Source organism: Urocitellus parryii, chromosome 11, assembly GCF_045843805.1.
Source record: "Urocitellus parryii isolate mUroPar1 chromosome 11, mUroPar1.hap1, whole genome shotgun sequence".
Taxonomy (NCBI): Eukaryota; Metazoa; Chordata; class Mammalia; order Rodentia; family Sciuridae; genus Urocitellus; species Urocitellus parryii.
This window is the reverse complement of record NC_135541.1, coordinates 37,659,395-37,773,736: the sequence shown is the minus strand read 5'-3', so window position 1 is coordinate 37,773,736 and position 114,342 is coordinate 37,659,395. Positions and strand designations below refer to the sequence as shown.

General features: G+C 45.7%; 3 protein-coding genes and 1 pseudogene across 5 annotated transcripts; 1 reads left to right on the top strand and 3 right to left on the bottom strand.

The window, feature by feature from the left end:
* The first annotated feature begins 11,786 nt into the window (after positions 1-11,786).
* Positions 11,787-18,561, top strand: Pars2 (prolyl-tRNA synthetase 2, mitochondrial). Of its 3 annotated transcripts, none has more exons than XM_026382692.2 (2): positions 11,787-11,861; positions 16,218-18,561. In XM_026382692.2, the coding sequence occupies exon 2, from the start codon at positions 16,245-16,247 to the stop codon at positions 17,670-17,672; it is 1,428 nt and encodes a 475-aa protein (XP_026238477.2). In that variant the 5' UTR covers positions 11,787-11,861; positions 16,218-16,244; the 3' UTR covers positions 17,673-18,561. The 3 variants fall into 3 exon arrangements, with proteins under 3 accessions (XP_026238477.2, XP_026238472.2, XP_026238470.2); XM_026382687.2 differs by lacking the exon at positions 11,787-11,861 and adding an exon at positions 11,935-11,979; XM_026382685.2 differs by lacking the exon at positions 11,787-11,861 and adding an exon at positions 11,989-13,203.
* Positions 18,562-26,638: 8,077 nt separating this feature from the next.
* On the bottom strand, positions 26,639-55,072 carry Ttc4 (tetratricopeptide repeat domain 4). Its single transcript, XM_026382699.2, has 10 exons — positions 54,902-55,072; positions 54,236-54,353; positions 52,803-52,964; positions 46,305-46,382; positions 44,764-44,888; positions 36,712-36,798; positions 34,582-34,799; positions 33,754-33,835; positions 31,387-31,469; positions 26,639-28,933 (listed from the first exon to the last, which is right to left on the bottom strand). Exons 1-10 carry the CDS (start codon positions 55,010-55,012, stop codon positions 28,831-28,833), a joined length of 1,167 nt encoding a protein of 388 aa, XP_026238484.2. The 5' UTR covers positions 55,013-55,072; the 3' UTR covers positions 26,639-28,830.
* Positions 55,073-59,447: 4,375 nt separating this feature from the next.
* On the bottom strand, positions 59,448-88,059 carry LOC113177357 (maestro heat-like repeat-containing protein family member 7). Its single transcript, XM_026381879.2, has 19 exons — positions 88,022-88,059; positions 87,640-87,769; positions 85,731-85,826; positions 85,114-85,218; positions 84,823-84,958; positions 83,297-83,409; positions 82,785-82,961; positions 82,235-82,389; positions 79,873-80,011; positions 78,183-78,373; positions 74,508-74,645; positions 72,531-72,645; positions 68,293-68,433; positions 67,315-67,494; positions 66,610-66,765; positions 66,202-66,324; positions 62,536-62,638; positions 60,218-60,280; positions 59,448-59,692 (listed from the first exon to the last, which is right to left on the bottom strand). Exons 1-19 carry the CDS (start codon positions 88,042-88,044, stop codon positions 59,448-59,450), a joined length of 2,529 nt encoding a protein of 842 aa, XP_026237664.2. The 5' UTR covers positions 88,045-88,059.
* A 10,737-nt stretch (positions 88,060-98,796) lies between these two features.
* LOC144249256 (maestro heat-like repeat-containing protein family member 7 pseudogene) lies at positions 98,797-99,888 on the bottom strand (annotated as a pseudogene).
* Between the last annotated feature and the right edge of the window lie 14,454 nt (positions 99,889-114,342).

Genomic DNA, 114,342 nt, shown 5'->3' with positions numbered 1-114,342 from the left:
CACACCTGGCCCTACACCTGCCCCTGGTAAACACTTCTTTGCCTCTGCTTGCTCTGTCCAACCTAGCTAGAGTACTTGTCATCCCAGGTCTGGTTGGAACACAATCTCTCTGTTAAATGAGAAAGTGTGTTCATTAGCTTTTCATTGCTGTCACAAAATACCTGTGAAAAACACTTTATCAGAGGAAAGACTGATTTTGGCTCACTGTTTCAGAGGTTTCAATTCATAGTTGGTCAACTGCATTGCTTTACACCTGAGATGTGGCAGAACATCACTGTGGAAAGGCATGGTGAAGGGAAGTTGCTCACCTCATAGTAGTTAGGAAGCAGAGAGAGATAAGAAAGGGCCACCGACAGGACACAGTCAGAGGGCATGCCCCCTAGGACTTCTGTCCTTCAGCTAAGCCCCACCTCTAGTCTTCTCCCAATAGTCCATTCGGCTCTGAATCTCTCAGTGGGCTCATCCATGGTGAGGCCAGAGCCCTCATAATCCAATTACTTCCCCAAAGCCCCACCTCCGGACGTTGGTGCCGTGGAGACCTGGTCTTCCACACCTGAGCCTTTGGGGATCTAAACCATGACAGGGATGAGGAAGAGGGAGGTGATCCTGATGACAGAGTAGGAAACAGACTTCTGTAGAAGTATGGGGAAATTCCAGCTGTCCACAAAAGGACAATTGAACTAGAGGCAGGGTTGGTCTCCCGAGGAGGTCATAGAGAATCATTGCTGTTGTCACCATCAAAACAATTTGCTGAAAACATGCCATGGCCAGGCAGTGAGCATGTGCTCCTGTGCCTTAGCCCCTGCAATGCTCACAAGCCCATGATGCCCATCGGCAATATATATATATATATATATATATATATATACACACACACACACCCATACAGATGAGAAACTGAGACTCAGAGAGGTTTAATTAGCTTTCCTGAGGTCCCTTCACTCTGCAAAGAATGGCAGGCAAGCTAAAGAGTACTAATGAATGGCTTTTTAACTCTGGGGGCTTTAGATTACTTTCTCTTCTAGCACATATGTTGCTCTGCAAACTGAACACATAAAATTCAGATGGATTTTTCTGTTTCTTTTTTTTTTTTTAAAGAGAGAGTGAGAGAGGAGAGAGAGAGAGAGAGAGAATTTTTAATATTTATTGTTTAGTTCTCGGCGGACACAACATCTTTGTTGGTATGTGGTGCTGAGGATCGAACCCGGGCCGCACGCATGCCAGGTGAGTGCGCTACCGCTGAGCCACATCTCCAGCCCTCTGTTTCTGTTTTCGAGCCAGTCAATAACTCTGTGGTGAGGCTTGTTCTCTTTGGGCATGTAAATTGTTGCATTAAACTGCAGTTCCTCTTTGGGTTTTATTACCCACAAAAGAAAGAAAGAAAGAAAGAAAGAAAGAAAGAAAGAAAGAAAGAAAACAGGCACAAGAACTCCTACTGTGGTAGATGGAGCTCTATGGTCTCAACTGCCCAGCACCCCTCCCTGATAGGAACACTGCACCCCCCTATTTGGGTGGGCTTCTAATTGCTCCTTCCCTCACTGTGAGTGGTGATGAAGACTGTCAATCATAATATCCTTGATCACAAAAGCAAACATGTGACTCAATTTTGGCCAATCAGTGTTCTTTCCATGAGATTTTTTTTTTTTTAATTCCCAACAGGAACAGGAGGGAAAGAAAAATGCCCTTTACCTCTCTGCTGGCATAGGTATTGGGATATGTCCCCATTAGGATTAGGTTTATCTTGGGCCTCAAAGACCCGAAAAGCAGTATCTTTAGCAAGATGGCAGTTTCTTTATCCTGCAAGGTGGGCTCAAGTATCACCTCCCTGTCCTGCACATAGCTCCTCTGCCCTCATCCACCAGGCACATGCACAAGCAACTGCCACTCCCCAAGCATGTGGCAGAGTGGACACACTGGAGAGTCCCCCCCCCACCCAGTAGCTCTCAACCAATGAGTGGAAACTGAGGATAAATACCTCGCCTCCTAAGCCCTGGGAGCAGGCTAATTCTGGGGCAGGTTCTGCACTGTCTCCAGAGGTCCCTAGTAAGATGGAGTTCCCCACACAGCAACCCATTCATCAGCACACCCTGCCTTCATTTCCCCCCCTGCCTATCTCACTTGCCCACTACCCTACCAATGCTTCCTGGAATCTACTGCCAAATAAATAGCTTTCCCTGGATGCCTTGATTCTGTGTCTGCTTCTCTGGGGAGCAAATTTACACTCTGTGCTGTTCACTTTCTGTGTCAATGTGGCCTGACCACTGCTGCGTGTTTCCCTCCAAAATCAATATGTCATAATGTAATCCCCAATGGTAAAGAATTGAGGCCTTTTGGGAAGTGATTAAATCAGGAGAGCTCTGCCCTCATAAATGAATTAGTGCCCTTTAAAAGAGGCTTCAGAGAGCTGCCTGACCTCTTATGCCCTTCCATCGCTTCTGCTGTGTGAGGACAGTGTCTGTCCCTTTTTGTTTCCTTTCACCATGGGAGAATGCAACAAGAAGAGATCATCTTGGAAGCAGAGAGCACCCCTCAGGGGACATCAAATTCTAGTACCTTAATATTAGCGACCAGACCTGTAACTCATATATCAATTTGTTGTAAGTTACCAGGCCTCAGATATTTTGTTACAGTAGTTCAAATGGACCAAGGTAGACAGAGTGCCCAGATATTTGGTCAGATGTTATTCTGAATGTTTCAGTGAGGGTGTTTTTGTTTGGTTTGGTTTGGCTTTTGATAAGATTAATATTTAGGGGCTGGAGTTGTGGCTCAGTGGTAGAGCACTTGCCTAGCATGTGTGAGGCACTGTGTTCAATTCTCAGCACTGCATGTAAGTAAATAAAATAAAGTCCACAGAACAGACACTTCATGGAAGAAGAGATACAATGGATTAACAAATACATGAAAAAGTATTCAACATCTCTAGCAATTAGAGAAATGCAAATCAAAACTACTCTAAGATTTCATCTTACTCCTGTCAGAATGGCAATCATCAAGAATACAGGAAATAATAAATGTTGGCAAGGATGTTGGGGAAAAGGTACACTCATACATTGCTGGTGGGACTGCAAATTAGTGCAACAACTATGGAAAGCAGTATGGAGAATCCTCAGAAAACTGAGAATGGAACCACCATTTGACCCAGCTATCCCACTTTTCAGCTTATACCCAAAGGACTTAAAATCAGCATACTTCAGAAATGCAGCCACGACAATGTTTATAGCAGCTCGATTCACAATAGCTAAACTATGGAACCAACCTAGGTGTCTCTCAATAGATGAGTGAATAAAGAAAATGTGGTCTATATAATCAATGGAATATTATTCAGTTTAAAAAAAAAAGTGAAATTATGGCATTTGCCATAAATGGATGTGTGGGGAGCTGTTGCGCTGAGTGACCAGCATTTTCCTTCCCTGATCAGTTGAGGCTCTGTCAGTCACTCCTAGTGATCTGACCACATTTGTGATCTGGCCACAAGCTGCCCGATTCTCAAAGTAACAGAATGTGTCTTCATGTGTAGGCGTGCCTTCCTGCAGCCCCATGGATAGAGCTACACTCACCTGTTCCTTTGTGATATTACCCCTTTGCCCTGTTTGGGATAGAATGTTCCATGGAAACACCCTTTGTGTGTCCCCTTCTCTTGCTCTGCCTTTGGGTGTGGCCTACCTAGATGTCAGTCAACCTGCTGACAGCCCCCTGAAACCTGACCCCTTGCCTTATTTGAATGGCTTCTCTCCCATCACTTCCCTCCACCTAATCTAAGGTAACACTATTCTTCTCTAGTGCACCCCACCGCCTTATTGTGAATTAGCATCTGCATATTAGAGAAAACATTCAGCCTTTGGCTTTGTGGAATTGGCTTATTTTGCTTAGCATGATATTCTCCAACTTCATCTATGTCGCATTCCCGGCGACATAAACGCACAGGGTCACTCCAGGGGAACTGGGCTGCACAAAGTAACCACACAAGAGACAGAAATACCTTTTTCTTGCGGGTCCTGTGATGACTCCTCTGACTTTATAGGAAGGCGTATGTATTCATTGAGTACCAGCTGTGTACCAGGCACTGTATCAGGTATCTTATGCTCATTTATTCATTCAGTAAAAAATGTATTGACAGTTTACAATGCCAGTTTACTGTGCCAGGCCATGATCTAGTCCAGGGGTGGACAAAATATATTGCACAGGTAAAATTCAGACAGCCACCAATGTTTTTTGTAGCTCATGCCTGTAAATTCCAGCAACTCAGGGGGCTAAGGCAGGAGGATCACAAGTTCAAGACCAGCTTTCAGCATTCAGCATGGCCTTGAGTAACTTAGTGAGATCTTGTCTAAAAAAAAAAAAAAAAATACCACTTCCTGAACTGTAACTCATACATCAATTCATTATAAGTTGCCAGGTCTCTGATATTTTGTTACAGTAGTTCAAATGGACCAAGATAAGACAGAGTGCCCAGATATTTGGTCAAATGTTATTCTGAATGTTTCTGCTAGGGTGTTTGTGTTTTGTGTTTGTTTGTTTGTTTTTGTTTTTTGGATAAGATTAACATTTGGGGGCTGGGGTTGTGGCTCAGTGGTAGAACACTTGCCTGGCATGTGTGAGGCACTGGGTTCAATTCTCAGCACCACATATAAATAAATAAAATAAAGGTCCATTGACAACTAAAAAAAAAAAAAAATTAACATTTAAAATCTTTGTAGACTTTGAGTAAAGCAAATTGCCATCCCTCATGAGAGTAGGCCTCATCCAACCTGTTGAAACCCTGAACAAACAAAGATTGACCTTCCTGGAGCAACTTTGTGACCTGAAATTGCTGTATAAATAATAGTGATATGGCCCTCACATCTTTTCTTTATTTTTTGGTAATTAGTGCCCTTGGGTTCAATCCCCAGTACCAAAAAGAAAAAAAAAAGGAAGAAGGAGGAGAGGAAGGGGGAGAAGGAGGGGGAGGGGAGGGGAGGGGGAGGAGAGGGGAGGGGAGGAAGAGGGAGAAGAGAAACGGTGTCTGGGAAGTCTGGCTGCACAGGTGATACTGTAGCAAAGACCTGAAGGAGTGAACCGTGGGGATGGAGGTTGGGGACCTGCCAGGTAGAGGAATGACAGATGAGAGGGAGGGCCATGCTGGAGCAGGGTCCATAGTTCAGACTAGAGTGACCACTAGGTAAGATGCCCTTCAACTGCTTCACATAATAATCCCACTTGATTGCTTACAAATCACTATCTCATTACACAAGTCTTCTTACAAAAAAAAAAAAAAAATGAGCTCCATATGTTTCTGTCACTATTATCTATAGAACATTTTCAGGTCACAAAGTTTTCTAATGTTTGTTGCACTTCACAACATTTCAAGAGGCTGCTGTCCCCATTATAGAGTAGCCAAAGGCCAGAAAGGTCTAGTTACATGCCCCAGGTCACGCAGCCAGTAAGTGCTGGAGCTGGATCCTTGTGTGTCTGTAAACTCCTTTGGGTTAGGTGTGAGTGGGGTTGATGGATAAAATGCTAAAGGAGCTATGATCCCCCACACAGTGCCACATGCTTGTAATCCCAGCAGCTCAGGAGGCTGAGGCAGGAGGATTGGGAGCCAGCCTCAGCAACAGCGAGGCACTACCAACTCAGCTAGAACCTGTCTCTAGATAAAAAAAACAGAAAAGGGCTGGGGATGTAGCTCAGTGTTTAAGAGCCCCTGGTTCAATCCCCAGTACCAAAAAAATAGAATCCACACCCTCCCAATCTTGTTATTAAAATATAATTAGCACCTATTCCAAAAAATATTTTAAAATATGACACAAGATTTTTAAAAACCCTCTGAGGTTATAGAAAACCCATATTCCGGCTAGAGTTGTGGCTCAGTGGTAGAGCGCTTGCCTAGCATGCGTGAGGCACTGAGTTCAATTCTCAGCACTGCATATAAGTAAAATGAAGTTATTGTGACCATCTACAACAACAACAACAACAACAAAATTAAAAAAAACAAATTCAAGGACAGCTTGGCTAGCTAAGGAGAGAATACAAGAACTGTCTACTTAATAAGCACTTTGAAGATTTAGACAAAATTTTTGTTATGTGCCACATGACCTACCGTATGCCAGGCACATGCCAGCCAGGGGCACTATCAACACATTAACAAGAGTAATAGGAAACAGTATCTAACCCAGATTATGTGCCAGTGTATTGTCCCTAAAGCAAAGGGGGACATTTAAATATCATGTCCCTGTATGTCCCTTTTTTATTCCCCAAAACCAAGCCAAGCTAAGGGAACAATAAGGGCAAGCTTGGGTCAGAAAGTCCAGATACATATTGGGTTGAAGGACACTGGCTCTCTCTCCAGCACACTGGGAACGAGGGCAAGTTGGTGTTATCAGCAGAAAGATGCTTTCTTGCATGTACACTGCACAGTCACTCCTTGGGATGCTGGTCATACAAGCAAGCTAAGGCTGATGATGTCACTGCTCTTGCAGCCTTACACATAAACCCCTCTCTGAACAGGAACTGGTGTGGAACTGAGGATATAGACCACATGTATCCTGTGCTGTCTGTCTCTAGACACTTTCTTTGACCTTCCTGCAACCTACCCCACAGCCCTGATGCAACTAGGCTATGGAGGAGACAGACACTGAGCTAAGCCCTTTACATGCCTAACTCACTTCATCTTCATCACAGCTCCACAAGGGAGATGGCACTACTGTTTTAAGGATGAGGAATTTAGGCTCAGGGAGGTCAAGTAGTTCACCCATGAGTTTGTAGGAAGTGAGTTATAAAACAAGGATTTGCACTTAGGACACATGCAACTGTGATATGCCCCAGGCCAGATGAGGGACTCAACAAAATCATGAGTGATGTCCAGAGAAGGAGAGTCCCTGCTAGTGGGACTTCAAGGAAGATGTGTTAGTCAGCTTTTCATTATTGTAGCAAAATACCTGAGACAGTTAGCTTAAAAAGAGGAAAGGTTTATTTGACTCATAGTTTTGGAGGTTCCAGTCATTGCTTTTGGGCCTATGGCAAGACGGCACATCATGGTGGGAAGCATGTAGTAGAGCAAGCTGCTTACCTCATAGCAGGAAAGCAAAAGCATAAAACTGAAGTCCCACAACCCCTTCAAGGGCATACCCCCCAATAACCTCTTAAAGTCTCCACTGCCTTAAGACTCACCCTATCAGAGCTAGGGACCAAGTTTTTAACACTGGCACCTTTCGGAGACATTCCAGATCCAAACTATAGCAGAAGGGGTCCTAAAGAGGGTACCACTGTGCTAGGCCCTGAAGAGCAGGCTTCTAGACAGAGGGACCAACTCAGATGACAGGGTCTGTTTGGGTTGTGCTCACACAACATTGGTTTTGAGTTAAAATGTGCTTGCTACAAGTAAGCTGCTATTGGAAGCTGTGAGTGCAGACATGGGGCTGTATGTCTGGCGGACCTGAGCGTGCTTCCTTTCTTCCCTTTTTAGTAGTTTTGTTGGCCATGGACAAGCTAACCAACCTTGTGAACTTTGGTTGCTTCATCTATAAAAGGGATATCACAATGATGTTCATACTTAATGAAGTGTTGTAAGGATATAATTGGATACAGGTGGAAAATATTCAATATTGCTCCTGTACATAAGGACAACACATAGCAAGGACTCTGTCAGTGCAAATGACCCTCCCTCCTTCCGTCCCTCCCTTCCTCCCTTCCTTCCTTTCTTTCTTCGGTATTGGAAATTGAACTCCGGGGTGCTCTATCACTGAGCTACATCCCCAGCTCACTCCCTTTTTATGTTTCATTTTAAGACAGGATCTCTCTAAGTTGCCCAGGCTGGCTTCAAACTTGCAATCCTGTTACCTTCACCTGCAGGTGTGTGCCATGGTGTCCTGCTCATTTTCCTTTTTGATAACTAATATATGAGTGAATTTTTTCCGGTTTTCTTTTCTTTTTTTTTTTTTTTTTTAACTTGTGGGGCTTTAATCATGAGTGAACTCTGTAAACCAAGACATCCAATAAATTGCTGAGCAACTGATGGCTTGAAATTCAGGCAGGGGGCTGGGACTGGGGCTCAGTGAGTGGTAGAGCAGTTGCCAAGCATGTGTGAGGCACTGGGTTTGATTCTGATCACTGCACATAAATAAATAAAATAAAAGTCCATCAACAACTAAAAAATATATATTTACATGTGTGTGTGTGTGTGTGTGTGTGTGTGTGTGTGTGTGTATGAAATGTCACGCAGGAAGTTGCTAGCAGTGACAGGGCCAGATGCTGGGTCTCGACCACTCTGGACTTTCTGGGCAGGGAGGAAATCTACTTTGACTATGGCTGTCTTGACCAGGTTCTGCGGCTCCAGGCTGAGCGTTTCCTGCAAACCCTCAGTAAAATGCAGCTTTCTTGGCCTGCCTCCCAAGAGGGTCGTGAGCATTAATTAGTTACCACTAGTAAGTGCTCTGAAGATGTGGGGGTTTATAAACACAGCAAGTCATTAGGCCTCTCCACACCACTATGCTCTACAGCCTGGGAACTGCTAATTGAGAAATAATTAACACCTCAGGGTACAGAAGACTGGTTGCCTGGCTTTTCCAGGATTGGAAGGGATGTAATAACATGTAAGGGAGCATGGAGAAATAAAAGGCTACTTTAGAAGTGTGAATCACGGGAAATTCTGAAGCTGATTTGGCCTTGCATTCCCCCAAGGAGGAGTGGGGAATGTGGCCCCAGTACATCCCTTCAAAGCCTAGGGAAAGCCCCACCCCTAGTCCTGGGCTACAGAGGACAAGCAGGGCTTCTATAGACAGAGCTCAGGTCCACTCAGCTCTGCCTGGCCTCCTAGTGCCCTGGTATTTTCCAGCCCAGCTGCATTTTGCTAATCTGTGATTGTAATGATACGGTACACCCACCGTCCCCCTGAATTCTCCTCACTAGGCTGTCTAGGGACATTTCTGTAGACCAGCTGCCTGCGCATTGAACTCATTCTGGGGAAGACTATAAAATATTGCTGCCCAGGCTCACCTCAGATTGATAGCTAGTGTAATGCCAGATTCGTGGGACCTCAATAGACCTCCAGGAGCCGAATCCGATGCAATCACACAAGAGTCTTTATTGCAAGCTCGAGCCTGGACTCACAACCATTCCCGACACAGTGGTCCCAGGGAGTGAGTCCCGGTTCTTTGTTCAGTGAGATTTTATAGGTTTTGGGGGATACTCTATGTGTCACAACATCACACAGCAAATCATTATCACATTTCGGGAAAGTCAAACAACAACTCTTAACATTGATTAGCACATCACTGGCGGGAACAAGTTGGGTAGGGGTGATTGCTACCCAAATTGCTCTGGCACATTTTAGGCATCCTATACACCATAGTTGTTATTTGGTAGAGTTATAAAACATGCAGCTCTTGTACAAGAGGGGGATTTCTCTGAACTGATTGGTTTAAGCCACGAGGGGTCTCCAAACTACATGGTTTCTCAACATGTTATCAACCACTATAACTAGGGGATCATCTGGCATCCCAGGTATTTTCCCTGTCTCATGCTGATTGGTGGTTGCTAGGGGGTTGCTATGGGTCCTCGCCTAGCCTAACTGAGTCGGGGACACCTGGTGCCACAGATCTCTCCTGTTATTTGCAGACAAACAACTCAGCAGGGTGGGTATGTGCCTAGGAGCTCTCTGTGGGTTTTTCCAAGGACAAGGGTCACTCCCCTCTCCTTGGAAAGGCTTTGAGGTAGAAACTTTTTTCCAAAATGGAGTCACATCAGTTTCTTACTAGCACCTTGGGTGGGGTGGGGTGTGTGGGGGTGCACATGGTGATTCCAGTATAGTCAAGGCTGAGAACCACTGCTCTGACCTGAGGTTCAAGATGGTGTTAAAAGCTGTAAAGAAATAAAGATGAGGGCTGGGGTTGAAGCTCAGCAGTAGCTGGGTCGATCCTCAGCATCACATAAAAATAAATATATAAAATAAAGGTATTATGTCCGACTCCAACTAAAAAAAAATGAAAAAAAGAAATAAAGATATAATTTCCACCACATCCCACACCTCCTCACCCTGGCTCATCATTTCCCAGTCTGTGCCTTGGAGTGTCCTAGGCCCTCTGCGTGGATGTTCCATTCCACTCCCACTGCCATTCTTGTCCTGCTAATCTTCACCTCCTCAGTGAAGCCCTCCTTCTCCAGGCTCCTCAGGATTTTGCTTAGTGCCCCCTCCCCCCACCACTGATATCATGACATGGTTCCTGGAAGCTCCCTGAGAGCAGCGAGCTGCTTGGGTCAGCATCAGAGTCACCAGTGTCTTACATCTGCTCTGGCACATTTTAGGCATCCTATATACTGTAGTTGTTATTAGGTAGAGTTATAAAACATGCAGCTCTTGTTGAAGTGTTTAGGGACAAACGAGGCAAGGCACTGAAGATAGCAGGAAACAGTTTTATTTGGCTGCAGCCAGGTTCAGAGGGTACAGCTTTTGCTGTAATCAATTAATCCCCTGAACCCCCAGTTCAGGGAGTTTCAGAGTTTTATACCCAGCATGTAAGGGCAGGGGCTCAGAAGTTCACAGTCTGCAGAAGTTCACAAAAAAAGCAGCTTTTTCTTTCACTGTTTTGGGCAAGTTAACTCTTCAAGGTCAACACCTGAGAAGGGGAGAGCTTCTTCCCCCCTTTCTTTCCTCCCCTTGCCAGCTGTTACCATGGAACCCATTTGTAACTTACCTTAAAAATGTAGACAGCTCTGTGAAGCCCAGCTCAAGGCCAGAAGCCTTGTTTGCACATTTGTACAAAGTACTATACTGGATACGTTTGTCAAAAACTAGTAAGGGAGTATCCAGCAACTGGAGTACTGGTATCTTCTCGGCCAGTGGCCAAGTAAAACAGGGCAACACAAAAATAGGAAGTTTATTTACATTGAACTCTTTTGCAGAGACTCTTTTGCTGACAGTCCTAAAATCAGCCATGGTGAAGATTTCTGGAGAGGCCCGGTTAAAACTTTTCAGTGGAGAAAGGAGGTGCCACTTCAGAAGCACATCATATTGCTCCCTGGGTCTGGAATATTCTTCCTCCAGACATCTATCTGCAAGGATGTCTTTCACCTCTTTGGGTTCTTTGCTAAAATGTCACCTTCTTGATGTTTCCCTTGAGCATCCTTTTTAATTGCCACCTCTCAAATCCCCACTCCATTCTCCTTCCTGAGTTAGCTTTTCTCCAAAGCAACTAACACCTGCTGACAGACTGTGTCATTATTTAAAATCTTGATAATTTTTCGCTGTAGTTTTTTGTGTTAATTTTTATTTTTAAAAATAATTGTATTAAAATGCTATTTATCTTTAGTACTGCGGTCCTTGTAGTCCCCCTTCCTGCACTGCTTAAATTTCGCCAGACTAGTTTGTTAATTGTTTCCTTCTCTAGAATGTAAGCTACACTGAACATAAGTAATTTTGTCTGTTTTTGTTCACTTCACTCTTCCCTGTGTCAGTGGATCATACAAGGTCGATCCCCCCAAAAATTTTGTAAATGAAAGTTTGAATTTGTGTCTTAAGGACCATCTTGGACACTAATAAAAGTGCCTCTCTGCAACCATTTCACAATTTAAAAATTTTACATTGAAATCCTGAATAATCATCGGGTGGATGGCCTGCAGGTTGTCATAGTTACATTGCAGCCAGCAGCACTCCCATTGGAGAATGGGGAGGGGTAGTGGGAGAGAACACTAAGGCAAAATCTTCTAGAGTTGGCTTTGACCATAGAGTTAAGCCTCCCTGATTCCTAGAGGGCACTTCCGGAATGGTGATCTACTGATTCAGGCCAATCTATGATCTCGGGGAGAGCCCATCTCTCTCTTCGACTAAACTTCCGGAAAATCGCACTCGCGCGACCACAGAATGGTCCAGGGAGCACCGCCCCATCCCCGTGAGTGTGGCCTTGCGATTGGCGAGAAGGTCTGGAGGCAGGGTTTAGCGCGAGCTGGCGCAGGCGCGCTTGCTCTGCGGGGTGGACGAGCGGGTGGCGCTGGCCGGGACTGCTGGTGGTGAGCGTGGATGACAGCGGGAGGAGAGCAGCGGGCCAGGGTTCTGGGCGTGGGGACCCTGGACCTGGTGTTCGTTTTCTTACGTGTGTCCCGTCCTTGAACTGGGGCGGGTTACAATCACATGAACTCTTGGATGGATCTGGCTGGTCACCTTGTCTCAGGTTTCTAGGTGGAAAAGTGAGGACAGCACTTCCGCCCTTGACTGCGTCGGGTGGTCATGAGAATCGGCGTTCTTAGAAGCCGACCCTGGAAGGGCCTCGGGAATCACCTGGTGGTCGAGCCAAGCTTCCCGTTCTAGGAATGGGAAAGCAGGTCTCGGCAGTGGAGTGACTGATTCAGGGTCACTCCTAAGTGAAGGCCTAGCCAGTTCTTAGAACCCGGTGTGAGGTTCCATTGCAGTTTTATTGGATTGGGAGCGGGGAGTGTTTATTGTCTTCCAAGGTTGACCATGTGCCGATTTGCTTCTGCTTGACGAGAGATTTCTCAAGCACCCTGGTACTACTACTACCAGCAGTAAATATTATGGCACTTAACTGTGCACCCAGCACTCTTGTAAACACTTTCAAAGTTATACGACACTATTGTACAACTTTCCTGATTGAATTGCATGCAGGGCAGTTGGGAGTCTTGAGAATCTTTTAAAAGACCTGATGAGGAAGCACCAGCAGCTCCACACAGAGTAGGTACTCTGTAAAAGTTTGCTGAATGTGAATGACTCAGAGGCTCTTTGCTAGATTTGAAGTTTTGGTCCCATTCATTACTATTTGGTTACCATATTTGTTACTCTATTACTATATTGTTTGTGGCCAATATTTTGAAAAATAAGATAAAATACTAATTATTCTGTTTGTGTAAGCAGAGAACAGGCACACATTTGGTGGGGGAGGGCTTAAGACTCTTATGTAAATTACACAAATAGTTATATCATTGCATCCCTGTTCTCTTCATTTTTAATATTTAATCAAGAAATGTTATTAATAATTGCCCAAATATTAGGCATTGTGCCAGACCGTAAGTCTAAGAGTGTATAAATTTCATGAACTCATAGTTTAATGGAGGATTAGGACATGAAACATTCACTCCCAATACTAAGACACTTAGAAATATTTTTTAGAAGTGGCTGCAGTACAATACACTGCAAAGAAGCATGTGCCAAAGGAGTTCGGAGAAGGAAGTGGCTCTCTGACCTGAAGGAAGCTTCTGGAAATAAGTAAACGTTGCATGGTGTGTTGAAGTTGCTGGGAGTTGGAGGTTGGCCTGTTCCATGAATGATTAGTAATTTGGGGCATGTTAAGGAATGGTAGGATAAAAAGCTGGAAAAGATGTATTGAGATCAAAATATGAAAAGCTTTGATGCCATTCTGAGAAAACATGATGGGGAGTTGTTAATATAATATAATATAAGCAGTGGAGTGTTCCGACCAGCTACCTTTTTGTCAGTAATGTGGAGACTGAACTGACAGGTAAAAAGACACTTTCAGCACTGTGTGCAGGCACTGTGCTGGATGCTGCAGATACTACCTGGAATAAAATAGACAAGGTTATTGTCTTCATGAAGTTTATAGTCCCAGTCAGCACACGTGCACAGCTTGGGTCCCTATAGTGTTTCTCCATGTGTGGTCCCTGAAACAGCACATCAGCACCGCCTGGATGCTTGTTAGGAATGTGAGTTCTCAGCCTATGCCTACTGATTCAGATACTCTGAGGTTGAGACCTGGCAATCAGTGGGTTTTCTGGTTTTGTTTTGTTTGGTATGGGGATTGAACCCAGGGACACCTAATCCACAGCCCTTTTTTATATTTCATTTAGAGACAGTCTCAATGAGTTTCTTAGGGCCACACTTAGTTGCTGAGTCTGGCTTTGTAGTCATGACCCTTCTGCCTCAGCCTCCTGAGCCAGTGAGATTACAGGCGCTGATATTCATTGTTAGGTGATTCTGATGCTCCATTGAATTTCAGGATCACTAGACTATTATAATGTAGAAAAAGGTGGGTGGACCTGAGAGAAATTACGGAGACTTTCTTGTTTTAGGAGGAGTCAAAGGTGAAGGAGTTTCTTACTTGGGCCACTGAGCTAAGGTTGGACCTCATGTAAGTTGATGAAGTCAGGGGTGAATCCATATGTGCCTTCTTCTAGGCCATACTTCTGTGAAGCCACACTAGGGCTCTATGGTAGTGCCTCACAACCTTTTAGTATTTGTACAGTGCACAGGAGAAATTGATGAGGCTACTTGTTGAAGGGGACCGACAAGTGGTGGACCTGAATCTTGGGATTCTAATACTCCAAAGATGGGAGGCATCAGTAACATATTGGCATACTGCCCAGAGCTTTGCTGCAGGGACTGTGCTGAAAAGTTGAGGTACTCAGCTGAATTTGGCACTGTAAATCAAGAGCCTCAAAGGAGTTTATGCTCTTTGACTCATTAATTCCTTTCCTGAAATGTTTCCCAAATATATACCAAAAAAGAAGAAAGCGATCTGTTCATTGTAGATTATATGTAACAGAGAAAACCAACAACTCTGGTGACTGGAGAATCGTTTTTGATGTAGTCCATCAGTGTAAGGTGGTCCTGCTCTTAGAAATATGTGAATATCTTATAACAGGGAAACATACTTATTCACTGGACAGCATATAGTAAGTCTTGCCATGTGCCAAGGATACAGTGGTGAGCAGGACAGATGGGTCCTTGCCCACACAGAGCCGAGTGTCTGGAGGAATCAGGAGCCAAATGAGCATCCCCCACACAGGATTCATGTTTGGTGGGAACCAGTGGGTATGCAGGAGAAGCCAGTTGTTTGGTGTCTGGAGAAAGGGACAAAAGAGGCTTCCCAAAGAACAAGGCAGTGATCCTCAGGCCTGGAGCATGAGTAGGTGTTGGGATGCACAGGGCTGTGTTCCCCAGAGGAATCGGTGTGTTTAAGGGGCACATGGGGAGGGCTGGGGATGTGGCTCAAGTAGTATAGTGCTTGCCTAGCATGTGTGGCACTGGATTTGTTTCTCAGCATCACATAAAAATAAAATGAAGATGCTGTGTTCACCTAAAAATAAATAAATAAATAAATATTTAAAAAAAAAAAAAAGAGGCACATGGGGAAACTGGAACAGGGAGCGGGCACTGGTGTGACATGGCCAGGAGGGGCATGCTGTATACACCCTGAAGCTCAGAGGCTTGGACCTTATTCTTGGGTCACCAGAAAGCCATTTTGAGCAACAAATACTGGGACTGCATTGTATTGGAAGCCTCCCTGAAGGCTGCAGTGGGGGAACAGATTGAAGGAGGGCAGGAATGCAAGTCGGGAGATGAAATGACAGTGGCCTAGACTGAGGTACAGGATGAGAAGATAGAGATGGGGACAAGAATGACAGGATCCAGAGGGCTGGTGAATGTGGCCACAGCAAGGGGCAGAGTGGATATACCCAGGTTTCTGATTTTGTTTTGTTTGGTAAGGACAGTTTGCAGTGCCATTCAGTGTGATAGGCAGGTCTGGGGAAAATGTTGAGTTTATTCTGTGGTGCAGAGTTGGAAGTAAGCTGTGCAGTGTGCTCTCCAGGCAGGGGTCAATATGGAGGTTTGAAACTTGAGATGAGCCACACACGGGGGAGTGGAGATTCGGACTGCCCAGGTCGTGTGCAAGGAGGAGGGCCGAAGCACCTGAAATTGATTTTTAAACAGGGTGAGAGATGGGAAGAGCAGGGCTTGCAAAAGAGACAAGGGATTGCCACAGTGTCCACAGCAATTGCCTGAGGGATTATAGTGGATTTTCTTCTAGTTTTTTTTCCCTCAGTTTCCTACAATAATAGCAAACATCAGTAGGCTCATAGTATTTTGCCAGATACTATTCTAAGAACTTCTAAATTCCAACAGTAAACCTTCAAGATAGATCCCATTATTACTATCTCCCAGATGAAGAAACTGAGCACCAGGGGCTAAGGCACAAGGTCAGGGAAAAGACTGTCTGGAATCCAGGCTGCCTGGTCTCAGGGCCGTGCAGTCACTTCTGGTGGCTTCTCCACAGCATGTTAGTATGCTCTCATAGCCAGAAAAAATACAGACTTTTTTAAAAGAAATAAAAGGTAAGAGAAGTAGTGCTTTGATCTGCTAGAATATCAGAAATAGAAGGATTCACACCTACAGAGTCAGTGGCTGACTTGGAAGTTTGCTGGAGACCAGACTGAGTGGCTTCTTAGTGACTCAGAACCCAGTCACAGCTCATTCCCCACAACTCATTTGTCTCCAGGTACCTGCTTCCCTGTGCCAGGTTGTCATGGAAGGGCTACTGACAAGATGCAGAGCATTATGCACCTGGGCCACCTGCAGCCACCAGCTCTCCAGATACATATCCCACAGGTGTCACCACTCTGCCTCAGGGAGAGGGCAGCGCTTGATATTGTCCCGCATGTTTCAGCCACAGAACCTCCGGGAAGACCAGGTGCTTTCTGTGGAGGGAAAATCTAGCGACCTGACTTGTAAGAGCCAGCGACTAATGCTGCAGGTGGGTCTGATCCTCCCAGCAAGCCCTGGCTGTTACCATCTCCTGCCCTACACCGTTCGTGCTATGGAGAAGCTTGTGCGAGTGATAGACCAGGAGATGCAGGGGATTGGGGGGCAGAAAATCAGCATGCCCAGCCTCAGCCCAGCAGAACTCTGGCAGGCCACCAACCGCTGGGACCTGATGGGCAAGGAGCTGCTAAGACTTAGAGACAGGCATGGTAAGGAATACTGCTTAGGTCCAACTCACGAGGAGGCCATTACTGCCCTTATTGCCTCCCAGAAGAAACTGTCCTACAAGCAGCTTCCATTTCTACTGTACCAAGTGACGAGGAAGTTTCGGGATGAGCCTAGGCCCCGCTTTGGTCTTCTCCGTAGCCGAGAGTTTTACATGAAAGATATGTACACCTTCGACTCTTCCCCAGAGGCTGCCCAGCAAACCTATGGCCTGGTGTGTGATGCCTACTGCAGCCTATTTGACAGGCTGGGGCTGCGATTTATCAAGGCCCAGGCAGATGTGGGTAGTATTGGGGGCACAATGTCTCATGAGTTCCAGCTACCAGTGGATATTGGAGAGGACCGGCTTGCAGTCTGTCCAAGCTGCAGCTTCTCAGCCAACGTGGAGACACTAGGCTTGTCACAGATGAATTGCCCTGCCTGCCAGGGCCCACTGACTGAAACGAAAGGCATTGAGGTAGGACATACATTCTACCTGGGTACCAAGTATTCTTCCATTTTCAATGCCCAGTTTACCAATGCTCATGGTAAACCATCCCTGGCTGAAATGGGGTGCTATGGCTTGGGTGTGACACGGATCTTGGCTGCTGCTATTGAAGTTCTCTCTACAGAAGATTGTATCCGCTGGCCCCGCCTTCTGGCCCCTTACCAAGTCTGCCTCATCCCCCCTAAGGCAGCCAGTAAGGAGGAGGCTGCTGCAGAGCTCATGGGGCACCTGTATGACCACATCACAGAGGCTCTGCCTCAGCTCCATGGGGAGGTCCTTCTGGACGACAGGACCCATCTTACCATTGGAAATAGACTGAAAGATGCCAACAAGCTCGGCTACCCCTTCGTGATAATTGCTGGCAAGAGGGCCCTGGAGGACCCTGCACATTTTGAGGTTTGGTGTCAAAACACTGGTGAGGTGCTCTTCCTCACCAAAGAAGGAGTCATGGAATTCTTGACCCAAGTGCAAGTTGTCTAAGTGCCCATCTCATAGCCTAGTATTAACTCTAACACTTCAGTTCTTGGCCCATGCTCCCCTCCTGGTGGTCTCCACAGGAACAGGACCACTCATAGAAAGTGAGAACGTGTTAGAGAAACCAGTGTTTACCCAGTCATTTGTTCAGATTATTTGTATTTGAAATTGTTAACTTGATTCCCTTCTTTGGGCTGGCCATCTGACCATGTGCCATTCCTTTTACATACCATTTTGGAAGCTGCTATTAGAAGGCTGAGAGGCAAGAAAGAGTCCCAAGTTCTAGTCTTGGCCCTTGAGCAAGTCACTTCCTTCTCTGCTGAGTTTCCTGTGTAGGATGGGAATGGCAGAAGGCCAGGGGCCTCAGCTTCACTCAGTCCAGAGAGCAGGCCCACCAGCCCTCTCCTGAGAAGCTGAGAGTGTAAGTGAAAGAGTCTGATTGTCACCAACTCACTGGTGGCTTGATACGTCTGCTTCCCAACTTGGGCTGCAGTTTTCCCATCTGTTACATGAGAAATTGGAACTCTGTGAAGTCCTTAAAGTTGTCACTGAGTGGTTCCACAAGAGGCTCACAATAGGTGGATCTGGTTCTTCTGATCCTCCATGGTCTGACTTTCCTACAAATTTGAATTGCCTGATAACCCAAGAACCACCTCCAGGGACTTAACCCTACTGAGATGGCCTAAGCACTGAGATCATGTTTTCTTTATTGACTTTTTGTTTGTTCTTGAATACTGAGGCTTGAACCCAGGTGTGCTTTACCCCCATGCCACATCCCTATCACTATTATCTTGTTAAGTTGCTGAGGCTGGCCTCAAACTTGTGATCCTCTTGCCTCAGCCTCCTGAGTAGCTGAGATAAGATTTTCTTGATTGAATAAAATCTATTAGACTAAGCCTTTCATGTTAATTTGAATGGTAATAACATTTTCTATTTTAACTGCTTAGAATATCTTACTGTTCCTTTTCATTCTTTTTCTTCTGTTTTCACACTCAAAAAAAGAAAAAAGCATGGTTGGGAAATTATGTTTTAACCATCTGTGAGCAGCAGACTTCAAGCCCCATGGTGACCTTGTCTTGAGGGCAGAGTTGGATCCCAGAGCCACAATGGAATGACTATAAAGAGCTTTTCTCTGCCTAAAATCCATGGGAAACTGGGAATGGACTTGAGCCATACAGCAACACTGCCTGCTTTTCTTGCTCCTGCACACTAGATTAGGAACATAACCAGAGTTTCCATCCTTTACCCCTGGAGTCCCCCCTCCCACGTCCAGGTCTAACAAGAATCTGTCAAAGCCAATCTCAAAGCCACCAGCTCCAAAAAACCTGCCTGACAGCTTCTAGAAATGGTTCTTCCCTCTGCCTCACACAGCACTGGTCACATTCTTTCTTGTGTGCACACACCCAGTCACTCTACAGTGTCCAGGTGGTCTCATCGCTGATGGTGAGCTGCAGGAGGCCAGCCTGAGCTGCTTCCTAGTGCACTGTAGCTCTTGTCTTGGTGAGTCCTCACCCCGGCCCTGTTAAACTGCTGCACAAAGCTTATTACCACTGGGGTTACTGCAAGAGTAATGCCACCCCAAGCACAGGCAACATTGTGTTCCCAGTGAATGTATCTGCCCAGCCCTGATGGCTCCCAGGCCTCCCTTTGGAGTCCTGGATCCCTTTGGACCAAACTTAGAAAGGTCAGGTCACAAGGCAATGGTCTTAGCTTTACTGCATGTTGGAATCACTAGAATTCCCTGCAGAGGTTTTGGTTGGGCTGTGGCCTGGGCATAAAAAGTTTAAAGCTCTCAGATGATTCTCATGCATAGTCAGTGGATTGAGAGCTCCTGCTGTAAGAGCTGCCTCCTTGGGGGCCCTCTTGGTAGTTGGGCATTTCTCTGAGTAAGGTATTATCAGACTGATGTAAGCCATCAGCTTTTATCGGTCTAGTTTTTTGTTGAGAGCTTGCCATATGTCCCTGTGCTGTGAGGCATTTTTACATACTGTTTCCATGTCTGTAAAGTAGACATGAGTCTCATTTTACAAGTGCAGAAACCTGAGGCTCCATTAAAGCAAATGACTCAAACATGCCCTGCTATTAAGGATTAGAGCTAGAATCTGGGCAGTGGCCAAAAACTATGCCCTTTCAAATATTGCTTGGCTTCTGCTTAGATAAAAAGATTTTAATAAGTAAAATTGAATTTATGTCTATCTAGTCAGGTTAGCCTCAAATATTTGAGAAATTAGAATCCATGCAAATGAATGCTTCAAATAGTCCTTTTTAACTTTGTGCTTATTTATGGAAGGTTAGCCTAATGGCACTTCAAAAACTGAGACTCCAGGAATAGACAGCCAATTAATTTTCAACTTTTCATAAATGTGCAAGTCCTAGGATAATTTGAGGATAAGGTAGAGTCCTGGAACTTGAGAACAGGAGAACATCAAGCTGGCTGTTCCAGCTGTGGGTTCACAGAGAGGAAATAGCCTGAAGCAGGAATGCACTGCCACATGCCATCTGACTGGCAAATATGAGGGCAGGCACAATAGCCCCTTGGGTCAGGCCTTTTGGAAGAAAAGAGGCCTGGGTCAGCCTTTGAGTTACCAAAGCCTTAGGCTGCTGAAGCTGGTACTTGTCCTCTTTATTTTACAGCAGAGAGACACATATGAGGAGGACAGTGATATGCCCAAGGTCAGTGTCCTGACCACTAGGCCAGTGTTTCTTCAGTTGGGCCAGGGGCTGTGAGATTTGGTGGAAGGATCAGAGCCTTGAGGAGACATGATCTAGATTCACCACTTGCTGGGAACGTGACTTGAGAAAATTACTCATCCTCTTCGCAGCTCTGATTCTTCATTGGTAAAATGCTTCAGCTAATGGCACCTGCCTTGTGTGGTGGTCTGGAACTGACTGAGCTCATTTGTGGTGAAATACTTAACCCTTAGTGTGCCTTCAAGAAACTTTCCCTTATACTGGACCACATAGGGACCCCTCCACACACACACCCCCACACACCAGAGTTCAGGCTCTGCTGTTAACTCTTAGCTCAAGACCAGGATCTTGGTTTTTTTGGTAGGATGCTTTACTGCCTTCCTGGGGAGTGCTGTGGATAAGGACTAGGCAACACCTACTGAGTGGGTTCATCTCAGAGCAAAACCAGAAATAGTCAAACAATGTACCTTATTTTCTCCCATTTCTGAACTTGCTGATTTTACTTCTTGCTATAAATAGATCAAATGAAGATGCTGGAAAAATAACAGGGACAGGCTATATTATCATTGCTCATTCCTTGGGGAGATCTAGAGGCAACTGGCTGGGAAATAGCAGAATTAATACTTTGGGACAAAGGCTGGTTCATAACAAATCCATCATTATTAAATGGGTTAAACTTAGAATGTAAATCAAGGTTTCCATTAATATTCTGTGTTTTCATGGAAGAAACTCCTGAACTATCAATAAAGGCACTTACAGAAATATGCTGAAATTGCCATTTGCTTAACTGCTTGAGTGCCATGCTTCTTCAGAGTTCCCATGATCCATTTCTATATTAAAATGCCAGGATGCTTTTTAGAATGGACTGTTTGTATCCAGGGGCACATAGGCTTTGTTTGGAGTTAAGGAAATTATCGTGATGTTATTACAAACATTTTATTTAAAAATTCAAGGTACATCACTTAATTTAAAACAATGACTTGAATCATCAAGTAAGATTACAGACTGGAATCAGATCAGCTGGACCATGTTACTGCAAGATGCTTCCTTAAGTCTCTGCACTGTAACTTCCTCAGCAATAAAGTGGGGAAATGGTGTCCTGCTCACAGCTGGTACTTGGTAAGCAGCAGCTGCCTTTAAGTGATGGTGACACTTTGGCAATAGTAAGTGGATGGGTGGTGCACTGTGGGCCAGCAGAAAGGGGTGGTACTTTAGGCTCCTTTGTGGTGCAGGAATGGTGTCCATTCCCGTCAAGCCAGACTCTCCAGGCTGCTAATGAGCTCCCATGGTTAGAGCTTAATTGCCCTTGGCTAATGGAAACTGTGTAGGTCCTGGAGAGAGAGAGAGAAGCACTTACTGAGTGACAGTAACTGAGGATGCTTCATTTGCAAGCGCAGAACTGCTGAAGTTCACCTAGAAAGTTCATGGGTGATAAGAATCTTATTGATGGAGTGACAGGTGCTATGGGGATTTTGACCGTAGGCTCTAGCAGTGATTTCTTCGGACAGTGGATTATTCTATGCAGGTAGGCAGGTTGGAGACATTGCATTCATGACACAGTGAGTGCCAAAACTTTATCATAGCTTGGAGTGAGCAAGGCAAAGGCACCTGGATCAATTTCGAACTCCTAGAGGGAGAGTAAGGCCTAGTAATACGGATAGCTCCTGAAGAGCTTAGGAGGGTTCTGAATTCATGGCCTGCTCTGTTTGTCATTAGCTTGCTTACTTTGGGCAGGTATCTCAACCTCTTTGTGGCACTTCCTATCAGTAAAAGGCAGGAGGGGCATGAAAATCCCTGCTTCCTAGAGGTGTGGGGAGGATTTAAGTGAGCCAGTCCACACAAACACCTGGGATGCTGCCTGGCTTAGTCTAGATACTCAGTAGGCAACAGTTATTGTTTCTAAGCCAGGCCATCCTATGTCCTTTCAAGGCTCCTTTGCTTGAGGGCCTTTCCCCTTGCCGCATCCCTGATTCCTTCTTCAGCTTCATGGCCCAGATCCATCATGTGTGATCACTTCTACCTATGATCTGTTCAGAATTAATCATTTCCCTGGGCCATCAGCCAATAATCACTTGTGCACCTCCTAGGTGCCGTGCAGGTGCTATGCTAGACCCTGGCAGTAAAGAGGTTCAGGGACCTTGATTCAGTTTACAGAGAGGTACGGGGAACCATCAAGTAAACAGGATTCAGTGTGGTAAGATGGTGCAGCTTCATGGGGACACCTGGGTGAGGAACCAGGAAGGGATTCCTGGAAGAGACAGAGGACCTGATTGAAGGATGGGCATTAATTAAGCAATGATGGCAGGAACAGTTGGAGGTGAAGAGAGGGAAGCAAGTGGGAGGCAGAGTGGGCCAGGCTGAGGGAACAAGGTGCAAGGCCCAAAGCTAAGAGAACATGGCTGTGTTCTATATGCTTCACAGAGATTATTTCAACCTCAGCACCTGCATGAGGTAGATGCTATTATCTTGCTTATATTGCAGATGAGGAAAGAGCCACAGAGCCTAAGCAAAGTGCCTAAGACCTACAGGGGTGAGTATGGGGCTGGAAATGGAATGCAGATGGCCTCACTCCAGAAGTGAGCCCCTTAGCCACCGCACCCTCCTGCTGCAGAGATGAACTGTGTCCAGGATGTCTGGGCTCAGGGGGTCAAAGAGGAAGGAGGAAGCTGCAGCAGGGTCAAGGGCCCAGATCCTGAAGGGCCTTGAATGTCACGCTGAGAGTGCTGATGAGAGAAGGGGAGCCTGGGAGGGCTCTGAGTAGGCATAAGGACAGGCCTGCTTGTTGTAGCTGTATGTCTCTTCACTGGAGCATTTCCCAGTCCAGGGGTGGATCATCACGTCCACTGAACAGTGGGCACTCAATGCAGAGCTGCCTGATACCCTTTGACCTTGATGCTTTGTCCGTGTAACTGCAAGGTAAGTATTTGTAAAGAAATGAACAGAGGACAGGGGGATGGTGGGCCCTGGGTGAGGTGTGAGGGTTCAGATGCTGGCTTTAATACTGACTAGTGCTGCAACTGTGTGCCTCCATCTCCATGTTTACAAAACTGGGGTCACAGATCCAAGAGGGTGCTATTAGGATTAAATAAGAGAATCTAGTTACAGCATTAGCACGATGTAGGAATTCAGTCAACAGAGGCCAGGACTATTGTTCTTTCCTGGCCACCCCTGTGTTCTTGACAGCAGTGTGTTTTGGAGAGCTTTGTCCCCCTACTCAATTCTCCAGCTGCCACTCCAAATCCACAGAGGTAACTAAACATAAGTTTGATGTCACTGCCTCCATTACTGACTTCTGACTCTGGGAAAAGCCACACTCTGCTCCTGAGAGGGAGGGTCACTGTGTTGGGGATGGAAGAGGCTTTGCCCTCAAGACAGGTTGGCGGGGCAGAGTGTATGGATGGAGCGTATGTCTTGCCCTCAGCCTGCCCCTTCTATGGGCCTCCATTTCCCTATCTCATAAAAGGGGCAGGGAGGGGCTGGAAGCATGGGAGCTCTGCTGAAGTCTCAGTTATTGTCCCAGTGGCCAGGGACACCGGATGATGGTCAGGTCCACGTTTCCCATAGGAGCCATCAGGTCATGCCCCTGTCCCCTCTACACACTTCTGTCCTGCTTCCCATAGGAAGGGGAGCATTTTGCCTGGTTCAGCCTGGCCTCCCCTGATTCCCGGTGGCCATGTTGGGCGTGTGCCTGGGAATGCTGTAACAGCTGGTGCTTGTGTGCAGGCTGGGGCTTGGGAACGGGATGCATTATTAGTTCCTTCTTTCAGCCATCCAAACACTTGCTGCACTCTTAAGCACACTCTCACCGTGCTCCCTCTGTCAGGCGCTGGGCACTTAGGTGAGTCCTTATGTGATCCTACCTGCCTGGCTGAGAGCTCACCTGCTGGGAGACACCACTGGACTCTGCAGGTGAGCTTTGGAATATCAGCATCTTGTATGTGGGTGGACGAAAGACCCTGTCCCCACCAGTCACTGCCAGCCATTGTCACCGTACCAGCCTGTCCCTCAGGCTTTGCAGCACACATACTGGGCTTCAGCAGAGCAGCTTCTCCCTTCTACACAGGGCTCGGCCTATGCCTTCTGTCACCTGAGGCTTTTTGCCATGTTCCATCCAAGGGAGTTCCTTGAGGATGATGCCACAGGAGGACTTGCTCTTGACTGGCTGCCCAGAATTTTAGAAAACCCCTCTGGGCAAACCACTCCTTCCTTCAACACAGCAGTGGCTGTCCAGTGTGTAGCGATTTATATCCAAACATTTGAGCCCAATGACAAAGGAGGCTATTCACCTTCCATCTCCTTTTTTCTCCAGCATTATTACTCGCTAGTTCTCAAACATGCCAGTCAGGCACCCACCACATTCTCTGTGCTCTGCTCCGAGGGGCATGGGTATCTGGAAATCCCACAGGCCCAAGTCTCAGGGAGCTGTCTGGTGGCAAAGGGGTAACAGTCCTTTGAGTGGGTGCTGTGTGGAGCAGTGAGGAAGGAAAGGTTTCTGTGCCTTCACATGTGCTGAGCCTTCTGCCAGGAATACTCAGCTGGGGCCTCTTCAGCACCAAGTTACCTCTGGAACCTTTCCCCATGTGGACTGATCACTCATCCCTCTGCTCAGCCAGATCATGCTGCTTAGCCTCTTCTGCACCTTCAGTTTATCCTGTTGGGTTTCCACATCCTATCCCTGAAGGCCTGGGAACTTCTCAAGGGAAGGGCCCAGGGCAAGAGCTGGCCAAAGCCAACCTCAGTGAAGGCTGTGGTTGAATGACAAAAGCAGGTAAATAAGTCTTCCCAACCCTGGTGCAGCCAGAAGGGTCCATGCAACTGCTGCTAAAACACTAGGAGAGGGCGCACTTCTAGCTCCAGAATTAGAGCACCCTTGACATTCTAAGGCCTGGGGATCAAAGTCCTAGGTTCCAGTGACTAGGAATCTGTCTCATGGGGTCAGATCTGCAGGCCTCACTGCCTGGCCCAGCACCCTTCCTCATGCAGCATATGTTGTGATTCTCAATCACCTCCTGAAGAAGTAAGTAAGACAGTACATCCTATCATCTAGTAAGTGCAGCTACCATTATTGACCTCATCTTGAAGAGATTTTGAGGATTATGAGGCTCAGAGAGGTTAAAGAACTTTCCCTGGACACCACATGGGCTTGAACCAGGATCCATCTGAGTCCCTCAGTCATGACCATAACTGGTCATGGTAGGAGAGGGCATCAGGAGAGATGTGCTCTGATCTTTTCTGACTTGTCCTGCTTTAGCTGGTCATCTTCTCTGTATGTTGGACATGGCCATGCTGAACATCTAGAGGTTTAGGCAGATGATGTTAGACATCATGGGTGACATGCTCTCAACAAATACAGCTATGGCTTAGACTACAACATTAGCCTCTTCTCTAGGAAGTCCTTTACTAACCTGTAGGCCACTGACTCCTGCTACCTGGCTCTGTAGCTGCTAACCCATCACCATTGATTCTTGTCCCTCTAGAACCTGTGTTGTGTGGCCTTAACAGCCTGAGGCTGCACTACCTGGCCACATACCTCTCCAAGCTCTAGTCTCTACTGACAGGGAGGCATCACATGGCTATACCCCCAAGCCCCCATACTCGGGGCTCCTAAACCTGGAATGTAGAACTGCATAGGGCCTTAGGGATCTCTCCAGGCCACTCATATAGCAGGGGTAGACCATCATAATATGACAGGGATTGTCCTAGACCACATAAATTTCTTCAGTTCCATTTAAGAGCAGGGAGGAGGCTGCACCAACTTGCCCACTAACCCAGAATTTGTTGTGGGCTTATTTCTAGCCACAAAAGCGTCTCTCCAGCTGCATACACACCTTGAGCCTGGTATGTGCACCACACAATGGTTTATCAGGCTCTATTCTTTGTGGACTTTCTGCAAGGACTGCACACTGAACCTTGATGGGAAGGGGTCAGATTCTGCTTCTCACATCAAGGATGGGGACAAAATTGTAAAAAAACAGAGAACATGGCAAACATCCAGTCCTCCATTTCCCTTCTCCATCTGACACTTCAGAGAGAACGAATGTCATGTGACCCCCACAGTGTGTCAGAGCTGGATCCCAGCTTCCTATGTGGTTACAGCCCTTTAATACAGGATCTTGTCTCAGCAGAGTCAGAGCCCTCCTTTAATAAGTGCTGATGACTTAGGCACAAATGACTAAGAAGTCAATGGACATGGGATCCTCTATGCACCCCTATTGATAGACCTGGGAGAGGCTGAAAAAGTACTTAATGGGATGTTTACTTTAAAAGTATTTCAACATACATGGTCTTTAATAGTGTTTATTTTATCTTTTTGGTTTAGAGCAGCATTTTTCAATCTCAGCATTATTGACAACTCCTAATTCCCTGTGGGGGCTGTCCTGTACACCACATGGTGTTTAAAGGCATCCCTGGCCTCTACACTCAATGTCAGTAGCACCCACAAAGTAATTATGTCCCCCAGGAGACAATCTTACTTTTGGTTGTGAATTCCTCCCTGGTTTAGTGCTACCTGTCTGCATAGATGTGCCCCTGGATATAGTGTGCTTAAGTGAAGAGCCATTGAATTAGTACAGACCAGGCATTGAGCTAGGTACTTACATGAACTATCGCACAGAAGTGCCATCAATAAGCTGGTGTCACCATCATTTTGCAGGTGAATCAGTTTCCAAGGAGCAGTCCCTAACCTACCCACATTCATAGCAAAGTAGTAGCCATTGAGCTCTACCTCTGGTCTAATACTGTGTTCTAAGACCCTCTCTTCCCTCTGCCCCAGCTGTTGGAGGGGAGTAGAAACTGAAGAGAAAGTACAGCAAGAAGCTGGCTGATGGCCTAGCCTGCCAGGAGCTGAAGGAGAAGGCTGGGTGCTGGGGATAAAAGTCACAGAACTCTTCTCAGGTACATTTCAATGTACAATTTGGTGGCATCCAACACTTCATCTCAGTCTCACAGTGTCTAGGAAGGAGGCTGTGCAGGCATCTCTAATCAGAGATAAGTGAGGGCACAGTGGAGCCTACTGTGCTCCACAACAGTGAGGTGGCCAGGGACAGCTGCTACAAGAACCCTCAATGCCTGAAGGGGTTGTTGCTAACTACATGTTATGCCCTCTACCCAAAATTCTGAGTTCTTACAAAGGGAGACAGATTTAAGTGAGAGAGGATGGCCTAAATGTGGCCAAAACCAGGCTTGGGAAAGACCCTGGCCTGGCAGGAACCAGCACCTGGAAGGAAAGCTGTCTGGTTCTTTGTAAATATTCCACAGTCAATTTCTCTTCCGAAAACAATGATGCACATGAGACAAACCCCAAACTAGCTCATCTGAAGGACAGCAGCTGGTTTCAGTTTAATGAAGTATTAGTCGGCTTTGCTATTGTAACCAACAACCCCAAATCTCAGCAAACATCTATTTCTCATTCATGTTACAATCAATGGCTTCTGGCCGGCTACTTGGGCTCTGCTCCCTGTGCCTTCCCACTCTGTCACTCAAGCTGAAAGCAATGCCCCTATTTGGGATCTCACAGAAGAGTCAAAGAGCACAAGCCACCATGTACAGGCTCTTCAAGCTTCTGGATGAGCACAGGTCCCGTTTGCTCACATCATTTTGCATGAGCAGTAAGAAGTACACTCCCACCAGGGGAAGGGGTGGCCACTGCAGGAAGTAACACAGCTACCAGTAATTATACACAAAGCCCTCTAGGACATGGGGAACAAACAGCTGAAGACAAAAATATAACCTATCACAATGATCCAAGATGCAAAAAGATTTTCTATTTAAAAAGGACTAAAAGCCTAGCCAGGAGCAATAATGATGCATGCCTGTTCCCAGCAGTCAGCAGGCTGAGGTAGGAGGATCACTTGAGCTCAGGAGTTTGAGAGCAGCCTAGGAAACACAGCGAGACCCCAACTCAAGACAAACAGGCAAACAAACAAGAAGGCATAAAACCCTAAAATGTGAAAACCCGAGAGGAACTGAGAGACCACTGTCCAAGTCTACTGGAGTTTTCACACTGCAAAGACCAGGGAAACTGGCAAACCTCTAAGGGGTACCAAGGATCCTAGCCTTAAGGCCTTACAACTCTACACAGAGCTGGTTTTACCGACTTAGAAGAGTGTTCTTTTCTAAGGTGCCTGACACCACAAAGGTTCAGAAGCACGTCATATCATGAGTTGGTTTCCATAGGCCAGTGAGTTTTTTGTGGTAACAGCAGCAGACAGTCTCTTGAGATGCACTACAAGGACATCACAACCAAGGCACAGAGTTTTGTATCCACTAGGAGAGTGATAAACAGCCAGAGCTCAGTACTTGGCCAGAGGCTCATCCTTCCTCCAGCATGAAGATAGGAAGGACTGTCTCTGGGGTGACAAAAAAAACACTGCTGGACTGAGAATGTGTCCGGCTGATTCAAGTGAGCTAAATTCCAAGCAGAGGCAGGTGACGCAGGAGATCCAGGAAAGCTGGCTGTCACAGCCTGGTTCAGTCACTTTATCTGGTGTACCTGCCTCCCCCGGAGATAATTCTTGCAAAAAGAAGAGGATCCTACACAGACCAGAAATGCTGGTGTCAGGGCTTTTACAGAGTACCTGCAGTAAACACACAAAGAAAGGGGGTTAACTAAATTATGATCTTAAATCATCCATGGCCCTTCCCAACAGCATTCAAAGTGAACCTTTGATATGAGTAAACATTAAAACCCAAGTTTAGCAAATTTATTTGTTTGGCTGTTTATAAATCTGTAAAATTAGCATGACATTCTTCCTCTTACAACCTAGTCAGAACCTCTAGGCCAGTCTTCCAGCATCAATGCTTATCTGTGGATAAACAAAATCATAAAATATTTTCATTTATTCATTCAGCAGTCAGTGAGTGACAAGGACAACCTAGGCCCTGTGTTGAAAACAGATTAAAAAATGAACATACAGCCAGGATGTGCAGATTACCTGTAATCCCAGCAGCTCAGGAGGCAGAGGCAGGAAGATCATGCATTCAAAGCCAGCCTCAGCAAAAGCAAAGCACTAAGCAACTCAGTGAGACCCTGTCTCCAAATAAAATACAAAATAGGGCTGGGGATATGGCTCAGTGGTTGAGTGCCCCTGAGTTCAATCCCTTGTACTCTGTCCCCCATCCCCCCTCAAAAAAGAACATAAAAACGTAGAGGAAAAAAAGTAAAAAAACTATTGTCCCTTGCTCTCAGGTTCAATCCTGGGAGATGGGAACAGCAAGCACGACTGTAGAAGCATTTGTGAAATACAGCCTCAGTGCAAGGAGGCACAATTCCCTCTACAGGGAGAGGAACCAGGAAAGGCTCCCTAGAAGATGCCATGTCGGAACATGGCTTTAATTTGGGGAAGGGGTTGAGGAGTAGAGGAGCAAAAGCCAGGAGGTGCATTACCAGAGTATAAAGCTATCGCTGGAACATAAAGTAAATGGAGTGAGACAGGTTAGAGAGATGGGCAGGGCCTTGGCTTCCCAGGTCTAAGGGTGTTTGCATCATCCAGTGTCTGGTTCTGGACAGAGGGGTCTGTTTCTTGGCTCCACCCAGTTCAGGGTCTGGAGCTTCCAGAAACCCATCCCAGATAGCCTAAGTATCACTCCTAATACCATTTACATTTTCTAAAAGTATGAAATTGCTTTTCCTCCATGGATCAGACTGCTTTATTTTTTGGAAATGGGGTACAAGGTGGACCTCAGGCCTTAAGAATTCTGGGCAATTTACTAACAACAGAGAAAATGATCAGCTGATATTCTGTCCATAAACTAGAAGGAAGATTTGGGATCACAGCAAAATACCACTAAGAGAACTACTAATCAAATTTGGAGAGTCTTCCCTACCTGCCTCCCAAGGCAAATCAGAAGCATCAAGCTCAGCTAGACCTTGACCCTTACCAATTCAGTCAGTCCTTCACCAACACCTATCCCATCTGTTCTAAAGCTTTTTCCAACCCATCCCCTCATACTTCAGGGCTTACCCAAGAGTACACTTCAAACCTCTACATTACTATGTACAGTTTATTTAAACAAATACCTCCGTGACTCCATACACTACCAGGGTATAAAGTTGATGTGCCTTAACAAGGCATTCAAGTTTATGCTTCATGTGTGGTTCTAACTTAGCTCTTCAGCCTCATTTTCTACCACACCCAGCCACCTTCTTTCTCCCCAAAACACTGGGCTCCTTTAACCTAAGCGCAAAAGAACCTGCCTGCCTTCTCTTTGCTCAAAATTAAAGAAAGCAGTCTAATAGTCAACTTACTAATGCTGAGGGCACTCTCATATAAGCAGATGAGAGACAACCGCCAAATCCCACCTGCTGCTACCGCTAGTGACAAAGATATTCTATTGCAGAGGGCTTATCCTACATAGTTTATAAGACCACTCTGACTCCTACTGGCTCAGTGGTACTCAAGTGCCTGAGAAACACAGGTGAGAGTTACTGTTCCTATTCTAGAGATGAAGGAAGAGCCCCAGGGAGGCATAGTGGGCTCAGGGTCACATGGTCAGTGAATGAAGGTTTCTGACTTCAAAAGCCAATGCTCTTTCACATGAAAGTATCAGGAGACAAGAGAAAAATTAGGAAACCCACTTGAATCAAATGTATGAAATATGATATGTCAAGAGCTATGTAATGTTTTGAACAACTAATAATAAAAAAAAATAATGCTTAATAAATAGTAAGTAAATGCTCAAAAAAAAAAAAAAAAAAAAAAAAAAAAGAAGCCTGTTCCGTTCTGCTGCCTTCAGGTACAAAAGCCAGGCAGCTTTTCTCATCTGAGACCAGCCTATTTACTTGCCCTGGCCTGGGGGCATCAGGGCTGTAGTGCAGTGGCTGTCATCACCTTGTAAGCTGTCTGGCAAACAGCTGGGTTTCATGGGCCCGGCCAGCCCATATGGCTGCTGTCTCACACAGCTTTGTGCCAGCACAGAAGGGAGGAAAGTACAAGGTGATCACTGAGTGGAGGAATGAGAAACTGGCTGTACCCCTAGGGAGGTGCCTGAGCATCTTCCCCAGTCTACTCAGACCCACAGATTTGCTTACCTGGGGTGCTGCAGCACCTGCAGCAGGGTGCTCTTGGGAGGTACTTGGTATAGTTCTGCCCCATCCTCATCCTCAAAGTAGACCTATAAGATTAATGGAATAGAGTCAGAAACCAAGAGCTTCAATAGCCAGAGGCATATTAAGGTCAATCCCAGAGACAAGTTAAGGAAATTGCAACCCTTATTGGTTGAATGCCCTCTTTCCACAGCTGTAGGACCAAGTGTATTGCATTCAGTCCTCCCCTCAACACCATGAGAAAGGCTAGCAGTTCCATTCTCCAAAGACAGAACCAAGGTTCAATGTCACCAGTAGTAAAGAGAGAAGCTAAGGCTCAAGCCCAGGCCCATGTAACCTTCTCTTCCCTAACAATTTAGTCCTTGAGCCACTGTGGGGTGGGAAGAAAGCCATGGTAACCCAGAGCAAAGAACTAAGCAGGTATCTGCGTGGGAGAGTCAGGGGGAGGGGTGTCAGAGCAGACCAGTGGAGGAGGGGTCCCTGCTGGGAGCCAGCCAGCCTCAGCAAGGTGGGAAGGGCTTCCCTCTCAGATGGCTGTCCAGGGTGGGTCAGAGCCCAAGTGGGATGAGGGGCATGTCCATGTGTAGGACAGCTGAAGTGGACTATAAGGACAAAAGCAGGTGAGGAGGGCAACCAGTCAGCAGAGGATGGCCTGTTGTATAGCAAGAACCCAAGCAGGATGAGGAGGATGTGAAAGTAGGGATGTCAGATCCTGCACAGGATGAGGAAGGCAGCCTGCTGGGGCAGCAGCCTAACAGAGTCAGGAGGCCAGAAAGGCTGAGGACTATTCCATGGAGGAGAGGAACCAGTGCTAGTGACAGGCAGGGGAGATGATTAGACAAGTTAAGTATATTAAGAATACTAAAGTCATTTTACAAACATAGAAAGGAAAAAACAAATCCTGTAGTGAGGGTTAGAACTGGAGATACCTCATGTTTTTACATACACATATACATGCTCTTTAGCAGGGAGGCACTGAGAAGGCACAGAGCTTTGGGCTTCTAAATAGCATTCTCCACTAGAAAGAACCAAGGCTCCTGGGGGGAAATGACTGACTTCAGAGCTAGGGCAAGGAAAACACATTCAGAACGTGGAACATCTTGTGCTTAAAACATGGAGGTAAGTCAAAAGGCCAAAATTTGAAGATATTCCCACTGGCCAAATCTAGGACAATTAATCATAAAATAAATAATCAGAGTAGCACATTATAAAGAAAATTTGAATAAAAGAATAAACCATAAATTTACTAATATAAAAAACAAATATATTGAAGGTTTGAGGAACAATGAGATATTTACATCATTTCAAAATTCCTCCCTATAAAATACTTATCAATCATAAAGGAGAAAGAATAACTGTATATTAGAGAAGCCTGGCAGACCCCTTTCCCATCAGGCGATCACTGAATTTCAGTAAGGGGGAAAACTGAAATCAGGTACCACCTGATAGGATGCAATGAGTACACAGCATGATTTCTGTGATAGTCCAACTGAATATATAGAACCCAAATTCAGTCACAGAAACATGAGGCAAACCACAGACAGGCACTCCACAAATAGTCTACAATCTGCACAGAGTTAAGAAACTGGAGAAAAGTCTGAGGAACACTTCTATGCAGAGGAGACTACAGGATATGATCACTGAATGCCCAGCATGGTTCTGAAAGGCCCCATGGGCTGGGAAGGACATTGAGTGGAGCCCAAGGATCAAAGAGCAGCAGTGTTCTGCCAATGTAATCCCTGACTTTGGTGGCTATTTGGAGATTATGAAGAAAAATGTCCTTGTAAGAAACACATACACAAGTACAGGAATTTAGGACATTAGTTGGCATCTTAATTTCAAATGATTACAAAAAGATAAATTCTTTCTACTATAAACTGAATATTTTTTAATCCCAATAATGGGATATTATTCAGCCTTAAAAAGGAAGGATGACACATACAATAATATGACAAATAATACAACATGGATGAACCCTGAAGATACTAGCTAAGTGAAATAAGCCAGACACAAAAGAACAGGCACTATAAATTCAAACTATGTATGGTACCCAGAGCAGTCACATTCATAAATAGGAAAGAATGGTGGTTGCCAGGGCTGGGGAAAAGGAAGAATGAGAGTTATTGATTAATAAGTGAAGAATCTCAATTTGGGATTATGGAATGTTGTGGAGATAATATTGGAAAACACTGTGCATCTACTTAATGTCACTGAACTGTGTACCTAAAATGATTAAACTGTTAAAAATGTTATATATATCTTACATTTTTTAAAAAAAGCAGTCAATCTCTCTCCTTTTGTCCCCTCCCCAAAATAAAATCTCATAAAGGAACAAAATAAAACTTCTCTTACCTCCAGATTATCAGGGCGGTATTTTTGCTCTGAGTCCCAAGCGGGTATTTCACCAAACATCACCATTAGATGATCAATAAACCTAAGGATGTAACATATACCTTCTGGGTATCAAAAACTCAAGATCTACTTTCCTACATCAGTCCCTGGACAGCAATTCACAGAGACAAAAAGAATGTATAAAACGCAAAACAGGTTTAATCCATTCTGACAGTAGTGCCCAAAATGTGGTATATGCATATCACTTATCTATGACATAATTTCTTTAAACAGACTCAAGAGTTAAAAACATTTCTCATATTTAGCCATATTCTAAGCATTAACCCTATGAAATCACAAGATAAATGTGCTATTTATATTTTTTCTAATAAATATACACTTAAATTACTGTATGTGTACTACCTAAAATGATTTCACACTTCACCAGAGGTGTGCCACTCTTTGGCAAACACTATACTGTGTCGTTACACTAACCAGCCCAGGCAGTATGACAATGAGACTTGTATCTATCATTAAAACCTAGTTGGGCTGGTATTGTGGCCTAGCATGTGTGAGGCACTGGGTTCAATCCCCAGCACCACATACAAAATAAACAAATAAAATAAAGGTATTATGTCCATCTATAAATAAAAAAAAAATATTTTTAAAAACCTAGTTAACAGAAGTTCACTCAGCTATAGGATAGTGAAGTTATATCAAATCAGATTGTATGAAACTCTCTGAACTATTCTTTTCCCTTCTCAACCAAAAATCCACCTGTCCTACCTACAAAGACAGCAGGGAGAGAGAATACCAGCCAGAGCACAAGGTTTTGGGGCAAGTGATTACCTGGAGTCCTCATGGAAAGCAGAGATGAAGTCCGACTGGGCATACTCCGGGTACAGAAAGAGCACAGGCCAGCTTAGCCTTCCCTGGTCATCTAGACTCAGCCTGGCTCCATAGGGATTCTCAGAGCTAAGTCCATCCAGAAAAATCTCACCTATACCTTCTGAGGCTGAATCTTCATCCTCACCAGCAGCTTCAGAGATGAGCCTGATGTTCCTAGCCTGGGTTAAAGACAGAAACGCGCATACACCAGAACCTTATTATGTGGGAAGACAGAAATCCATTTCACTGAAATAGGGAAACCTAACAATGTAAGCTCCTAGAGGGCCAGCTCTACCCAAGATTAATCATCACGATCCCTGAGGACTGGCCGGCACAGTAGGCACCACTTGTTTAACTCACTTTCACTAGGCATCTACCATGTATCTGCCATGTGGTCCATGTCACAGAAAGGAGCAGACATTGTTCCCCCCACCTCCCGCCCTTAAGCCTTTGTTTATGGTCTGGTGGGGAGACAGCTATGGAAATAATTACAATAAAAAGTAAGAAGTACAATTGTGGAACTGCAGACAATGGAATAATTCACCCTTGGGCTGGAAGTATTGGAAAATGCTAAGCTCTGAATGATGACTTTGAAAGGCAAAGAAGATGGGGGTAGGGGATTAGAATAATATGCCACCACAAGAAATAACATGTGCAAAGACAAAGAAAAGATCAAGAATGTAGCCTGGACAAAAATGTCAAGTGTTTCAATTTGGCTAGGACATAGGATACAACAAAAAATGTATACAGACTTTATCTTGACAGTCAGATAAAGAAATGAGGATCAATCAAAGGTCTGAATAGAAAGGTCACCTCTTATGTACATGTGTGGAGGTTTATAAGTTTAGCACATGAAGGGAAATCATATGCAATCAGAATTAATTTTGATAAAACAGGGACTACCAAACTTTCTTAAAGAATCTGATAATGTGTGCTAAATAGTCTCTGTTGAAATTAACCAAATTTGCTATTGTAGTGTGAGAACTACCATAAATAATATATGAACAGTCAAAGCTGTGTTCCAATGGCTGTAGTTTGCTGATCCTGCTTAAAACCATCAGTAAGGGTTGGGGTTGCAGCTTACTGGTAGAGCACTTGTCTAGCACGTGTGAGGCACTGGGTTTGATCCTCAGCCCCATATAAAAATAAATAAAACTACTGTGTCCATCTATAACTAAAAATATGTTTAAAAAATAAATAAAGTATGGCTTGTGTTCTATTGAGAATAATTCTCATGTATACTGAAATCTACGATGCAGGGTGGGACTAAAGGAGAAAACCAAATTAAAAAAAAAAAAGTCTGTATGTAAATGTCTAGCATTCCAATATCCTACATTTAAGAAAATGACCAAATCTTTCATTGTGAATGAGAAGAGAAATCTGGAATACTATATTCTATTTGTTAATACATGTTAACAGATTGTTTGTTAGAAAGATAAGTGGAGGCATTTTAGAAGTGTCAAACATGTACCTTAAATGTGTGGATAATTTAACTGAACAAAAAATCAAATCAAAACCCACCCCACAATTTCTCAACAGGTGTTATGTACCTTATGGAAATGAAGACAGCACTAACAAGGTTCAAGCAAGATTTGAGTCACAGTACATAAATTTCAAAATGCAGGAAACAGAGGAAAAGGGAGGCAGGATGTTGTTGTGATAAAAGAGCAACATCCTAAAAATTCAGCTTCTCAGGATGTAGTATAACACAGTGATGAAGAGCAAAGCCCTGGCTGACACTCATTAGCTGTGTGAGGTTTCTTCACCTCTCTGAGGCTATTTCAACAGTTAGCAGAACAGGAACAAGAAGACCCCCCTCAGATGCTGTAGTGAAGATGAAAGGAGAGGTCACTTGACCCAGAGCAGTACTCAGTATGTTAGAGACCAGCACATTCACACAGTGGGAGAGCTGACTCAACTGGGGGGGGGGGGGGGGGGGGTGTCTGACTCCAGAGCCGGGGCTCCTTTGTCACACTGCTTCACCAAAGCAGAAAGAAAATGAACAGTCATTCCAGTAAGAAAGGTCCCCAGCAGGCATCACAGGATTAGTGGATTTTGCAGGACTGGGGGACCTAAGGTTTGAGAACTTACCTTGATGGCTTGGAGTAAAGCCTCATTCTGATTCTGCTCCTTCTTTTCTTTCAACTTTGCTTTCCTCACATCCCTCTGTTCAGTTCGCTGGAGATGAAATTCAGATATATCAGCCCGAGGGAACTTGCTTCCTCTTCCCCCGCCTACAGCCTGTGCCTGAATGAATGCCTCTCTGGACTCTGTTCAAGCCATGCTCCTATGTTGAGGGCTGCCAGGGGCTGATTCAGTTCAATAAACATGCACAAAGCACACACCAAGGTGTGAGGTGCTATCGGCAGAAGTTTAAGGTCTAGTTCCCATACTCAAGGAACTCACAGTCTACTGAGAGGTACAGACCAGTGAAGAGACACGTGTAACAGGTGTGCTCTGTGTTAGTCTGCTGGAGTGAACCAAGTGCTATGAAACACAGGCAGTGACTGACCATGCCCAACTGAGGAAGCAGGCTTAGACAAGGAAGACTGACTGACAAAGAAGAAAGGGCAGTCTCCATATAGGAACTGACACAGGGCAGATGAGCACCTCATGGGGAATTTCAACTTCCCTGGTTTGGCTGGAGTACAGGATAACACAATGGAAAAAACTAGGATAAGAACCTATCAGAGGTTCTGCCTTTTGAACAATTGTAATCCATGACAGAAAAACACCAACATTCTACTCAATATAGCAGAAATATACTTCAGATTTTCTTTTCCTGCTAATCTACCCAATACCCATTGTTTCTGCTTTCATCCTCAGAACTACACATTAATAGGAGTCAGCAAATGTTTTCTGTTAAGCAAGACAGTAAATATTTTAGGCTGCACAGACCATAGATGATCTCTGTTGCATATTATCTGGTTGTTTGTTTATAACCCCACTTTGGTATTTTTTTTTTAAATTGAAATGGAGTCTCAGTGTGCTGCCCAGGATGGTCTTGAACTCTTGGGTTCAAATAATTCTCCCACCTCAGTTTTGTGAGTATTGGGAGTACAGGTACATGGCACCACATCTGGCTTATACACCTAAAAAGATAATAATTTTGCTGAAATATAATGTGCATGTTTTAAGGGCACAGTTCAATGAGTTTTGACAAATGTATACACCTGGGTGCCTAAAAGACCAATCAAGATACAGAACATTTCTACATCCCTTCTGCCTCTTTGTAGTCAGTCCCCCTCCCAACCCATCACTGATAAGCTTCTTTCCTTTTATTGCCAAATAATATTTCTTTGAATAAACATACTATAATCTGCCTATCTATTCTCCTGTTGTTGGACACAAACCCTGTTGCTGGGCTGTTATATAAGGAAAAGGCTATGAACATTTGTATATAAATCTTATTGCGTACACCTTTCAATTTCTCTTAGGCAGACACACAGAAGTGAAACTGCTAGGTCACAGGATAACTGTCCAAAATAAAACACTGACTTCGAAAGTGGTTTTACTATTTTGTGTGTCACTGGCAATGTATGAAAGGTCCAGATGCTCTATATATTCACCAATATTTGATTTTGTCAGTCTTTATACAATTTTGACTATTCAGATAGGAATGAATTGGGATCTCACTGAGGTTTCTTTTATTTTTTCTCTACTGGGAATGGAACCCAGGGTCTTGAGCACGCCAGGCAAAGCTCTGCCAGGCAAAGCTCTACCATTGAGATGTATCCCCAGACTTGTTTTTTGAGACGGTGTCTTATTTAATTGCCAAGGCTGGCCTTGAACTTGCAATCCTGCCTCAGCCATACGGGCCACCAAATGCCACAGTCTGGCTGGGCATAAAATCACGAGCCACTCAAGCAGGAACAAACTTTATTTCCAAACTCCCGTGAATGCCATGCCTTCTCCTGGGACACATCACACCAACAGGAAATCCCTCCTCTGGAATTCCCTCCTACTGCACTTCCCCAACCAATGGGAACTCCCCGGGAGTCCCCAGAGAGCTCCAAAGTAGCAGGCCAAGGCGGACAGCAGGGGTCTAATCTCCAATTGAATGCACATCTTAACATAATCATTATCATCTCAATGGCTTGCTGGCAGCACCTTTCAACCAAAAATGCCATGCGTCATTCCTACTGGCTATGGCTCTTAGCACTTGTTGAAAATCAATTCCCTACAAATGGTATTTATTTCTGAGCTCTCAATTCTACCACACTGATCTACATGTCTATCCTATGCCAGTACTACAATATCTTGATTGCTATAGCTTTATGTAGTACATTCTGAAACTAGGAAGTATGAGTCTTCTAATTTTTTTTCCCCCAAGACTGTTTTGGCTATTCGGTGTCCCTTGAATTTCTAAATGAATATTTTGATCAGCTTGTCAATTTTTGCAAAGAAGCCAGTTGGAATTTTGACGAAGACTGTATGATCTGTGCATAATTATAATGTTCTAATTTAAAAAAATAAAATATTATATGGCTTGGCACACCAATTTGGGAAGTACTGCCATTTTAACAATTATTAAGATCCAATCCAGAAAAAAATGGTTTATCTTTCATTTATTCACATCTTCTTTAATTTCTTTCAACAGTGTTTGGTATTTTTCAAAGTATAAGTTTTTATGCTACTTTTGTTAAACTTGATCCTAAATACTTTATTTTTTGATGGTAATATGAATGAAATTATTTTCTTAATTCCATTTGGAGTGTTAATTAAAAGTCTAATGTATAAAACTGGTTTTTGTATTTTGATGTTAAAAACCTACAAGCTTGTTCAACTTGTAAGTCCCAAGAAATTTTTGCTGAATCCCTTAGGATTTTCTATACATGAAGTCATATCATCTGCAAGAAAAATACTTTTACTTCTTCTTCTCTTTTAATTTTTAAAGAATATGTTTGCTAGATATAGAATTCTTAAGGTTCTTTTTATTTTTTCTTTCTGTACTCTGACTATGTCATCTCACTGCCATTTGGCTTTCATAGTTTCTGGTAAGAAATCAGCTGTTAATTTTATTGAGGATTGCTTATACATGGAGAGTCTTTCTTGCTGCTTTAAGAATCTTCTTTGCCTTTCAGCAGTTTGATAATGATGTGTCTAGGTATAGGCCATTTTAAATTTATCCTACTTGGAGTTTGTTAAGCTTCTTGGATGTACAAATTATTATTTTTCATTAAATTTGACAAGTTTCTGGACATCACTTCTTCGAATATTCCTTTGTCTTTCTTTCACTCTCCCCTCCAATTGGAACCTCGGTTATTCCTACACTGGTGCACTTCATGGCATCTCAAAGGCCTCTAAGTCTCTTTATCTTTCTTTTTCTTTTTCCCCATTCTCAAACTATCTTCAAGTTTGCAGATTCTTTTCTGCCTGCTCAAATTCACTTTGAGCTTCTCTAGTGAATTTTACATTTCAGTTACTGTTCTTTTTCTCTTCAGAAATACTATTAGGTTCTTTTTAAATAATTTATTTTCATTGGCATTTACTATTTGACAAGACATTACTCTTGTGCTTTTCTTTAGTTCTTTAGACATTGTTTTCTTTTATTCTTAGAACATATTTAAACTAGATAGTTTACAGTCATTGATTGTTAAGGTCTGTAAATAAGTCAAAAATAACACCTGGTATTTTGCCAGAGAAATGTTAGAGTTCATAAACAAGTCTGGATGGTGCCTGGCAAAATGCCGGAGGGAGTGGTTTGAAAAGTAACAAAAGCAAGCCATTAAGTGTGGAGATTCCTTATTGGTTGGCTGATGTATCTATTTTATGCTAATTAAGATAAGCTGTGCAAAATGTATAAATAGCTCTGTTGCCCTACAATAAATGGCTCCCATTCCTGCTGTATCAACGTGCACAAGTTATTCGTCACCCCCGGGTTATTTTGCTGCAGCCGGACCCCGGCAGATGGTGGCCCGTTACGGGGAGCCCCGGGACACTCGGGGGGTAAGTGACGAAAAAAAGCTGCCCGTCCATAGATAGGACGGGAGCAATCTCATCCCTAGACAGATAGGGCCAGAGGAAAAATGGCCATTTCGAGAAAATGGAAAAGATTGATACAGTATGTTTGTGTCTTGTTTTGTCTCAGTGTATTGTATTGTCTTTGCCGGACTGCGGCAATTGTCTAGTAAATTCTATGTCTGAGCTTCCTCAAGGACAATTTCCATTCACTTTTCCCCGTCTGCATACTTTCTTCTTTCTTGGCATGTCTTATAATTTTTTGCTAATAACCAAACACTAGCACACACCTGTAAATCCAGCAACTCAAGGGGCTGAGGCAGGATTGCAAATTCAAGGCGACCAGCCTCAGCAACTTAGTAAGACCCTGTCTCAAAATAAAAAATAAGAGGAAGGAAGGAAGGAAGGAAGGAAGGAAGGAAGCCAAACAGACACTATAATGTGGCAACTCTAGAACTCATATTTGACCATCCACTCCTGGATTTATTACTGTTGCTGTTACGTTTATTGATTTTCCTCAACTAATTCTGTAAAATGTCTGTATTCTGTCATATGTGATTATTAAAATCTCTACTCATTTGGTCGTCAGCTAACAACTGAGCACAGATTTCCACAAATAATAGAGCAAGTAAGTCTTCTAGCTGCTGCCTAGAGGCTCTGTGCACATGCCAGAGCACACCTTCAACACACACTTACTTGAGCAGCTTACAATTCTACCTTAGCTGCCACTTCCTGCTTGGTCAGCCAGAGGTGAGAGTTTAGTTTCCTCTCAGGTCCTTTTCTAAGCACATATGAACACCCTGGGCATACATGTAACCTTTTAGATTCCCAGGAATACCGAAGGTTTTCAAAGCCCCTTCAGAATCTCATCCCTAGCTTTTACTTTTAAGTTTTCTAGTAAGGCTTCATTATCTGTACTAAATGCTATCTGGTGCCACAGGTATGTGGAATCTTAAAATAATTCCTCTAATGGTTTCTGATGAATGTTCTCCCTTTTAATCTCCCTATTACTATACCCTGTTTGAAAAAGCTGTCCATACTGGGTGAGCTCCAAGTTGGGTCATATAAAGACAGCCTATAAGCAGGGTCTTCTAGGGATCTACTAGATGGTCGAATAATGATAACTTGGGAATAAGGCTTTGAAGAAACGGTAATGTTGTTTGTTTTTTCTGGTGGCCACCAGGCCACTTTTTTTTCACCATGATTATGGACTACCCACCTTTCACAACTACTGGGGAACTGGGAAGGGAGAGATAGGACTGAAACAAGTTGAAATGTCACCAGCTTATTACTACAGCTTATTATTCTTATTATTCTTGGCTATGTTTTTTTTTTTTTTCCTTATTCTTTTTTGACATTGAGTAGTTTTAGTTCTGGAAACAGAATAGTATACTAAATGATTGCTATGCTGTATTTCCTGTAGTCAGTCAATGGGTAATATAGCAAGAGAGGTCAAATCACTCCATTTCCATTTATGTGAAAACAGTTGCTATCAGTCTTAGAACTGCTGCTTTTTGTTCCTTAGTGTTAAATTCCAAACGTCATGTTTAACACTTAATTCTACCCACAGGTACCCACCAAGAAAGCAAGCAGCACACCAGGCAAGCACCTAATTCTCTGTCCTTCAGACTTCAAGAAGCTGTCCTTTCGTAATCAAGCTGATTTTCTACCTTTACCTATCCTCTCCAAGAGGAGCTCTCAGTTCACACAAGCTACTAGCAAGGCTCTCAGGTCACCATCTTGCACAATAAACAAAAAGAACTCCAGAGATTTTGAGCTCACAAAGACTCTCCAAGTGCAAATGCTTTCAAGTACCATGGGAACAGAATGAGTTTCACTCAGGAAATTCCCTCTTATCTTCCCCACTAGCTTTCCCTTTACAGAGCAATTAAACCTAGAGACAAAAAGGTTAGAACTTCCTTTGTATGTTATTTCCACAACTTCATCAATATTTCTATAGTTAAAAAGTTCATTGAACATTAGTCATGTTTCTTGAACAACACTTCCTAGCCTGCTGCAAGCTTTTGGTTCATTTCCAGAATTCTAGAAAAGTTGATTTTGACCATTTTTGCCAGTTTTCTCAATGATTTTATGGATGAGAGAATTTTTGTAGATCTTTTAGTCAACTCTTTACAGTGATATCATCTTGTTTATTTTTTATCTACTTGATTTAACAATCACTGAGAGAGAAGGATATCATCAATTCCATCTATCTGTAGAATTGTCTTTTCCTTCCTTGGGTTGTCAATTTTTGTTTCAAGTAGTTTCAAGCTCTGTTATTAGGTTCCTACACATTTAGAATTATTAAATCTTCCCATAAGGTGATCCATTTTTAAAAATCCTCACCTTATTTTAGCAATACTCACTGCTTTGAAGTCTACTTTCTCTGACATTAACTTAGCCACAGAAAATCTAGTGCTTATATATGCCAAGCACAAATGAACCCAGAATCAATTTATACTAAGACTCTTGAGAATAATTCAGTTATTCAGTAAACAAAGTCAGTTATATCTGATGTCAAGCTTTTGGGCACTGAAATCTCCCCTAAAGTGTACCTTTGCTGCAGGACCAAGACGCTTTCACTTAAGTCCACTCTGGGTTTTCTATGGACAGATGTGGCCACAGCCTTCCACAGGAGCCCTCTGGACATTCATTCCTGTATATATACTTTTAGAAATGTTAGAAACCCCCAGTTACCTGGGCTTACAATTCTGTTTACTTAACTAGGTGAGGCCATAGAGATCTATCTTTTCTGATATTTCAAATGATGAGAATGATTTCCGACTCCTTGTTCAGGACCAGCTAAAGATTCTCCAGGCACTAAAATTTCCAATTCCATAGAATAAGCAGTGAGAAGATATTTAAGCCAGGAAAAGGAGACATGAAGTTTCATGCTGGCTTTGTACTGAACAGACAGATGAGGCAGTATTGCACAGTGGCCAAGAGCCTGGGCCCTGAATCAGACTGCCTGCATCTGAAGTCTACTTCAGCAGAGTTGTGTGACCTGGGCAACTTCCTGATCTCTCTGTACTTTAGCTACCTTTATAGTGACAGCCGCTACCTCATAGGGGTATTATGTTGTTTAGATAGTTTAAGTAAGTGGAAATTTTAAACTAGAGCCTGGAACATATACATAGTAAATACTATCTAAATATTGGGTAGTATATTTGGTATTAATGGTATTCTGTTGTTATTACTGTTTTATCATCATTTTGGCTGTTATGTGTCAGAAATGTGGCATTGTTTTAGCAAGTAATAGGTGTCTTAATACTGGGAGTTGTGCATTAGAAACTTAAGTTTTATTTAAATATTTAGCTTGTCCTTTTTTCTTCTTTATTTCAAGAGCTCTACACTATACAGATAAACTATGGCACTCTTATGTTGTTTTCTATTTATTAAAATCATATTCAATTCAAAGTCAATTTTTAAAAAATAGTTTATTTTTTAGTTGTGGTTGGACACAATACCTTTTATTTTTTTATTTTTATGTGGTGCTGAGTATTGAACCCAGGGCAAGCACTCTATCACTGAGCTACAACTCCAGCTCCAAAAGTCAATTTTTTACAGAGTCCTTACTGTAGGTCAGGAAATGAGGAGGAGGAAAAGCAGGAGGGCAAAGTTAGATACCACTAGCATATACTACTACTACAATACTGTATGTTCTTGCTTACCTCAATTTACTTGTTTGTGTCCTCTACAGAGTTCCAAGAATAGAGACTGATTTTTTTGTTTTGTTTTTCTTTTCTTTTCTTCTTCTTTTTTGTTTTTGGTACCAAGGATTAAACCCAGGGCTGCTTAATCACTGAGCCACATTCTCGGCCCTTTTTATATTTTATTATAGGGTCTTGTTGAGTTGCTGAGGGCCTTATTGAGTTGCTTAGGGCCTCGCTAAATTGCTGAGGCTGGGTTTAAACTTGAGATCTTCCTGCCTTAGCCTCCCAAATTGCTGGGATTATAGGCATGCACAACAGCACCCATCTGTTTTTCTTTTCTTTTGTTTCTTTATTTTTATTTATTTATTTGTGTGTGTATGTGTTGCTAGGATCAAACCCAGGGCCTCACACATGCAAAGCATGCACTTCCACTGAGCTACAATTCCAGCACCCAGGTTTTTACAATGACCTGAGAGATGCAATCTGATAAATGCAAATTAGCCAAAGCCAATTGTCTGCTGATACCAACCTTCAGCTTGTCTGCTTTAATCCTTATTTCCAGAAGCTTCTTCTCTTTGGCATCTATCTGCAGCCCCTCATCACACCAGTTCACAGCCTCAGCAAAGTGTTTCAGTTCCAGATGGCACAGGGCACCTACAGAAACCAGGGCCCTTAAGATCTAGGAATGACATACATGAATAAGCCCTGCCTTGAACAATACCTATCCCGTACCAGCTACCAGCTACCAACCAGCCCCTTGAAGAGAACTTCATTCCCCAAAGAATATTTTTTTGTATTATAGATCAGAAATGCCCTAGTGCCTATTCAGCTCAAAATTCCTCTAAGTCTCCCTGGTATAAAGTACTCTAAAAGTAGGCTTACTAGCAAAGAGCAAAGGCTCTGGATTCAGACTGATTTGGCTCTGTCATTCACCATTCCATTAGGACAAAAGACTGAATATCACCAAGCTCCAGGTTCCTCATATGCAAATGGAAATAATAAAGCCAATCTCAGATGATTTTAAAAAGACAGACAGAAAGCAGAGTTTGCTTCAGCCACTCATCATGGTAGTAACAAGACCAAAGATGTTAGGTCTCTCCTAATTTTGATCCTTATGACCATTAGTTTAAGTTGCCTCTTCTATTAAAATTTTTAATGCAATCATGTGTGTTTTTCTCTAATAATTAATCTCTTTAGCCTTTCCACAGAATTTCAAAATATCAGAATTATAAAGGCTTAGATGTCAAAGGAACCTAACCCCATCTTCCAGAGATGAACAAACTAACATCAGAATGAGTATCTTCCTACAGTCACATTATAACAGAAAATCAACAACTGAATTCAGGATTATGGGTTTCTAGCCTAAGGCTAATTCCACAGGACTATCTTCTATGTGCCAATCTTTATTTAGTAACTTCTTTCTATACAGCTGAGAGACAAGGACCTACTTACTATCCCTTAGCCATGAACACCTAAAGAAACATAACTTAATAAAGCATTTTAAGCTGGTCATAAGAATGCAGGGAAGATTAAGTGTGATGAAAAAAGTGTGCAAAGCATCTATGAAGTTCTCAAAGAAAAAGTGAAGTATAAAAGAAATACAAGCACTATTATTACACAGAAAGGTCGGAGTACAAGAGAAAAAAAAATCTGGGGCCATCTCAGCATCAGAGCTATCAGCAAATGTCCTGTAACTTATCTTTTCACTGAATTAACAAGGCATTTGAAGATTTTGCCTTTCAATCAGCTAATCTGGAAAAAAAAAATCAGAATGTAGCTTTTTGGAATTACTTTAATTCATTTTTGGAATTACTTTAATTCAATACAAATTTAAAAAGAGGAGTCTCAATTTCTATACAAATTCTTATAAAGGATTAGAGTATTTTCTTTCAAAAGCGGCATGGTGCTGTTAATAAGGAACAGGAGCTTAATATCAAGAGTGCAAAAATAAGATAACTTCACTAGGAAGTATCCTACTACCTTAACATCAAAGCTTTAAATGTCAGTTTTTGGTAGGTGAATACCAGCTTTTCCATAATGATAACCACACTATAGTTCTATAAGACTTACCTCTTACTATGGCTTTGAGGTGGCAGGGTTTTAGCTTTCTGGCAGCCATCACATCATTGAGAGCAGAACGAAAATTACCTACAAAAAAAAAAAAAACACACCATTTAGTAAAAGAAAGAACAAGTTTTAAGATCAAACATTTCCAAAATTTTGTGTGATAAAAACAATATTGGAGAAACATAAATCAGAGTGCCATTTTTAGAAAACATATAGTTGTGCTCATTTAAGCCTTAGAAATGTTTATAACATCAGGCAATCCACAGAAGAACTATAAATGGCTAGTAAGCAAGTGAAGGGATGTTCCATGTCTTAGTTATCAGAAAATTAAAACTGACATGAAACTGGTAATAAGTAAAGACAGATAGATAATATCCAGTATTGGTGTAGATATAGAAAAAGGGCACTCTCAGGATAAAATTAGCAAATTAGCATGCATTTTGTGCAACTACTTTCACCCAACAATTTCTTCTCAACATTATGCTCAAAAAAGTTTGTATAAATGTAAAAACACAATAATTACAGCATTACTTTTAATTGCAAAAAGCTGGAGATAACTCACATATTTTTAGTTTGGTAATGACTAAATGAATTTTTATGGATTCATACTATTGAGTATTATGCAGCCATTAAAAGAAGAGTGAGACAGATCTGCTTGTAAGAGACAAAGTAGGACATAAGTGTTATACTGTTTTAAGTGGTAGTGGTATCCACTCCAAGTGGATACCAGATTTCTGTTTGTGTAAAATAAACCAAACTAAATATTTAGACATATAGACACACATACGTAAGTGCATTTTAAAAAAGTACAATCACATACACACCAGTTATCCAAACTAAGAGGAAGGCATGAGGCAGATTTACATTATAAATATTCCTTAATGTAATACCGTGTTTTTTTTTTTTTTGTACCAGGGATTGAATCCAGGAGTGCTTAACCACTGAGCCACATCCCCAGCCCTTTTTTATATTTTATTTAGAGACAGGGTCTTGCTGAGTTGCTTAGGGCCTTGCTAAGTTTCTGAGTCTGGCTTTGAGTTCATGATCCTCCTGCCTCAGCCTCCTGAGCTGCTGGGATTACCAGCATGTGCCACTGCACCCAGCTGTAATAATCATTATTTCTAGTTATACTCTTTTTAGTTTAGACTATAAGTATTACTTAATGGTTTAATATTTCCTATTAATTTCGCTTCTAAAACTCTAGATCAGGGGTGAGCAAATTTTTCTGTGAAGGGCCAAATAGTAATCACTTTAGACTTTGCAGGCCACATGTGGTCTGTCACATATTCTTCTCTGTATTTTTAATAATCCTTTAAAAATGTAAAAAACAATTTTAGTTCACAGCCAGCCAGAAGGTCAGACATGGTCTGTGAGCCACAGTTTATCAAATCCTGCTTTAGTCTAAATTACTGAAAAAACTTTATGTCTAACTTTGTTCATTTTTGCATGATTTAAAAACCTCCACATAGCTTATACACTCAAAAATAGTAGAACAATAAAGCAAACAGTTGTAGGTCCACATGATGTAACTTCATATAGCTATTAAAATAATATTCACAAATAATTTTTAATGATAGGTGAAATTATTTACCTGATAAAATTACATTAAAAATACAAAATTGGAAGAACACAACAATCTCAACTTTGGGGAAAAATGCATATGTAAAAGAACCAATGACTTCTGGTTAAAGGTAGTAGATGAACACATGTATTTAACTACACCATCTTCCCCAACTCCTCAAAGCCATAAACCCACAGAGACAAAGAGAATGAGAAGAACACAGAACACATTTTAAAAACTGGAAAACAAAAGGACAAAGACCGATATATAAGGCTAGAAAAAAATGAATTCTAAGCCAGCAGAGGGAAAGCATAAAGGCTACCAAGTGGTACTGCAGAAATCATAAAGTACTCAAGACTCAGGTAACTCCAGAACTAAGAATGAAGGTGCGTTAAAGTCTAAGAAACAGATTCTCAACATTCCTTTCCCTCTGATGTTTCTGGGATCTCTCTCTCTCCAATTCTGGGAAAGTACTAGAGGTTTAATCTATACAGTGCATAAAACAGAGCGCCTCTGGACTGGAACCTCCAAACACATTGGTGAATCAATAAAGGAAATCTAAATACTGAACCCCAGTAACCCTAGACCCCAAATTGGTTCCCAAAGCATCAGCAGCAGGACTTCCAAAAAGAGTAAATGGAAAACAGAAGAGTATCAAAATAATTTAAGAAAATGTCCTAGAAACAAGTTTCCAACTGAAAGTGTCCACTGAATACCCAACCTATAGAACTATCATACTTTACACAAAATGTTTCAGCACACCAAGCATAAAAAGAAAATACTAGAAGCTTCCAAAGAGAAAAACCCAGAATGCCAGAATCAGAATAGTTCTAGACATCTCAACAGCAATACTATAAGCTAGAAAGCAGTTATGAATACAAATGCCTTATACATAATGGGCACAGTATATGGTGCACACCTATCATCCCAGCTACTCGGGAGGCTGAGGTAGAAGGATCACAAGTTTGAGGCTAGCCTTGGCAATTTAGTGAGACCCTGTCTCAAAGGAAAAAATAAAAAGGGCTGGAGATGCAGCTCAGTGGTAGAGTGTTCCAGGGTTCGATCCACTACCGGGGGGAAAAAAAAGTAATGGCAGGATGAGAAGTAACTGAGGCAGAGAAACCAACCAGTCCATACTGAAGTAGGTCAGAAAGCTCCAGAGGGGTGTCACCAATCAGGTAAATGGTTATAACACCTGATGAGGAAGGGAGTAAGAAAATAGGGCGAGAGCACAGCACTGACTCAGTGATAAGTACAGTAGGAATCAAGTAAGCATAATAATTATGACACTTATTACTTAAATTAAAAATTTAAAATTTTATTACCAAAATAGAAAATGACCAGAATTCTCAACATGGTTTAGCTGTGAATAACAATTACATAGTTATAAATGAAAACAATAAATAACAAACACATAAGTATATGCACAAAACGACAGGATACTTGTGGATCTGGGGTGGCGGTGATGAGAGGGGACAACATACTCACTTCCACAATAGGAATCAACGGGCATTGCCCCAAACTGGAAAGTCAAAGCAGCAGAAATACAAGCATATTATTTAGTTATATGAAGGTACATAAGAAAAGAAACAGCTAAAATAGTTGGTAGTGTTTGCCTCCAGGGAACAGGAAATAGTAGGAAAAAGAGTCAAGGGGCTGTACCTTTATAACAAGCCTTACAGAACTTTGCACATTTAAATTATGTGTATAAGAAACTGTGACACAAACCAAGACTGATTTTAAATAAATAAATATGACCAAAAGGCTTCATATCAAATGTTCAAAGTGGTTCATGTAAACTATGGATGGGCTTAATTTTCTTTTATAATAACCTTTCTGTATTTTTCATTGTTACAATATGCTTGTATTACTTTTATAATAAAAGTTCCTAAAATACCTCACGTCTAAATCAGCAGATAAGAGTCCTAAATTCCAAAAGCAGACATCCATTCATATAAAGTTATAGCCCCTGAACCTGTGCAGTACAAAGCAGGAAAAACTCCATTCACGAGAGTAGCCAAGTCAGATGCAGTGTTACACACCTATAATACCAATGGCTCCAGAGGCTAAGACAACAGGATTGTGAATTCAAAGCCAGCCTCAGCAACTTAGTGAAGCCCTAAGCAACTGAATGAGACCCTGTCTCAAAGTTCAATCCCTAGTACAAAAAAAAAAAAAAAGAGTAAACAAGACATATTGCTCATGGCCAGTTTTACAGAAATACCTGTAATCACTACTTGGAATGAGAAAAAAAAGCCATTCTTCTATTTGTAACTTTTCTGCTACACTGACATCTTTAATTCTTCAGATACCTATAACTTTTTCCAAATTTTCCTCATTTTTTCTTATTAACTTCTCTTTTGGCGACTTCATCCAACAGTTTCCTGAAACTAGTTCCTCAAAGCTTCTTCCTCAGCCACTTGTTTTCCCTTGCTGTATACCATCCCTAGACTTCGCTCTAGGTTAGGTTTCTGCCTCTCATTGATGCTGATGACTATGAATACAGATCTCTGGTCCAAGCCTGTGCCCCAAGTTTCACACAATCAATCCACTTTCTAGATTTCTCCACCTGGTATCTCATAGGTACTCCAAGTGAACTGAGTATTTCAAGTAAACTCAAATAGTCCCCAAAGTAAATTTTGAACCCCTCATCCTCACCAACTTCCTCTTCTCTAGACTACCTGTTTCAAGTGGTGGCACTACTATCTTCCCCCAAAACCAAGAGCTCATCACCAATTTCACATCAACAGGCTAAATCACTATGATCAAATTAATTTCTATTGTATCCATCTTTTCTTCATCCTCACTGCCACTGCCTTTCTCAAAATTCTTTAAATCCGGTGGGTGTGGTGGCACATGCCAATAACCCCAGAGACTTAGGAGACAAGAGGATCACAAGTTCAAGGCCAGCCTAAAAAAAACTAAGTGGGACCATATCTAAACATTAAAAAAATAAAGCTGGGTGTGATAGTGCACACCTGTAATCCCATCGGCTCAGGATGCTGAGACACAAGGATCAAGAGTTCAAAGCCAGACTCAGCAACTTAGCAAGGCCCTAAGCAACTCAGAAAGACCCTGTCTCTAAATAAAGTATTTAAAAAGGGCTAAGGATGTGGCTCAGTGGTTAAGCACTCCTAGGTTCAACACCTGGTAGCAAAAATTAATTAATTAATTAAAAAATAAAAAGGGCTGGGGATATAGCTCAGTGGTAGAGCACTGGCCTCACATGTGCAAAGATCTGAGTTCAATTCCCAATTCCACAAAAAAAGAAAAAAAAAATCTTTAAGTCTGTCCTCTTCACATTATCTGCTAAGGTAATTAATCCTTCTGCAAATTCATAGAAATACAACCCTATCACTGACCTGCAATAAGCCCTTAAATGCCTCTTCGCTGACAGCTATACAAAGTTCAAGCCCAATGTGGCAACCAACCCTACCAATTTCTCCAGCCTCCTCACAATTTCCTGTCTTGATTCCACTGGCAACAATGACTTTCAAGGACTTTCAAGAATTTCTCCTACTTTTCCCTTTTGCTGGAATGTCCCAATCTCCTTCTACTTGATTAATGCCTACTTGTCCCTTTTTTTTTTTTTTTTTTTTTTTTTTGGTACCAGGTATTGAACCCAGGGGCATTTAACAACTGAGCTACATCTCCAATCCTTTTTATTTTTTATTTTGAGACAGGAATAAAGAAAAAATATTCTTCCTGAAATTAAAGACAAGTTTCCTGTTTAGGTTCAGGCACTAATGAAAAGGACCCTCACGAAATTATGTAAACTGAAGGGGTTTGCTAGCTTAAATAACCTTTCAAATTCGGTACCACTTTCCCTTTTTCAAATTTTCTAATGAAACAGACTGAGGGAGACCTGCCTTAGAGATAAACTGTTCAAATGGTGATGAGTTAGAAAAAACTATTCCAGCAAGACTACAGCACTTGTTTTCTACTGGACCCTCAGAAATGCCTGAGGTTACCCCCAGGTCCTCTTTAAACTCTGTGATTATAAACAAGGGCCTAATATGACCCAAACTAGTCCCCAGCAATACTACTACTTAAATAATCAGCACTTCCTAAAATCATATTAGCAGAACAGCCCTGCATAATGTTTTATCTGAAAAGGGGACAACAAACTTTAGAAACCCAGGATAAGGTTTTTTGTTGTAGGCTATTCGGTGTTAAATGTTAATATATACTGAAAATCTCCAGCAAAGAAGCAGCATTTTCTAAACTTCCTCATCCAAGAAATATTTTTTACTTCAAGAGTTCCATAAATACTGAGAAATGGGGCTGGGGATGTGGCTCAAGCGGTAGCGCACTCGCCTGGCATGCGTGCCGCCCAGGTTCAATCCTCAGCACCACATACAAACAAAGATGTTGTGTCCGCTGATAACTAAAAACTAAATATTAAAAAATTCTCTCTCTGTCTCTCTCTCATCTCATCTCTCTCTCTCTCTTTAAATAAATAAATAAATGGCAATGATGTATCTTTAAAAAAAAAAAAAAAAAGACTCAGCTGGAGTCTGAGAAATTTCCCCTTAGATTACAGCTTTTCTCACCTAAAGAGCTCTGCTGTTTTAATCCTTCAGCATTCTTGAGAAGAGGATAAAAGGCCAGGGGGGAAAAAAAACCCAAAAAACACTTTTGAAAGTACAGAAGCATTGGGGCTTAAAGATCACAGATCATACTGATTCATACATCAAATACCTTATAAAGTAACTAAGTCACTTTTATTTTTGTTTCAGATAGTAAAAATTATAAAATGTTTCCTTCTCACCATGTCTACAAAGAAGATCAAAACTCAATTGGAATAAATGATCCCTAGTCTCGGTTTCTGGGATGAACAGCCCCTCTTTCTCTGACATTCTCAAAACCTCCTCTAGCCATCCAATGGCTTTTATCATAAGTAATTTCTTTAGAAAGCACTTAATAATGAAATAAATTACCCAGATGGTACTGTGCTGCTGCCCGGTTAGTATAAAGGACTGCATTTAAATCAGGATCTGCACATTTTTTCTTTAATCCTTCAGTGTACGAAATCACAGCTTTCTTATAGTCTTTTTCTTTAAAGTAGTCATTGCCTTCATCTTTATAGGTTTTGGCTTGTTCTGCAAAAAAAGAAGAAAAATAGACACTATTTCCCACTTTTTAAAAGACCCATTAAGAAGATTTTAAATCATGTATTAATTTAATAAATGATAAGTCAAAGAGAAGAAACCAACAGGAAAAATAAATCAATAGGGAAAGGAAACTCAAAAGTAATGCTTTGATAAAAATGGGTATTAATGGGCTGGGGTTGTGGCTCAGCGGTAGAGCGCTTGCCCAGCACAGGCGAGGCCCTGGGTTCGATCCCCAACACCACATAAAAATAAATAAAGATATTGTGTCCAACTACAACTAAAAAATTAATACTTACTTAAAAAAATGGGTTTTAACTAGGCACTGTGTGGGGTACGGGGTGGCATGCCTGTAATCCTAGAGACTCAGAAGGTTGAGGCAAGGATGATCCCAAGTTCAAGGCCTCTGCCTCAACAACTTTGTAGAGTCATCAGAAACTTAGCAAGCCCTAACTCAAAAAATAAAAGGACTGGGGATGGAGCTCAGTGGGTAAAGCATCTCTGGGTTCAATCCCAAGTACCACAAAAAAAAAAACAAAAAAAAAACAGGAGTGTCAATATGGAGAAACAATGTCATGAAAACTTAATGCTTCAATCAATTCCAAATATTTTATAAGGTACATTACTAAATACTTAGCAAAAAAGTATAAAGGGGAAAAAATGTATACTTATCCTAGCTTTTGAAAACAGGATTTTTTTTTTAATTACTGAGGATATGGGAGGGGTTATACTTTATTTATTTATTTATTTATTTATTTATTTATTTATTTATGGTGCTGAGAATTGAACCCAGGGCCTTGGGTATGCAAGGCAAGCACTCTACCAATAGAGCTATATCCCCGGCCCCTCTGCTTTTATTTATACTATTTTATTCTCTGGGATGCAAATCCCCTTCCTTGTCCTAGTCAAAGCCTACAAAATTGTTAAGATTCAGCTCAAATTTCCAATTCACTGAGAGGCCACTCCTGCTCCTTCAGTGTTCCAATAGCACTCACTACAGCTATAGTATATACATTGGCACTTAACACAAGTTTGTCCTAATTCTTCAGCACAATTTAGCTTCTCACTGGAGCCTGACCTTTGAGGGCGGGAACTGTGTCATATTTACCCCCATGTCCCCAAAGCCTGGCAATCTGTAGGTACCCAAAGAAATATGTGTGAACAGTGTCAAATTAGCTCATGCAAACTATTTCTTATCAATCAGAACTTTTCTGATTCACACATTATCTCAATACAAAACAAATGCTAGTCACATAAGATACCTTCTGGAGATCGATCCTCATCAAAAATAATTGACTGGAGACAAGCCAAGTCAGGATTCTCTTTGGGATCAATTTCTGATGGTGCTTTCTTCATAAATAAGGGGATCTTGTCAAATTCCTGAATTTTAAAATCATAATGAATAGCATGAATAAACTTTTTCTATCGAGTAAATTTTCTTATTCATCACAATCTGCAAATTATCGTGATTGGCTGAATCCTTTTTGTAAAATGAGAATGAAGGATAACGATATCTATTATTTCAGTTCTCACATTCTACAGGATTCTACAAGGGCAGTAGTAATTACCATCAATTGAGCGCTCTTATGTTCCTGACGCTTCATTTTATCTTTGCCATAACCCTAAGTGATTGGTGCCACAGGTAGGGCAATTTTCCAAAGGAGGAAACCGGCTCAGAGAACTTAGTAAACTAACCAGTGTCAGAGCCGGTAGGTGACGGCGTCACAGGCCTGACTGCAAATCCGGTACTTCTGAAAGTACTGACAGCTTAAGAAGACTCTCAAACCTCAAGGCCAATCGCTAATACTCAACTAGAAACCATCCACCCGCAGGCAGCTACAGGGACCTAGGCATGCGGGAGACACCGCGGAGCCCCAGGAGTCCAGAGGACGGCCCAGTACACGTGCCGAGTCCCCGGGACCGCCCACCTCCTCCCACTGGTCCTCGTGGAAGCCGCCGCGGTAAGGCTGGCTCTGAAACTTGTCCAGGAACGAGTCCATGGCGTTGTCGTCAGCAGCGTCAGGCTGAGAGTACTCCATAGCAGTTCCAGGATCTCTTGCTCCGATCCTGGGGCAGACCAGCGCGCGGCTTCTTCCGGCGGTGCGGGTGCCCTTTGCTCAATCCTCCGGGTGGCCCAGACCCGCGCGCCTCGGGTTCCGCCCGCCTGCACGCCCAAGCTCCACCCCTCTCTAAGGAGCGAGATCTCTCCAGCCCCGACCTCCTACAGTGCTTTAGCGGTGGTGGGTAAACTCAAAGAGGACGTGGTTGTGAGGACTTGGCTTTCTTTAGGGTGGCATAGGACATTTAAGGAAAGGAGTAACTGATCAGATGTGTCTAGTTCCCTTTTTTTTTTTTTGGGGGGGGGGGCGGTATTGGGGATTGAACTCAGGGGCATTCAACCACTGAGCCATATCCCCAGCCCTATTTTGTATTTTTATTTAGAAACAGGGTTTCACTGAGTTGCTGAGCACCTCGCTATTGCTGAGACTGGCTTTGAATTTGCAATTCTCCTGTCTCAGCCTCCCAAGCCCCTGGGATTGATTACAGGTGTGAGCCACTGCACCCAGTAAATGTGTCTATTTCTGAGCCTAACTACCTCCTCACCCCCACAGCTGGCCTGGGAACAGGGTGTGCAGTTCAGATGAGGTGAGCCTGCTTATCCAGCTACTGTGGCTTCCTGAAGTGGCATTCAGAAACCACCTGGTCACCCGGCAGATGGCTGCAGGACTGTATGGGCTGTCATGGCCTTGGTCTAGAATAAAAAGCAGACAGGTAATAGACCAATCTAAACTGGAACTAGGTTACAAGTGTGCATAACGGAGACACAGAAGATCAGGTCTAGGAAGGCCACACATAGAAGGTGACACAGAGCTGAGAGCAGATGAGGAAGATCTCTGCACATGGATAGGAGTCTGGAGGGAGCTGGGAAATTCAGACAGTATTTGCCCATGTGCAGAGAGGGGCATAGAGGTATCTAACAGCCTGTTGTGGTACTGCAAGATATAAGAGGTGAGGCCACTAAGGTGGACAGAGGCCAGAGGGCCTGACTGCCCTATTAGCCTTTATCCTGCAGAGAAGAATGAGCCACTGAAAAGACCCAAAGAGAAGGAAAGCCATAAGCCAATTTATCTTTGGAAAGCCTGAGCTGCCAGGTAAAGGACTGGTGGAGGGAGGCTGAATTACGAGATAAGGAAGCTGCTTGTGAGCCAGCAGTGGAGGAGCTGGCAGGCTTAGCCGATATGGGGATGAGGGAGAGCAAAGCTCAAGAGGATGCTGGAGAATCATCACCCTCCCAGAGTCTGGACTGTCTTTATCTTTTAACTCTATCAGAACACCTGGTCCAAGTGTTCCCTTTCCTCCAGACCCAAGCCTCCTTTTTTATACTTCTCCATGCTCACTCCCTAATCCTGGTTTCCTTCCTAATTCCCCTCTTCATTATCTTTTCCTTTCTTAAATACAGAGCCTATAAAGTGCCTTTGCTTCTGTTTTAGTCCATTTTCTATTGCTATAACAGAATACCTGAGAATGGATAATTTATTTTAAAAAGAGATTTATTTTGGCTTGTGATTCTAGAGACTGGGAAATCAAGAGCATGATACTAGCATCTTCTCAGCTTCTGGCAAGGGCTTCCTGCAGCTTCAACTCATGGCAGGAAGCATGTGCAAAGAGCAGGCATGTGCAAAACAGAGACTACCAGAGTGGGCTTGCTTCATGACAGCCCTCTCTTACAGTGACTAGCCAGTCCTGTGAGAGCAAGAACTCATGCAAGAAAGGCAGCAATCCATTCATGAGGCTCTGCTTCCAGGCCCCACCTCCCAGCACCACTCATTGAAGACCAAGCCACAACACGAGTTTGGGTGGAGACAAGCAGTGTTCAGTCCACAGTGGCTTCCATTTTTTTTCACTTGATCCCTATAGAATCTGTACAAACACATTTTTCAAGTAATAGCAGGGGAGACTCAGAGAGAGGAAGTGACTTGCCCAGTGTTCTTGAACCTTCCAGCTCAAGACTACTTGGCCAATAACTGACCAAATCTCTGCTATGCTCAGAGGCCATCCAGACACAGAATACAGCAATTGTTGACAAGACCATCCCAGACCTGGGTTCTGACCAATGAAAACAGCAGTGCCTCTGAACAGAGAGAGTTTGGCTGTGGCTTGGAGATCAGTGCCTCCACTGGTCCCCTTGTATGACCTTCACAAGGCCCATCCCTCCTTAAGAAGTGTTAGGCTGTGTCTTCCATCTGTGGAATGTGGGCAAGAAAGCTGACCCTCAATCCCCAGGGCTACTGTCTCACAGAGGCAATGGTTATGAACATTCTTGGCAGTTAAAGGGTTGTACAAATGGACTCCCCCCACACACTCCCACCCTCTGGCCCCGTATCCCAATAATCTTGGCCTACCATTTACTGGAGGACAACTGTGTGGTCAGCTTCATTGGTTCCTCATCCACATCAGGAGCTTAGATGATGTGCTCCTCAGGCTTCTGTTGCTCCCATGCTGTCCCTCCCCCACTGTGCACAAATGTTTGTTTTCATCTCAGACCCTCTGCTGAGCACCATCTCTTGCAGCTGCCTTAGTATGTTCAGGCTGCTATAACAAAATACCATAAATTTTGTGACTTATAAACAACAAAATGTTTATTCCTCGCAGTTTTGGAGGCTAGAGGGTCCAAGATGAAGACACCAACAGATTTGTATCTGGTTAGGGACAGCTTCTGCTTCATAGCACCATCTTTTTTACCATGTCCTCACATGGCAGAAATGATGAGGGAGCTAGCTCTCTGGTATCTCTTATAAGAGCACTAAGCCCATTCATTAATCCTGAATCACCTCTTAAAGACCCTCTTTTTAAATGTTTTTTTTTTTAGTTGTAGGTGGACACTATACCTTTATTTTATTTGTATGTGGTGCCAAGGATCAAACGCAGTGCCTCACATGTGCTAGGCGAGCGCTCTACTGCTGAGCCACAACCCCATCCCCGACCCTCACTTCTTAATAGCATCATATTGGGGTTCAGAATTTCAACATATGAATTTTGGGGTGACATATTCTGTCCACAGAGGCAGCCAGCACCCTCATGGATGGCTTCACTGTCATGTTGACAAGGTCTTCAGTTCACTGTGTCCAGACTGACCTTTATCCCCTGCTTTATTCCCTACCCTGCCCACCCTCCTCTGGCCCTGGTTCACCTCTAAACATGTTGTCACCATTGGCTCAGTCATCCATCACAAGTGGAATTGCTGGGTCGTGTGTAGGCATAAACTATGACCAAATAGTGACAGGTTCCAATCCCAAATAGCTGTACCAATGTATGCCCCACCTGTATCCGTATGAGGGAGCTTTCTAAAGCTGACATCCACCCATCTCTCTCCCTGATTAGCATCCCACAATGCCTTCCTGTGGATGAAGTCTTCCTCCTTGACACAGCCTCCCCTATGTCCTCTCCCTGCCCTCTAGGCTTCATCCCACTACAAACCTGCGGTTGCTTCTTGGCCCTGCATACCCTGCTCCCCTCCATACATGCTCACTGTGTAGTCATCTTTAACCCACTCCCGGGGGTTCACTTCTTGGGAAACCTTGCCTGACTCCCCCATCCCCACCTGGCCTACATACCTCCTCTGGACTCCAAAGTCTCCCAAACCTCCTGTTGTACTTTTGGTATGTCTTTATATGTATCTGATTCATCTGTTAGACCAAAATTTGTCTTCCTTGGCATTTTAAACAATTTGAACTGAATGACTGTGGGGACTGTCCTGTGCATTGTGGAATGCTTTGCTTAGTAGCATCCCTTAGTCTCTGTCCATCAGATGTTAATAGCATCCCCATCCTCAAGTCATTAGCCAGAAATGTTTCTGGATATTGTGAAATATTCCCAGGGGATCAGAAGTACCCCTAATTGAGAACTGCTGCATCATACTCAGGACCTGGGGATGGGTCTCATTCATGTCTGTATCACTGGCATTCAGAGCAGTCCTGGCCCAGGTTAAGAGGTCAACAAATACTGCTTGAATCTGTGGTGGAAAATCACCAGGCCAAAAACCCAAGGGTGGGTCTCAGAGATCAGGGTTCTGGGATATACAGATGCCATAGAGTTGGGGGTGTCTCTTCCCCTCCTTTCCTTCCCCCAAAGGGCATCCAAATCATCACCTCCTTTTGCTCTTATAATGAAGGGAAGACGTCCAGCAGGCTTACAGTGCAGCCTTGGGCAAGCCCCTTCGCCCCTCTGAGCCTCAGCTTCCCCAGTTATACAAAGTGGACAAAACAGCCTACATTTATCAGTAAATGTCAAATGAGTCAACAAGCAAAGGCCATGACAAATCCTCACAGATTCATCACACAGAGTGATGGCTGCTTGGAGCCTGGGGCGTCTCCCATGGGGAAATGCTCATGATGGAGAAGTAAGCCACCGGGCATTTGTAGTGAGCACAGTTGCACTTGGCCACCTTGAGCCCGGATGGGGACTCGGGGGACATCACTGCTTCAAGGACATCTTCCAGGAATTCAGTGCCTGCAGGATCCAGGAGCGCCGTTGGTGGGAAGTGGGCAGATTCTCACAGCTGGGGCTCCAGCGGTGAGTGGTGGCTGGGTCACACATCCATGAGTCCCCACGTGGCAGTGGCCATGAGTTCCGCCAGCAGCTGGCCAGGATGTGGTCCTGGGCCTGGGCCGCACAGATGCACACTGATGCTTCTGGATCATGTCTCAAGTTTTCCAGAGCTGAGTCATGGGAGGAGGAAGGCCACGTGTTAAGATCCCTCAGCAGGTCTCACACCTCATCCTTCCTCTATTCCTTGGCTTGGGTGCCCTCTCTCGGCATCCCCTCATCTCACTTTCCTCCCAGCCCTTGATTCTTCACACTTTTCAATGCCTGAATCAAAACCAGCCTCCTCTTGGAAGCCCTCGGATGGTCCCAGCCCGCCTCCATGTTCCCATTGTCTTCACTGTTACAAAATGAACATGTGTCCCCTTAAGGGTCTAGACTATTCACTCTGTATGATGTGGTTTCTGTTATCCTTTTTGAAACTCATTTCTTTAATAAGATGTAAGCTCCCCAGAGTGGGGCTGTGTGTTCTGCCTCTTAACAAGGTATCTAACACTGTGCTTGCCTCAGCTAACAACGAGCAGAGCTGAAGTGAGCTGAAGACCCTTGCCTTTGGACATGCCCTGCATTCCTATTGCCCACTCTGATCCTGTTTGCTGAATCACTGCCCCAGACACATCACCCACCCAGGCACTACTTACCACCTTTCACTTCATTCAGCCAATCTTCCGTCATTATACTCTCCATGCAGGGGACCAGGGACCCTTGAGCATAATCCAAAAGGTGAGGGTGTCCATCTGATTTTGACACCACCACCTCATCCCCACACCAGGCCCTCAGGGATGCTTTCCTTGCCCTCCTGCAGCCTACAACTGAGGGCATGAAAGGAGAACTTCATTTTGATTGGGAGCAGATTCCTTAAGAGGGGCTGGGAAAGGTCCAGCGGGCAGGGATAGCAACAGAATAGGGGCAGGATCTGGGCTGCAGTGGACTGACAGTGCCACCCCAGGCTGGGCCCTTACTCTGCTGGGCCTCAATTTCCTCAGCTGTGACATGGGAGGAGCTGCCCCTGCTGTCCACTCCTCAGGGAAGTGTGAGCAACAGTAACATGCAGGATGCTCTGCACCCTGCACACCTGCCAGGCAGGCTGCTAGCAGAGTCCCCAGAAGGACTGAGACTCAGCTGTGCTGGGTCAGCTCAGTAGCTGGGAACTGCTCCCAGTGGCCCCATGGCCAAATCTCTTGCTGCTGCCAGCCTGTGTGCCTGGCTCCCACAGCACCTGCAGGTCCCTGAACCTCTCACTTTTCAGCAGGTCCTTGCCTCACAGCTTACTTGTCCTTTTATGTTCCATTTAGCAAGAAATCCTTCCTGATCCTGCCCCCAGTCTGGGTTAGGTGCCTGTCTATGTTTCCAGAGTTTTCTCTGTCTATACTATGTTGCACTTTATTTTATGAATCTTTATCTTCCACCAGACAGCAGTTTCTTGATCTTAGGTATACTTGGGGAGTGAGAGTGGAAAGGGAAGTCTCTGAGAATCCTAAAATTACATGCAAAAGTGTGTGCATATTGTGCCCTTTTCTAGAGTAGTGATCATAACTTTCAAGTCTCACAGAAGATTTATGACTCAGAAGAGGTAAAAAAGCACTGCAATGTGTCAGGAGCTGTCTGTGAGCAGAGCCAGCCTCTGCTCAGCTTTGTTTCCCCAGCACAGGTCTGGCACAGCGTGTTAAACACTAACATTTTTAGAAGTGGGTGATCTGGAGCAAGACTTGAATCAGCAACCAGGAAATAGATGGTGTTCCATGTAATAAGCTGCTTCTGAGCAGCACCTTACATTCTCAGGCATGCCCTCAGTCCTAGGCACTGTTCCTCTGTCCCAGCATGATCATGTTAACAGACCATCCCCCCAGCTCCTTGTCCCCATCAGCATCACTTTCCAAGGGCTCTTCCTTTCTCTAGCCTAAGCATCATGCCTGGTACATAGTAGGTGTCAACCAATACTTGCCAAAAAAAAAAAAAAAACAGAAGGATGGATGCATGGGGGGGTAGACGAATAGATGAGTGGATGGCTCGATAGTTGGATGGGTGGATACGTGGGTGGGTGGCTGGCTGGTTGGCTGGCTAACTGGATGGATGGGTGAATGGGTGGGTGGATGAGTGCATGGGTGGATGGATGGTTAGCTGGATGGGTGGATACAGGACTGGCTGCCTGGCTGGGTGGGTGAATGAATGGATGGATGAGAAACAACAAATTAATTGAGGAAAGGCAATAAAAGAACCTTCACTTTACAAAGGTCATCACCTTGAAGCCTGTATGCAGCAAGGTCTCCTGGTCCTCAGTGAAGGGAGCATGGTTATTTGGAGGCAAGGTAGAGGAACAGGGGCGGTACCCCAACATGCCATCACAAGGGTTGTTTGGAAGGATTTGGGACAAGGGGAACTTATTTGGTTTCTTCACAGAAAGGCAGGGATTGTGATTGTGGGAAAGAGAAGAATGAAAACAGCTGACATTGAACACCTTGATGAGCCAGGCCTCACCTTTTTAAGAATATTCTCATCCAGTCTATGAAATAGGAGTTGATCCTTATTTTACAGATGGGGAAACTGAGGCTCCATGGAAATAAATGAGCCAGTTGGATTCACACAGGAAGGGAGATTCTACTTGACTCTCTACCCAGTTAGTCCCTACTGCTGCAGTCAATGGGGATTTGCCTGGACTGCTGCTTAGCTCAGACCCATGTTGTACTCCAAAGGGAAATAGCAGTCTGCTGTGTATAGTTTCCAGGGTTGTGACCTGTACAAAGGCTTAAGGCTGACTCAGCCTGAGGCCCACTTCTTAGCCACAATCTTTGAGGAGGGAAGACCACTGTTACATGCATCACAGCTGATGGCTGGCCAAGCCTTGCACATAAGGGGAGGCGTCTGCCCAGGTACTAGATGGGCTGGCAGCCTTGAAGGAAGCAGACTGGAGAGCAGGCAGACCCCTGGAAGCAGGACTGGTTGTGTTAGAGCAGGTTACCTATGAACATGACCGAAGATTTCCGGAGGGAGGCCCTTGAGTTCTTAGCATACTCCAAGCTCTGGCCGAGGAAGTTGAAGGCATTCTCTCGATGGGTGTTTACCTGGAGCAAAGAGAAACCCAAAAGTGCTGGGTCCTCAGAGAGATTCATTCCCCATCTACCCATCTTGAGGTTAGAAATAGTGACCCTGCCCAATAGTCACACTTTTGTCTCCTTGCTTCCTAAATATCTCTGCCCTCTCCCTGAGGCTCCCAAAGGGGGCCTCATCTCCTCTTAGCTGATTGCAATGGTGTTCCTGTCTTGTGTATCCCTTCTTCCAATCCATTCCCTTGCTGCTGCCTGAGGGAAAGTTCCCAAATGCAGATCCTGCTCCTGAGATCAGAATGGACATGACAGGCAAGGAGATAGATCTGATCAGAGTGAAGGATTCAAGTTTTAGAGCAATGGGGGAATAAACGAGGGATTGGAGGCTCTTAAAATCCAGACAGGAATGGGACTTATTCATACAATGGAAAGTAGGAAGCCAGCATTCATTTGTGGCAGGGCAGTGACAAAGCAGTGTTTGGGTAAAATAGCCTGACAGTAGTAGTCAGAATGGGTTTGATGAGCAGGAACAGGGAAGTGTCCAGCTAAGACTCGAAGAGAGATGGTGAGAAATCTGATCGGATCATTCTCCTGTTGACAGACCCTGCACACTGAGGTCTAACCTCCTGGGCCTGGCATGCAATGCCTTCAGAGAGCCTAGTGCAGATCTAGAACTCTATGCTTCCAATACACATCCCCTGCCCCCTCCCCACTACCTCCACCTGCCACACACCCTGCTGCACACCAAGAATATGGCCTGCTTCCCCAGATCTATGCCTTGCACAAGCAATTGTTCCCTCTCTTCAACCAATAAATTACCTCTCACACCCTTCCAGCCTTTACTCAGAAGCCTTCTGTGACCCTCAGGCAGAGCTCACCCACCACCTTGATGCTTCTGCAGCATCTTGCACATCCTGTCATGGCAGCGTGTTGTGATTATTTATACCATCTTCCCACCAGACAGGGAGCTCTCCCAAGATAAGGGCCCTTTCACTCAAGCTTAGAGTCTTCAGCACTTGGATAGGGCCTGGCTTGAAACCAGTGCCCAGAAAGTGTTGGATGAATGAATGAATGAACAAATGAACAGCAAGTTCAGCAGGTTATTAACAACAACAGCTGCCTCCTCCTCCTCCTCCTCCTCTTCTTCTGCTTCTTCCTCTCTCTCTCTCTCTCTCTCTCTCTCTCTCTCTGTACTGGGCATGTAGCTCTCAGTAGCACTTTACCACTGAGCCACATCCCAGCTCTTTTCTTATTTTTTTATTTTGAGACAGAGTCTTGCTGAGTTGCTTTGAGCCTTGCTAAATTGCTGAGGCTGGCCACAAACTGCAGTCCTCCTGCCTCAGCCTCCCAAGTTGCTGGGATGACAGGCGTCCACCACCAGACCTGGCTACTGACCTCTTCTTAAAGCTGAAGCTCATATGACTTTCACATGAGCAAAGCTGTTGATGGCCTAGAGAACAAGGAAGAAAGTGAGAATCCATAGAGGTCTGCCATGCAGGACAGGAGCTAGGTGCCACAAGTAGCTGGCAGAGCAGTGGCCAGCAGTGTTTTAAATAAGCTAAATTGATACTTTGTTAATGTCTTTAAAATGTAGGTTTCAAACTTTTCTCCTGAAACCAGAGCACCTGGCCTTTAACAGGGCCAGGGCCCTCCCAGTTCACAGGCTGCACTATGTCCATGTCACTCATGATCACTGTCTGCCTAGCCACTGTAGGTATGTGAATTAGCAACACTGCCCAAACTTCTTCCAGACCTCCTTCCCCTCTGTAAAGTGATGGAAATAATATTAGAGGCTTGACTACAGAGGCTTTGAGTGTGGCTGATAGCAGTGGGGCCTTGTTACTTTTTATATTTATGTTAAACTCCTGGGTGCAAGATGCCTGCTTACACCTTACACTTGGGAAGAGCTTAGTCCCCCAGCTATTGGGATTGCCAAAAGAAAACTGCCTGACCCAGGCAATGTCCCTTTCCAGGGTGGTTGGCATCCAGGGATAGATGGACACAGGGGCATAAAGACCTGACTCCAGCCAGGTGTGGTAGCACATTCCTGCAATCCCAGCTCCATGGGAGACTAAGGCAGGAAGATTGCCTGAGCCCAGGAGTTTATGGCTAGCCTGGGCAACACAGTGAAACCCAGTCTGGTGGGGAAAACACACACACACACACATGCATATACACACACATGCATGCCTGACCCCTGAGCCCATTTTGATACTCTCACTTCAGGGTCTTAGGGTTGGCTGAGACCTCCGCTGAAGTTCCATTGCAGCTCTACTTCTTCCTCTGCCACCGACCCCTCTTCTCCCTTCCACAGGGCTGATTCAATGGAGCTCCTTCTAAACCTTCCAAGCTAATCTCATCTGCCCACGACAACAGGGAGGAGAGATTGGGACTCGATGGTAAATCCTGCCAAACATTCTGCATTTGCAGTGCTGTCCTTCTCAGCACGAGCATGGTTTGCTCCTACTCAGACTGCCCCCAGGTACCACCTAGCGAGAGGTTTTTGTGGTTAAATTAATTTACCTTGAAGTCAACAACCACAAATGCTTTTCCTTAGCACAAAACATCTCAGAGACTTTCATGTGCTGAGATGCACACATCAGGAAGCATTGCCTAAATTTATTCATCCTAGAACTTCTCCCCACACCTACCTGGGGCATATCTGGTGAAACTAGTGTCACAGGGAATACATCCTGGGGATTGCTATTGCAGAAAAGGAGGCCACTGTAACCCCTTATGCAGGGATACATTGTACAGGCTAGGGGTTGTGGGTATAGCTCCCATGTTTGCCTACTACATGCAAGGTCCTGGTTCCATCTGAGCAACACAGAAAATATTATCTACGTATAAATATATAATATAAATATATATTATACATGCAAAATATATATAGAGAAAGACTAGTGTTTTTTTGTTTTGTTTTGTTTTGGGTGCCAGGATTGAACTCAGGGGAACTTGACCACTGAGCTACATCCCAGCCCTATTTTGTATTTTATTTAGAGACAGGGTCTCACTGAGTTGTTTAGCATCTCGCTTTTGCTGAGGCTGGCTTTGAACTCACAATCTTCCTGCCTCAACCTTCCTAGTCGCTGGGATTACAAGCGTGCACACCACACCTGGCTCAGGCTAGTGTTTTAACAATGCCACCCTGGTGGTCTGGAAGGGGGGTAGATTAAAATTAAAAGCTGGGAGACCCACCAGATAGCTGGACTCATGGCCCCAATGAGAGAGAGTTAGGATTTTTAAGATTGATCGGATGTGGAAGGTGAGAAAAAGGAGTCTAGGATGATTCTAGGTTTCTGCTTTGAGAACCTAGAGGGTCAGAGCAAGAATGAAAGGGAAGTCTTTAAAGTTCAAAAGAGACGTGCTAGCTCACAGTGACCCCCACAGGGGTCACTGGTCCAGTAAGCCAGTGGAGAGGGACCACCAGAGGTGGGGAGAGACGGGTTTTCCAGAGCCAACCAGTTGTAGGTGGTCATGGAAATTGTCAGGATGCTGATGTGCAGAGAAGGATAAGAGAAGGATGGGATCCCCACCTGCAACACACTTGCAAGGAGCCTGGGCAGAGTCTGGAAACTCACAAGGTACTTGCAGATTTTGGCCACCACCTGTGGCTGGTTGTCCCAGTGCTTCCGGCTATAAGCTTTTTTTGGCAACTCCCAAGTCATGAAACAAGAACAGCGGAACAGGGTCTTCACACATTTCTGGGATCAAGAGAGAGGGAATACCAAACTATTAAATTCTAAGACACTCCGAACATGTTCCAGGAAAAAAAAAAAAAAGTGTGAAAAGTGGATTTTGGAAAAATCAATTCCTATTTGAAGGGGTACAAGTGAAGTCAGGCATTTTCAGGGAGAATCCTGACATAGACACTTTGGGAAGACAGATGTGGCTGGACATAAATAACCGCCCCCAATGGGTTGTTTGTGGTCCGGGTCTGTTTCCACAAAGGGAGACATAGCTACAGGCCCAGTGCCCCACACGCTCACCTGGCCCACCTTGGTGTTGCCCTCCTGCATGATCAACAGTAGGGGCACCAAGGTATTGATCAGCTGCTCCTCCATGGCCTGAGTGCGGGGTGGCCGAAGTTTCTGGACCACCTTCCCGTATATGTGGATGCAGGAGAGGCGCACATCCTCTCTTGACTGCAGCAGACCCCAGGCTCAGAACGCCCCTCCTCCAGGAGGAGGCTCCATGGCCTTCTTTTCCCTCATTCTGAGGGGCCCTCCAGGCACAAAGACACAGAGACAAAGAACAGCCAGGCCACCCAGTGGGGCTGTCTGGGGCCACTACTCCTCCCGCAAGCCTAGGTCTGGAGTTCTCTTCATCCTTCTCAGCCAGGGCCCTCACTCACTTAAAAGGTGCCTTTGTGCCAAGTGGGGAAATGCCCCCCTCTACCAGGACTGGTTCAAAAAGAAGTATCCCTTTTTTAGGTGAACCAACAGCAATATGATCACCTTCTCTGGTCAGACTTGATTAGCTCCCTCCAGGGGGAACCAATTAGAATAAGGAATCTTCTCTGGATGAACCAATTACAAGAAGATAAGGACCAGTTGAAACAAGGTGCCCCTTCTTCTGGTCTGGAGCCTGACTCAGAACCCAATGGGGTAGGGCCAGCAGGGGAGGATTACAGCCCCCCAAGTTAGTAGGGAACCCCACTCCCTATCCCTCCCTCAACCTGCGAGAATCCTTACATCACTGAAATGTGGAAGTAGGACCTGTAGCATCTCCACATAGACTGAGCTGTCCATCAGTTTCCGGTCCTGCCCCTTGAAGATGGTCTTGAGATTGTGGACCGCCTCTACCACGAGCACCCCATCCACATTCTTCAGGCCCTTCACCATGGACGGCAGGAGGGCCTGCACCTTGGCCGTCTGTGGAACAGAGCCATTTGGGAGAAGGGTTCCTATCTGGGCTAGCAGGTAGGAGACTTGGCCTCTAGTTCACCAGTTGCACTTGGTGGCCCAATTCCAATCCCCTGGCCTTTGTGTATTATCTGCCACCTGCCTGAATGCCCTCACTCAAGCTCTTCCCTCTCCCTGAAGCCTTCTTTGGCCTTATTAACTCCTTCCTGGCCTGGATTTCTAGGATCTTTGGGACTAGGTAGGTGACGTCTTGCATTTTCAGTCAGCTTCCTACAGCTAAGCCCTGTCCCTTTGTCCTGGCTACATCCTGAGCTACAACAGTGCAACAGAAAAACAAAGCGCTTTTAAAAATGTCAATAACGGGGGTGGGGTGGTGGGGTGGTAGGGTGGTGGGGGGGTGGGGGGGTGAGCCTGGGGTTGTGGCTCAGCAGTAGAACGCTCGCCTAGCACATGCGAGGTGCTGGGTTTAATCCTCAGCACCAAATTAAAATAAATATTTTCTTTAAAATGAACCCCGGCCTCCCCCAACCATAATGATGATCTGTAAAATAATAATAACTACTGCCATTCCCTTCCCTCCTAGCACCTGCCTTCAGAGTCACTGTGGGAAACCCTGATTAGAAAGTATTCAAAAAGAATATAATACGTAAAGGTTACAAAGGTAGATCCATTGTACAGATGAGACCACTAAGGATGGACAGAAATGGGCTCTGATTCCAGCCATGAGCTGAGATTTGGATGGCTGAGCTCCATACTCCTCCAGCCCAGGGCCAGGCTAGGCTAGGTGTTCCTCTGCCTTCCACTCACCTTCTCAGCCCTACGGGCCAGGATGACCAGGCCTCGGATGGACAACACCTTCATGACAGGGTCATGGTGGCTCAGGCCTTCCACCATCCGCCCCAGAGAGTACTCCTCAGGGATCCTGCGCACCTGCTCCATCTGGAGGAGCTGAGGAAACCAACGGCAATTACTCCCAGGCTGAGGTGAGAGTGGCCCACAGGTCTCCCACACTTGGGGAAAACCAGGCTCAGCTTCCGCCTAGAGCTACAGACTTGGAAAACCAGCAGCTGGCTGGAGACCTCCTCTGCATGTCCTTGACACCTTGTGGCAAAAACGATGTCTCTCCCCAGTTCAGAGCCCTGTGCCTCTCCCTGCCTGTGCCATCCAGCCCCTGCTGGCCCCTGTGGCCTCATTCACACCATGCCCACCCAGCAGCCCACAGCTTCCCACCCAAGCTGCCCACTGTTCCCAGAAGGGCTGGGCTGTCTTGTCCCTTCTGTGCTGGTAGGATGCCCTTCTGCTGGGACACCCACCTCCTCTCTGACCCCCACCACCTTCCATGGCTCCATCCAAAACTCAACAGCTGGAGCCATGCTGGACCTGAACATCCCAAGGCAGCACCTGGAAACCTTCAGGCCCCTTCTGCCCCGTGTGCCCCTCCTGGCCACCTGGGGGCTTCCTTGGGGGCAAAGATCAAGGCTTCCTCCTTGGGCTGGGTACCTAACCTGAGCTCTGGGGTGAAGTGTGAGACTAGGGAACACCTGCAGCGTGAGCTCAGGCCCAACATGAACTCTGGCCCCTTCCTTCCTGAGGACTGCCCTTCCCCTGTCCTCACTGCCCTCCTTCCTCTCCCTTATGCCCTCCCTTCAGTTTCTGCCCTTAGCCTCATGAACACATGTCCCCTTATGCCCATGCCTAATACCTACCACCACTATTAAGATCTGTGTCTGTGAGAAGGGATCACAAGGCACCGGGAGAGCTGTAGGAGAGGGTGGGCGGTTGACCAGAGGGAGGGGACAGGGAAGAGTGGCTGCACCCACCACCCACCCGTCCTTCCACACAGCTTGGCACCAGGTCAGACAGGAGAGGCACAGTGATGTTGGCTGTGCTGACACACAGAAAGCACTTTCTAGGTGCCAGGCTCTGTTCTAAGGTCATATGTGAGCACATGTCATCCTCATTGAAATTCAGTGAGGCAGGCAATTCAGTCTTCAAATTGCAGGTGAGGAAACTGAGGCACAGGCAGGCTAAGCAACTCACCCAAGTCACAGAGTTACTTCCCTGAGTTTAACTGCCCTTGGAGCAGCAAGCACACACAAGGACAATCACAGGTAGAGGGCTATGGGGTGCAGGCACAGGCACCTCTGCTGGGGAGGTGGAAAAGCCTGAGCCCACAAGATGACCCTTGCCCCAGAGAGGCAGGGCCAGTGCTCAGGGCTCCTAAGGATTGCTGGGATCAGAAAATCTGGAGTCCCTGACCTTGTAGTGGACCTGGAGACACCCGTGAGGTCTACCAAGTTCCAACCTTCACCCCCTCCCCCAAGAATCTGTGTGTCAGCCACTAGCAGACTTAGAGAGAAGCCCCTCCCAAGAGACTAACCAGGGCAGAATCTCTGCTCTCCCTGGGATGTGTGGCCTTGAAAATGACCCCTGGCCTCCCTCAACCATAAGCACCACAATTATTTGCAAGGTTGTGTGCAGACTAATGGGGTTGAAGTGGCACCGCCTTTCTCCACAGAAATGCCCTCTTCACCATGGCTGATTTTAGGACTGTCAGCAAAAGAGTCTCTGCAAAATAGTTCAATGTAGATAAACTTCCAATTTTCGTGTCGCCCTGTTTACTTGGCCACTGGCCGAGAAGATACCAGCACTCCAGGTGCTGGACACCCACTTACTAGTTTTTCACAAACGTATCCAGTATAGTACTTTGAAGAAATGTGCAAACAAGGCCTCTGGCCTTGAGCTGGGCTTCACAGAGCTGTCTACATTTTTAAGGTAAGTTACCAATGGGCTCCATGGTAACAGCTGGCAGGGGGAGGAAAGAAAGGGAAGCAGAAGCTCTCCCCCCTTCTCAGGTGTTGTCCTTGAAGAGTTTACTTGCGCAGAACAGTGAAAGAAAAAGCTGCTTTCATGTGAACTTCTGCAGACTGTGAATTTCTGAGCCCCTTCCCTTACGTGCTGGGTATAAAACTCTGAAACTCCCTGAACTCAGGGTTCAGGGGATTGATTACAGCAAAATCTGTGCCCTCTGAACCTGGTTGCAGCCAAATAAAACTGTTTCCTGCTATCTTCGGTGCCTTGCCTCGTTTGTCCCTACAACAGGGTGACACGTGAACAAGGCTGCACACAGTAGGCCTGCAAGACATGGTCCCTTCCCTTTCCATCACCAAGTCAGGGAAATCAGATGCATAACTGAGCAGGAGCTGGAGCCCAGGGCTCCTGATTCCAAGGTTTGTCCTCCCTGGAGGTGACACATTCTGCTGATGCCCACAGGGCCTGGCAGTGTTCCTTCGGGCACTCACTTGCCCATGCAAACCCCACTTTCTGGAGCCCTCCTAGGACGGGCCTGGGGATGGAATGCAAACACAACGTGGCCCCTTCTCCAGACTCACAGTGCACCCAGAGAGGGGAAAGATGCAAGAAGTTCCCCTGCTGCCTTCTGTCCATCTGACAAACTACGCACCTGTCAAGGCCCAAATGTCACCACCTCCAGAAAGCCTTCTTTATCCTTCTTACTATCCAAGCAGACATTGAGCCTCTTGCCTCTGAGCAATAAACCCTTGTAATAGCCAGGACTCCCCTGCATGACAACTGTCAGGTCATAAAAGGCAGACAAGTGTGGTGGCCAGGAGAGTGGACTTTACATTGTCAGTCAACAGATGAAGGGAAAAACAACTTGTGGTGTGTTCATATGATAGCAATCCAAAGGGAGGAGTCCTTCCACATGCCACACCTGGATAAATTGTGAAGACCGCTGCAGGGAGGGAAATGGCAGATACAGAAGGACAAAGTCCCCCCTTGCATGCAGCATCTAGAGTAGGCAAACCCATAGGGAGAGAAAGTAGATTGGAGCCAGGCACAGTGGTGCACGCCTGGAATCCCAGTGGCTCAGGAGGCTGAGGCAGGAGGATTGCAGGTTTGATGCTAGCCTCAACAACTTAGCAAGACTGTAAGCAACCTAGTGAGACCCCAGCTCAAAATAAAACATAAGAAGGGCTGGGGATGTGGCTCAGTGGTTCAGTACACCTGGGTTCAATCCCTGATACCAGAGAGAGAGAGACAGAGAGAGAGAGAGAAGAATGGAGGTTCCCAGGGCTGGGGGAGAATAGGAGAGGGAGCTAATGTTTAATGGGTACAGTTTCAGTTGGAGAAGAAAAAAAGTGTTTTGGAGGTGGATGGTGGTGATGAAGGCAGGATGATGACTGTACACTTAAAAGGGCTGAATGGCAGATACTATGTTTTATATATATATATTATCCCAATAAGAATAAGAGAGAGGGAGAAAAGGAAAAAGAAGTGGGGGATTCTGGAACCCAAATGTCTGACTTGGAATTCTGAATTTGCCACTTGGACCCTGGGAAAGGGACAGAAACCTGTGCCTCAGTTTCCTCCTTCATAGTGATCATAGAATTACTGTGAGGATGAACTAGATCAGTAAATGTAAGCTCCTAGCGCATGCCTGGAACATGGTAGCGCTCAACAGACACTAGCAACCACTGCTAAGGACTCTCCCTTTCTGGATCTGTCCCTTCCAGCTTTCCCTGACCTCTCTAGCACCTGCCCCCAGCACCTCCCACCAACTTCCTTCCTCCAGGAAGCCCTTCCTGACTACCTCCTCCCTCGAGTCTCCTCTTCTCCCACCACAGCCTGGACTCCTCATCTTCAAACAAGTCGCACTATGGCCCCCCAGGTTAATATCTGAGTGTCCTTTGTCTCCCAGATGCACCAAGATGCATGTGATGATGATCCTCACCATCACCCTTCAAGGCAGTTGCTGTGGGAGGCCAGGTGGGATCAAGTTTATATCAGCATCTCGATGCCTGGCAGCCAGGGTTGGTGGTTGCCTGGGGCAGTGGGGGAGTGTGGGGAGTGTGAGGAGGGGGCAAGCAAGGGAGGGAGACGGGTAGGGTCTTCATATTCTGAGAAATCATGCCCCCTAGAAAGGCTTTGGATGCTCTAAGGCACTGTTTGCACAGGAGAAATAATCACTGTTGTCACCTGAGGCCCGGGACAACCCCACCCCATGCCCCGGTCCCAGTTGGTACCTCCACGAAGAAGGCCGTGGCGGTGATCTTGTGTTTCTCGTCGCCTCGCTCCAGGAGCGGGATGAGCAGGTAGAGGATGCGGCACAGCTCCTGGCAGGAGTAGTGCACCATGGCCCTGGAGGGGGGACAGTCCCTTCAGGCTCTCCTGCCTCAGGGGACATGCCGGAGTTCGACCATGGCACTGGAAATCCCCCAAGCCAGGGTCATCTGGGTTCCTGTGTTCCCAGGCCCTCTCCCCAGTGGGATCTCTGAGGCAACTAGTTTAACTCCTCCATTTTACAGGGGGGGGGGGGGGGGAACTAAGGCCCGGAGTGAAGGCAGTGTGCCTGAGGGCACAGAGCCAGTCAGTAAGAGACAAGCTGAAGACCCCGGCTGCACAGGGCCACACCAGGAGGGAGGGATAGGAAGGAGGGGAAGTGAGGGTCCTTTCACTAAGCGCCATGTGGCAGCCAAACCCTTTGACCTTGCTACTTGATTTGATCCTCACCATCACCTTCAAGGCAGTTGCTGTTATTATCCCCATTTCACAGCTTCGGCTGCTCAAGGCCACAGCGCTGGAAGGCAGCAGAGCTGAAGCCCCAACCCAGGGCTCCCCCATTCCTGCTGCCTGGCTCACTCTAAGCTAGAGGTGCTCAAAGTGCCCCCTCCACCCACCACCCAGCATCAGCACCACCTGAGAATCTGTTAGAAATGCACATTCTCAGGTCCTAGTCCAGATCTCCCAAAGCAGGAACTCAGGGCAGTGGGTAGAAGGCTCTGGAGATGGTCCCAATGCATGCTCAAGTATGAGGCCCATGCACGATGCTCCAAAAATCAGCAAATCAAGACAATGTGGCAGGCAGGAAACAGGGACAGTAGTGAGATGGCCTGGGTTCAAATTCTGGCCCTAGCACTAGCTGTGTGATTTGAAGCAGTCACTTAACTTCTCTGGGTTTCAGCATACTCCCATGTAACCCTGGGATAGTAATAATGTAATTCCAATGGTCATGGTGAGAGAACTAAATGAGATCACCCATGTAACCACTCTCCACAAGGTGTTTAAAACATAGTTGGTGCTCAGTAAATGTAGTTGTGCCTCAAGACCCTGGGGAGGGTGCCCTCCTGAGCACTCTGGGATATGTTCTCCTACAGGAGACACATCACAGAAATCAAGGTGCCCCCCTGACCCACAGGAAGTTGTGTGGATTTGAGAGGAGAGCTCTGGTCAGGACCAGTGGGTCACATATGGCTGTGTGATCCTGGGCACATGACTGCCCTCTGGAGCTAGGCATGTTCCTATGCAAAATGTGTATTAATGCCTGTCCCAGGCACCAGGATGGAAGCAAAAGCTAATCTGTGCTGAGCTTACCACATGGCAGGAGCTCTTCAAAATACCTTATTTAGGGCTGGGGTTGTGGCTCAGCGGTAGAGCGCTCACCTAACATGGGGGCAGTGCTGGGTTCGATCCTCAGCACCACATATAAATAAATTAATTAAAGGTATTGTGTCCAACTATAACTAAAAAAAAAAAAAAAAAAAAAAGCTTATTTAATCCTCACTCCACTCTCAGAAGTGGGTCTTACTATTTCCATACTACCAAGGGGGAATGGAGACACAGAGGGACAGTCATTGGCCCCTGGTCATACAGCAGGGAAGGGGCTCGGCGTCAGATGCAGGCAGACTGTCTCCATGGCCCCTCCCGGATGCTCTGACACCATTACTTCCACCGCATTGGTGTGGGAACCAAACTCCTATGAAAAGGTGCTTGGTAAATAACCCACGGGCTCTAGAACTGCCAGGGGCCACTATGTCCACAGTTACTTCCCTGAGTAAGTGCCAGGTGTCGGTGTCGTCCACCTGACAAGGAGGACAGTAGCCCCTCGCAGAGACGAGTTGACAAAGGGAGCAATGAGTCTTGCTCAGAGAGATGGGAACCCAAGTCTGTCTGAAGATATGAGGGTTCCACCCACCCCTGCCCGAGGTGTCCCCAGGGCTCACCTTGCCAGCAGAGACACTCCGCGATGGTGGTTCTCCGCCTGCCCCATGAGCTCCCAGCCACCCTGGTCCTCCAGGGAGGCGGCCTCGTAAGAGCAGCCCATCTTCAGCAGCAGGGTTTTCACCACTTTCACCACCCAGCTGCCAAGACAAGGGGACCGAGTGCTCAGTCACCCCGTTCTAGCAGGCCAGGCCTCCCCCAGCCCTCCACTTTCCCACCATCAGCTGCCGCCAGCCCCACAAGCTTCTCCCCCATGTCGTTAGAGGTAAGCAATGTATCTGCAAAGGGAGGCTCGTAAAATATTTAGCTTGGAGAACAAGAGAGCAAACAGAAGCAAATCTCCCTCCCTGGGAAGATGGGGTGTTCACCCTCCCTCTTCCCCCAAGCCTCATGCATTGCAGGAAGAGGCTGAGCAGGCTCTCCCCAGCCACCTGGTTCTCTCTCCTCCACTCCTCATCAAGCCCATGGCTGGGTGGGCCCCTGGCAGGTCAGTCCTCTCTGCTCACTTGGACACTCAGTTTCCTGTCCAGGACAGAGTCCTTTTCTCCCTTGGGACATTTAAGAAATGATTCCCTGCTGGGCAGAGTGTCGCATGCCTATAATCCCAGTGGCTTGGGAGGCTGAGGCAGGACAGTCACAAGTTCAAAACCAGCCTCAGCAACTTAGAGTGGCTCTAAGCAACTTAGCGAAACCCTATCTCAAAAAATAAAAAGGGTTATGGATGTGCGCTCTGGACTCAATCCCTGTTACTAAGAAAATAAAAAGAACAATCAGGGTGCCCAGCAGAGTCCCCTGGGAACCTTTTACACCCGGGGCACTGACCAGGCCTCTGCACTCTTGGGCTCCTGAGTAAGCTCAAGGAGCTTTGGTGGGGGGGCATTTATTGAGATCCTACCGTATGCCTGGCATTGCACGGTGCTGTAGTTGTTCTTATACCGTCAGTCATAGCTTAACTACAGGATATATTCTGAGAAATGCTTTGTGGGCTGACCTTGTCCTTGTGCAAACATCACAGGGGTGCTTATGCAAACCTCAATGGTCTAGTCTACTCCACACCTGGCCTCCACCATAATCCTAGGGGACCTCCAAGGTGTACTCACCATTGAGCAAAACCTTGTTATGAGGCACAGGACAGCATACACAAACTTTTACTAAGATAAAAACTGACATGAATGGATAAAGTTTAAGTTTATATATAGTTTTCCAAAACATACACATGTGCTTGAAGGGTTCACCATGCACTGATCTGAGGAGCTCAGGAGACACAACACTGCTAGTTCTTGTGATTCACAACAAATCCTGTCAGAAATCAGGAGAGCTTCATCCTTAGGAATTTGCTTTTATTTCTATGTTTACTTTTCAGTACAGGGTTGGGACAGGGATGCTCTTCCATGTGCTACACCCCCAGCCCTCTTTTTTATTTTATGAAACAGGGTCTCACTAAATTGCAAGCTGGCCTCAAACTTGTGATCCTCCTGTCTCATGCCTCCCAAGTACCTAGGATTACAGGTGTGCACCACCTCATCTGTTTCCTTCCTTCCTTCCTTCCTTCCTTCCTTCCTTCCTTCCTTCCTTCCTTCCTTCCTTCCTCCCTCCCTCCCTCTCTCTCTCTCTCTCTCTCTCTCTCTCTCTCTCTCTCTCTCTCTTTCTTTCTTTGTACCAGGGATTGAACCCACGGGTCCTTAACCACCAAGCCACATCTCCAGCCCTTTTTAATATTTTTTTAGAGACAGGGCTTTGCTAAGTTGCTGAGGCTGGCTTTGAACTCATGATCCTCCTGTCTCAGCCTCCTGAATTGCTGGGATTACAGGTGTGCACCCCTGCACCTGACTTGTTTCTACTATATTTTAAATGTAGAGCAATCCCGTGTGAAAAAGAGAGCTCCAACTGAGGCCAGGGCCTTTGGAATCGGAATCATGGAGGCTTTGTGCTGGATCTTTGGAACCTGTGCTGTCAGGAGCATCTTCTAGCAGCCATGGAGGGAGTAGGAGCGTGTGGGGGAGGCCTTTTCTAATACTAGCCTCTCTGCCCTTCTTCCTCCCCCAGGAACCCCTTGTGCTGGTGGAGTGGCTGAGCTGGGCTGTTTAGGTTTGCATTCAGAGGACAAAATTGGTTTTTCTCTTCAAGTTAGGGCATTAGCGCCTTCTGCTAAGGCAGATTAGTGTTCCCCCTGCTACTGCAGCGGCCTTCCCTCCTGGGTGGCCCCATTTGCAGGGCAGCTTTGGTCACCTCCCCAGCAATGGTCCAGGGAACTGCACTGAGCTCAGTGCATCCAGACAGCTGCAGCTGGGCCTGCCCTCTTGGCCTTCCCTCACACAGCAGGACGAGTATATGTTTAGGCCAAAGCTTCTGGACATAGAATTAATTCCTAGTGTGTCCTCTGCAGTGTTTCTTATTTCCTCAATCTGGCCCTACATTTTGACAAAAGTGACCCTACCCATCTCCCTTCCTCTTCACCCCAGTCCCAAAGATTTGCTTGTAACATCCCCAAATGACACCATGCCACCATGCAGAGTTGAACCAGGCACCATGGCACACACCTGTAATCCCAGCAGTCTGGGAGGCTGAGGCATGAGGATTGAGAGTTTAAAGTCAGCCTCAGCAATTTAATAAGACCCTAAGCAACTTAGTGAGATCTTGTCTCAAAATAAAACATAAAAAGGACTCGGGATGTGGCTCAGTGGTTAAGCGCCCCTGGGTTTAATCCCTGATACAAAATATATAAATTTCTGAATGGCAAAACACAATAAAATAATTTCAGATCAAGTTAAAAACTAGAATACAAAGGACAAAAAGTTAATTTCTTTAATATATAAGGAGCTCTTACAAATTAATAAGAAAAAATCCTCAACAGGCCAGGCACAATGGCATACACCTGTAAACCCAGCAACTTGGGAAACTGAGGCAGGAAAATCACAAATCTGAGGGCAGCCTCAGCAACTTAGGCCCTAAGCAACTTAGCAAGATCCTGTGACAAAAAAACAAAAAGGACTGGGGCTGTGGCTCAGTGGTTAAGCACCCTGGGTTCCATCCCTCATGACAAAAATAATAATAATGAGACAGTTCTGTGTGTGATGAGATCTAAGATATGGCATAAGATAGGAGCAAAAATGGGTACCTGTGTGAGGTCTTTTTTTTTAAATCCATGTGCATATACTACTTATTCCAATAAATAATTAAAAATTAAACTGGTTGAGCCTTACACATGCACCTAATACAAATAATGTCTCTAGGGAGAGAGGGAGAAAATTCAATGGTGAGCTTCTGGGGGAGGAGGACAGCTTCCTGTGCTCCTGTGCTAAGCACTGCTGGGCACAGAGAGCAGTTGCTCAAAAACAGCTGCTGGATGAAGTATTAACTCTAATAAAAGTGTGCTTCTGGGGCTGGGGTTGTGGCTCAGTGGTGGAGCACTTGCTTAGCATGTAGGAGGCACGAGAGCTAGAACTTGAACCCAGGGAGAGCCTGGTTCCCACTCCAGACCTCAGCACCACGTAAAAATAAATAAATAAAATAAAGGTATAAAAAAAATACAATATCATTATTAAAAAAAAAAAAAGTGTGCTTCTGCTTTCTCGTCTAATCCCAGAGCTTTCCATTGATGGACTGCCCTGAAGCCTTGTGGAGGGTCTTGCTGTCCCCCCAGGGACAGCGGGATCAAGAGAGATGGCAGAACATACTGCACAGGTACGAAGGCAGGCGGCTGTGCGTTGGTCTTGGCATCCTTGCGAGGAGCCACGCGGCCGGGCAGGTTGAGGCCGATGTGGTAATGCACCTGAATGAGCAGGGCCAGCAGCAGCTGCGGGTAGATGCGCCTCACGCGGCAGACACAACTGTTGACGGACAGCAGCTCACACAGGCCGCTGGCTGCCTGGGGGAGGAGTGGGAGCTGGTGGCATGAGAAGGCATCTTCCCTGCACTCCTGCCTAAGGCCTGGACTTCTGCTCTGGGAGGCTGGACCTGGGTCTTTGCTCTTCCCTGGCCCAGCCAGGGAGAGCCTGGGTCCCACCCCAGACCTCTAGCCAGGTCCCATCCCAGAGTAAGAACAGCCTGTCTTTAGGTTTGGTCCAGGGTTATGATGTCATGTGACCTGGGAAGATTCATGGTAAGGGATCCCTTCCTACTTCCTGAGAATTAAAACAGTCTTGATTCCATTTTGCAGTTAAGAGAACTGGCGCAGAGGAATGAAGCAGCTGCCCAAAGTCACCCAGCCCCTTAGGGGCAGAGCTGGAACTTGAACTCAGGTTTTCAGATACCAGCTGTAGCATTCCCTGCCTCTTCCTCACTCACAACACAGGTGCCCAGAACTGAGCAGAGATCTGGGCTTGGGTCCTGGTGCCACCACTGGCTAGCTGTGTAACCTTGGGCAAGGCACAGGCTGTCTCTGAGAAGGTCTTGCTGCTGAATCCCCAGAACTTATCAGTGTGCCTGGCACTAAGTAGGTGCTAACAAATACCTATTAAATAAACAAATCAGCCCCCCCAAAATAGTTGGGTACCTACTATGTGCCTGGTGTGTTTGCCATTGGGGATATCATTGTGAGCCAAATAGGATAGGCACTGGCTTGTGCACCTCACAAATTAACCCAATGGCCGCCCGCACACTATTACCAAATCACAACTAGGATAAATTCTCCCAAGATAAAGTATGTGAAGCAAAGTATACTATGCCCAGATCAGAGCAAGTCAGGGAGAACAGGGAGGCTTCCCCAAGGAGGTGATGCTTGCATTGAGAGCTGAGGGATAAGCAGAGGTTAGCTTGGTGGAAGGCATTCCAAGGAGTGGACACAGGGTGGGCAAAGGCCCTGTTGCAGAAGACTGCTGGATGTTTAGAGTTCTGACAAACACCAGTGAGGTTGCACTAGAGCAAGCAAGAGGCCTGTGGAGGGAGGCAAGGTGGGCAAGGGGTACCAGGTAGGAGCACCATGGCGTTCCCCGGGGGAACAGGAAGCCAAAGCAGGGGCTGAGAAGAGCAGGTGTGCATTCTGGAAGATGCTTTGGTAGGAATCATAGGGACAGGAGTGGAAGCAGGAGGGTGAGCAGGTGGTGAACCAGGTAAAGGTTAAAGGTGAGAGAGGCAAAGAGAACCCCATCACCAAGAAGGGCGAGGCCTCCATCGCGCCCTGGCTGGTGAGGACCCAGCCCCCCTCCAGCTCATGCTGTTCCCACTGCTGCAGGCTGCTATCCCCACAGGTGGCACCACTGTGTCATCCAGTGGATCACAACCAAGAGCCCAGAGTCAGGGACTTGCCCAGGGAAGGCCAAGTATCACTGGCAGGTGGGGCCCGGAGCCCTTTAAGCTGAACACAGCGGGAGGGAAGAAGGGAGGGAGGGAGAACAGAATGGTGGGGCTGGTGGGCTGCATCCTCACCGCCAGGGGCACAATGGAGGCCCGGCCCTTCTTGGTGACTGGCTTTTCCTTCAAGCTGGTCAGGAGCAGATCCAGGAGGTCTCGGACATCACAGCTGGGCTTGCGCAGTATCAACTGCCTCCACATCTCTGCTCCATTACTGAGGTGGGGGAGGGGGAAGGTTAGGGGATGCCAGCAAGGAATGGTCCAGAAAACACTCTCTAAGGGAAAGGAGGCTCATGGTAATTGAAAACCCTGTTCCCAGAGACCACGCCAGGTTCTTTATATTCAATTTACTATTTCAGCAAATATTTATTGAGCATGTGCTGCACTAGGCAAATCTCTAGGGCTATAGAAGCAAAAAAGAATCGGATCCATGCAGGGTAACTGAATTTTCACAATGACCCTCAAAGCAGGCACTGTTATTCCCATTTGATAGAAGCAGAAGAGAGGCTCAGAGAGGCGAGATTGCTAATCCAAGAAGATACAGCTAATGAGCTACAGAAGCAAGGAGTGACCAGATCTGATGTCTCCAAAGCCGGCTCTCCTCCCTTCACACCAATGAGCAGGAACCAAGGCAAGGGAACCCTTATCACCTAATACCAGGGAGCATGTCTCCTGCCCCTGGGCAGGCAGTTCCCCAGGCAGGGGAAACCCCTGAATGCAGCAGAAACCAGCCCACAGAAGTCCTGCCATGGGAAGTTGACAGAGTGCTAAAGGGTTAACAAAAACCCTTTCCCCCTCTACATGAGCATCTGAACCTTCCCTTCACTCTCTAGCTCTGTTCCCCTGGAAACCTGATAAAGATAGTATGTCAACTGTGTTGCTAGGCAACATTACTTATGGTAAAAATGGTCTTTATGACCACTTGGTAAATTGCTTCTGGACTGAAACTATCAATTAGCAATAAGAACTGATGGGGATGATGGGGACGCTGCCAGGAGCAGTGACTCTTTAATGGGATTGTCCCTGTGGGGTCCCCAAAAGTGAAGCCTCTAGAGTTGACGTAAGAGACTCTGGTCCCTGTGGTTCCATTTCAGCCAGGGTGTTCCCCATGGGTCTCCTTTCCTCAAACCTGAGCTTTACCTGGGAGGCCCAAGAGACCATTTCCCAGACCCAAGCATCCAGGGCACAAAACTCAAGGAGGTCCCCACTCTAGAACTCATGCAAGTAAGGCTTAGCACCTGCGGAGGGCCTCCTTCAACACCGTGCCTAGATGCTTGGCCTGCCTCTGCCTTGTCCTCTATCCTGACTGACTCTGCTATCACATGTGATCCCTGGAAGTCATATCAATCAGTCTATTTAGGGGTCCCAAGAAGAAGGCCCCTGGTATACAGTGCATCTGAAAGAAGCTGGATCATTCTATTCTCTTTTTTTAATATTTATTTTTAAGTTTTAGGTGGACACAGCATCATTATTTTATTTTTATGTGGTGCTGAGAATCAAACCCAGTGCCTCACGCATGCTAGGTGAGTGCGCTACCACTTGAGCCACATCCCCAGCCCCGAGCTGGATCATTCTAATGGGAGGATGTGTGGCTGGGTCCTCACTACCCCTGCTGATCTCCTTGGCTTCTGCAAACGATCCCAGCTGTCCTTATTAGAGCATACCCTAAAATGCTGTTTGCACAGCTCTGCATAATTCTTTCACATTTACTCAGAAAAAAAAAATCATCCTAGGGTTTTGATCAGCCACTGCCTTGTTTTATTTATTCAAAGACATGGTGGGAGCATTTCCTGGGCTGAGAGGTCAAGGTCAGCCAGACTGGTCACCATCTGGCCACCATCCCCTCTGTCCATCAAACCAGGAGCTCCCTGGAGGCAGTGAACATGGGGCATCTCCCTGCACAGCTACAGGCCCAGCAGGTGCTCAGCCCAGCTGGTCTCATTACTTCATCACACCACCCACCTCAGGTGTAAATATAGGGATCAATTCCTCCTTTTGCTTCTGGGGGGAAAACTGAAGCCCAGAGAAGGCAAGCAGCCTGCCCTAGACCACCAGCTGCTGGAGGTAGAATCAGGACATGCAGGCCTCCTTCTTATGACACCATTAAGAGCTCTGGGCTTAGAGTCAGTCAGACCCAAGTTTAGGTCCTCCTTCTATTGATGGCTCAGTGGGCTCCTAGAGCAAGAAACTTCCCCTGAGTCTCAATTTCCTCATCTGTAGAATGGAGCTTTTTTGAGAACAAGAGAATGTACTGGCACTCAGCATGACACCCAGCAGTGCTCAGGAAACGATTAATGGTTATCTAAGTACCACAGGTCATGGGCAGGGGCCATCTGGGAGGGTGAGGGGCTTCTCTAGAAGGGGGGTTCCAGCCTGGGGGGGGAGCTACTTTGTCTCTCTGAGGTATAGTGGCTGAGAACCCGCCCCCAATTGGTACCTGTCTAGCGGGAGGGGACACATGAGCAGGGCCACCACAACCTCCGTCATGAAGGAGCTGGCCAGGAGGGAGACGGGCAGCAGGGCCACCTCACGGGCCCGAGGTTCCTGGATGTGGCTCAGCTGCATATAGATGCCCTGCATGATTTCTGGGATCTGGGGTACAGCCATGAGCAGGCAGGACGAAGGTCCATCAGAAAAACCAAGAAGGCACAGGGCGGGGGGCGGGGGGCGGGGGAGCGGGAGGGGAGGAGGAAAGAAAATGGAGACAGGAGACAGCAACAGGGCAGGGGTGAGAGGGGACAGGAAGGAAAGAGGAGAGCAGCACGGGAGAGAAGAGGGGGCTGCGTCCCACCTCCGCACCTCACCCCGCCAGGTGAGCCGGCTTCTCTGAGGGTGGTAAGCCACCCCCTGCCCTGCCCCAGTGCTGGGGGGTTCCACCACCTCCCACCCTGCTCAGTCAGGCTGTGCCAAGGGATGAGCAGGCCGAAGGGACAGGGGAGTCCCCCAGGCCCCAGTGGCCACCCGCCTCTGCCCCCGGGAGGCCTTACCACCTCCAGCGCCCTGTGGCGGTACCACTCCAGCACTGAGCTGAGCGTGACCTCAGAGGCCAGCTGCATCATCTCCCCGGAGTCTTTCCCCCGAGCCTCTGAGCCGCCTTTCAGCCCTTCCAGGGCTGCCAGCAACAGGTCCTTTACCTGCTGGGGCCCCAGGAAGTCTCCAAATTCCTGAAGCAAAGGTGCAGAGAGAGCTCCAGACCTTGAAGCGTAGAGCCAGAGCCATACAGAGGCTCAAAGACCACCTGACCCGCTACAGAGGGCTTGCCGCCTTCATCAGCAAGGGCTGAACCCTCTGGGGAAGAGCTACAAAAGTCGGGGTACATGGGCCCTGCACTCAGGCTAGGTGTCAGGGAGAGGGAAGTTGTGGCATGGGCTGGGGGAGGGGCATTCAAGTGGGCTGCTGTGGCTGGAGCTATGGGGAAGCTGAGCTGGCACTTGGGGCTGTGGCACTGTCCTCCTCCCCTCCCTCCCATGGGAGGCGCGGGCTGAGGGGCAGCAGTCACCGCGATCACACGCAGGATGTTCTGGCACGGGCTGACAGGGTTGTAGGGCCCCAGGAAGCGCTTGTTGCTCTCGTACAGCTCCTTCTTGTTGGTCTCTTCCTTATCTCTGGCTCCTGCAAGAGAAGAACCTTCCAGGTGAGGCCTGACCAGACTATTGCTCTTAACTTTTTATTAAAAGCCACAGAAAGGGGTTGGGATTGTGGCTCAGTGGTAGAGCTCTCGTCTAGCATGTGCGAGGCCCTGGGTTTGATCCTCAGCACCACATAAAAATAAATAAACAAAATAAAGGTATTGTGTCCAACTACTTCTTTAAAAAAGAAAGAAAGAAAGAAAAAAAAGCCACTGAAGGAAGGACCCAAATCCTGCATAAGCAGCTTAATTATTTCCACATAGTGAGCACACCCAGGTAGGGTAGCTGGCACCCAGGTCAAGAAGCAGAACACAATCAGCATCCCAGAGGCCGTCTTGTGTACCCCTCTCAGGGTTACCCCTTGCTCCCCACAGGGCAGCCATTCCTGACCCCCTACCTGGAGTTCCTGGCTTTGAACTTCATAAATGGACTCATGTGGTGTGTGACACTGGGCTGGTTTCTACATATACTCTTTTTTTCCTCCCCCAATACAGAGGTTTGAACTCAGGGGGTGCGTTACCACTGAGCTATACCCCTAGTCTTCTTTATTTTGAGACAGGGTCCCACTAAGTTGCTCAGCCTGGCCCCAAGCTTGATATCTTCCTATATCAGCCTCCCTGGGATTACAAATATGCACCATCATGCCCAGCTCTTAGGAAAGACCTCAAAAGCTTGTAGATTTTATTTTACTGTAATCTTTTTACAGATAAGGAAATCTAAGCCTAGACAAGCAAAACAGCTAGGAAGGGCCAGAGGTCCTTGTAGGCGATGACACTCTTTCAGAGCCAGAGGTCACCTGGACTGGGACAGAGTGGGACTTTAGAGAAAAAAAGACAAGAGATGGGGCTTGTACAGTGCATGCCACATCACTAGCTCCCTGAAATTGAGTCGCCCCTAGTTTCTTCCACCAACAGGCTCCAGCCACTCCAGATCCTAAAAGAGGATCTGCTCTTTGTTAGTTCCTTCAACAAATCCTCACTAAGCACCCACCATGTGGCCTTGGGCACACAGTGATGACTAAGATACAATCCTGCCCTAGTCTCATGGGGTTACATTTGAGTGGGGAAGACAGACAAGAAAACAACATGTTGGGACCATCTTGCCTGAGTGTACAAGATACTGTAGGGACATGAAAATGACTGTCACAAATTAAGCACAGAAGGACGAGGAAAAGCTTAGAAAGGATTATTTACATCAAAAATAGTTTGTCTGTAGGTAGCCTCTGTCCCCTGGTTCTGTGGGAACTAGGGCTTCACACCAGCTTCCACAGTGGCCATCTATCTGACCCCGGGCTGGTCTTCCCATCTCCCACCAGGGCCTCACTGCCTGTCTCCAGCCAAAGACCAGCTGAGTGGCCTCCCAGGAGACCTGCACTGGGGGCTCCGACAGGGCTTACGTTTCTGGAGCTCCAGGATAGTGTAGAGGATGGTGATGCCGTCCAGCGCCTCCCGGCCAATCTCCTCGTCAGGATCCCCGATACGAAGGATGAGCCTCCCCAGTAGGAGCCCCAGTGCAGGGAACCCCGAGGACATCTGTTGGTGTCGTAATCACAGGGGTGGAGTCTCACAGGTTCAGTATACTACACAGAAACTGGTGAACAGAGCTGGGCCGCCCGGCCCTGACAGCAGAGCCCTCAGAGCTGGGAAGAGTCTCCCTAGGAGTGTCCACCCCTCCCGGCCACACTCACGAAGAAAGGCAGAGTCAGGAGTGTGTGGTTCAACACGGAGACGTTGCTGTTCACAGCTCGTGCTCGCTCGTGGGCCTTCCCAGAGTTCATCCAGGGCCCTAGGGGCTGTGGGGGACCAGGGCAAGACTCAGCTAAGGTCAGATGCCAGCCCCTGCTGCTGGGCAGACAGGCCAGCCTGCACCATCTGCAGGAGCTTCAGAGAGGGCACAGAGGCAGCTCACCAGGCCCTCCTCCTCTTGTGGGGCTTAGGGAGAAATGGGGTCCAGGAGCTGAGAATAGGACTCACTGACCAGAGCAAAGGAGGTCAATGAGGAGAGAGATGAAAGGAGGAGAGTCACGAGAGCAGAAAGAGACAGGGACAGATAGAGAGAGGGAAGCTATGGAGCAATCGCAGGAGCTGTATGGGGTGGCTCTACATAGAGTGGGGGGTGGGGAGAGAGTAAGCGGTGGCAGGAGTCCGGACAGGGCCTGTGAGTAGCACCGGGAGGCAGAACGCTGGCCCAAAATGACATCCTGAGGTCAGATCACTCCTTCTGGTCCAGCCTCCCGCTGCTCAGACCTGACTCCCTGCTTCCCTCTGCCCTTCCCTGCTCCCTCCCCAGCCCCACTCCCTGCACCTCCAAGATGCTCTTCAGTCCAGCAGGAGTGGGGTCTTCAATAAAGAGGGCATTAAGCAATGTCTGTAGAGCATCCAAGGTCTGATGGTAAAGTGTCTGTGGACAGGAGGGGACCCAGTTGCTAGGGGTTAGCACCCTCTCTGGTGGCAGAGAAGAGGGGGCAGTAGGGCCCATGAGAACCTCTTTCTGGCCCCACTTCTGAGACTCGCCTGATGTGTGATATTGGACAAATCACTCTCCCTTCATGGGTTCCAGTCTCCTTACCAACAAAGTGGTAATTATGATCCTTGCACTTCCTACCTTAAAGGGGGAGAAAGCAGAGAACCAGCATTTATTGAGACTCTGCCATGGGCCAGGTGAGTGCCTGGTGATTTGCATATCCACATCCTCAAATTGAGGAGACACTTGTCCAAAGTCACACAACAAGGAACTGTCAGGTAGTGAGGAAGGAATGAGGGCCAGCCTTACTTTCATTATCTCTGCTCTGATTAAGACCTAAATGGAGTCTCCAAGTTGCCTTAAAGGAGCCGTCTCTCCCTTGGCTCACCATGCAGCAATGCTGGAATTGTTCTATGGCTGCAGCAACCACACACACATAATGCAAAACAGTGGGTTTGTATCACTTTGGGGAAGGCCCTCCTTTCCTTGCCTCCCCTCCTCCTGCTGGCTCCCCAAGTATATCTCCCAGGTTGTCACAGTCCAGGCTTCTTGAGTCTGCACACACCCTGGAGCTAGTGGCCCTTTGAGGTACACTACAACCACCAAGCAAACTTCACTGCCAACTACCTCCTTCTTCCCTCCCATCTGCTGCTGATTACTGTGCAGAACTTCCCTCTCCTGGCCAGACCTGGTACTGCAACAGGGCCGCCTGCTCTTCCCAGCCTGTAAATGATGCCTTGCCTGGCCTTCTGGTCTTCTCTGAGGGCCCCAGCTCCACACCCAGAGCCCTCCAGCTGTGTGCATGGGCTGGCTTCCCCTGCTCTCTAGCCTGGCCTCCTTGAACTTTTGTTTCCAGCCACACTGCCTGCTTGTGGTCCCTGCAGTCACTATGCGGTCTGTCCACAGGCTTCTGCACAGGCTGCTCCCTCTGCCTGAAATACCCTCCCTTCTGCCCCCTCCTTCAGTTCTTAGTTCTCTTTAACCTCAGCTCCAGAATCACGACCCCGACCCTCTCTGGGCCATGTCTCCCATTTTAGGCTCTTTACAGCACCAAGACTTTCTTGTGTGTCGCACTGCCTGCTGGCTGCGATTTTACATTTCTTTGAGTGAACCTCTGATAATGTTCCTCCACCCCGAGCACTACTGTGAGGTCCCCACACTGAGCCGGGAGTGGAGAGGTATTGGCTAAGCCAGAGGATGGGTGAACACGCTTCACCCTGAGCTGGAATCCCTCTTCCTCAACCTTCCCCCCAACCTGGCTCCCCACTCATCCTGGACTGAAGGTCACTTCCACCACTTCTCCCGCGATGACATCACAGAAGTTCAAAGATGCTCAAATGAGCCCCTTGAGATTCTGCTCCTCTAGGTGTCTGCTCCAGTTCCCCAATCTTGCTTCCTTATGGCTCAGTCCTCAGCACCTCCCCCCCAACCCTGGCCACCTCCTCCAGCCATACCAATATCTGCCCACTTCCCTCTCTCAGGGCAGGGCCCAGAAGTGACGGGCCCCCAGATGAAGAGGCAGCTTTTGCAGTGATTTTATTTACACACCAAATTTATAAAATGCCAGCTCAGGCCAAGAGAGGTGAGGTGAGTGACCCAGGCCACATGACTAAGGCATAGGGAGAGGCTCCTACCTACTCCCAGAACCTGGTCCTTTCTCTTGCCCACTAGGTGTCCAGAGACACAGCTCACTCCAAGGCCCCCCCCATAGCCCTGGGGACACACCTGGGAAGGAGGGCAGGCACCTCACCTGGATGTCCTCTGCTTTGGCCTCGTCTCTCTCCTGCATGGCCTGCACCGAGGGCAGTGAGAACACACTCCGCACACACGCGTTCACCAGCTCTGCCCTCTCCCGCACACCCAGGATGGGCTGGGTGTGGCTGGGAGGAAAAAGGAAGTGAGGCATGGAAGAGGGAGGGGCTGCAGGTGCGGGGCAGGGGTGAGGGCCCCTGGCACAGGCCTGGATGCTGAGGTCTGAGCCACAGGAGGATGAGGTGGCACCAGGAGAGTGGGTGTGGAGGGCTGACAGCCAGGCAAGGACTGGGCCAGGGAGAGGGGAGGCTCGGAGCAGGGAGGGGCTCAGGGAAGGGCCCAGGAGAGACAGGCAGAGCCCAGAGGTAGGGTGTGGACACCTCAGTTGGGTCAGGGTCTCCATGGCCTGCCGGCGGACGGAGCTTGAAAGGGAATCCAGCGGCTCATCCTGGATCTGCCTCTGGACAGGGACCACAGAGGGCCAATGAGGACACCTGGTTACAGACCACCAAAGCCAATGCCACCCCTCCTCAAGGAAGCAGGTGCAACAGCCCTTCAGCCTGGGCAGAGTCCCCTACCAGCGGGGTCCAGAGAGCCAGCTCACTGCTCAAACTCTATCCTGAAACTTCAGTTCAAAATCCCAAACACCCCCAGCCCTCACCTGCTGCACCCCACATGGAGAACTCGGTAAAACTGTTCCTGCAGCAGCTTAGTGACAGAAAACTATTTTACTCACAGACCTGCCCAAGCAAAAAACACTACTCCTGGCCCTGAAAGCTGCCTGGTTGGATTCCTCTAAAAGGACCTTCTACTTTTCACTTTTGATCTAGCACCTATATACAGTAGATGCTCAATGAATGTGTGTTAAATGAAAGTGTACTGGGGATTGAACCCAGGGCCTCACACATGCTAAGCAATCACATGACCCCTGAGCTACATCCTAGTCTCTTCTCTCTCTCTCTCTCTCTCTCTCTCTCTCTCTCTCTCTCTCTCTCTCTCTCTCTTCTCTCTCTCTGGTACACAAAGCCAAATATAATTTTATAAACTTCAGTTATTAACCTTGCCCAACTCATTCTGGTGGATAACAGAGAAGAGACTGCATTCAGCAATCCTGAAGTTGCCCACCAGGAGGAATTTCTGGGGAAAGAATGATTCAGTGATAACCATTTCCCATGCACAAGGCTCTGCAGGGAAAGCCCACTGGACTGTTCTCCCAGAGACACAGGCATTGTGACCCCATCGGCAAAATGAGGAGAGTTGGCTCAGAGAAGAAAAATAACCTGCCCAGGCTCCCTCAGGGTAGGTGGAGGGCAAGTAGAAAGGGAGCCAAGGCTCAAGTCTAGGTGACCTGTCCTTCATCCTATCTTCCTCCCACCTCCCACCCACCCTCGCCCAGTCTCATCAATGGGTGGGCTCGGGAATTCCACCCCTTCCCACCCAGTGCCGCACACCGCTGTGGCCCCCCTCGCACCATCATCTTCTTCATCATGGACTTCTTCTTTCCTTCCCCTTCCAGCAGGTCCTGGCCCTTCTGGACATCCTTGACATTCTCAGCCTTGGAACAGAACCACAGGGGAAGCCCTACTGAAGCCAGCCCTTGGGGGGTACATACAGCATCTGCTGACACCCAGCACCTTGAAAAGCCATTCCCAGCATCAGCTCAAGAGAAATAACAAGTTTCTCCCCCTCCCCCCCCCCCAGGGGAGGCAGGGAGAGCTTGGGGTGGGGTGGGGTGAAGACTGGAGAAAAATCTTGGTGATAGGGATTGGGAAGGGTAATCCTGAAGGCCAGCATTTGGAGATTAGATATGAGAGATGGCAACAGTCCTCCTTCTCCAGGAAAAGACAGGGAGAGACAGAAAAGGTCTCAGCATCCAACCTGAAATTCCACCATTACTAACACTTAGGAACCTTCTAGAACATACCAGTCAAATTAGGGCATTCTGCTGCATGACAGAGGGAACACAGGAACCCACCTCCAAGTAACCTATCAGTTACCCTACCTTAGAGGTGAAGAAGAGAAGCTAGCCATGAAATAAGTAAATAAATTTCAAATAGTAAAGAAAAAACAGAATGGAGATGGTGGTGGGGTAAAGATGGCCCAGAGTTCTTTTTCACTTCTATCAATGGAAAGGGCAAAGACCCAGAGTCGGGAGGGAGTTCAGGGTGTGAGAAGAGGGAAGGGCAAGAGTAAGGCCATGACAAGAAGAATGCTCTGGGAGGAGGATGAATGTTCCCCCAATACAGGGCCTCTTGCTCCTGTCACCTTCTCCCTGCCCCCACCCATACTGCCTAGGGGCTGGAGCTGGCCTGGGTGGATCCCCTGACTTCAGACCCCACCCACAAGCTGGTCTTGCTCACACTCTAGTGCCACCTGCATGTCCACCAGCTTGTCTAGTCTGTCCCACTGGCCCTCACCAGGTCCTGCAAATGCTGTGCTTCCAATGCCTGCTGCATGGCCCAGACCTAAACTGGGAAATGACTGTGTCCTTAAAAACTTTCATAGCGCACCTGCTATCATGCCAAGCATTGCTCTAAATGCTGAAAATGCTTCTGTAAGACAGACAGACATCTCTGACTTGTGGAAGACTCATTCTAATGGAGGAGATGAACAAGAAACAGGAATGAGGCACACGGTGCATGAGAGGATGCTGGCTATTTAGAAGGAAGAAATGCCACCAAGGAACAGGAAGCTGGGTGATGGGGAGGGGTGCCCCAGGAAAGTGGCTAGGAGTGGAGCAGAGGCATACCAGTGCCGGTTTGTTGTCATCTTCTCTGTTCTCTGGCACCTTCCTCAGATTTGAGGTCACTTTATCAAAGATGTCTGCATGTCACGGTTTCCATGAGAAGAGAAGCAGATAGAACATAGGGGGACTCAGGGTGCCAGAGTCCCTTCCCACCCGACACCCCCAACCCTCACTCCCCCAGCTGGCTGAGCTTAAAGTATAAATCAGCTCAGGTCACCCCCGCTACCAGAAGCCCTTCAGAGGAGCCACATTCCATTAAGCAGGAAGCCACCACCATTACCAGGACCCTCCCCCTCCACTTCCCAGCTTCATCTCCCACGGCTCTCCCACCCTGGCCTCCTCCAGTCCTGGACAAGTGTACCCCCAGGCCCTGACACAGGTCGTTTCCACCCCCCAGTCCCCTGCCATTCCCCCTTGTCCCTCCGGGGTCCCTTCCTTCCGGTCTTTGCCTGCCACTCCTCTCCTGACCATTGGGCCATATGAGGCCCCACCGGCCCCTCAGTGCGGCCTCCTAGTGACCCAATTTATAAGTGACCACTTATTTGTTTCACTGGGCACCTGCTACTGCTCAGCCCCCAATTCTCTCACTTTTGGGGGGGTGAAGGCCCCCCTTTTCCCTGGGCTCTTCCGGTGGGTGTTCCAGAGACTGAGTCCCCCAGAATGCTGGAAGCCCAGCCAATCGCCCCCTCTTCAGCTGGGGGGGGGGCTGAACCCAAACGTGGCCAAGAAGAGCCCCAGTGATTGCTACAGGGCGGGTACTGAGGTGAGCAGGGCCAGTTACGGGTCCTTTACTTATGGGTGCTGAGGGGACACTGAAGGTCAGCAGGTCTCTCTCAGAATTCTGAGGTCAAGAACCAGAACCTGGGAGAGCTGGAACTCTGGGGCACCTTGGCTGCAACCGCCAGAGGCTGCCAGGGGAAGGCGCCAACGGGGAGAACACAACGCGGGCCACGCTGGGGCCAAGACCTTGGCTTCCCATCACCATCTCCACTGCCACCCACGGGGCTCCCTGGAGAAACGGCTGATTCCAAGACTTGGGCAGGGGAGCCCAGGATGCACCCTGGATACCTCGTATCAGAAAACAAGGAAGAAAGCTTAAAGAATCAGCAGGATATTTCAAGGGAACAGGAAGACTTACTGGAAGGGTATTCCACTGGCCAAATTAAGGAAATTTCGAATATCAAGAAAAATAGACATTTTAAGATAAAAGTTGAGATTACTATCAGCAGAATTCACCGAAGGAAATTCTTTATTTATTGATAAATAAAGAAGCAACTGAAGGAGGTTAATATTTGAGTAAATAGAAGAATGTGAACTATATAAAATAAATAAGGGTTATGAAGTTAAGAACTTAGAATTAAAATGTCTTACTGTGATAGCATGTAAATTGGAGGGAGTGAGTTAAATGGGATTAACATGTTCCTAAATCTTAAACTCTCTGGGAGAAGGATATTTGTATTGGGTAAACTGGACACTTTTATTCAACCTGTACATTAAAGCTTCTCTACAGAATCACTAAAAGAGCACAGAGGTGCTGGGTGGCTCCGTATAGTGTGTGGCTAACATGCTCCAGGCCCTGGGCTCGTCCCCAGAACTGCAAAACAAACTTCTACAAATAAAAGACAGCAGAAGATATTACTTCCACCCAAGGAAAGGGGAGAAAATGAGGAGAAACAACCACCCCAAAGCCAAAAAAGGACAGAAAAAGAAACAGAATCAGCAGGACAGAGGACACAAGCAGGTAAAGACACACAGACACCCAAGTCGTCACATTACATACGAGAGGACTGGGGCTTGGAAATAGCACTATATAGAGGACACTATCTAAGTCCATCTGTGGGTTTAATGAAATCCCAAAGAAAATCCCAGCTGGTTGTCATTCTGTTTTACTTTGTGGAATTTGACAAGTTGTTCCTAGAGTTTATATGGAAAAGCAGAGCACTTAAAACAGAGGTTTTGTTGTTGTTGTTTTGTACTGGAGACTGAACCCAGGGGCACTTTACCACTGAGCCACATCCCCAGCCCTTTTAATTTATTTATATTTAGAGACAAGGTTTCACTGAGTTGCTTAGCACCTCACTAAGTTGCTGAGGCTGGCTTTGAACTCGTGATCCTCCTGCCTCAGCCTCCCGAGCTGCTGGGATCCCAGGTGTGCACCACCATGCCCAGCCTAGAAACAGAGCATCTTCAGGAAGAGCTAAGTTGGAGGACTATGGTACTAGATATCAAGAGTAACTAAATGTTCTCTCTCACATGTGGAACTAGAGAAAGAAAGGAATAAAAAGGAAGCTTGTGAAAACAGAAGAGAGACCACAGAGTAAAACTAAGGTGATGGAACGGAAGGGACAATGGGAGGACACAGAAAAGTCCTGGGGAACAAATCTACAAATTATGCTACGTTCATGTACAAATATACCACAATGAATCATGCATATATTTATAATGCACTAATTAATAAAACAACAATAAGAATGGAAGAGAGCCGGCGGGGTGGCACCACGCCTGTAATCCCAGTGGCTCAGGAGGCTGAGGCAGGAGGATCATGAGTTCAAAGCCATCCTCACCAATAGCAAGGCACTAAGCACCTCAGTGAGACCCTGCCTCTAAATAAAATACAAAATAGGGCTGGGGATGGGGCTTAGTGGTCAAGTGCCCCTGAGTTCAATCATCAGTAACCCCCTCCCCTGCCCCCCCAAAAAAGAATGGAAAGGTGATCATGAGAACAGGGCCAGTAGATTGGGGAGAGGGAGAAGCGAGGGAAATGGAAGGTACTGGGGAATGAGACTGATCAATGCTATGTGCATGTAAGAATATGGCCCCAGGAAGCCACTAGTATTTAGAATCATAATGTCCATGTAAAAAGAAGTTTTAAAAAGAGTAACTCTAAAACCCGGTAATTAAGGGGATGGTTAAAGGTACGGCTTGACCTGACTGCAGCCATCTTGAGTCGTTAGTGACAATACCAAATGTTGGTGAGGATGTGGAACACACTGAACTCTCACATTGTGGGAGGGTAAGTTAATTCAACCACTGCTCTAGTTTGAACACTGTGTCCCTCCAAAATTCATGCTAAAACCTAGTCTCTAATGCCACAGTACAAAGAGGGATGGACTTTAGGAATGTTAGGTCATGAAAGTTCTTCCCTCATGAATGAGATTAGCCTCAACTAGGTGCAGTGCAGCGCACCTGTAATCCAGTAATAAGGAGGCTGAGGCAGAAAGATTGCATGTTCAGGGCCAGCCTGGGCAACTTGTCAAGACTCTCAGCAACTTAGTGAGACCCGTTCTCAAAATAAAAATAAAAAAATAAAAAGGTCTGATGGTATAGCTCAGCAGTAAACCGTCCCTGGTTTCAACCCCCAGTACTACAAAAACAAAACAAAAGAGGCTTTACACAGCCTTCAACCTATTCTTCCCCTTCTACCTTCATGAGAACACAGCATTTGTCCCTTCTGCCATGTGAAGATATTGTAAGAAGACTCTCACAAAAACACCAAATATTGGTACCTTGATCTTGAACTTCTAGCCTCCAGAACTCTGAGAAATAAATTTTTGTTATTTATAAATCACCCAACCTCTGGCATTTTGTTACAGCAGCAAGGACCAACACAACTATTTTTTAAAAACTATTTGGCGATGTCTACTCAAGCTGTAAATAAGGCATACACTATGACTCAGAAATTCCACTCTTGGATAAAGGTCTCTGCACCAAAAGTCATATACCAAAAGGTTCACAGTGCTGGGAGCACTGGGGTATGCCTGTAATCCCAGCAGCTCAAGAGGGAAAGGCAGGAGGACAGCAAGTTCAAAGCCAGCCTCAGCAATTTAGCAAGGCCCTAAGTAACTTGGTGAGAAACTCTCTCAAATTTTTTTAAATTACAAAAGGGCTGGCAGGGGGAGTTCAGTGGTAGAACCTCTGTGGGTTCAATCCCTTAGCAAGACATTAAGCAACTCAGTGAGACCCTGTCTCTAAATAAAATACAAGATAGGGCTGGGGATGTGGCTCAGTGGTAAAGTGCCCCTGGATTAAATCCCCAGTATGTATGTATGTATGTATGTATATATATATATATGTATATATATATATATATATATATATATATATATATATATATATATCCTGAATAACTGAACAATCTTGAAAGAAGAAAACAGAGCGAGAGGTCTCATACTCCCTGATTTCAAAATAACATGGTACTAGCACAAGGACAGACGTGAAGACCAACAGATTAGAATAGAGAACCCCAACATAAATGCTCCCATACAGGGTCAAATGATTTTTTAATAAAATGCTAAGACTTCACTGGGGAAAGGACAGTCTTTTCAACAAATAGTGCTAGGAAATCTGGACATCCACATGTAGAAGAATGCATTAGGAATATAAGGTCTTCCTAAATCAAGGAAGACAGCCAGTTGCATTTTGGGTGCCTGGCGATGGGCCTGGGGAAATGGGGAGTTACTGTTTCATGGGAACAGAAGTTCAGTTTAATAAGACGAAGAGAGTTCTGGAGATTGAGGGTCGTGATGGCTGCACAAGATTGTACTTAACACTACAGATAAGCACATTTAAAATGGCTAACATGGGGTCTGGGGTTGTGGCTCAGTGGTAGAGTGCTCACCTAGCACTGCAAGGCCCTAGGTTCGATCCTCAGCCTCACATAAAAATAAATAAATAAATAAAGGTATTGACAACTACAACTAAAAAATATACATTAAAAAAGTAAATAAATGAGGGCTGGGTTGTGGCTCAGTGGTAGAGCGCTTGCCTTGCACACATGAGGCACTGGGTCCAATCCTCAGCACTACATAAAAATAAATGAATAAAATAAAGATATTGTGTCCATCTACAACTAAAAAAAAAGAATTTAAAAAGTAAATAAATGAAATAAAATGGCTAAGATGGTAAATTCTATGCTATGTGTATTTTAACACAGTAAAAAGAAAATTGGAGGAAAACAAACCTTTTTAATTCAAAAAGAAATGAAGTTGAACCAGACAGATATATATATACACACACACACACACACACACACACACACACACATATAAACACATGCATACAAGAGTATATTATTAATATTTAAAGTATATTGCAAGTTGTGCTGGTGCAGGTCTGTAATCCCAACAACTAGGGAGACTGAGACGGGAGGACTATAAGTTTGAGGCCAGCTGCATCAACTTAGCAAGGTCCTAAGCAACTTAGCAAGACCCTGTCTCAAAATAAAAAATAAAAAGGGCTGGGAATATGGCTCAGTAGTAAAGTGTCCCTGGATTAAATTCCCAGTACCAAAAACCATAATGATGATGATAATGATGATGATAATAATAATAATAATGTATTATTCATAGTTATATTTAAAATAATAATTATACATACAATTTATTTAAAATGTTATTAACTATATATAGTTAAAATTTAAATATAAATATAGTTTTATTTAAATGTAGCTGGGAGCAGTGGCACACACCTATAATCCCAGTGGCTAAGGAGGTTAAGGCAAGAGGATTGCAAGTTGAAGGCCAGCCTCAGCAACTTAGCAAGACCCTGTCTCAAAATAAAAAATAAAAAGGGCTGGGGGTGTAATTCAAGGTAAAGTGCCCCTGGGTTTGATCCCCAGTATCCCCCCCCAAAAAAAGAACAGAATGCAAAGAACAGAATTGCACAAAATATTTTCAAGTCATATATCTAATAAGGGAATAATATTCAGAACATGTAAAAACTACAACTAAACTACACAAACAAACAAATTCAAAAATAGGGAAAGGATTTGAATAGATACTTTTGCAACAGAAATATACAAATGGCCAAAAAAGCACAAGAGGGCTGGGGTTATGGCTCAGCGGTAGAGCGCTTGCCTAGCACATCGGGGTGCTGGGTTCAATCCTCAGCCCCACATAAAAATAAAATAAAGGTATAAAAAATTTAAAAAAAACACACATGGAAAGATGTCACTAATCAAAGCCACATTAGTCACTAATCAAAGCCACAGTAAGATATCACTCTACACCCTTTAAGTTGGATTTTGGGGAGTGAGGGAAGGAAAATAAATGTTGGCAAAAACATGAAAAAATGGAAATCTCCTACATTGCTAGTGGAAATTACCAATGGTTTCTCAAAAACTAAATCCAGAATAACCAGAAGTTCCACTCCAAGGCATATACCAAGGGGAAATAAAAATGTGCATCTATATAAAACCTTGTGGGTAAATGTTCATAGTAGCATTACTTAAAATAGCCAAAATATAGAACCAGCCCATTTGGCCATTAACAAAATGTGGTATGTTCCTACAGGGGAATCTTATTCAGCCATAAAGAGGGATGAAATGCCAGTACAGGCTATAACATGAATGAAACTTGAAAGTATTGGGCCAAGTGAAAGAAGCTAATCCCAAAGAACCACATACTGAATAATTCCACTTATATAAAATGCTCAAAATAGATAAATCTATGCAGACAGAATGTAGATTAGTATTGTCTAGGGCTGGATATGGGTTGGGTAGGTGATTATATCTAAATGGTTCAGGGTTTCTTTTGGGGTGATAAAAATGTTCTGAAACTGATCATGGCCATGGTTGCACAACTCTGTATATAATATAGCTTTTAGATTGCACACCTTAAAGGAGGGAATCAGATTTTACATAGTAAATTATATCTCAATAAAATTGTTTAAAATAAAACCTACTTGAGCCAGGTATGATACACACATGTATTTTCAGCTACTCAGGAGGCTGAGGCAGGAGCATCCCGAGTTCAAAGCCAGCCTGGCAACTTAGCAAGACTGTCTCAAAATGAGAAAAAGGGCTAAGGAGAGGCTGGGGTTGTAGCTCAGTGGAAGAGCACTGGTCATGCATGCATGAGGCCCTGGGTTCAATCCTCAGCATCATGTAAAAATAAATAAACATAAAGATATTGTGTCCATCTACAACTAAAGGAAATATTTTTTTAAAAGGGCTGAGGATGTAGCTCAGTGCCCCCGAGTTCAATCCCCAGTACTTAAAAAAATCACTATCAAAAACAAATTTCCTCTACATTATCAGAATCATCAATACCAAAGAGGGAGTGTATTAAAAAGCAAGATCTAGGGCTTGGGCTGGGGCTCAGCAGTAGCGCACTTGCCTGGCATGTTTGAGGCACTGGGTTTGATTCTCAGCACCACATATAAAAATAAACAAAAAATAAAGGTCTATCAACAATTTAAAAAAAGGAAACAAGATCTGATTTATGATACCAATTAAAACCATAAAATAGCTAGGTTTAATCCATCAAAGACTGCACTAGACCTAAATTTTCCATATACCCTATAGCAAGGAAAACTTGAATACATAGATAAACCAATAGCATTCTAATAAAAATGCCAATAAAAGTTTTTGATGACCTATACAAATGTATTTTAAAATGTATGTGACATAATGAAAGTCTACTGATTGCTAAGTCAATTTTTTATACATTTATTTTATCTTTTTTATGTGGTACTGAGGATTGAACCCAGCGCCTCAGATGTGCTAGGTGAGTGCTCTACCACTGAGCCACAACCCCAGCTCCCTGCTAAGTCAATTTTCAGGAGGAATTTCCTTTTGAGGAGGAATTCTCTCATCTTCACAGATGTGAATATATATTTGCATAGTAAATTATATCTCAAAAAAATTGTTTAAAATAAAACCATGGTAATTTTTTAAATAAATCACACATGGTATTGGTACATAAACAAAAATTGATTAGGAGAAGATGTTTATAGCAGCAGAAACTGATAGAGAATGAATTACAGAACTGCAAATCAGGAAGAAGAACCAGTTCCAGACAAGACTATAGGGTCTTGACCTGGTGGAGACCCTGAAGTCTCAACAGTGGTGAGCTGAGTCTGAGCTACCTGGCCACTGGCCAAACCTTGGCCTGAGGAGCAGGGCCCGAAATTTTTCCATAAAAAGGTGGACATTCTGAACGGAAGGTATAGTTGCTAAATAGACTTAGAATTTGGACAGAATAGAAATATTATATAGTTCTGGGTGTGGTGGCGCATGCCTATAATCCCAGCGACTTGGGAGGCTGAGGCGGGAAGATCACAAGTTTAAAGCCAACCTCAGCAGCTTAGTGAGGTCCTAAGCAACTTGGTGAAACCCTGTCTCAAAATTTTTAAAAGGGGCTGGGGATATGACTCAGTAGTAAAAAAATGCTCTTCAATAGGGTTCAATCGCCAGGATCAAAAAAAAAAAAAGGAGGAGGAGGAGGAGGAGAACAACAACAACAACTCCTCAGGGAGTTTAAGCAGCTCATTCTAAGTCAAGTGCTAGGTCTCTGTGTGCTATTGCCATTGTGCTATCTGTTGCAGGCTGCTCCCTTCCTCTGTCCTCTCTGCTCCCCACTCTGCCCTATGAGTCTGAGTATAGTCATCCTTTAGGGCTGTGGCCCTTCCTTACTCACCCTCAGGGAAGCTGTCGTTGACTACATTGTTGCACACCTCGGCCCAGCTGTCCAGATTCCCCTCCAGGGGCATGGTGCGAATGCTATTGTCCTCAGAATATTCCTGCTGGCTGCTCAATGTCAAGGTGGAGGTGTCACTGATCATGAGGCTGGAGCCCATGCTCAGAGTCTCATTGGAGCCCAGGATCAGAGTCAGGCATGAGGGTGGTGAGAGGGAGGACCTGGGGCCATGGGCAGCGGAATGCATGCTGACACCATCGCTCGAGGCAGAAATCAGGGTCAAGCATGAGGCCTGAGTGACCGTCATGTTCACATCAGGTCTGGGGAGACTATCAGAAGCCACATTGACGGTCCCCTTTGAACTTGGGCTCCAGTTTGCACCAAAGGATCCTTTGGAAATAGACCCAGCGATGTTACATGGAGCCAAATTGAGAGTCTCATTTGTGTCTGGGATTGGGGTGCCACCAGAATCTGCATCAGCATTCAGGTTTAGTGCGCAGATGTTTTTTGAGCCCACATCGAGAAGCTGATTAGAGTCAGGGTCCAGAGTAGTGTCTGAGACTCGAATAAGGGGTGCTTGTGAGCCCGACCGAGAGACACAGTGGCCCAGAACCAGGGCTTCTCTAGAATGGGGCCTCATAAATGAGCTCGACTCGGGCCTGGAAGGGTTGGAGTTACTCTGACCCAAATCAAACATCTTGCTCGGAAGGGGCTTGCAGTCCTGCTCAGGATTCAGCCCAGAGTGGTTCCCTGAGCTCAGACAGGTGGCCTCTGCAGGGCCTGGGCTCAGAACAGGGTTTGAGGCTGGACTAAGGGACCCCTGTGGGTCAGGCTTTGAGATGAGACTCAGATTGTCTTCGGAGCTGGCAGTGTTATCAGGAATTAGGTCAGAGGCCTCTTCTGGAACAAGATTCAGAGTTGGATTCAGGTCTGGAACGAGAGGCACCCCAGGACTATGGGGTGGACTCAAGATAGGATCAAGGGCCACATCCATGTTGGGCCCAGCGAGGGTACCAGAGTTGAGACTTGGTGTCATCTTTGGGTCTTCATGGAGGACCACACCAGCCATTGGACTCAGGGCCATGTGCAGTCTGGAGGTCTCTCAATGCTACTGCCCCTTCTTTTCAATGGCCAACTGTCGAGCTCCCTGCAGGACCCCTGAGAGAAGACAAAGGCCACTAGGCTGCACCTGTTAAAACTTCCCCTGCCAGCTCACCATTCTTAGAATGAGGGCCTCTTGCTGTGACTTACAAGCCCTTGATGGTCCTTGGACCACCTTTCCAGCCCCATCACACCCTGTTCCCCTCCTTGCTCTCTTGGTGTGTAACCCCCTTCTCTGACCACAGCCTGCTTCCCCTCAGCTCATGACCCTGAACAAGCGCAGTGCTCTTGGCTTCAAACCTCCCCCTGTCATCCTTTGCCAGTCCCACTACTCCCAGTAAAAATGCATCCCCCTTCATTCCAGCCGCTCACCGAGTAGTCTGGCCCTTACTAGGGTCAAGCTCTGGATGTCTAGAACTGTCTTATCTTGGACTCTGGGTCACTCACAGCTCCTAACACAACGCCAGGCACACAGGTGCAAGTCTACAATGGACAGACCAGGAACCTCATTTGCTTTAGGTAGAAAAGGGGGAGGAGCCGAATTCCAGCAGGGTACCTGTGTCAGGGCCATGTAGGTGCACTAGCAAGGATCCCTGAGCCTTGGGGCACTGCAAGCCAGAGATAAGCTCTGAAGTTGCCAGAACTACTCTGCATGTGGTCACAGCACTAGCCTCAAAGCCACGTTGGCAGAGCCGCCTGTGGCCCTTGACGACTGGCCTGTTCTGGGTGAGGCCGACTCTGTAGAGAAGAGCACGGGCCATACCAGAAACAGAACCTGCTCAGTGCAGCAATCTAACCACTGAGTGGACTCCCCAGTCCTCCACTACCACCCCCCCCACACACACACACCCCGGGGCCACGCTCCCTGCAGAATCATTGGGTTGGCTCACCTGCGTACATGGTGTTCTTAAGCAGGCGTGGGCCCCTAGGAGGAGATGCAGAAGGAAATCAAGTCAGGAAAAGAACAGCTTTTTCAACTCCCACAGAGCAGTCTATAGGCCAGGTGGGAACACACATTCGCCACTCCCCACATTGTGTGCACATACACAGACCAAGTCCTGGAGTTCGATACTACTGGTGAAGGTCACTCACCCCATTGGCCCTCTGGGCAGCTAAGACCATCTCTAAATTCCTGCCTAAACTCCTCCTGCCATCTTTAGGAAAAGTACCCTGTCATTAAAAGACCCTCTGCATGTGTTTCTGGCCCCAATTTTTGCCCTCCATATATCCTCTTCCCCTCTCCATTCCACCCTTGCTTGGCTCCTTTGAGTCTCTCAAAAAAAAAAAAAAAAAAAAAAACAGTTATGTCTGGACCTCCCAATGTCTGGGTGCCCCTTCTATACTCCCCTTCCCCAGCTACTGCTTACAGCTTCACCCTGTCAGGGCTCAGGGTCTCCTAGATGGTTGAGGGCACCTGTAAATTCTCAGGATACCTCATTCCCTTCACCTTCCCTGGCACCCAGAATCTGGCTTCCCCACCAGACTAAACTCCCTCAGAGCAGGGACCGTGACCACCTGGCTCTCTGCCCATGTCTAATGTCTAGCATAGCACCTGGCATGCAGTAAATGCTCAGAAAGGTTTGGGTCCACTGTTTGATCCTTCTCTCTCTCCTCCACTTTTGCTAGGTCATTCCATCCCTACTCACACACCAACTCGGTCACCAAATCATTTCCTCCCTCTGCAAATGTGCTGTGCTCTTTCTAACTTGGTTTTGGGAAGATCATAGATCTGGATTCGCATTGTCTTGAATTCAAACCCCAGCTCATCCTCTCACTAGCCTGGGTGGACCAGGTCAAGAGACTTCTCCCTGCTGGCCCTGTTCTCCTCAGGGGCACAAAGTCCCTGTCTCACCCGGAGGTGATAGTTACCGAGCCTGCCATGGAGCTCATGGCCAAGCCAAGGCCTGACCTAAATTACAGCTGCTCATTTCATTCCTTTGCTGAGCACTGTGGGAAAGAGCTGTGACGCCCTCAGCGGCCATTGTTTCCTAGAGGTTCCTGTGTGTTGCATGTGCCCCAGGACCAGGAAGTGTGCACTGCCCCCCAGTACAGGGCGATTTCACACAGGCATTTTAAATGTGGGCTGCTTGATTCCACAGTCCCTTGCCAAAGCCCTGTACTTAATTTTGTGTTCATAATTTTGTCTTTTTTCATTTAAAGAGGAGGCTGTATTTTTCCCTGATTTTCCCTCCCATCCATGCACACAGGCACGCGCGTGTGCACACACATGTCACAGTTATGAAAGAGAGGCATTTTCAACCTGGAAAAATAGGGGTGGTGCAGTTAGGAAGCAGTGAGTAGGATTTTGAAAGAGCTACCTAGTTAGGGCTGTGGGAAAAGGCACTAGTGTCCCCCCGCACCCCAGCAGATGCTCAGTATCATGTCCCTTGGGCAGAATGCCACAGGTCTCAACCCTGGTTGAAACTCTTCCATGAGAAAAGATTGGATCATCCCCACATTCTCAATCCTCCTCCTCCACCTTGCTACAGGGAAGCCAGTCTTCAGAGCTGCCTGACAGGCACTGGGGCAGTCCATGGTTTGCCCTCCACCATGTAGATGCTGTGCATTGAGAAGAGCAGCAGCTGGTGAGGGACTTGTGGGACCCAAGGAAGCTACGACAGCCACAAGCTGCCTGTGGACCTTAGCCCCAAGTTCTCATGCCCACAGTGGGGAAGGCAGAGCATGGCTATAAAACAGCTCGTCCAGTGCAAGAGTGAGAAGCACCGGCTGATGGCCATCCCTCTCCCCGAACTCAACCATCCTCTCCAGACCCTGGGCAGGGGCTGCTAGTGCACTGGCCCCCAGTACCTTAATGGGTAGAATTATCAAAGATCTTCCGGTTCCTCTTTGAGGAAAAGATTATCAGATATATGGGCCCAGAATGTGTTGGCCACTTGTGCAAGTATGTTTGTATAAACAGATGTGCACGTGCTCAACATCTGACACTGGGGCACCTCAGATCCAGACAATCCAAACCAGAACTCCCCAGACCCTCCAATTCTCTATTACAAAGGAATGAAATCATCACCCAATGCAGGAACAGTAGGATCCTTGACTACCATGTTTCTCACTTGCTGCGTGCAATTTTAGCCACGTTCTGCTCATTCTAGATCCAGAACATTTCTCCATTCCCTCTGCCAGACCCTAGTCCATGTCCCATTGCCTTGGGTTGAATCTTGGAATTGCATCTTGGAATTGCTCACTCAATAGACCCTCCTGTTTGTAGTCCTGCCCCAACAAATTATTTTCCAAAATGAACCACAAAAGTCTTCCTTTAAAATTGCATGAATCAGGGCTGGAATTATACCTTAATGGTAGAGCACTTGCTAGCATGCATAAGGCCCAGGGTCCAATCCCTAGCACCACACATACACACATACATAAATCGTGCAACAGTGTGGTACTGGCATAAGGATAGACCAGTATAATAAAATTGAAAGTCCAGAAATAAACCCATACGTATGGGATCAATTGATTTTGATGAGTATAACTATTCAATGGGGAAAGAACAGTCTCTTCAACAAATAGTGATATTGACATGCAAAAGAATAAAGATGGACTCCTACCTTCTACAAAAATTAACTCAAAATGTATTAAAGACCTAGAAGTAAGAGCTAAAACTATAAGACTCTTGGAAGAAAACACAGGAGTAAATCTTCATGACCTTGGCAATTGCAATGGTTTCTTAGGTATAACACCAAAAGCATAAGCAGCAACAAAAATAGATAAACTGGACTTCATCAAAGGTAAAAATTTGACAGGCACAGGGGTACATGCCTATAACCCAATGACCTGGGTGACTGAAGCAGGAGGATCACAAGTTCAAAGCCAGTCTAAACAAATTAGAAAGATCCTCAGCAACTTAGTGAGACCTGATCTCAAACTAAAAAATAAAAAGGACTTGAGACATAAGTCAATGGTAAAACACCCCTGGATTCAATCCTCAGGACAAAAAAAAGGTAAAAATATTTGTACATCAAAAGGCACTGTCCACAAGTGAAAAGACAATCTACACAATGGTAGAAAATGTTAGTAAATTATATATATGATAGGGGTATAGTATTCAGAATATATAAGGAATTCTTACAATGCTATAACAGAAAGACCGACAACCCACTTAAAAATTCGACTAACAGAGCTAAGGATACAGCTCAGTAGCAGAGCTCTGGCTTGCATGTGCAAGGTGCTATTTCCAATCTCCAGCACTGGAAAAAAAAGAGACAGAGAGATACACAGGGAGAGAGAGAGACAGAGACAGAGAGAAACAGAGAAAGAAAGCAAGCAAGAGCGATTGAGCAAACAATTTAAATAGCATTTCTACAGAGATGAACAAATGACTCATATGCACATGAAAATATGTTCAAAATCATGAGTCATTAGAGAAATGCTAATCAAAATGATATGGAGCTGGGTGCAATGGTGCATACCTGTAATCCCAATGATTTAGGAGGCTGAGGCAGGAGGATCACAAGATCAAGATCAGCCCCAGGGGCTGGAGTTGTGGTTCAGTGGGCAGCGTGCTTGCCTAGCATGCATGAAGCACTGAGTTCGATCCCCGTCACCACATAAAAATATGCAAATAAAATAAAGGTATTAAAAAAAAAATCAGCCCCAGCAACTTAGTGAGTCCCTAAGCAACTTAGAAAGAGCTTGTCTCAAAATAAAAAGGGATGGGAATGTGGCTCAGTGGTTAAGCACTCAAGTTAAATCCCCAGTATCAACAATACCAAAAAAAAAAAAACTATAATGAGATACTATTTCACATTCCCTAGGATGGTTATAAATTTTTTAACAGAAAATAACAAGTGTTGATGAGGATGTGGAGAAATTAGAACACTCATACATTGCTGGTGGGGTTGTAAATTGGCACAGCCTCTATTAAAAATCAACTTGGTGGCTGGGAATGTGGCTCAGGCGGTAGCGCGCTCGTCTGGCATGCGTGCGGCCCGGGTTCAATCCTCAGCACCACATACCAACAAAGATGTTGTGTCCGCCGAGAACTAAAAATAAATATTAAAAAAATTCTCTCTCTCTCTCTCCTCTCTTACTCTCTCTTTAAAAAAAAAATCAACTTGGTGATTTCTCAAAAAGTTGATCCAAAATTTCCATTCTGAGGTATATAATCAAAAGAATTAAAAATCTGTGTTCCAAATATATACAAGTGTTCATAGCAGCAGCAATATCCACAAAAGCCAAAGGTGGAAATAACCCAAATACCCATCAACTGATGAACGGATAAACAAATATGGTATGTACACACAATGGATTATCAACCATAAGGAGGAATGAATTCCCAGTGCATGCTAAACAGGGATGAATTTTGAAAACATGCTAAGTGAAAGAAGCCCGTCACAAAAGACCACATATTATGTGACTCCATTTGTAGGAAGCATCCAGAATAGTCAAATTCAAGCCGACAGAAAGAACTGCCAGGGCCCAAGGAAGGAGAGAGCAGAAGTGACTGCAGAATGGGTGTGGGGTTTCCTTTCCCGAGCGCAGATACGTTCAGGAACTAGGCAGTGGCGATGGTTGCGCGACTCTGTCAACACACTGCATGTCACTAATGGTAACTCCTATGCTGTGTGTTGTACTGAAGCGGCAACCCCTTTCTCCACAGAAAAACCTTCTTCACCATGGCTGATTTTAGACTGTCAGCAAAAGAGTCTCTGCAAAAGAGTCCAATGTAGATAAACTTCCTCTTTCTGTGTCGCCCTGTTTTACTTGGCCACAGGCCGAGAAGATACCAGCACTCCAGGTGCTGGACACCCCCTTACTAGTTTTCACAAACGTATCCAGTATAGTACTTTGAAGAAATGTGCAAACAAGGCCTCTGGCCTTGAGCTGGGCTTCACAGAGATGTCTACATTTTTAAGATAAGTTACAATTGGGCTCCGTGGTAACAGCTGGCAGGGGGAGGAAAGAAAAGGGAGAAGAAGCTCTCCCCTTCTCAGGTGTTGTCCTTGAAGGGTTAACTTGCCCAGAGCAGTGAAAGAAAAAGCTGCTTTTATGAGAACTTCTACAGACTGTGAACTTCTGAGCCCCTCCCCTTACATGCTGGGTATAAAACTCTGAAACTCCCTGAACTCGGGGTTCAGGGGATTGATTGTTACAGCAAAAGCTGTGCCCTCTGAACCTGGCTGCAGCCAAATAAAACTGTTTCCTGCTACCTTCGGTGCCTTGCCTCGTTTGTCCCTACTACAGTACCACGTTTTAAAATTGCATGTAGCAGACAAGAGGGTGTAGAGTCGCTTTTCTCTGCTTCTCCCTTCTAAAGACAACTAAATATTCAGGAAATAGTAAAACAGACAACCATTAAAAACAAAAAAAAAAAAACTTTAGGGGCTGGGGCTGGGGCTCAGCGGTAGCACACTTGCCTGGCATGTGTGAGGCCCTAGATTCGATTCTCAGAATCACATATAAATAAATAAAATAAAGGTCTATCAACAATTAAAAAAAAAAACTTTAAAAGCTGAAAAGAATACAAAGGATTGACTTGGAGGATGACACTATGGTGTGTTCCTTAGGGTTTTGTTGTTTTGGTTTTTTTTGTCTCGCATATATCCCAACTGGACACCAGAGAGGTCTGCAACATGGACCTGCCAAGAGCATAAACAGACGTGTTTTTGTTTAAGTCTCCAGACAAAGAACAAGGAAAGGGGAAACCCAACAGGGCGTGCACCGCACTGGTCCCCAATCCCTACTCCATACCTGGAGCAGTGGCAGGCCATGTCAACAGAGCTCCACCCTGTGGCAGGGAACTTACCACACTCCACAGCCCCTGGCCCTCCCAGTGGCAATGGATGGCCCAGGGGAAGTGACTTCGGTCCCTGCAAGCAGCATCCCCAAGAATGATCAAGAGCCACAGCAGTGCTCCCCAAATTAAGCAAACCAGGGTGCTATATACTATCATTGAAATCTCAGTCCACAAAAGTAAACACTAAATCTTTACAGGTTGACTGTCTACTAAAATAGAGGATTAAAGTAGGAGCAAGAGTATCTTAATATAGTCAAACAACAAGTGCTGGCGGGGATGTGGGGGAAAGGGTACACTTGTTCATTGTTGGTGGGACTGCAAATTGGTGCAGCCAATTTGGAAAGCAGTATGGTGATTCCTGGGAAAGCTGGGAATGGAATCACCATTTGATCCAGCTATTCCCCTTCTCGGTCTATTCCCTAAAGACCTAAAAAGAGCATGCTACAGGGACACCGCTACATCGATGTTCATAGCAGCACAATTCACAATAGCAAGACTGTGGAACCAACCTAGATGCCCTTCAATAGACGAATGGATAAAAAAAAAATGTGGCATTTATACACAATGGAGTATTACTCTGCATTAAAAAATGACAAAATCATAGAATTTGGAGGGAAATGGATGGCATTAGAGCAGATTATGCTAAGTGAAGCTAGCCAATCCCTAAAAAACAAATGCCAAATGTCTTCTTTGATATAAGGAGAGTAACTAAGAACAGAGTAAGGACGAAGAGCATGAGAAGAAGATTAACATTAAACAGGGATGAGAGGTGGGAGGGAAAGGGAGAGAGAAGGGAAATTGCATGGAAATGGAAGGAGACCCTCAGGGTTATACAAAATTACATACAAGAGGAAGTGAGGGGAAAGGGAAAAGTAATACAAGGGGGAGAAATGAATTTCAGTAGAGGGGGTAGACAGAGAAGAGGGGAGGAGAGGGGAGGGGAGGGGGGATAGTAGAGGATAGGAAAGGCAGCAGAATACAACAGACACTAGTATGGCAATATGTAAATCAATGGAAGTGTAACTGATGTGATTCTGCAATCTGCATACGGGGTAAAAATGGGAGTTCATAACCCACTTGAATCAAAGTGTGAAATATGATATATCAAGAACTATGTAATGTTTTGAACAACCAACAATAAAAAAAGAAAAAAAAGAGTATCTTAATATGATATTCTAAAATGTCCAGGATACAGTTAAAAAAAAAAAAACACTACCAAAAACAAGGAAAGTCGCATCTTGAGGAAAGACTATTAACTAACATTAACACTGAAATGAATCAGATGTTGGAGTCTGTGACAAGGATTTTAAAAGTCATCATAAAAATACTTCAAGAAGCAATTACAAATCCTCTTAAAACAAATAAAAAAATAGAAAATCTCAACAAAGAAATAGGAGTTATGAAAAAGAACAATAAGTACTATTTGAGAGGCTGAGATAGGAGGATCACAAGTTCAAGACCAACCTCAGCAATTTAGTGATGCCCTAAAACACTTAGTGAGATCCTCTCTTAAAAAATAAAATGGGAGCTGGGGATGTGGCTCAAGCGGTAGCGCGCTCGCCTGGCATGCGTGAGGCCCGGGTTCGATCCTCAGCACCACATACAAAGATGTTGTGTTCGCCAAAAACTAAAAAATAAATATTAAAAATTCTCTCTCTCTCTCTCTCTCTCTCTAAAAAAAATAAATAAATAAAAAATAAAAAAAATTAAAAGGGCTGGGGATATAGCTCAATGGTAAAGAACCTCTCTCTGGGTTCAATCCCCAGTACTCAAAAACATAAAATAAAATAAATTATATTAAATAAAATTAAAATATTTTAAAAGGATGGGGGATGTAGCTCACTGACAGAGCACTTGCCTAACATGCACAGGCCCTGAGTTCAACACCGGACTGAAAAAAATAACTGAAACTAAAATAGAAATTATTTTAAAATACAATAACTGAAATTTTTTTGGCTTTTTTGAGATATAATTGGGCCAGGCATAGTAGCACATGACTGAGGAGGCTGAGGCAGAAGGATCTCGAGATCAAGGCCAGCATCAGTAATATAGCAAGACCCTGTCTCAAAATAATAGCTCAGTGATACAGCACTCCTAGGCTCAATCCCCAGTACAAACAACAAAAATGAAAGAGGTATAATTGCTATACAAAAACTTGTACATACTTAATATATATATTTTAAAGAACTTAGGTATATACATATATCCATGCTACCATCATCACAACTGAAGTATGAAATATTATTTCCAATTTTTTTTCTTGTGTTGTTTTGTAAGTACTTGAGAACACTTTACCTAAGATCTATTCTCTTGACATATTTTACATCACAAATTATCACAGTGTTAACTCTAGCCACTGTGTTATACAGATCTCCAGAACTTACCTATCTTTGCGTAAGTGAAATTTTATACCCATTGAACAACAGCTTCTTACTTCCTCCTCTCAGGAAGAACTGAATCTTTTTAAACTTGCTGGATGGGCTCAATAGCAGAGTGGAAGACAGTAAACTTGAGAAAAGATCAATAAAGATTATTTAAGCTAAACAACGGAGAAAACAAAAAATGAACAAAACCTCAAGGATCTGTGGGGCAATTACAAAATATCTACAATTTTATATCATCGGAATCCCCGAAGGGTAGTACAGATACACAATGAAATATTATTAAGCCATATAGAAGAATGAAATTACGGCCTTTGGGCTGGGGATGTGGCTCAAGCGGTAGCGCGCTCGCCTGGTATGCGTGCGGCCCGGGTTCGATCCTCAGCACCACATACCAAAAAAGATGTTGTGTCGGCTGAGAACTAAGAAATAAATAAATAAATATTAAAAAAAAAAAAAAAGAAAGAAAGAAATTACTGCCTTTGACAGTATGGCACCACCTGGATGGAACTGGAGGCTATCATGCTAAGTGAAATAAGCCAATCCCAAAAACCAAAGGTCAAATGTTCTCTCTGGTATGCAAATGCTGACTCAAAATGTGTGTGCATGTGGGCGATGGATGTTCACCAGATTGGGATAGAGGGGAATGGAGGGAAAGAAGGGAAAGAAGGGGGGATGGGAATGGGAATCAGACATCACTTCCCTACGTTCATATATGAATATCATGTACAACCACATACATCATGTGTACATCATGTTCACATCATGTACAACCATAAGAATGGGAAGTTATATTCCATGTATGTATGATATGCAAAAAATACAATCTACCATCATGTATAACTAAAAAGAAAAAAAAATTTAAAAATGCAATTTAAAAAAAAAAAAACAAAACAGAGTCCCGGCATGGTAGTGCATGCCCGTAATCCCAGCAGCTCAGGAGGCTGAGGCAAGAGGATCTCAGTTCAAAGCCAGCCTCAGCAAAAGCAAGGCACTAAGCCATTGAGTGAGACCCTGTCTCTAAATAAAATACAAAATAGGTCTGGGGATGTGGCTCCGTGGTCGAGTGCCCCTGAGTTCAATCCCTGACACCAAAAACAAAACAAAAATCCCAGAGGGAGAAGAGAAAGGGTGCTGGAAAAATATTCAAAATACCAATAGCTGAAAACACCCCAAATTTAGTGAAATACATAGATTCAGAAAATTGAGTAAACTGATAATGGATAAATGTAAAGAAATACATGCCAAAACACATCATGATTAAACTTCTAAAAACTGAACACATCAACAAAAATATCTGAAAAGTAACCAAACAGCAATACATTATAGGCAAAGAGCAACTCAAAGGACAGCCGCTTTCTTACGTGAAGCCATGGAGAGCAGAAGGAAGTGACCCACGTTTTTGAGCACTCAAAGAAATGAAGTGTCAATCACACATTCTAGATCTGGGAAACCATGCTTCAGGAATGAAGAGGAAATAAAGAGACCCTCAGATGGAGGGAAAACGCATATAAATCCAACAATCACTTTCCCCCATGATAACCCCCCTGTGAGGACTCAGGAGTTCTCAAATTTCGGGGCGCAGGTGGAGCTGATATTTTTAAAAAGCTTGATCCCAAGCATCATGCTCAGACCCCTTTGGGTAGCTTAGGACCAACTTTTTATCAAACTCTCCTCCCTCTCTCTGCAAAATGATTATTACGGAGCTGGTAGACCAGCCATGAGCAGGGACACCGGGGTCTGTAGGCAGATGTCTGTTTCTTTGACTCGAGTCCTCGGCCCACAGCACTGTCCCCTCCATCTCTCCAGCTGCATCCTTCCCTGTTCCTGGCCTTGCACCCCATACCTGAACCACTCTTTCTCCCAGGTCCACCTCTTGCCTCAGGGCCTCTGCTAGGACTCTTTGATCTTCCTGTAAACTTCCCCAAGACCACCGATCCACACTTCGAATGTTTCCTCTCACATCAAACCTAGTCACATTTCAGCACTATGTTAGATGTCCCCACCTCTGGGAAGTCTTCCTGGGACCCCCAAGTGAGGCGCCTCTCCATGTGATCACTTGATTTACTTGTATGTCTCCACTCTAGAAAAATAGGCCTGGTGAGTGTCTGACTGCCTTGTTATCTGTTTTTCCAAGACATAGCACAGTGCCTGGCATAAAAGGGAAGCTCAGAAAACATTCGTGGAAGGAATGAGTGAATGAATGACAATTCCCCAAGGTAGATATCATTCTCCTCATTGACTAGCATGTTAGACTGCTCACAGCTCTAAACTGATTTTTGTCAAGTCCCCAGCAAGTGGCAGAAGCAGGATTCAAACCCAGCTCCACTCAACCCAGATTTCCCCATGATACCAAAGAGATTCCCAAGACATAAATCACAAAGGAAGCACATCTTCCCGTTTCTCATTTCCCATCCCCTCTGCTACCCCTAGGTCCTCAGAGAAAATAGTCAATGAAAACAAGCCAAATTGCCTAAATCCCTGCTATAATACAAAACTCCAGAGATTTGGAATCAGAACTGAATTGGAAACCGGTCCTGTCTCTCTCCAGCTATGTGGGGCCTGGACAGGCCACCTTGTACTCTAAGCACCCATCTCAGGTCCATAAATGGGATCAGGCACATAAAATGATGACCACAGAGCTTGGCCCACAAAAGTCCCCCACCAAGTGTCTACCTCCACCATCCCTCCCTGCCTCTGAATGGAGATGGTGGGGGACTGGGAGAAAAGAACAAAGTCGGTTTCTAGGTTCTCTGCCTTCTCCTTCCCTCCCCCTGGGTCTTCTCACCTCCTTCCCCTCCCCCAGCTCCCACCCTCCCTACTCTGAGGATGCACTGGCCTACACTCTGTGAGCCTCAAGCTGTTGATGTCAAGTTCAATGTGTTACCTCCACCTGGGGCATCCACATGGTAACAGAACATTCAGCTTTAAGCCAAAGGTATGAAGTTCTAACTGGGGAATTTCAGCCAGAGGGGGAAGTTTTACCCAGGGGGGTGGGGTCTAGGTGGTAACTGCCTTGTGGAGGCTTTGGAGGCTGACCCCACCCCTGGGACTTTCTCTAAGCTTCCCCTCAGCTTACCTAGGCTCCCCCAAGCCCAGGCTGGTCTGCGGTCTTTGTGAGGTCACCATGATCTGGAAGCTGTCCAGCCAATAAGACCTCTGCCTACACAGTGGGGAGAACCAAAGGAATGTCCTTTCAAAAAAAGGGCATGTCATTGGGCATGGTGGTACCTGCCTGTAAACCCAGCAAGTCAGGAGGCTGAGGCAGGAGTATCCCAAGTTCAAAGCCAGCTCCAGCAACTTAGCAAGATCCTAAGCAACTCAGCAAGGTCCTAAGCAACTTAGCAAGAACCTGTCTAAAAATAAAATATCAAAAGTGCTGGTGATGTGGCTCAGTGGTCAAGCGCTCTGGGTTCAATCCCTGGTACCAAAAAAAAAAGAAGGATCTGTCTTCAGGCTCCCCACAATTACTGGGAAAGGATCTCACTTAAATGAAGACTTGTAACAGTGGTCTAATTTATGCTTTGAATATAGCCCTTGCTGCTCTGTTACTGTGACTTCTTTAAAAATGGACCTGTTTCTCTTCCTGTGTCCCAAATCCTCCCTAATCTTTCCCCCTCCCTAATCTCAGGGGGAAACAGGATTGTCCTTCTTCCCTATCCTAGGCAGAATTATCTGTCCTTGAGCGCACACCCACCACAAGTTGGAAGTAATTCAGATGGCACCAGAAAATCTAAGAAATGATTATCTCCCAAATGAACAAGTGAATCACAACTCTGAGTAGCCGTTGAGTCACCTCTTTAAAAATACCGTCCCCCCCACCACCACCATGGGCAAAATCACAGCCTCTGAGACAGGACTGTGTTTCTCCTTTATTAGCAAAGCAATAAACCTTCTTTTTCCTTTGTCTCAAAACCGTGTCCTTGTTATTGGATTGGCATCGAGGACAAGGATTTCAATAGCAAACTCAGCTCCCCATGGGCATTGAAGAGTCTCCATAAAAACCCCTCACCATCTGATCTCATGTCTCTGTTTTTCTTGGGGGAAAAAAAAAGGTCTTTTGAACTAGGTAGCCCGTGGTAAGGAAATTAAGACTCTTAGAGGAAAAGTACTGGCTCAAGGTCAGAAGCCAGGAGGACTGCCAGTGCAAGTCCTTGATCTTTGCCCTACTCCACCTGCCTCCTCTGCCAGGTACAGATAACAGTGTGGAGCAGGGTGAGTAGGGCCAAGCCAGGCCTCGAGGTGCAGAACTGCAACACCTAGATTCTTGGATAAGGAAAGGACCTGCAGCTATCTCCCTAAAGAACATCATTTAGTGATAAGCAATAACTGATATAATAAAATTACAGTAAGTAGATGGAAAAACTGAACCATTTACAAAAGGAGAATGAAGCTGTCCATGAGGTTGGATTCTCGTTTTTCACCCAGATGGGTCAATCTTGGGATATTCTCAGATATGAAAAGTAACATGTTCTGAGACATGCCACCTAGAAATCGTCAGACTCACTCCTGACCCCAGAAGCCCGACAGCCCTTGAGAGTAACCTCACACAGCAGCTGGTGATGGCAGACTCTTGAATTCCCTCCCATCCACCTTGAATCTCGCCTTTCCTGCCCCCACCCCTTGGTCCTTCACCACTCCAATGCATTCTTGGTCCCTGCCTACCAACGCCGCCTACAAACACTGCCAAGTTCTCTCTCCTAGCAAAACTCCTTCCTGCAAACTTGCCTCTTCCCCCAGCAGCCCCTCACTATTTCTTGAGCTATAACAAGCCATGGCAAGTGACTCCGGAGGACACTTTGACTCTTCCCTCTCCTCCCAGGTAAATAACAACCAAGTCCTTCCAATTTTACTCCCAAGTCTGCCCTGTCCCTCCAACCTCATTGGGATCCTATTATGGGAGCCCCAGATATTGGCCAAGACTTCTAGGAAATGTCCTCCAGGGCAGGTGCAGCCAGCCTCCTGCATCCCCCCCATGAAGGGAGCTCCCTGCAACTCACTTCCTCTAACACCTTCAACATTTCCCCACTGTCTGCGAAGGCATAGCCCAGTCCCTGGGTCCCTTGGCATTGAGGCTGCTTCACAGTCTGCCTGTCTACCTTATCTCTGCTCCCATCTCGGATTTTTTAATTTGCATGGAAGATCATATATATGCAGAAATTTGCACGTGCATTGATTCTCACCAAGAGAGCACACCCATGTAACCAGTGCCTAGATCTAAAACATTACCACAACCCCAGAATCCTCCTCCCCCTGCAATCACTGTCCCCCACAAAGGTAACCACTACCCTGACTTCCAGCA

Coding starts and splice junctions, on each gene's coding strand:
- LOC113177357 (XM_026381879.2), bottom strand. CDS start 88,044: ATGGAGACCCTGACCCAACTGAG. Junction 83,410..84,822: donor TATCCTGGAGCTCCAGAAAC/GTAAGCCCTGTC, acceptor CTTCTCTTGCAG/GAGCCAGAGATAAGGAAGAG. Junction 66,325..66,609: donor GCAACACCAAGGTGGGCCAG/GTGAGCGTGTGG, acceptor TCTTGATCCCAG/AAATGTGTGAAGACCCTGTT.
- Ttc4 (XM_026382699.2), bottom strand. CDS start 55,012: ATGGAGTACTCTCAGCCTGACGCTGCTGACGACAACGCCATGGACTCG. Junction 44,889..46,304: donor CCTCAAAGCCATAGTAAGAG/GTAAGTCTTATA, acceptor TGGTTTCTGTAG/GTGCCCTGTGCCATCTGGAA. Junction 31,470..33,753: donor ACCGCCCTGATAATCTGGAG/GTAAGAGAAGTT, acceptor TTAATCTTATAG/GTCTACTTTGAGGATGAGGA.